General features: G+C 37.3%; 1 protein-coding gene across 6 annotated transcripts; it reads right to left on the minus strand.

The window, feature by feature from the left end:
• Positions 1 to 892: 892 nt before the first annotated feature.
• TP63 (tumor protein p63) lies at positions 893 to 100405 on the minus strand. 6 transcript variants are annotated; one of them, XR_004973844.1, is made up of 14 exons: positions 100220 to 100394; positions 81728 to 81982; positions 35665 to 35851; positions 33257 to 33372; positions 31937 to 32046; positions 31149 to 31285; positions 29121 to 29203; positions 26438 to 26574; positions 13765 to 13922; positions 11448 to 11592; positions 10027 to 10120; positions 6813 to 7117; positions 2906 to 3002; positions 893 to 951 (listed from the first exon to the last, which is right to left on the minus strand). XR_004973844.1 is itself a non-coding variant. In XM_036347616.1 (12 exons), exons 1-12 carry the CDS (start codon positions 100259 to 100261, stop codon positions 6821 to 6823), a joined length of 1761 nt encoding a protein of 586 aa, XP_036203509.1. In that variant the 5' UTR covers positions 100262 to 100405; the 3' UTR covers positions 3929 to 6820. The 6 variants fall into 6 exon arrangements, 5 of the variants coding, with proteins under 5 accessions (XP_036203509.1, XP_036203507.1, XP_036203508.1 ...); XM_036347616.1 differs by lacking the exons at positions 893 to 951; positions 2906 to 3002 and having other exon boundaries at positions 3929 to 7117; positions 100220 to 100405; XM_036347614.1 differs by lacking the exons at positions 893 to 951; positions 2906 to 3002 and having other exon boundaries at positions 3929 to 7117; positions 31161 to 31285.
• Positions 100406 to 144179: the final 43774 nt, after the last annotated feature.

Genomic DNA, 144179 nt, shown 5'->3' on the forward strand with positions numbered 1-144179 from the left:
AATCCTTTTAACAATAAAGATTTAATTTAATTAAAAAAATAATCTATCCTATATAACAGTGATGGCAAACCTATGACACGTGTGTCAGAGGTGACATGCGAACTCATCTTTTTGGTTGATTTTTCTTTGTTAAATGGCATTTAAATATATAAAATAAATATAAAAAAATATAAGTCTTTGTTTTACTATGGTTGCAAATATCAAAAAATTTCTATATGTGACACGGCACCAGAGTTAAGTTAGGGTTTTTCAAAATGCTGACACGCTGAGCTCAAAAGGTTCGCCATCACTGCTATATAATAAAAGGGTAAATGCAAATCAACCTAATGGCAGAATGTCCAGTTGCTATGAGGTGCACTGACCACCAGGGGCAGACACTCAACGCAGGATCTGCCCCTGGTGGTCAGTGTGCTCCCACAGGTGGGGGAGTGCTGCTCAGCCACAAGTTGGGCTGACGGCTGGCTGGCAAGTGTAGTGGTGGTGGCGGGAGCCTCTTCTGCCTCCACAGCAGCGCTAAAGATGTCGCACTGTGGCTTAGATACACTCCCTGCAAGGAGTAGGCCTAACCTGTCAGTTGGACATTCCCTGAGGGCTTTCGGACTGCTAAAGGACACAGGTTAGGCTGAGGAAACCTCCCCCAGAGTGCACTAATGCTGTGCACCAGGCCTCTCTCTCTCTCTCTCTCTCTCTCTCTCTATATATATATATATATATATATATAGTCCCAAAATTCATGCAAGAAGTAATTTTGATAGAAAACACAGGTTTTAATTAAAAATTGTAAACTTTTTATTGATTCATAAAGTATACAGTATAGGGTTATGTATGGAATAGCACATCGGGTAAATGGCCTCCACAGCTTTGCTGGCACATATGCAAAGCCGTGGTCTTCATTGGTCTTCATTGTCCCTGCTCCTGGGCCATAACTGGTACTTGGTAATGCTTATCAAACTGAAGGGATTGAAATCAAAGGGCAACAGATATTAGAATCTGATCCAATAAAACAAGTAAAATTAGGCTTTTGTTTTTTGTTGTTGTTGTTAATGCTCACACAAAATTCAAATCTTGCGTGAATTTTGGGACACCCTATATAAAAGCCAAGCGACTGTCTGGCCGTTCGACTGTCCGACCAGTAGCTATTATGTGAACTGACTACTAGGGGGCAGATGCTCAATGCAGGAGCTACCGAGCAACAGCAACTTTGCAGAGTACACACTCGCACTCCAGGACCCCTTGAGGGATGTTGGACTGCCAGTTTTGGCCCCATCCCTGCAGGCCAGGCTGAGGGACTCCACCTGCTGGAGGGACCCCGCTCACTCTGCAGATGCCCTTTGAGCCCAGGCACTATCCCAGGTATGGCTGGCTGGAGAGGGACTGCGGGAGGTTGGCTCTAGGGTGTGTCCGGCCCGTCTCACCCATTTCTGCCCCGCCGGGTACCTTCTAATTAATTTCCTTTCAATGTGCCCAAATCCGTAAATAATACTGTAACATGTTCTTTTATAAAAATAGGGTGGTCAGATTCTGGTCCCCAAAAGTTATATGACAAAATTCTACTTGTTGAATAATTAACTATTAAACAGAACAATATATCCTTTTCATTTTGAGAGCTATATTGCTCATTGAGTTTTTGGGGTTTTTTTGAGAAGATTAATCTAGAATATCATCACATGAAGACTCAGTCTGAGATTTAACTTAGACAATCCATTTCACCATCATCATTAGAGTCCAAAGTAGTACTGTCTTTTTATATTTATCTTTGGATTTAACAATTTTGGAAAATCTTCCACTGTCAATGTTAATCTCTTTTCCATTATCAGAAAAAGATGAAAACTTCTGAATTATTATGAAAAACTAAAAGAAAACTATAAATACAAATGTGTCATATTGTTCTATACCATCTTGTAAGATGTAATACTTTTGGGTCATACAGTGAGAAAACTGGATAATTATGAATAGTAAATTTCATCACCCTTCTAGGCTTTTTATTGTATCATATTTCTAGGCCATTTGTCCAATAGAACTATAATGAAAGCTATGTATATAATTTAAAATTTTCTTGTAGTCATATAAAATATAAAAAGAACCAGTTAAAATTAATTTTAATAGATTTAATCTGTAGTATTAATGAACATGTAATCAACATGGAATTAATAATGAGCTATTTTACATTCTTTATTTTTATTCTAAGTCTCTGTAATCTCATGTGTATTTTGCATTTACAGCACATCTCAATTTGGAATAGCCACATTTCAGGTGCAGAGAAGTCATGTTTAAATAGTGGCTACCATATTTGACAGCTCAGTATTGGACAATTCTACCATTCTTTCTTTGTCTAAAACTTGAGTTTTTGGCTCGTTGGAATTGGTTGATAAGTGATTCCAAGAATGGTAAGAAAAGAAAATGTCTCAAGATTTGGAAAAACAAAATCTTGAAACATTCTGCATTTTAGATTTGTATAAGAGTCCACCAGACTTATGATGATTGAATAAATACATTTTGTCTTTTTTAAAGTAGTTTTGGAACTCTTAAAATAACAATGAGAGAACAGACAAGCTGATTAAAAAATGGACAAAGACCTTAAGAGGCACTTCACTAAAAAAGATATACCAATGAAAAAAATAAGCATATGAAAAGATGCTCCACAATTCTATGAGGGACATGCAAATTAAATGATATAACACTATGCATCCATTAGTAGGGCCAAAATCTGGAGCACTGACAAAACCAAGGTTGACAAGAATGTGGAGCAACAGGAACTCTCATTCATCACTGGTGAAAGTGCAAAATGGCACAGCCACTTTGGATGGCAATTTGTTTCTCGCTCTCTCTCCCTCTCCTTTTCTCTCTCTGAAATCAATAAAAATATACTTAAAAAAACCCAAGACTACAGTTAAAACAGAAGTACCTTAAAAGTATATCAAGGATTATCCACTTCATTGCTTCTTCTCTTTCTTTTCATGGCACCATTGTATCAACCATTTCATTTTGGGGGAATCCATCACCTATATTTTAAGGAATGAGAATTGGAATCTTTTGGCACCCCTAATGTAAGCTGAACCAGCCCTCCCTCTATGAATGTGTATATATACTGAGTGGCCAGATTATTATGACCACCTGATGTTTGTAGGCAAATTAGCTATAATTTCGCGCTGAAGTTGCTAGAGGGCCAGACCACTGTAAATAGGGAAGCAGGTTGTTTACCATGACAGTAGAAGTGATTTTTTTCTGAAGATATGGGTAAACAATGCAATTTAACAGCCTTTGAACGTGGGATATATATAATATGGTGGCATTATAATTAGAAAAATCAACTGATATATTTAAATTGTGTATATTATATACTCTGTTATTCTATCAAGTTATTTATAAATCTAAGATATTAAATCACTTTCATGCCATCTAATTCTAGCTCATAAAAGAGCTTTTTCATTTCTTTAATAAAATAATTAAACCATTTTGATAGTATTTTATTGACTAAATCAATGTTTATAACTAAAAGGTGATATTTAACACTAAATTTATAGGAGAATGTGCCCAGAGACCACCATCTGCAATGCTGTTCCCACACACAACCAGAGTAATCTGCATCCCAGCCCCGCAGTTCTGAACTGGACATCAGGTCACTTCTTAGCACCATGAGAAGGTCACTAAATTAGATATTAGGAGTATCTAATCTCTTTCCAAAGCACACTTTTCCTGACTTCAGTCAAAGTATGAAATCTGTGAGGATATTTTTCTGGTCTTTTCTGCTTCATAGATTGGGTAAAATGAGAAAATAATGATTATAATGTTCTGAGATGAGAAGCATCAATATTGAACCTCTTTAATGTTTTCTCATGATATTTTTCTTCCTCAATGATTAAAAATAAGGCCAAAGAATACACAGACAGGCAGATACACACACACATACACACCACCACACACCATCTACACCATTTCTCAATGCATTTTTATTTATTTTTAAATTTTATTGCATGTCTTGGTAAACATTTAGTGGCTTGTAGATTTGCCTCTGGCTCACCAAAAGCCCATGATACAAAATACCAAAAGACAAGCAAGTGAAGCTTAAAAAAAAAGTATCACATCTCTAAGAAAGAATCTTTCAAAAACATTAATAAAGTATATAAAACATTTGACATTTACTAATTTTTGTACAATTATAAAAATAATAAAAAAATACAACCCTTAAACATTCAACATCCCACATACTATATTTTAGAGGAATATCAAGAAAACAAATATTAATGGATTTAATGAAGAAAGCTCAGTTCTCCATTTCTGTTTCTCATCACCTCCAAACAAAAACCTTTCCATTTTCGACAAGGCCACAAGGCTTATCCCCTGAACTGGAGGAACATTAAGCCCACTCCCATTTATGAGCCTTTAATATTCTTTTACCCCATTGTCCTAGCTACTCATACACTCAAAGAGTATAAGTTTCCATCAGGATGTGAAGCCAGTGGTTGCACTTAGACTTGGCTATTGCCAAATCCATGAGATACAGTACAGGGATTTCTGAGTCCCCTAGTGCCAAATCCATGAGATACAGTACAGGGATTTCTGAGTCCCCTAGTGCCATCTGAATAGTGCTGAAATAGCTCAGAAGTCCTTAAGTTTACTCAAACACTCAGGATAGTAGAAGAAGCCATGTGTCCTCCTAGCTTTGCCAAGGCACAGTTTTTGTTCTTCCCCTTAATAGGTGTTCAAAGCTGCCTGCTTGTTCCACAAGTTAACAGTGCTTATTATCATTTAAGCACAATGAAACTTTGAAATCAAGGACTCACTCTCTTGAATATACAAAATAAAAATAATAAAAAAACAACAACTTTCTCTCCCCCCATCTTAATTATGACATTTTTTTTTCTTATTGACCTTTTAGTTTTACTAACTGGTATCTCCATGAAAATATAAAAAAAACAATAATAATAATAATAATAAAAGGTTTCAACTGTGGTTCTGAAAAACCCACTATCCCCAAAAGAAAAAGAAAATAATTGAAACACAAAATATGTAATTTCATACACAAAACATATATACACTTTTCAGATGAAACACATACATTATATTTTAGAGCCACATTAGCCCTTTTGCACTTTAAAATACAAATGGAAGCTTATGTGCAAGAATAGCCCTTTACCAGAAAGTAAAAGATTTTATATCTCATTAGCATATACACAAAATATTTGTTTTATAGTTTGAAAAAAACGCATTTGCTACAAAGTGTGTTTCTGAAATATTTAGGGGAATATTGTCATATTTTCCCAAACATTGAAGACAACTCTTTGTTTATGTGGTTCAAGCAACAGCTCCCACAGTAGGCTTATCCCCTGAACTGTGGGGAAATTTTTATGTCTATGCATAGTCAAGGAGAGAGATGGGTGGGGAATTGGGTTCTCACAGTTACTTTCCAACAAAGTGAAACTCTCATTGATCAAAAAAGAGAAGTGAAATAGTGATGTAACTGATGCCACAGAGAAAAACTAATCTCCTAATTTTGTATTTTCCAAATCACTACTCCTATTTTAAACCTTGAAGAGAGAAAGATAAACAAGCTTCTACATGCAGAATTTTATAGAGTAGGAGGGTCTTTAAAAGAAACATTTACCAGATAATATTATCTGTTTCAAAAGGTATTCCAAGAATTTAAATTCATGGTCCACTGAGGTCTCTTACTAAATAGTGGAGATTCAATATTTCCCATATAATATTTCATTTTCCTGGATATTCTGAAGAGCCATTATGACTTCACTGTAAGAACTAGGTAGATGACATTCATTTCAATCAATTCAACCTTAATTCTACCAATAGTAGTAAATGTGTAATTGAGTTTGTCAATCTACTAATAAATTTCAGTTTTAAGGCTTCTATAATGGCCACAAATGTTTTACCAATAAACACTAAGAAATCATATGTCTGGTATTAAATTTGAGGGGATTATTGATATATCCAGATAGATGATACCAGGTGTTTTTTAATTGGCTGCCATGGACCCTTGAAAAATTTTAGCCATGACCCATATTCCCCATTCCCAACCAAAAGCAAGAGAGCATATTTCCTTCCTCTAGTGATAATATGAATATGAACTTTTTCTTATAATTGGATTAACCCCAAAGTGAATCACCATACTACTAATGTCAGTAACATAAGATACATCAAAATAGAGAATCATGTACATATGTATATAGTCACATAATAAGTAATGGTAAATACATCTGAATCTAACCAAAGGTTTGATGTGGCATTTGTTTAGCATCAAAAGAACTGAAGGGACCTATACATAATTGTCACTCACATGTACCACAAGCTCTAAATAGGTATTACCATACATGGGATCCCTTGAGAGAAGGGGTATAGATAAGCCATCCAAAACAAGTAAATTAAAAAAGTCACTAAGTGCAACTCAATTTTCTTTCCTTTAAATTATATTTTAAACAATACTCAATGCCCCCCAATCAAAAATATATACTGTATATTTATATATTTAAATATATAGTCTTAGACTATAAGAGTGAAAATGCTTTATAAAAGTCAATGAGAGAGCTCTACAGCTTAAGAAGACACTCACTGCTTTTTCGCTCACTTCTACTAATTCATGATAACTTTAGTCTTGCAAATAATAGATTTGAAGGCTTAAAGCCAGAATCAGAACCAGACAACTGGTTGGACATTAGGTTAATGTAGCCTTTTACTTCTCCTTCCCTTAAGAAACCACACTGAGAAGAGGAAGGAGGTAGGGAGTATGCTTTGAAGGTCAAGCAGTAGTGCCTTATAGGGTGGTGGGCTGATGGGAAGAGTATGGAAAGAGCTCACACAATAATGCTCACTCCCCCTCTTCTTTGATACGCTGTTGCTTGTTGCGACGAGCATCCATGTCAAAGTTGAAGTCATTCCATTCATCTCGGGGTGGGAAGGAGATGGTCTGGCGGAGGGTGAAGCGCACTGCATCAATAACACGCTCACCCCGGGTTTCACTGGAGCCCACACTGACTGTAGAGGTACCACTTGGGGTCCGCAGGAGGTGGGGAGGGGAGGAGAAGTCGTGTAGCTGCCGGTGGTCCAGAATGCCTTTCCAGATTGCATGTCGGAATTGCTCAGGAATTTTTAGACTTGCCAAATCCTGTGCAATAGGAAAGGGAATTAAGGAGAATCAGGTCAAGGAGACAACTGACATTTAATCTGTAACATTTTGTCATTCCCCAGTGCTCCTCTGGTTTAACTGATCTGAATTTATTGACCTCTAAATTGGAAAATAAAATAGCTCTCCCATAACCTTTGGCACTGCATATAACTAAGCACAAATGTACAGTCTTGAGGTGCCATCTCTGCTTGTGGATAACACTTTGTTCATTTTTTTACTGGTCCCAGTTCCTTCATTAGTAAAGTGGGGACAATAGTTAGATCAGAGAGAAAAAATGCCAAAACAGAAACATTTGGTAAAGTACCTTCCAACTCTCAAATCTACATGATTCTAGTCACTAGAAGAAGGTATTAATGGAATGACACCACCACTCAAATGAGAATTTGAGAAGACAAGATTACTATCAGTTATTAAAGATTTTCTATGTGCCATCCACTGAACTAATTATTTTATATTCATGATTTCATTTAATCCTCAGATTAGTGGTAGATATTATACACCTTTTTTAGATAGGAAAGCTGAAAGTTAGAGAAGTTGATAAACCTAAGTTTGTATAACTAAGTGAATGACTTGGGCACTCAGGACAGCCTCTGAGTCCAATAGCCCAACTGCCAAAAGGTCTCTTAGTGCTTAGATAAATTAGAGTATCAAAATGCAGAGTATGTGCCCATATTCTATGGATGGGAGTAGAAGGCATGACAAATATGGTTGATCTTAACTAAGGTGGTGGCATCTCTTACATTTATCTACAGTAGTTCTTCATTAATTTGTTTCAGTGAGGGCTAATTTTGAAAAATTATATTATTATTTTTAAATTTTTATGGAATGGCAAGTTGAGTAGAAACAACATTGTTCTTGGAGTTAGAAGACCTTGATAGAGGATCTTTTGTCACTGACTGGATCTAGACCTTCATCAAATCACTTATTTTCTACTGGCCTCATTGGTAAAATGGAATACAATTCCTTTTTAGGTCATTGTGGAATAATGTAAATATGGATATGAAAGTATTTTGAAAATTATAAACCACACTATATAAATCTTAACCATGTGTATTATTGTTGTATTATTATTAATCCATTCTTGCATCTTAGAGAGAATACTTATGAAAACTCTCAAATTTAATGACATTCCTTTTCCAGGAAGGGATGCAAAATAACTTAGACTGATATTGAGAGACAAGCTGAAAAAGAAGTGTTTATTTCCAGTAATGAGATGGAAGAAGCTGAGGTGAGAATGCAGAATTAGATGGCTTTCCAATCTTTCCAAATTTGGGCATTTGCAGTATGGGTACTCCATTTCCTATTCTAGGAGAAGAATATATTATAGAGAAGATGATCCATAAACAGATAAGTGAACATAATTCTTTATGCTTCTGACACTCCCAATAAGTCCAAAACTCTTTATAAACTAGGCTTCATTAATCTGAATGACTCTCTGGATAGATTTTAACTTATTATGGACAGGTACGAAAGCTGTGAGCCAGACACTGGCATAAGATGTAGTCAATACCAGCAGAGAGAGATCTACTTGTGGATAACATCTACAGATCCTAATAGGCAAGGGAACATCCTGACACACTCCCCAGTGGGGACAACGAGCAAGTAGAGGTATAACTTTAAAAATATAGGGAAGAGACATATTCCCTGTTCCATCATGTAGAGCTCCCAAACAGAGCAATTCCATTGTCTTCAAAGGATGGACATCATTGTAGTTATCTAAAACCTGTCAGAACTAACTATGAAAGCTTTCTCTATAGTTTCACCTTCAGGGAGCAGCATCCAGAGCTGATTTATGGGGTGGAGAGGGGTGGGAATAGGGGCAGCACAGCATATACTGTTTACCACAGGGCTGGGCATTCTCATGCTGCAAGGGCATCTCTGGCATCGGTGCTCAAGGAGAGGAGAAAAAAAAGTCCCAATTATAGAAGCAGAGGCAGAAGCTGAGGCAGAGAGGATCTTCTTCCACCAGTCCAAAGGGACTTCTGGAAGCTGGTAGACAGATAGTAAACCCCAAAAAGAGCAACATGAAAGGCAGCCAGGGTGGAAAATTAGATTGCCTAAACCAGAACAATACAAGCTCCCATGTGAGCAGCAGTTCAAGACATGGTGTAGCTTGCTCCAAAATACAAACCAAATAATATAAAAGCCAGAGGAGAGTGATTTTGAACCCAACTGGATTAATTGCAGCCCAGAGAGGCAAAGCGATAACCACAAGTTTGCATTGCTACTACAAAGCAGAGTTGGTATTTAAACTCAAGATAAGTAATCTTTCCCAATAATCATGAATTTCTGAACCCTATTCTGATAGAATTGAAAATGAATGAACATATGGCTTTCACTGAGAAGAGCAGCTGAATCCCTTTAAGGTCCTACTTTAAGGAAAGGCAGAAAAGGCCAATTCATAGAGTTAAAGACCAGAAGTTTACACCTCAGGGTTCTGTTCCTGATTCTGATATCAACTCATCATAGCAAATGACTACATTGTCGTCTCTCCATGTTTTAAAGTGAGAATATTATCATATGCTTTCTGCTATCCTCCCTAGGATCTGATATCAGTTAATGAGAACATCCAAAAAGTTCTCTAAATTTAGAAATTATTCATTTCTTGAAGATGAGAATTAGATCTCTTCTTTCCCACTCTGTACATAGTATGCAATAGACAATTGACTGATTAGGCAAGCTGAGGAAGATTGATTGCTAAGCTTCTCATATGTGTAGGTTGTGGTCTAGGAATCTTTTAACATGTTATGGATTCCATCCAAATTGAGTATTGGAGGGTATGACAAAAACAAATTTTATAACCAGGGGGATTGTCCTACAAGGTGGTTGTCACCAGAGGGAAGAAATGAAGAAATAAAACTCAAGAGAAAAGTCTAACAGTTACTTACATCCATGGAGTAATGCTCAATCTGATAGATGGTGGTCAGCCCCTGGGTCGTGAAATAGTCCAGACATGATGAACAGCCCAACCTCGCTAAGAAACTGCAGAGGGAGGAGGGAAGAGGAAGGAGGAAACAGAAAAAGAAAGTTCACCCCAACTGCATTGGCAGATAAAGAAAAACCCAACATTTTGCCCTGGGATGCCCTACAGAAGAGACTATGGGTAGATAAAGTGTATGTGGTCCTTGGATTTGAGTCTTGGGGATAAGTGAGTTGAATTTTAGGTCTATAAAATTAAAATCAACTGTAAGGATTCCTGCAGAGCAGGAGCTTTGAAATGGTGATTGAATTGTAAGGGGTTCTATAAATGTGCCTTAGTAGCCATTGCAGGTGGTGAAAGGAAGGAGTCCAGTGGTCAGCTTCTCAGCCCTCTTGCCTCCTGGCTCTTCACTTCAAAAAGAGCATCTCTACTTTAATTGTTTTGTATTTGAGGGTTCTGGGAATGGTTCTGAGAACGGAACCTGTCCTTAGGATAGGTTCATGAGACCAAGATAAATTTATAGGCCACTATACTATGAAGCCATTAATGCTTTTTGACTTATGTTTTGGTGCTGGTCTCAGACTGATAATGCCACCAGTTTGCCACAGAACCAGATGCTGGGTGGGATAAGCTATGTATTTGGCCATCCCTCTGACTGATGGTGCTAGTTTCATAGCACCAATCACAAAGAGCTCAATGCATTATTCCAGCAGCCAAATGAAAGAATTATTCTGCACATGAAGCAGAGGAAGATGATGTGTCCTGGGAGTGAGATTTGGGTGCCTATTCTTGCCATCGTGGGAAACAGATCTGTCAGGCTTCATGTACTTCTCTTGTCATGCTATCTGAAAGCCTTTGCCTGGAGTGTTCCCATTTCCCATATAGCAAAGCAGCAGAGGCCATCAGGTTCTTGAAAGTCCCTGTCATTTTTGCTAACATGAAAACTCTTCTATGGGCATGCAACTTCAAAATAATCATCCCATGGTGGCTGAGAGCTATGAGGCCTAGAGAGCAAGAAAGGGAGCAGGATAGCAAGTGTACAGCCCTGTTGGGAACCCCAGCCCTGGGCACCAATTTGAAGGCCACAGCTGACCTTGTAAAAATGGGAGGGAAGAGGCAGGGAGCAAGTGAAGATGGGGGAACAGGCATGATAAATTATATGCCTATAAACTCACATTTTCACTTTCCTCCATGTTGATTAGGGTCATGTTCCTTAATTAAACACTGATGACCACTCCATAGATCAGAAATAATGGTAGCTGAACTTCAACCATGGGGCTGCTTTCTTTCTTTCCAACTGTGCTATTAACTTTGGACAAGTGTCCACCCTCCACCACCCAGAAATGTTTAGGACAGGCTCCCATACTGTGGCACATACTGTGGACTCACCTGACAAGGCTGCAATCTGTGGGGTACGGAGGTGGGGGGGTGCAGTGGGAGGTGGATGGCATGGAGAGTGGGGGAGGGAGGGCCTGGGTGGGGCTGAGTCCATTCATGTCTCCAGCCACTGGCATGTGGGTGCCCATCATAGGAACTGAACAGAAGCAGGAGGAACAGAGAGGGTTACTGCCATCATCACGTACCAGCATCCTAGTGGCCCATCTTGTCTGGTTTAATGTACCTAATTTACCAGGCTTCCTTTTTAGTCATATCTCTCACTTCATACCTTCAAGTACTCTACATCTCATCAATCAGTATAGCCACCAAACTAAAGACTAACTACAGGCCTCTTGACCTTTTTACAGTCTCTTAGGACAATCTCTTCCCACTTCTTTCTGTACTTCTAATGCTCTGTCCAATTACTCATTGCTCCTGATGTTAATATTTCCCTTGTTGTATTTGCCTTCATGGGTTATATTTCTGTCTCCTTCATTAGTCTAATCTCCTCAGACATGGAGATTAAACCTGTATCTGTCTAGATCCCCACAGATACTAGCATGGCACAGAGCAGATGCACAGTACACTTAGGTTAAGTGAGCAAATTAAGCAATCTATGAATGAGAGAACAAATATTTATTTTGGAATAGGAAGATTTGTTGTAATATTTGTAGAAACCATAAACCTAATAAGAAGGAATGCAATTAAAATTCTAGCTTTCTTATGGTCCATTTCAGGATTGTATTCACACACTGATTTTTTTTTTTTTTTTTTTTTTTTTTACTAAACCATAAACTGTAAACATTCACTATAAAGAACAGCTTAATATAATAATATTTATGAAAAAAGTGTATTCAGGTCAAAAAAAGGAGCAAAACAACATATATGCAAAAAGATGAATATAATTTATTTCTACTTTAGTGAATAGTAGTGGGCCAAAGGGAAAAGACTTGTGCCACTAATGAGCCATCTAAAGAGCACAGGACTATCATGTCTCATCGGTTTCCCCTCTGACTTTCCTGATGACAGCAAAGGAAAACTGTGAAGTATAAATAAGAAAAAGTAGGCAAAGTCTGTTACACAAATATGAAGGCCTTGTCATTACTACTCTCTGGTCATCCAAAGAAAAACTTGAGGACTCTAAGAGCTCATAAGAAAGAAAAACAAAAAAGTGAATAGGTACTTTTCCTTTTGTTGTCAAGGGGTCAGGTTGAGTCTTAGGTTGAATTTATCCCTAGTGAGAGAGCAGCTCAGCTCTAATGTCTTTGGTCTTTGTTGCTATATCAGGCAATCACATCACACATGTCTTCATCTCATTGAATTCTGAATATGTGCCATCAGACCACTGAGAGTCCCAATTCTACTCTCCTTAACTTCATTAAGAAAACCCAGTCTCTTCAAGGAAAAACTGAAAATACAAGTTTAAAAGTGTAGTAAAAATGATGAAGGATTTTGTAAGACAATTTGAGGCACTGTTTTATGAGGGCATTACAGGATATATGTAAAATATTCAGGCTCCTGCATCCCTGAAGATATACATCCTTCTGCATTTTTATCATCTTTTTTTTTTTTTTATTTCGAGTTTGGGTATCCACTTTGCTAGACTTAGTTCTGGTGGACAAGATAATTATATTTACACACAAAACTATAAAGCAATCATCCACTCGAAGGCTCAAATTTCACATTGTTTTTTATAGTTATACTTAGCTGCTATAAGGGATCTGTGTGTAAATCAGTAAAAGAGAAATTCCTTTCCTTATGTCAGTCATTAATGATTGTGAATGGAATGGAGTAGACAAGTTGAGAAGGCCAAGATTGCAGGGAACAGAATCATAAAATGTGAAATGTGCAGAGCGATGATTTTATGAATGGAAAGCTGAGCATTAGAGCAGAGAGGTGTCCTTTCCATAGTTATATAGCCAATACTGCAATAGAGTCCAGACTATAATTTATTTATCTAGAGTTTAAGTTCACCATACCATGCTACTTCCCACATGTTGGATGTATTTTCCTTGGACTATCTCAAAGGATGTAGAAAGTGTCTTCATCCACGTTGACAGGAGTAGACTGTCCTTTTCACAGAGATCCTTATCCCTACTAAAGAAATAGCCTTCTTCATTTCCACCAATGTACTTTGTAATGAACCACACACCTCAAAGTGAGAAACTGTTTACTATGAGAAATTCAAGCACTCAATTTGGAACTGTTCTGTCCCACTGAGCCTCTCACTTAGCTTAAGAGCAAGTCTTTCCTGCATCCCAGAGCAGAATCTTCCTCTAAAACTAGCTCTGTGAATTCTTTAGCTGTGGCTTAAGGGAGATGCTCTTACTGTTGGCTCCCATGCCATCTGGAATGGTGGTGGGAGTGAGGGCGTTGCGCTGCTGAGGGTTGATAAGCTGGCTCACAGAAGGCAGCTTGTTCATGCTGTTCATTTTGTTCAGAGGTGGGGAGCTGTTACCGTATGAAGACTGAGACTGCATCGAGGTCCTAGGAACACAAACATTGGAATGATGGTGAGCATGGGACACTGGACAGTGGGGATTGGTCATTTCCAACAGGTCTCAGATTAAATCATGACCTTAAACTGTGCAGTTGCAAAATGATTCCTCCAGGATCAATGACAAGAAGTTATCTGCATTTCCTTCTGAGAACTTTCCCTGACTAGGGAGGGATTACAACGCTATCATGAAATCATATTCTTTCTGAATGTGTAGAGTACAAAGTGAATATCTCCTTTGTGAGAGGGAGAACAATTGCACCCTCCTTTGTTCCTTTATAATTTTCTTTATCCTTTTGCACTCTCTTGCCTGTCAATTAAAACAAGTGTGGAAATCAATAAGGAAAAAGAACTGAGTTAAGACTCAAAGGCTTATGAAAGATATGGAGATGCCAAGCTCAAATGGCAGTGGGGACATTTCGTTTGTAGTTTCCTGGGCCATTGGGCATATGCGGAAGATTACTGCACAGCCAATCAAACAAGGCCTTTAGCAGCAGACCCTGCTTCCATGCAGAGGCCTCAACATGGAAACATGCTTTGTCAGCCTTGATGTTCACGGACCATAAAATAACCATTTGGAATGCCAATAGCCTCTGTATGCAGGAGAACCCTGGAGGCCAAACAAATGTTTTATTGACTTTCCATAAGTCTCCTGGGAGACAAAGAAAAAAAAAAGTTTTCCATTCAGCGTAACTTCAACTGGGAAATTTACTAGACTTGGTTTGCCATATTGTAATATACTACATTTGATATTACTAACACAACTAGCATTTCTGACTTTTTCTTTGAATATAGAACTAGTGATGTCTACTAGAATCAGGGTAGGATACAAAGTTAAAAAAATGAAAGTTTAAGTTTTCTTCCAGCATATATTAGGAAGCTCTAGGTTCCTAGGCAAGCCTCTAAGCATCCCTGCCTTTGTTTCCTCACAGGAAAACAATAGAAATGAAATACATATACACTTACTACAGGAATTAGATGTTAGAGGTAGGAGAACTAATAAGAGGTGGTTGCATCTTTGAGAAGCTCATGGAATAGTGGATATATGGTGACAATAATCCAACTTACCTTGTAGGGCTGTAGTGAGAACTGGAAAAGATAAGATGAAGAACTTTCTAGACCATGTGGTATCAACAGTGAGTAATTATTGGATTATAGGATGAAGATTTGACTTTGAGCATGTTTCTAAACTTTGATGGGAAAAGCTCCCCTTTCAGACTTTTCAACAAAATGTATTATTGTGTTCCTGTTTGTCTTTTCCCTGCTGTAGGCATACTGATATTAGAGGAAAGAGAAAGCATGTTTCTTTCAGTTTTATTTGAATATATACATGTATAGGTATATGTGTATACATATACACACAACCATATATAAATACAAATTTTGAAGGTTCTATAAATAAACCCAGTTTTCAAATAAACATGGTATAATAATGTTTGAAAACATAATAAAAAGTGGTTCTAGTACTGGAGTGCTACAGTAGGACACTTGGTCTTTGAAGCTGCCACACTGCTCTCCATGATTACACAAAACAGGAATGGCTCCATTCCACAGCACTGAGGAGCCACAGCTAGTGGAATTCAAACAATATGCTATATACACATTTGCATATATATGAATGACAATTATACAATTAACAATTCAGCTCCACATTACCATCACTGCCTTTCAGGTAGGAGAACATTGATTTTTCCCTATAGCCTTTCTTAAGAACATAGATAGATCCATGTTGTATAAATAGGTGTTTATATAATAAGCTCTTCCAATTGTAAGATGCCTCAGGTTACCAAGCTCTCCTTTACCCATTTTCTGAAATATTCTCTGTAGAGGAGGACATGGTATGGGAGGGTAGGAATGGGCAGGGTAGGAATGGATAAATATAAATCTCTAAGAAAAAATGTGCTTAGTTATAAATTGTCAAATGATGAGTAGAGAGATCTCCTGGCTCCTCCTAGTCCAAGAGCTTTTTGTTTGTTTGTTTGTTTGTTTTCATTCTGTGGCACCTTTCCAGAAATAAGATAGTGGTGTGCAATAAGTTACAGAATCAAGAAATTGGTGAAGTCATAAGAGAAATGTGGGAAACTGAGATAGCACAGGGAGCAAGAGATGTAATAAAGAACGCCCCCCACCCCCACCCCCAGCTACCATCAAATTGATTCCACCTGGTGTAAGAGTCAGCACATTTGGAGATACTTAGAAACACCTGTAACTCCATATCCAAGAGCAGGAAAGCATAGGCAAAGTGGCCAAGAGATGTTTTTCCAGGTGCTTCTTCTAGCTTTGCCCACTACCAAGTACCCAACATGCCTGTTTGCTAGACTCCACAGGCAGGTTGGTCCTGTGTGACCTAAAAAGTCATGTAGTTATATCTCCCATCCCCTCAAACCAGTCAAATGTACAATAAGAGCTAATGGAAGCAATACCTGAACACTAATGTTTACCATTAGGAAAATTAAATTATATTTAAAAACTTTGCATTTTCCCTGGAACCTCAGTTACAGTAAATGGCTTCTTCCAAATCCTATTACAATTCTCTTTTCCTTTTGTGGTCTTTGTTTTTGACCATTTTATTAATTCATTTGTTATAAACTGACTAAACTATTTTTGAGGAAGGTTGGTCAGAAACCATAGGTGAACATCACCTTCTAGATCTGACACAAATTAATTGACTTTATTTCACAAGTCTGTTGAGTCTCATTTTCTTAATCTGTAGAAAAGCTATTATACTCATTTTAGAAGAGTTGCTGTGGAGATTACATTATATATGAGCCCTGGACATTGCACCATAATTTGTAGGTGCTCAAGATACATTGGTTACCTTTACTCTTCCCCTCAAGCTCCAAATGTTTAATACTCTAGTGTTTGGTTTAGGAGATAAAGATGTACATGTTTAAGATTTAATAGGAGTAAGTGAAAGGATTCTTAATTGAGCAAATCTAGAAATTAGGGTGAGTGGATGAATGGAAGCAAGGGAGTCTGAAAAGGTCAGAAATTCTGAATACCTCTCTCTTAATGTAGAAGTATTAAATCCACAAGGCAAAAGGTCAGAGTAATCTGTTTAATATTATTTGCAATTTCTGACATACAAATAATATTCTGATTATCTCTATGTGCTGTGGAAGGCAAATAAGTCTGAATAAATTTGTGGTGAATTTAAAGCCCTTGAAGAACAACCTTTTTAATTTTTTTTTTTTTACAAATATACTGTCACAACCATTGAGTAGACAATTCCAAAGATTGATGTGAATCTGAAGAGATTTAAAAAAAAAAGTATTGAAGGATAACAGGACCTGTGGCATTAGGTTTTCTTTCCCCTCCCCAACACGAAATCAAAACAAAACAAAGCAAAAAAAACAAAACAAAACAAAACAAAACAAAAACCCCCCAAAAAGTAAGAACATAGCTCTTTCCAGAAAAATAACAAGGTGTGAGCCTCTGGCTGTTTTCTCCAGAGGCATACTAGATTTTTCTAGTAATCCAATATAACAGCAATATAAGAATGCATGCTTCACGTATTTCTATATTTCTAGTTTTGTGGAGAAATCCTGGTAAAGTCAAGTCCCAATTCTTAATTCTAACAACTTGGGCTTCTGTAAACATTGTTAGTAAAATTCATTATCTCAGAGTGACATTTACGTCATCCAGGATTAGAAAGCACGTTTCCTGATTCCAAGTCTAGTGACTGTCTAGGTGGTAGAGAGTCAGAATTCTTTGGAAGGCACAAGTTCGTCATCTTCACCGCCTTGCTAGAGATGCCTAGAATTCCACCAAAAGCTTTTGCCTCAAATCTCCCATTGACAATTAAAAATCAACTTGTTAGTATAATCTGGTGATATCTCAGAATAAACCTATTTCACCAAACCTATTTCTGGAGTACAAATCTGAGAGGGGGTAGGGGTATTGAGAAGTAGAGAAAAGTATCCCTGTATGAGGAAGGTCATAGAAAGTGAAGACATGAACCATCAGGAAATAATTGTTTCTCCTCTAAATTTTTCCCAGTACTGCTCTGCTTGTAACCTTTCTCTCTAGCTAGGTAATCTTCTAAATACAAAGGGTAGCATTTAATCTCTAGACAGATCAACTATAATTGTAAAATATTTTCCATCAGTTCAAATATATGCATTTATACAGGTAACTATAAACACATCAAAAACTTACATAAAAATAGAGTGAAAGAAAAAGGCTTCAAAAGAAAAAAATAAATGTTAAAGAACTAAACATATTAATTAATCCTTGATGGGATTTGTAAATCAAAATTATTAGATTAAAAACACTTTTCAGATGTAACAAGATCATTGGATTTTACTAATATACTTGTATCGCAAACATAAATGTTTTTTTCTTATGTATTTTTTAACTACTAAATTAATTATTTTTATTTAGAACAATTGTTTTTGAAGCTTTTAAAATTAAGATTCAAAGATGGGGACATATTGTTATTTCTTTAAAAAAAGCATCAAACAATAGCTTCAACTAAAAGTTCTGAATGAATATTTACTAATGCCTCTGTCAGAGAAGTAAAAATATTTACTAATTTTGGATTTGACTTAAATTGATTTTAGTAAATTTAGCAACTTAATATGTAACTCGAGGCTTGTTCAGAGATGTGAACAAATGGTACTGTAGTGCATGATTCTTTATGATGAAATTAAATATGCAGTGCTAAGGTATATCTTCAAGCTAGTGTTGGCATTGCAATTTGTTTTTAGGATTGATAATCTTGATACAGAATATCTTAAATAAAAACAGGAAATATTGACAGTGTAAGCAGAACCAAAGTAACTCTTTTATTATTCTTTTACTTTAGACTTACACATGGTAATACTTCAAGCACTTAAATAAAAATATTCTAGTATTTATAAGGAATTTCTTAAAAAGCAAGAGAGACAGAAAAGAAAAAAGAAACTGCAAGGTAAACCAAGATGCAAAAGTTTATTGAAAATTAAAATCACACATCCATAAAGCAACAGCCTCAATAACAAGAAATCTCTTTTGTGGTGACACAGAAGTAAGAGTTGGTGATCTGGTGTGGGGAGATGAGGAAGAATGAAGCTTCCTAAAGTCTTAATACTATTTTTTAAAAATGTTTTTAAACTGGAGAGAAATAGATTCTCTAAACTCTTTGAACCAAAAAAAAAAAAAAAAAAAAAAAAAAAAAAAAAGGAAGCCATCAGCTCTACCTTTAATTTTTAGGCCAAGAGTGTTGGTTTCAAATGCATCTGCTTAAACATCACATAAACAAAACATAAGGCTCCTGGACAATGGAGTTTGAGCAGTGTCAGCACTATGGGTAATGTTATAGTGGGGTAGAGGGATAGGAATGCCAATCAAACATAGTAATCATAGTTTTGGTGAGAGCACTTTGAACTCCATTTTGGGCATTAAAGAATGGTATACAATTGCCTAGAACAATATTACTGGGGCAGTTTGACCCTCCTCTTAAAATGACAGAATAGGTTTACCTGCCTTGGTGTCTAAACAACAGTTTCGTGGGGCTAAGCCTCCAGGGTTCCCATGAGTAAGGAAGACTAACATAGGTACTGATATATGGTAGCAAGGGTGGGATTTGACACAGCATTAATGAACTTCCACCTACATATGAGGGGAGGATACTAATAATGCAAGTTCTCAAAAAGAATGAAAGAACTTTCCCCACACTGGGTACTTATGGTAATTATCACCTCACTGCCCAGCAGTACACTTTGCATCTTAGTTTACTATTTGCAATATTACTGCATGACCAGCATTAAAAGGGCGTGAAGGAGTCTCTCAGTCACGGACAAGTTACTTATGCACAGACAATAACAACGTTTTTCTCCTTTTCTTAAAAAGACATCTTAAGTTTGAGACCTGCTCAAAAGCTTCTTTATGAGTTTTAGAAACACAACAGAAGGTAACAGAAAAGGGTTCAATAAACATCTTAATGCCCTTTCCCAACCTGAGCTCCTCCCTCCCAAGAAACAACACAAAAGCTCACAAACACATGTGTTCCTGACTGATCAACGCTAGGTCTAAGGATACAGAATCTGCAGAAAATGTCCTTTCTTGGAAAGTTTTGAGTCCCTTCAAAGATTTTCTCACTAGTGGCTGTGTGCCTTTGAGCAGTTGTGTCTCTGAGCCAGTGTCTCCAAGTCCTGCTTACAAGGGCTGGATACACACACAAACACACACAGAAACACAACAAACACACACACTCAAAATACAAAGAAGGGGATCTAAGGGTACACTGATCGGTTTGGGGGGTTGGAATGTCTAAAGAAGACGTCAGATTGTTTTGGAGTTTCTTTCCGGGGCTCCACAAGCTCATTTCTGAAGCAGGCTGAAAGGAGACTGCAGAGAGGAACCAGAGAAAACAAAAGATGAAAGCTTAGGACTTCATATATTCAAATCAATTGAATACAGAAACACATCCTCCTACGTTCATGATCATAGTATAGATAGAACAGAATGTCTGTAAAGCTCTTTTTTCACCTTCCTCTTTACTCACTTTTAAAATTACTCAGAGATGATTTCTCAAGATTTTTATGAAGAAGAAATTAGATAATGTGGTGGTAATTAACCAGAAGGATCTAAATCACTTATAACATTTTTTTTTAATTGCATTTTCCTGGATGCCTTCTGAGACCAGGCTGGACCCAGGCATATATATATATTTAACACTCCACAAATGATTCAAGTGAGAACTATTGAGATCAGGGAGGTCAAGGTGCTTAGCACAGTGCTTGGCATATTGGACTTGATTAATTAAAAAAGGGGATTCAGAGACAAAAAAATAATCTTTTGAAAAATGTCATCTACCCAATTAATATACCTCATTACTGTTACCATCCAGCCTAACTATGAAGTATGAAGAAATATGATCTTATCAGTCTGGGGGCTGCATCATCATGCATTTGTAAAGGACTCTTAATGAGCATTTATTTGTATGTGCCCAGATTGAGATGGATAAATATCTTAATCCTCCAGTCACAAACTTGGCCTATTAATGCACATATCAAATACATGAAAGCAACTTTTGCAGAATTAAGAAATCAATTATGCCATAAAGATGCCAGGAACAAATCCCTTTATTTTGCTAAAAATTGTGCAATCCATGGACTGTTTGGAAATTGTTTCCCAACTGGCTTTTAAGTCATATTTGGTTACTCCTTGCAAAGGAATAAAGGCATTTTCACTTGGTTAGGTTTAGGATTCAGTAAAGCCATCTCACCAGCAAGAACGGTGATCATCTTGAAAACTATTCCAGAACACCAATGAGTAAGGAAGTAATTTACTGCCAACTAAAGAAGTATAGCTTTGACTACTTGCCTGTACCTTACATTTGGGGTTTCTCATGGAGCAAGGCCTAAATGAGACAACATGCAGAAATCATGTTTTAGCTATGATAAGAGTGAGTGGACCACAGTGGTTCAGACTTTGAGACCTATAATTGAGATCATTTCTGTGGTCAGATGTGGGAGCTTAGAAAAGTGATCTAATAGATCTGAATTTAATTAATCTGAGAATCATTTCTTCATTACCAATTCAGAGCTAATGAATCTCTGCTCTGACAACTTCCTAACATAGTGGCAAAGTTCAAAAAGGAAAACTGTGTTAACTTTAAAAAATATGTGCAGTTCTATGACCTCCAAGGTTGAAGCACATGGAATCACCTATAGTCATCTGTTTTTTTAATCTAAAAAACTGGCATTTTCAAACAAATATTCTGGAAATTTGGATGATTTCTAAATCAAACGTAGAAATATGATATTTATCACATTTAGCATTGAGATTTGTATCCTCTACCCTCTTCTACATTGATGATCCTGAAAATATTGCTTGCTTTATCCTCAGGTATGTGAATCTGAGAAACATTATTAAAGAAAATCAGAGCCAAATGAGCTCTAAGTGATAGGATTTTAAACTGAAACCACAAGGATAAGTTCCAACTGACTGATACAGAGACAGAAAAATGGAAATAGATGCTTGCTTTTGTCTTTTTATTACAACTTTCTTAACTAATGAAGCAGACCAGAACATTGCAGAAAGCTGTATCTTCCAAATATGGTTCTCATCTTAATTTTATTATGATCTGGCCATAAGATCACAGGTATAGTTCATTGGGCCTCAGTTTCCCAAGCTGTGATATGAAGGTATTAGAAGTATGGTCTTGAAGATCATGCTCTGCTCTAATATTCTCTGACCTGTATCTAATGAGCTACAATCATCAAGTGATCATAAAAGAAAAGAAAATACTAAGTGCTCCTCATATTTAATACATATTTGTATTAAAATGAGTTCATTCTGCAGAAACTCAAAAATATTTTGCCCTGGGAAATAAAGAGTTAGGCTAAGTAAAATTTTAACAGTGATGTTTGTCTGATATTAGAATGGAAGCCAAGGATAAAAGACTACAGAAAAAATGGGGAAAAAATAGTATTGGTCTAAAATACACACACAAAAAGATTGCTATAAATGTCTTAAGATGTCTTAAGTGGTTTCTGTAGAGCAAACCCAAGAATTAATCTCCTTTGAAAATATAAAGGCAAGGCGTCTAGTTCAAAAATGGGTCCAATTTGTCCTCCCACTAGATTCTGGCATCTATAAACATAAACCCATGTTTATTTCAATGTGAGCAAATCAACCAAATCATATTTATTTATAAATGGTAAAAACCTACTTATACCTGTAACAATTTGATTCACAAAAACTCAGTGTGAATTTATCCTTCATAAAGCCTATGATCATGAAGGTAATTGGGAAGCAATTTTTGAAAAAGGGAAACCATGCACAAATGAAAATCAAGCAGAGAGGAAACACGTACTGAGCATCTAATATAAGTAATTAAATTTAAAATATGTCATTGCCACCTTGTAGAAGGTGTATTTCCTTCCCACTAATTTTTTCTCTACTATAAAGAAAAGCACAAAATTGATTCTTTACCAGGATAAAGTTGGTACTATGTTTTTGGAAAGAAAATCACAGGCTATTGAAGGCATTTCCAAGCTGATTTGTTATTTTTCAAATGATTACCAGAGAACTAGATTTCCATTTTTCTTTGTCTAGTTATTCATGCTCTTTCTGGGAGATTTGCATGAAAATAAAAGAGCTGAAAAAAACCCAGCCAAAGAGTACAGCAACTGGAGAATTTATATAGATGGATATCAATCATTGGAAAGCAGTATACATGCACACACACACACACACACACACACATATATATATATATATATATATATATATATATATATATATTGAACTACAATCATCAAGTGATCATAAAGGAAAAGAAAATACTAAGTGCTCCTCATATTTAATACATATTTGTATTAAAATGAGTTCATTCTGTAGAAACTCATATATATATTATATATATACTGTATAATGTAACTAAGGAAAAATTAGACCAAATGTCTATATTTTGCAAAGATTTCATTTTGCAGTCTGTTAGATTTTCATGCACAAGTTACAGCTCTTACAAAACTGAGAGATAACAACTCAAATACATGCAATGATACTGTAAATGGACACCCTAGGTAATTATGACTCTACTTGTTCTCACTACGTATCTGTGGCCACACATGCAAAAAAGTCACTATGTGTCTCTAAAATCTTTTGGGCTTTTAAAATAATATAATTTTAAGATGCCTTTTATCTTTGATGAAATAGATTGTTTTATGAAGTAGGAATTGGAAAATAATTTCCCTTTAGACCAATGCCAGCCAGTCAGACAATAAGCACTGGATAACTGATCATATGGAGGACACCAGACAATGTATTCTCATATACAAACACACATAGTACCTGTCCTCGACTGAACAAGGTAGACCCCCCTGGCTTATTAAGTCTCTAAAACTATTATACCAAACAATTCCCCTTATTGTTTGATCTAGAGAAGCTGTTTAAAATTGTTCTGATTTACATGATGCTGAGAATAAATATCCAGAGCTTTCTTAAAATTCAAAAGGTGTTCTGGTTATGAATTTATCATGAAATTGTAAAGCTATGGGAAGGCAGAAACCCCATCTTTCTCATGTCCATTCTTAATGCTTTCATGCAACAGATCTTCGCTGATAGTTTGCTACATGAATCAAGTCAACTATTCCAGTCTTAGCTGATAATGGGGTTGCATTATTTTGAGTCTGGTTGGGTGTGCCTAACATTCTGGGACAAAAGAAACCTCTGGTAAAGGCTGCCATTTTGTTAGATATTGAAATGTTACCTTAAAAGTCACTTTAAAATTTCCTAAAACCTTTTAATACTTTCTACTTCAGAATACATATATTAGCTTCAAAATATTCCTATTAAAACATCTGAGCCTCAAGAAGGAAGAGGCACTCATTTAGAACAAGGCCTGTAAAACACAATGAATGGGCCAAATCTGGCCCAGGAGCAAAGAATGTATTTTACATTTTTAAAAGGTGGAAAAATTCAAAGAAGAAGAATATTTAATGATGTGAAAATTACATGAATTTCAATTTTCAGTGGCCCTAAAGGAAATTTTTGTTGTAACAGACTCTCACTTCTTTCCATATTGGCTGCTGTGGCGTCTACACTACAAGGACAGAACTGGGTAGCTGCAGAGGACCATATAGACCAGAGAGGCTACAGTATTTACTATTGGTGCATTATAGAAAAAAAATTGCCAACTCTGAGCTAGATGGTCAGATCTCTTCAACCACACCATTTAATAGGTATCAATTTGGCCTGACAATTCTCTTCCTGTTAACTTTAGAAAAGACCAAAAAGAGAATCGTAGAGCAACTAGGTCAGCATGATATGCTACTGTGTCATTCTGCAGTTATTTTCACTGAGCTAAACATGTCCAGAGTGAACTGGAGGTGATTTGGGAGAGTTTCTTAATACCATGATATGACATGGGGAAGGCTCTTATTCCCTCTAGATTTATAAAGGATGTTACAGGTCTGTTTCTTTCATCCCTGTTGAATGATTTTATAAGAAATTGCATATGTTAACATATATCCTAAAGAATCTATTGGATTGGTGATGGGAATTTTGTCTGCAACTTTGTGTTCTAATTCTCCTTTGGAATACTCTGTTTCCCCAAGAAACCCCGTGATTAGCCTTTCCACTCAGCCTTATTTAAAACCTTGGAATTATGATTTGCAAAACTCTCAAACTACAAGTAAATGGTGAGCTCCTTCCAGGCAAAAAGTTTCTTAAACATTCCAGAGCCTAAATTCCTTTAAAGAAAGAGCACATCTTTCTATTCTTCCACTGCCAACCCCAAGCCCCACAGCCAACAAGGCTTAGAGGATGCCTCCTGACTATGAGAGAAGCAGTCCAACATCATCAACTGCAATTATGTTGATTAAAAAGAATAACAAACCCTTCTGATTCTACTTTCCATAGCTATCTCTCTATGGTTAGCTAATAATATATCAGAAAAATATTATATATTGTTCATGTACATTTCTACTGTAGAAGATAATATTTGCCTTTGGCAAGATTATTTTGGCTTCATTTCTTTTTTTCCTGAAGAGTAAGAGTCAAATGTTTGAATTACTCAAATGGGCCAAAATGTATATATTTTACATATATATCTACAGAGACTCTGGCAATACTTCCAGTACAGACACAGTATCTTAATTAAGCTAACAAGTAATTATTTTTAACCACAGAGGGCTAAGTATAAGCAAAGTCCTGATTCACCAACTTCCCTTCCTTTTATAAGAGCTCTTCTATTCTTGTTAGTCATAAAACAATTATCACCATCAAAGGTCCAAGAGTCAAGGTAAAAATTTATATATATACACACACATACACACACACACACACACACACACACACACACACATATATATATATATATATATATATATATATATATATATATATATATATATATATATATAGTATGTATATATGGATCCAAAATCTGGCCCAATTTATGCAATAATATATTGCTGGATGGTAACCTAGAACAGGGATGCTAAAACATGGCAATATGATGTGACTTTGTTGTTCTGCATGCAGACATTTTCCCAAGGAACATGCACTGGGTTTCAGAACTCTTCCCAACACAGCACTCAAGGAAGCCACATATGGTAAAACCTATGTGCTATCCCTACTCTATGATGGTTTTCCCAAAAGTGGGCTGTGCGCATCCCAGGAGAGGTACAAGATAACTCACTGGGGTGCAGGAAGATTACATATTTTTAAATATACACATTATTGCTCAAATATTGTGCATAGTCAAAATTCTTAGACTGACAGATGTGTTTGGATAGGGATAGAGAGAAGAGAACTAACTGTTAGTATGAGTTTCTTTGTAATTCAATTGAAATAATTTGAATTCAATTTCAGAATATAGGTGGAACTTCTCAAAGGGAAGGTTATGATAAGAAGCATAGAAAATTGCTGAAACTAGTACCCCACACTATCTCATTGAATCTTATCATGTCCTGCTGTCTCACAACCTCATCTTCTGCATCACCCACTGATCATGTTAATGCGATAGTCACTCTTGTTAATGCCTTCTAAAATGACACATGGACACACTCACTGTTTTTGAAGTAAATGCTGGTGCTGCTGCTGCTGCTGCTGCCTGTATGTTTCAATCGTGTGCTGGGGAAGGTACTGCATGAGTTCCAGGGATTCCTTGATTTTCAGCAGCATTTCGTATGTCTCACGGCCCCTCACCTAGGTGAACAGGAAGGAGAAAAGGAAAAATGAAGAACTCTAGAACCACCGGGACTGTCAATCCCCATTTTTCATGGAGTCTGGGTTGATGATTTCTCCTACTTGCAAGCATTTATAATATGAAAATAAATATTCCTCAGCACTTAGCGGTTAATTGCAGCCATGAGCAGAGTGACAAAAAACTTTAAGTGCCCATGCGTGTTCCAGCTGAGTCAGGCAAGGCTCTGACTCTTGGTTTCAGTGCTCATGCTGTGAACAACTATCCTTTCTGGGGTCTATTTAGTGCCACATTTTTTTTCCACATTTTCTTTTTTTTAAATTTGCTGTTTTGGTGGTGAATTTGCCGAGTATAGTGCTAAAGTGCTGTCTAGTGTTTCAAGTATAAGAAGGCTGTGATGTGAAAATACAGGTTAGATAAGTTTTGTTTCAGCATGATTATAGTGATATCGGCTGGGAATTCAATGTTAATGAGTCAACAGTGTATATTAACAGAAACATGCGAAAAACAGGGTTACATATTGATCAGTTGCTAAAAGTGCTGTGACCCAGAGTCTCACAGAAACCTGACTCTGTATTTCTCCTGGGAGCAATGGTTCCTTCACAACTGAAATTTCATTTAAAAAGAGCTTTTCAAGTGATTCCTATGTCAGCAGCTAAAAAACATACTAGTATTTTTGGTTTACAGTTCACTGTTGAACAACATGGGTTTGAACTGTGTGAGTCATCTACTTATACACAGATTATTTTTTCAATAAATATACAGTCAGCCCTCTATATTCCTGGGTTTCATATCCATGGGTTCAACCAACCTCTAATGCAGCGGTTCTCAACCTGTGGGTCGCGACCCCTTTGGGGGTGGAACAACCCTTTCACAGGGGTCGCCGAAGACCATCGGAAAACACATATATAATTACATATTGTTTTTGTGATTAATCGCTATTCTTTAATTGTGTTCAATTTGTAACAATGAAATTGGGGGTCACCACAACATGAGGAACTGTATTAAAGGGTCATGGCATTAGGAAGGTTGAGAACCACTGCTAATGGAAAAGAGTATTTTTGACCTATGGTTGGGAAAACCTGGATGTGGAAGGCAGACACTGTGCATTTCCATTTTACATAAGAGAGATGAGAATCTGTGGATTTTGGTATCCTTAGTTGAGGGGAGGGATGACTGTATTTAGTATATCAGGATAATGTTTAACTTAAAGTTCACAGTTAAGATTGTATATGTATCTTGAGAAACATGACACAGAATCTTAACTAACTCACTGTCTGATTGTGCTGCCAGCAAGAAGTCTATTTCCCTGATGGTCAAGGCCCAAAGAAGGTAGGGAACAGGTATGGCACACCCAAACCTGTTGAGTTGCTTTAGCTTCCAACCCAGGATGGCAGCTCCCAGTCAAACCTGGCCTTGTTTACCTTTGTTTCATGTCACTTTAGATGGCATCAAGGACTATACTGGTTACCAAAACTTTGCTGCCAGTCTAGCTGGCAAAGACCTAAGGGAATAAGATTTCAACAAAAGGCAGCCATAGACTAAAACAGGGCACCTTAGGCACGTTGAGAGGACTAATGGTTACTTTTAGGAATGAACAGTGCTCTTAGACAGTGATTGGGCTGAGTCTTCTGGCCATTCACAGATAACTGAGGATTCTGTCTTGCTTGGCTTTCTTTATAGTACCCCCTAAAAGAAATCACAGTCGCCAAACCGGTTTGGCTCAGTGGATAGAGTGTAGGCCTGCGGACTGAAAGGTCCCAGGTTCAGATCCGGTAAAGGGCATGTACCTTGGTTGCGGGCACATCCCCAGTAGGAGGTGTGCAGGAGGCAGCTGGTCGATGTTTCTAACTCTCTATCCCTCTCCCTTCCTCTCTGTAAAAAAGCAATAAAATACATTAAAAAAAATCACAGTCATTTCTCTATGAATGTTGCATGATAGATTTTGTGAACTCCTTCTGATGAAATTTTAGTGCTAAATTGGTTGTCATGCTGTTACGATAATCTTGTCATCTATATTAATAAAAGGGTAATATACTAATTAGAGTGGAAGTCCTTCTGGACATCATTCTGGATGTCTTTCTGGATGAAGCCAGGGCTGGAATGAAGCCCAAGTCTTGGGTGCTGGTGGGGGGCTGGATGGAAGCCAGCCCAGGTCCAGGGTGCCAGAGGGAAACCAGTGCTGGCAGTCAGGGGAAGGAAGGCCTACTCTTGCATGAATTTCGTGCATTGGGCCTCTAGTTCTTAAATAATGAAGTAAAAATTGATTTTAAATATTTTGGGAAGAAAAATTTTATTAGGAGTGTAGCTTTGATTGCGGGAGTAGTAAGTAGAGGAGCCCACAGAATATATTCCAAAACTACAGACAGAAGGGATTATTTCCTGAGATTATATATATATATATATAATTTCTTTGTTTTATCTCACTTGTCCCCAATACCCTTTCTCATTGTGACAAATAATCAGAATATTTGCACATTATGCAAAAGCATATTCAAAGAAGGTGAAAATGAAGTAAGCATGAATACCCAAGGGAGACTAGACTCACTGGTAGGTATAACAGTTCATCATCAGGGGATCTTCGTTTCTTGATGGATGTCATCTGGATGCCATGTGTGTTCTGACGAAAAGCTGGTGAAAAAGAAATGCAAACTTCATCCTGGGAACATTTCTGAAGCAATAATACATTTACTAAACAGACAATAGCACCAGCAACACGTGTGAGATTAGAGTTTCTAGTTCTAAGCAACCACTTAATTGTGATGATTGCTTTTACATTAAGTGCAAACCTAACAATAATGAGACAGGGGTAAGTGAGGCAGAACAAGTGAAAGGCAGGGTTTTGGGAAGCTGGGAAATGGCCTGTGGCTTAAGTCATGCTGCAGGAATCCCTATCTTACTGGTCTGTGTCTGAATAGCTGTTAAAGAAAGGAAGATAAATTGGTTTTGTGTTTTACTTTTCAGGTCATTGATTTCCAAGGTGGTAAATGAATGTTGTAGAGGTTGTCTTGCCAATGTCTTCAGCTTGTGCGCTCATCCCTCCCATGTTCATACATAAATCACATAACTTCCGACGAGCGCTCTCATTTTCCAGGACCTCAGTTTTCTCTTCAGTAAAATGAGTGAATTAAGCTCATGAATCCCTCTGGTTTCCAAAATTAAAAACTACATTCAGGATTCAGGATATAGAGATGATCCTTCTACCAAAGTTCACATAATGCATTCTTACTGATATTCATTAATTTGTAGGCAATTGAGGTGCTCAGGAAAAAATATAGGAATTAGACCACCAGGCAGACTGAAGAGCAAAATTAAGGTGGAAATAGAATTCCATTTATATTATATTAATATATTTCAAAAAATTATATATATATCATTTATATCATTATAATTTATATAATTTATAATGTATATATATGGATGATATAAAGAGAGAGAGAGAGGGAGAGAGAGAGAGAGAGAGAGAGAGAGAGAGAGACAGACTTTTGAGGAATAATCAGAGAGAGGAAGAGCCTAGCAGGAAGGGCAAATCATACTGCACAGTTAGATGTTGATGGTGACTAGCTGTCATAACATGCTATGATTCTCCTGTAAAATACAGTGTACTTTCCATTTCTTCTGGACACTAATGAGTAATAAAATTAAAAGAGTGTCACATGAAATAACTTATAGTGTGGCATACTTTAAAATACTTGTAGTGTGACAGCAGACTTATGTGAGATGCCTTCTAGAATCAAATCTCACAAGTTAGAGGCACTGTGGATCTGTGGTTTTCACTTTTGGTTAGCTGGGGGGCGAGGCCTCTGTGGGGTGTACCTCAGGGGTGGCTGTGAGTAGAGCACGGGGCCCCAGACCACCCCCAGCTTCTGTTCCTTGCACCTAGAGCCCCTCTACTTCCATCTATTTTTCATTGTGGGTTTCATTTATGAAACAGATTTTTCTGATTAATAAAACAATTGAACCGAATCATTAGCCTCACTCCTGATAAGGTGATGGAGGCCTCAATTTGAAGAGTCAGTGAAAACCAGACCTGTATCTTCTCCAAATGGTGCTTAACAAAGTGTGTTCTAAAATCTCACTGTCCTCATAGACTCATGAGGTGGGCAGATGTATTTTCAGCCCTCATGCTCAGTAACAGAAAGATTGGTAGTCAGAAAGATACCAGTAGGCTAAAATACAGATTCTCAAACTTCAGTGAGCATTAGAGTCACCTAGAGCTCTTACTAAAAACACAGATTGCTGGGCCTCCCTCCCAGAGTTCCCGATTCAGCACGTCTAGGAACTAAAAACTTGTATTTCTCCCCAGTTTCCTGATGATGCTGATGTTACTGGTCTGGGAGCCACATTTGGGGATTGCCGGACTAAGGAATCCTAACAGTGACTATTTGTTTTTGTCAAGCTGAAGTGCACACCTCGGGTCCATTTGAACACCTCCATCCACTGGCTCTGGGGCCTCCATGCACTTTTGCCTCTGGAGACTTTTGGTCCTATTATACTGCTTCTCAACTATCATGCCCCAGCTCCTCTATCTGGATAGGACTTAACCCTCCTCCATTTGGCCACTACAGCTACTTACGGCGCTTCGTACCATCACCGTTCTTTGTGCTGTCCGAGACCTGCTGCTTTCTGATGCTGTCTTCATCAGCCTTCCTGTCTCTCCCTGGGCAAGCACAGATCCGGGCCTCAAAGCAACGTCGGCCCAGGACTTGCCCACTAGGAATTAGAGAAGAGAGAAGGAAAGGGTCAAAGTGGAAGAATTGTAAAAGTTCCCTAGAGTTCTCCCATTTCCATTGCTGGTCATCACCACTATCACCACCTGCCAGTCATGGCTGTTCGGAGGGTGCACCCCAAAGCACTTGGCAGAACACAAAAGTGCTTACATGCCACCAGTGATATTAGTAAATAACATTCCATTTGTTCTGCAAAGAACCTCCGAGCCATTAGCTGAACAGCTGTATTTAGCTACATATTTTGAAGGAAGCTTGAATTAAGCCCGTGGATGTCTCTGGATAAAATTCCCCGAGGCAGCACAGACTTACTCAAAGAAATTGTTAAATGCCTCGGGGGCCACATGAAAACAAACACTGTCTAATCAGAAACCATTCCAGCTAAATGTCAAGAATTCAGGTATGAAGCGACTTGCATGCCTTCCCTCTTTCTTCCCCTCTGTTTACCCACCCTGCTTTGTCTCCACTTTCTTAGATCTTTTATGTAAGTATTTGCAGCAAGGATTTAAAGCGCAAAGGATAAAATCAAGGGTGGTGCTCTGCTGTACATGCACTAGTAATGATAAAGCAAACACAGTTTCACTTTGCCCTCTGCCCATGGTTTCTGCAGGATGGCAATTCTGCATATGCCACTTACTCTCTGGTTTCCAGAGTAACGATGATTAAAATTGGACGGCGGTTCATCCCTCCAACACAACTGCTGTTACACATGAAATTGTACAAGACTGTCGTGAATTCAGTGCCAACCTGAACACAGGGGAAAAAGAGTCTGTTAACAATAATTTGATCAAATGTCCATGCTCCTCAGCTCTTCCCTCTATTTAAACAACTTCATTTCTGATGAGGTGATGATGCTTATTTTTCTAGGAATAAAACCCATTGTCATTCCCTTTTGGCTTGCCTCTTGGTAAGCTGAAAGCTAATGTTTGCAACATTGGACACTACATGAGGGGAGATAGGCCTTAAAAAAATAATCATCTTTGACCCAATTCATTTGCAAGCTGATATATATCCCCTGATCTAAACTGGGTTCATCTCATATATGAATATCACGGCAAAGGGAAAGCTGAAAACATCACCAAGAGTAGCAACTATGATCAGGTTTATATTCCCTATGTGGATAAACAGAATAACATAGATTTGAGAAAATATTCCCATAAATAACACTCTGGAGCTTAAAAGGTCCTCAGCATTAAATCATCTAGTCCAGTGGTCGGAAAACTCATTAGTCAACAGAGCCAAATATCAACAGTACAACGATTGAAATTTCTTTTTGAAAGCCAAATTTTTTAAAATTAAACTATATAGGTAGGTACATTGTTATTAACTTAATTAGGGTACTCCTAAGGTTTAGGAAGAGCCACACTCAAGGGGCCAAAGAGCCGCATGTGACTCACGAGCCGCAGTTTGCCGACCACGGATCTAATCCAAAGTGCTCATTGATAGATGAGGCAGCTGAAGTCCAGAGAGGAAGAATTACAGTTAAAGGTTCACACAGCAAGCAGCAGCCAACACCCTCATCTCCCTCTGCCAGGGTTCTGTGTTTCTAATCTGCCACCTATTCATTCCACCTTCAGCTAAGAGAGCGCTCTCGAGGTCCCCCATGTGCAGTGTAAGAATCCTTGTATCCAGTATTGCTGCACATTCACTACCACCTCAATTGCCAGTTAAATTCTTTGGATAAGGTAAGGTTGTGCTTTAACCCAATAAGCAAATTCAATTATTATGAACCATTAAGATGGAAACATGGGCACAGAGCCACATTATCAAGCTAGTTTAGTGCAAATTTACGAGTTTTGAAGGAGGTATAGGAGCAGTGTGTAGAGAACGAAGAAGAGAAGAGATTAAACAGGTTACATATGTGGTAACAAGGACTAAGATATAAACAGGTGTGCAAAACACCTTCTATCACTGAATTAAATCAGCTCCCAACTTAGCCCAGTCCTTATCTTTTTACCTGGGGTGGCTCATAAGGTACCAGCACACTCTGTCTGCCTGTGATGGGGTCTTCTACATATTGGGCGTGGCTGTTCCCTTCCACTCGAATCAAATGACTAGGAGGGGCAATCTGTCCTGCAGAACAGAGAAAGACAAAATAGTTAGTTCTTCACCCTCAAAGAAAACAAAATGAAACAACACAGACAGGATATTGGTTGCCAAAGAAAGGGTTTAATAGAGGAAATATATATCCTTAAAAAAAAGGAAAAGATCCTGTTGCCAGATATCTAACACATGAAGGTGTCACAACCTTTATGGTGAAAGGAAGGACTGGAAGACTCAAATGTATTTAAGAGAAAAATCCTATGTTTGCAGTGCTTAAGGTTAATAATTCAAGATTTTAGAGAACTCTATGAATACATCTCTGACTAGAGAAGATTTTGCTAGTTTATGGGAAATAGAAGAAAAAGAAACAAGCTAATTAAAAAAATAAGCACTCAGTGAAATATAAAGATCATGCAACATATAGATCCACACCTGAAACCTATATTCTCCTATTAACCAATGTCCCCCAATACATTTAATTTTTTTAAAAAAGCTTGAGAAATAGTATTCAAAATTTGAGCAGAAAGGAAAAAAAAAAACCTAAAAAGGCAACAGATGGCAAGGACATTACTTTCCCTTTGACTATTCTTTTCTCCATCATAAAGTCTCTAATTTTAGACCTTGCTTTGGTCATAAAGATGAGAAACTTACTGGTTTTGTTGTGCTGAAAGAACCCAAGGTTGGAGAATAAGAAAGGGAAAGCAAATTTTTTAAAGCGTGTAGGCAAAGTTTCACAAAATTATGATATTGGACAAGGGCTCCAAAAGAAAGAAGCTGATTGAAGAATTGGGAATCATAAAGGTGTTCTTAAACTTTGACCATGCATTATTGTTCCACAAAAACTGATCTATAATAATAATAAAAGTGTAATATGCTAATTAGACCAGACATCCTTCTGGACTCCCTTCCAAACGACCTTCCAGATGTCCTTCCAGACGAAGCCAGGGCTGCGAAGGAAACCCGGGTCCTGGATGCCTGCCAGTGGCTAGAAGGAAGCCCGGGTCCCGGGTGCCAGAGGAAAGCCGGTGCAGGCAGCCAGGAGAAGGAAGGCCTACTCCTACACAAATTTCGTTCATGGGGCCTCTAGTATTTAATAACAGTGAAAAGTTAAGTGAATCAAGATGCCCTCTGAAACATCATCTATTATTGCAAAAGTAAACACAACTATTATGTCAAACATTGGGGGAAAAAACAGTTAAGTCATCTTGATGGATCAAGGGCAGTTATAAAAAACTATAATAAAGCTTAGCTATAAGAAATAATCTTTATGGTGCATTGTTAAGTGAAAAGCAAGATGCAAAGGTATGGATGGATAAGGAGGTCATGTAGAAAAGGACTAGAAATCAATGTGTAAAACTTAATTGTATTAAGGTGGGAGGACTTAAACTTTATTTTCTTATCTGAAATTTCTATTCACTCTTTTTCTTTCTCCACCACTTTTTCTGTACCATCCCTTATATTCTCTACATTCACACATTCTAGCTACCAACCAATCTTTCCATTTTAAATACATTTTCTACATAAATTATCTACCCATCCTGCACCCTCATCACTCTGATGAATCTATGTACATTCTTCTATCCTTTCTTTCCACTTTTCTGTGTACTTTACTTAGACTCTCTTCACAAAACCTTAGAATATCAAATATTAGGGAACCCTAGGAAACAATGAGCTCTTCTGTAAAGCAATTGTTGGTTTGTGGCTCATATCATGGGCATGGATACAGATCTTAAAGGTGGCCCCAACATACCTGCTCCCTGACACCTGGTCCTTCACTCCACTATCCCCCTCCCCAGCTTATCTTGCATATTTCTATTTACTTCTCTTGCCCATTATTTGTCTTCATTCATTTTTCTTTTTTCCTACTTTTGTATTCTGTTTCTTCATGTTGCTCACTTCTTATGCTCCTTCCTCTTACCCTTCCAACTCTCAATTGGTCAGCCTTGACCATCTCTGGGAAGGCACTAAAGCTAGATTACCTTGTCTGGGCAGAGCAGAACAAATGACTAAATGCCACATTGTTCTTCTTACACCTTCTCATTAAAAAAGAAAAAAAAAATAGCAATAAGGAGTAGAGAGACAAGTCCAGGTTATCCACTAATTACTAATATTAAATTAAATAGTTCAAGCATTATTAAGTCATTGTGAAAGCCACAAGTATATTGATCATTATTCTCAGGCACTCAGCCAACCAAAAGATAGACTGAGCTGCCATCAGATTGCAGAGGGTGGAACCAGGTAAATGGACTCCAAACAAATCTTTGTAGAACCTCTAATTTCAAGGAGCTTCGTTGAACAGCCACAGGATCCTCTCCTCCTTACCCTCATTGAATTCACGGCTCAGCTCATGGTTGGGGCATCGTTTCACCACCTCGGTGACATGCTCAGCTTTCTTGTAGACAGGCATGGCACGGATGACAGCACCCTGAGGAGGTGGGGTCATCACCTTGATCTGGATGGGGCATGTCTTGGCAATTTGGCAGTAGAGTTTCTTCAGTTCAGTGGAATACTGCATAGAGATGGGCCGATGGTGGAGGAAGGAAAGAACCAACAGGAAATAATGTTACATCCAAAATCAAGGAAATTATGTCCATCTTTTGAAGTCTTTATAGCTACATGTTTACCATTGGCTACTACAAAAATGACAGCGAGCAATCTTAATAGAGTTATATTCATTAATCCAACTAATACTTTTTTTCCTACTTGAAATAAAACCCAATATTTACAAAAGATTTCACATTTTTCAAAACACATTGATAGCATTATGTCCTTTCATTGGGGTGAAGAAACTGGGTTTCTAGGGGCGTTAAGTGGTTAATACCATGAGTGGCTTTATAAAGTACTAGAAACTAAGCGGAAAAACAATATTCACATGAATTGAGTGACATTAGACCGATTATAATAAATCCTGTCCTTACAATATCTAAAGAGACTTGCAGGGATTAGGGTTTTGGGAATTTTGTTTTTTAAAGATGAAATGTCTGGAAGAATATGAGGATATTTTACCCAAAGTCAACCTGCTAGAAAACTAGAAAGCAAAAACATCCCCAAACTGCCACACTCATCTTCTAATGTCATAGCCTAAGAGAATGAAACATCTGGACGTGGCCATTTGGCTATACACTCTGACTAAAGGCAAATATCCTACCAAAGAACACATTTAAAAGTAGGTGCTTTTCTCTTCCTTTTGAAATATAATGTGTATTTTAATAATCTTTTTTACATCCCAAGTATTTCACTATATACAATTTTCAGTTAAAATCTTCCTAATATTAGTAGTGTATTGCATAATCAGTTCCACACACCAGAAAATCAAGGATTAAATGCAGCAAAAAGTTTTAGATGACTTGAAGAAATGGGAAGTATGCCCAAAAATCAATCACAAAATAAAATCCTGCTTGGGAAGCACTGATTGAAATCTAGATAGTTATTTTTGCTCTAGTGTTTTAAACAATGACTTTAAAAACAAAGAAATTGTCTTAGGACATGTTAAAAACTCACTTTTATTGATAACTCCAAGAAAATAAGATGTATTTTTATTTTTAATCTAACCATGAGTTTCATAAGATGCACCATAGGAAAGATGACTGAAAAGTAAGTCTGTCAGCTAACACCTGATGAATAAGCATCCATCCAAGTATTTAAAGATTGGAAAAAAAAGAATGGTATGTGTTCAGAAGAGGAAAGTTAAGAGAAGCATTCTGCTTTAATAATTAATATACTATAACACAAACTTTACTAAGAATAAATTTAGGCCCCATCAGGTGTTAATCCTCACTTGTCCTCAGGGATGGGAGGAGAGAATCTAATTTAAATAATGATAAATAATAACAGCTTCTCCATTTTCTGAATTATTTTGTAAAAAATACAATCCTCACATAACCCTATAAGGAAGGTGTTATAGGTATATGATCTCTTATCTGAAAACCCAGGAGCTAGATGTTTCAGAATCCATAGTCATTTAGATTTTAGAAAGGGAGTAAAGCAAATACTGTAAACAGCTCCAGCAGGATTTAGGGCAGTGTCCCATAACCAAATCTAAACATTTCTGTAAAATTCATGAATATATATATCATCTGGGAAATGACTATAAGAGCCTCAAATTCAGGCTGGATTTCAACACCAAATGAGTTTAGCACAAGCTTATGAAATTAAAACGGAGCCAAGTTGGTTTTTAGAGCTCTTTGAGTTTCAGAATTACAGATAACAAATAATGGATCAGTATTTTTATGCCATTTTATCTCTATGCCTTAAAAAATTAAGGCATAAAGAAGACTTTCCTGAGGTCACAGAGAAGAAGAGCTGGTTAGGAACCAGAATATAAGAGTCTGTCCTCCTCTGGTAACAGTCCCTCATCTTTCTATTCTCTAGGCTCAGAAGTCAACTTTTTGTACTTTCACATTTTTCTAATTCATAATTACATGGCTTCCTTTAAAAAAAAATCAACTTAAAAGTACACAATCTCCTTTAACATTAAAATAGAACTTGAAAGTAGTCTATTTAACATCAATAATTCCTCTTTTTATTTTTCAGTATAATGCTTGCTCATTTAATGCAGGTAGAGGCAGCAAGTGACAGAAATAAAAAAAAAAACCTGGAAGTCGCCTTGAACCCTAAGGCCAGTTGTCTGTTAGGACTTCCATCATGGCACTGGGGAATTCACCAGTAAGGTTCTGCTCTTTCAAATGGTCCTTTGTGTTTTGGCCCCATCTCTTTCATTTCTACCCCTCACCCCCAAACCCTCACACTTCCCATCCCATGTTCTACCCATACAAACCTCTGAATGCCTCAAACACACCATTCATCACCCCCCATTTGAACATACTATTCCCTATCTGGAATATTCATGGTTTCCCTCCATTCTCCAAACCATGCCAGGCCAATTTAGTTATGTCCTCAGCTAGGATTGATCTAACACTGTAGGCCATATTTCCTAATTTTAGTGATGAGAGTTTTATGTTGACTACATCTAAATAGCTGGTCAGGGCCAAGAAACATTTGTATTACTGCTTCTGGTTCACTACCCAGCCTGCCACTCATTTACTAGAGGGGCTGAAGTGGTCTGGCATGACAGGTTCTTGACAAAGCCAAGCTTCTTCCACTGTACTAGCTTCACTGTTTGCTAACTGTTTCTGCGATGATGTTTAATATTTTTCTAATACTAAATTCAGTCTCCCTGGTCTACAGTATATGCATAATTCCGTAGACCTGCCTGCTTCCTTATTCCCTACCAAATGGTCACTATCTTCTTCACCCATTTTCCCGGCTTTTGTAAGATCAAAAAAGTGGGAATCTGATGTAGGGCAAGATTTTTAAATCCCTGGTGATTTGAGTCAGCAGAGACTTCAAATTGGAACACTCCTGGTTTCTTGTAATGTCTCTTTCTCTCTGGGATTTTTAACATTCACCTTTGAAATGCTCCCAACATTGATTTGAGATTCTTTAATTGTAATGCCTAGTTTCTTCTTCTGGGTGTGTGTGCTTTGTTTTGTTTTAATCATGCTTTTTGAGTCCTAAGAAATATTAGTCTAACCCAATGTTAGAAGGATTTTCCGTGTTTTCTTGTAGGAGATTTATGATCATAGCTCTTGCGTTTAGTCTTATATCTATTTTCAGTCTCTTCTTTATCCTGTTCTCCCCCTAACACATGCCTCTCCACTTTTTCTTTTTCTTTTTTATGGATACTCAATTGTTTGAACACCACTGGTTGAAAAGATTATTTTTATCTTTCACGCATGTTGAACTGCCTTTGCATCGTTTTTGAAAAGTAATGGACCATGTGTGTTTAAGTCTTTATCTGGTTACTGCCTTTTATTTTATTGGTCTATACATCTAATACATTGGTATCACACTGTCTTGATTAATCTAACTTTATTATAGCAAGTCTTAAAATTAGGTAATCTATGTTTTCCAATTTTGCTCCTCTTTTGCTAAATTGGCTATTCTATGTTCTTTGAATTTCCATATAAAATTTACAAGCAATTTGTCAATTCCCACAGAATTGCCTCGTAGAAATTTGGATGAGATTGTATCAAATTATAGGTCATCTTGGGTAGAATTAATATCTGAGCAATATTGTGCCTCTAGTCCATTAACATGATATAGATTTCCATTTAATTAGGACATCTTTAATTTCTTTCAGTAATTTTTTTCTCTCATGTTTTTTTTAGTTTTCAGTGTATGAATCTTGTACACCATTAACATTTCAGACTTTTTCCTATGTGTACAAATACACACACACACACACACACACACACACACACACACTCCCTTATGCAAACTGAGGCATATAAAATGTTCGGCATCATTTTTTATTTAATACATCAGAGCACGATTGGATTTTAAAATATAATTATAAGCAGTTACAATTACAGTATTAAAAGGAAATATGCCATTTAATCATGCCTTTCTCATACAATATAAATTTTACTCTGTATTAATTGGCTGCCTCCTGGGGATCAAGCCCACAACTCGGGCATGTGCCATGATCGGGAATTGAACCGTGACCTCCTGGTTCACAGGTCAATGCTCAACCACTGAGCTGGGCTTCTCCAGTTTTAAATATTAAATATAACATTTCAGGGTGTATTGTGACCACATTACACAAATCTTTAGTACACCAGTTAGTTTTAGCTGGATCCCTTAAAACTAGGTATTTGAGTCAATGCATATTTTAGTGTTGTAGAGAAGTCTGAAGTAAATTAGAGACAGAGTGAAATATAAACTACACAAATTCACTGGATATAGCAGAGGTATGTATAAAGTGTTATGGGATTCCACAAGATAAAGCAATTAAGTACTAGTTAATAAATTTGGTATTAATTGAGCGAGGACTATATTCAAGGTTAAGATATTTAGCAATAAAGCAAAAAGCAAAGTCCATGCTCTAAAGGTGCTGGTATTTTGAATAAACAAATAAATATTATGTCAGATGGTGATAAATGCTATAAAGAAACAAAATCAGAGTAAATTTAAAAGAGGGAATCAAAAGGTAGGAGTTGGGGAATTGAAGAGGATATTATTTTATCTAGGATTGTCAAGTATTCTTTGATAAGTTAATATTTAAAAAACTTATCAAGGAAGCACTGGAATAATTCATATATAAACTGGGGAAATAATGTTCCAGTTATCAAAGACAGCAAGTACTAAGATCCTAGGGTGAATATTTCTGTCATGGAGGCCAGTGTCACTGGAGAGCAGTGAGCAAAGGCTGCAGAGATGGGGATAAGATCAGAAATCAGAGACAGTATGTGGGCCAGCTCATGCAAGGCCTTGTTGGCCAGGGTTAAGGACTTCAGCTTTCCTCAATATGAGATGGAAAGCCACTGGAGAAGTTTGAGAAGGTGACATGGTTTAATAAGATTCTGGATGCTATATGAAGAACAAACTTTAAGGTTCAAAGATAGAAGCAGGGAGACTAGTAAGGAAGCCATGCAAATATCCCAAGTAAAAAATGAGAGAGGCTTAGACCATCAGTGGAATTGGTGAGAAGCAATTGATTTCTTGATACATTTTTACCAGATTTGCAGATGGATTGGTTGTAGATAAGAGAGAAAGAGAAAAGTAAATGTATTCTACTAAAGTAGAGAAGAAAGGCTTCATAGAAATTGTGATATTTAAACTATGAGTTAAAAGACAAGTTGTTCAGCCAACTAGATGGTGCATCCAAGAATGGGGAAAAGGGAGAACCAAGAGGCAGAAAGCAGGCTTTTCATAAAGAGAGAACATTATAAGTATAAGCAAAGAGATGCTAACTATGGTGGAAATATAGATAGTCTGGGAGAAGGAGGAGAAGAACAGAAAGCAATGAGTCCAAGCTAGAAAGGCAGGTAGCAGATTCTGAGCAGCTTTAGATGTTACAAGAAACAGGTAGACTCTACCTGCAGGCAGAGAAGAGCCACTAAGGATTATAAAGCAGGGGGAAGACCTAATCAGTTCTAGGTATTAAGTAAAACAAAGCTGGTAGGAGCAATGCTGGAACAAAGTAGGAAGAAGATAAACTTAATCAGGAACAAGAATGAGGAGAGCCGAAACTAGGGCAGCAAAATGAATGAAAAGGTGGAGAGATGGAAGAAATGTTTTAGACTTACTAAAAGTCAGTCTACTAGTTTTCATCATGAAAGATATGCAGGGAAGCAACAAAACAGGCCAAGCACTGTTATTCATTAGGGAAAAAAAAAGATGTTTGCACAAATGTGTTATTTGCTTATCCCTTTTCTAAATCAAAGCAGAGTGAATGAGAGTTAGTCTTAATACAGGGCTTCCAATAGTCAATAGTTAAGTGAGACATGTCTTAGTTAATGGACTATTCAGCAAACAGAAAAAGAAAGAATAATTAGTTCTAATTCTGGACAAAGAAAATAACATGAGGTAACACTGGAATTAATAGGCCAATTTTGTTGTGAAAGAGGAAAGGGCTTAGTTCTCAAAGCCAAGAGCATTAGAAAAGGACTCTTACCCCACACTGACAACAGTAAGCAACTTTACTGGACTAGGGGTCAAAAAACAAGATTTAAATTCTGCCTCTTCTATATATTCCCTAGGCTTTTAGGCAGTCACTTCACCTCTCTCAAACCTAAAATAGAAAAAAAAAAATTATAATATACAATATACAGCTCTTAGAATAGAGGAAAAAATTACAGGTATCAGAAGCCTTAGTCAATTGCAAAGAGCAACATAAAAGCCACATATTATGGATAATTACTGAAGCCTCATCTTTCTAAGATTCTCCACATAAAGTGTTTAATGTAGCTTAAGTAATTTTGGGACTATTGTGAAAACATGAGTGCAGCTTCATCAGGATGTGGTTGCTGCCAGATAACAATAGTCTGCTGAAGTTTGAATATTAACCATTTACAATGAAACACATAGTTCATATTGATCTGCTAGTAATCACTAAATTCTAAACCATGCTAAATTATTGGATTCACTTGTTTAAAAAAATGAATTTGGTTTATCTGCTGCTGTACATTTAAAAATGCACGTGCATATTTCCATTAGTACATGTACTATAATTTTATGTGTCCTTAAAATTTTTTTAATTACATTGCTCAAAACTTAGTAATGTGCTATTTCCACTTAGTAATCTGCTATTTCATCTTAGTAATCTGCTATTTCCACTTCTAATGTTTTCAAGATTTATCCATTTTCTTATACTTAGATGTATTTCATTTATTTTAATAGAAAGAGACAGGCGAATGAGATAGAATGGAGGAAGACCTTCTGCTTTATCTGTAATATTTTACTTAAACAAAATATTTAAGGCAATATGGAAATTTTTAACACTTTGGTAGATTCTAGGTGTCTAAATTTACTTACTATTTTTGTATACTTGAAATAGTTCCTAATTCAATTTTTAATGAATGAATTTAGCATGAACAGCACTAACCTGTAAAATTGTTGCAGATTTAAAATTTTAGAAGATAGAGAATATAGAAATAAGATGTTAGAACCCAGAAGGAACATTATAGCATGTCTTGTCCAAACCTTCTTCTCCCCTTAATTTTCAGATATAAAATTTAGGCTCACAGAAGTGAAATGGGTTCATTAATGCAACAAATATTTAGTGAGCACCTACTTCATGCCAGGCTCTGTCCTGGATCCCAAGGAACTAGCAGTCTCCTTACCTTAAGTGAATTGGTTTAAAGTAAACACTGACGGTAAATCAATTATTTCTAAAATTGTGAAATATTTTCTAAAGAAAAATTAGAGAAAGACACACCTAAATGTGGGGTTCAACTTAGTTTGGAGGGTCATACAAAAAAAATGATTTCTAAAGGTTACACAACTGAATCTAGGCAATGTGTAGTTGAAGTCAGATTTCCTTTCTTCCGGAAAGCTAATACTTTCACAACTACATCATACTCTAGTGTCTGAGTTTCTATAGAAAACCGAGGACTAGATTTCATGTTTCTATTATTGAGTCACCTGTTTCAATGCATTTTAGTTCAAGATAACATTGCTAAGCTTTTCTTAGAAAGTAGACCAGGAAAAGTTTAGAGATCATTTAGTTCAGCCACTTCAGTTACAGAGGAGAAATCCAAGCTCCAGAAATGAGAGGAGACTTGCTAAAAAATGCTCAGTGACAGGACCCTCTTGATACACAGACCCATGGCCTTCCCCATGTACCCTGTAGTCTTTATACTCATATATGGGACCAAAGTGGAACTGGTATGTTAGCTACCAGAGTGAATTACATAAATACACAATATGATTATAAATACAAGTATAAAGCCCAGAGGTCATCTAAAAAACTAACATATGATCACCAATTTCTTACAGGATTACAAGGATACTGTATGTTCTTTGAGTAAGTGTCAAATCCTTTTTAATTTGTTAAAAAATTTTGTCTAGGAATTAAGGTTTTTTTTTTCCTAAAGTGTAACTATATTCTCAGAATGGGGTCTTGAACATAGGAATAACATGTAATGCCCACCCATTGTTTGAAGAACCAATTTTACTACTTCGGGTCCTAGGTTGAATAAATTAGCAGTGCACTGTAGGAACCCTTTTACATATATAGGTAAGACAGCCCATGAAGTTGTGTCTCTAAATTAGGCAAGTTTTAAAGTGAAATTAGAAAATGAAGTACTGTGATGGGGGGTGGGGTGGGGAAGGACATGTGAATTCAAAGATGGAAATAACTGACCTTTCAAAAACAGTCACAGATTCCTGACACTGAGGAAATCACCCACTGAAGAATTTCAGGCCACTCATGTGATCTCCTGGAAACTCAAGTTAATCATCCAAAGGGAGAAAATAAGGGAGCTATATTAGATCATCTCTAATGATTCTTTTATTTTGAAGATTTTATGAAATGGTACAAATTTGTTAGAGAACCCAGTTGCCAAGTTCATGTTGACAAGGTAAACTCTTTAAAAAGAATGTGGAAAACAAAGTGCTGATATTCATTCTGATTCCTGATCAGAAACATGTAAAAAGGATAGGAATCAATCTGTGCAGTCATGCATATGTATGCACATCCAATGGTGCATTTATTTCTAGGAAGTACTAGCCTATGAGCAAGAACGAAGAGTCAATATTTTGTTGATCTTTAACCAAATTTGCTCTAACACAGTCTTGAAGATTCACATGGACAAAGTATTTCCACGGTGGCATGGAACTGAAATGCCTTAGAACTATCACATGGACTAAACTCTTGCTATACCATATCCCTGACAAAATGGAAAAGCAAGCTTTGCCTAAGTTTTGTTTTGTTTTAGGAGGAGGAGAGGGAGTTTGGCATGTTGAGGAGTGAGATGCTCAAAGCCAAATATCATGTTCAAAAAAAAATAATTCCAGGGGATTTTGGAAAACAAGAGTAAATTCAGCTCCTTTACTAATAATATGTTGCAAATAGAAGGGGGGAGTGCATTCCAGTAACTACAGCCTCACCATCACCACCTGCCTCAGTAGACATACTATATTACATGCTCTTGGCTGCCAGACTGGTAATTCGGTATCACAATGCAGAGAGATGCCAGCTAATATCAGCACACACCTGTATAACTTTTCCCTTTCCTAAAGGTGAAACAAAGACCCTCCTTCCCCACTCCATCAAAAGACAAAACAAACAAAACAAAATAAACAAACAAAACCATTTACTCTTTTAATATTCTCCCAGAATAAATGCCATACCTTATGTTAATCCAAAGTCACAAGGCTGACTTGACCCACCAATCTCCAAGGATATGGGTGAAATAAAATTCCATGAAGTAAATAAATCAATAATCATAAAACCCATCTCTCCACTTAACCCATCGACAAGGGAAGCAACTATATAGAGCACTGTCGAAGCTGTTCCTGATACTACAATGCCAGCTTCCAGATAGAGCCACATCTGACATGCTATTGTGCTAGAAGAAAATGTTTTAATTTTTTTTTCTAATGTAATACTATGTGCATTATGACCTATTGCCCATTAGCCCACAGAATTAACCTCAGCATATAATACATCCAGATGCAGTTGTCCATTAACACTAGGGCAAATTACCTACACTGAGGATGGCTGGCACTTAAACAGAGAGTAAAACTAAGCTAACTCATAAACACATCAATAACGCTTTTGGCCTCTGCATGAATTTGGGTTGATTAAAATAAAATAAAAATAATGAGATTTATAAATACTCTAAAAGAGAGCCACCATTCATTAACAGAAAATGCTAGGCGCACTTCTAATTGATGTTTCTTATTTTCAAACAGTTCAAAGAATCCAGGAAGTGGAAGGTAGGGTCTGTGCTACCTCAAATAAACTAAAGTATTTGACAAGAAAAAAAAAAAAAGGGCAAGGAAGCCCCAAAGCTGTCACAACTTAATTCATCCCAGTATAGCAATCAAGTAGAAAGCCTGTCTTTGTTTAGATAGAGCTATCATAAAACGTTCATATTTTTTTCTTTTCTGAACTGTATTCTTGAGGACTGGAAAGTTAAAAAGGCCCTTTTATAAGGGCAAGAGGGTAATGAAATCAGTAATTAGAATTAGTATGAAAAAAATCATACAAAGCAGATGGAATATTTAGAGAAGACAAAATAAACTTCTGGAAACTGACTAGGTGGTGGGGGAGAATAATGGAGGAAGAAATAAGATACTTGCAAATAAAACATAAAAGGGTCATAACATAACTTTTGACCAATATGCTTTGGAAAATTAACTATAAATATCCAATTCACTAAAATGCAAAAAGAGTCTTAGCTAGAAAGAGGTAGACACACACAGCTTTAGTGTGATTTGCTTGAAACATATTGAATAACCTTATCCTATATAATAAAAGCCTAATATGCTAACTGTCTGGTCGTCCAGTCGTCCGGTTGTCCGTTCAACCAATCGAAACGTAATATGCTAATGATATGCTAAGGCCACTCAACCATTCACTATTATGTGCACTGACCACCAGGGGGCAGATGCTCTGACTGGTAGGTTAGTTTGCTGCTGGGATCCAGCAGATTGGGACTGAGCAAGACAGGCCGGACATGCCCTAGAGCCCTCCTGCAGTCCCTCCCGGGCCCTTCTGCATCCCTCCCTGGCCCTGATTGTGCACCGGTGGGGTCCCTCAGCCTGGCCTGTGCCTCTCACAATCTGGGACCCCTCAGAAGATGTCAGAGAGCTGGTTTCGGCCCGATCCCACAGGCCAGGCCGAGGGACCCCACTGGTGCATGAATTTGTGCACTGGGCCTCTAGTCACATATAACTGTATGATCTAATTATATGCTATATTCTAGACTTGTCCTCTACAAATAAACTCACTTGAGAAGCATTATAAATTTTACTTCTAGGAAGAGAGTTTTATTTTATTATTTTTATTTTAATTTTTTTATTTTTTGGAAGAGAGTTTTAAAAAATAATTGAAAATAATCACTTCAAAGGTTTTAGTTAAGCAAATATACTCTAAACAAATATCAGGTTATGATTATGATGGCTATGATGGCTGGTGTACCAAAATACCAAAAACAAAAAGGGAAAGCGAATGTATCTATATTGTTTGGGGGTGAGATGGGAGTGTTCTTTTGAGAAGTCAACTTTAAAAGATTAAATTGAAAACTAAAGCATCATTCAAGAGCTAACTAATGATCCTTCCTGGGACTAGACCACAGCTTTATCAATTTCTATACTGCATCTATATACAGAAAATATTCCCCAAAGAATCTTGGACAGGAAGTCAAGAGGACAAGACTCCAGTCTTCCACCTGCCCACTGACTTCCTGCATCATCTTAGGCTAATCATTTCACCCTTTGGGCTCCAACTTCTTTGTTTACAACCAAGGCATTCCACTTAGGATTGTATCTACTTCAAAGGAAGGGGAAATCTGCAAAGTGAGCTTGCAAACAAGTCCTGAGCCACCATATCCTATTGGATCTATCATAACTATTGGCAGGAAGAGATCCCAAAATTGGCCCCATAGTTGTCTGGCAAGGTATTCACTTCTCCTCCCAGTCTCCCTTCCTGCCACAGTTGTCTAGCTGCCAGACATGTACGAATTGTGCTCTTGATAGTTTTACAAAAAATCCTTCCTCCAAGCACTTTTCCTGATGGCCCCAGCCAAAGGGCTGCCTGTTGCCACCTGTCAGTTGCGGGGATTAATTACCTGAGCTGAGGCTGGGAGCGGCACATTCTTCCTGGGGCCGCACCCACAGATGTTGACATCAAGCAGGTGGGCTGTCTGCTACCCGCTTGCCCTGAAGACCAGCCCAGAGCCCACAGGGCCTGGCAGGTGTGTGTGTATGGGGGACACTCAGACTGCACCACAAAGCGGCAAAACCTTGGCAGGGAGGAATGTGCCCTGGGACCTCTCTGGGAGGCCACAGGCAGCTCTGCGGCCAGCACTGGGCACCAGCCCGAGGCAGCTGCAGCCTGCCTGCTGGGGGACAGTATGTTATCATCAACCTTGGAGAGGGTGGGGGTGGAGCCCGCCAGCCTCAACTAGCTGCCTGAGGGTATGAGTTTAGAAAGCCAAGTTAAAAAAAACTTGACAAAGCCTGATCCTTAATTTTGCAACTTTAACTCCCCTGGAGAGTAAAATGACCTTTTACTGAGTGTCCTCTGTCAGTACCTTCATCAGCCAACCCTTCCTGACCAGTAATAGCATTCCTAGTTACCTTCACAAAGCAGACAATGGGAAGCATTTGTCAGAGTGGCTGGTATACAGGTGCTCAGTAAGTGTTAGCTCCCCTTTGATATTTCCTGAAGTCACAACAACAATGAAAGGAAAGTTGGGATGAGAGAACTTTCCTGTTTTACATGTGCAGAGACTGGGGCTCAAATGTTTAAAGTGACATTCCAATATATGGTAGAAATGAGAATGAATGTTAGGGAGTTTGTCTTCTTCTCAGGACCGGTTAAACACCCACAAACAACTGTCCTGACATACATGTACTCCATGGCCCTCAATAAAAAGAAACTTCAACATTCCCCAGCAATACAGGAAGATACAATTATCTGTGGAGTAAAAATTCTTCTAGCATGAACCCTGGTGGACAGAGAACTCGGCCCTCATCCCACAAGACATATCTAGACTAACTCCTCAACGTATGAATGGGAGAGCAGACCCAGAGGAAAGGTCACACCAGAAGTCAGCAATAAGACAGAGTCAGAACCTGAGACTCCTAACTTCCAACCCCACGATCTTCTCAATATAAAACATTCCTATAGCCCTTCGCTCCAAGAAGGTGTTATCTCGGGGCAGGCTTGGTGGACACATTGGAGAGATTCCTGGGCACACATGCTCTAGACAGGACACAATCTATGCCAACCATCTGCTTCCCTGTAACCACAGAAGTAGCATCTGACTGACTGGGCCACGCTCCAGGGTTTAAACCATCATTGGCCCTTTAGGGAAAGAAAGTGTCTTCCTCCCCGCTCAGAGTAACTCACTGTTCCCAATATCTTGCAAAGCCCTGGGCTTTTAGACCTGTCCTTTCTTTCCATTTAGGGACCCAACCTGATGCCCTCTCCCTGACTATTTCCTTATCCCCTTCCTTGGCATATAAAGAAGGCACCTTGGGACACATAGGCACCAGCCCTGCCCACAAGAAATATGTCCTCTCCTCTCAAACTAGGAGGAGGCCCCCCTGGTGGCTGTCCTTCTTTGATCAACCCACCCCAATGCTAAAGTTGAAATGATTGTGTATACTTATACACGCATTCTTGTGCTCTCTTTTAGAATGAATCACAGTGTACAGTTTCCAGACCTCTGGTTCCAGCTGAGGGCTGTGTCTTTCCAGGGAACTGAAACACATTTAGAAACTGTTCTTTGCTGGAGGCACTTATACCCCTATTGCTATGCAATGTGCCAGACACCCTTTGCAAGACAATATCATAGTTGTTTTTCTTTCTTCAGATCCATTGCTTGTTTTGGAGTTTCATTTATACATAAACCCTAAGAGTGAGCCCTCTTTTCCAATCAAGGTGATTTGTTTAAATCTGTGGGATAATCCTCTTATGGGAAGACTAGGTGAGCCAATTTTATGACAAGAGATGGGAAAATATGTGTAGACAATAGGGAGGGTAAAATAATCTATTGATTTCCATAAGTGACACCATTACTTACCCATCTGGGCAGTCCTTAACAATTTATAGAGCATTTTCATGCACATTTTAAATTTAATTATCAGCTAACACAATGAGAACATCATCTATATTCTTTTTTTTGTCAATGAAGTTTCAAAGGCTCAAGTAGGTAAACTAGTTTGTTCACAAAATAAGGGGAGAAGTTGAAGTAAAGCCTCTAATCTAGGTTTTAACTTCAAATCCAGGGTATCATCTACCTGCATGCCCATCATATGGTACATTGTAGGATGTCTCCCTGGGTGTTTGTGGACTCCTTATGTGCTCAAGTCACAGAAATTCATGTGAGGACACATGAGTTTGTACCCTCCAGAAACTTACCATGTGGGAAGGACCAATATATATACACTAGTGGCTCATTGTACAAAGATTCGCACAATAGACCTTCCTTCCCCCGTCTGCCGGCACCGGTTTTCCTCTGGCGCCCAGGACCCAGGCCTTTGGTCCGGCTGCAGCAGCAAGGCTTGGCTTCTCCACTCCGGCTGCTCCCAGCCCCTCCTTTTTTTTTTTCTCCAGCTTTTCCAGCAGAGGCCAGGCCTTGCTGGAAGCCTGGGTCGCCCTTGGCGACCCAAGCCCCCAGCCCCTCCTTGAGCGGAGCCCAGGGCAGGCTGGAAGCTTGGCTTTCTCTGTTGCCGGGAGCAACCCAAGCCCCCTGCTTGCTCCAGCTCCCCAGCTCCATGGCCACCACCATCTTCAGTATTCGCTCCGCGACTGCTTATGCAAATAACCACCATCTTTGTTGGGTTAATTTGCATAGTCACTCTGATTGGCTGGTGGGTGTAGCAGAGTGGTGGAGTGATGGCTAATTTGCATGTTTCTTTTTTATTAGTGTAGATATTTGTAGCATACCACAGAATATAAAATGAAGACTCATGAAAAATGAAACAAATACCAATGTGTTTTCTGGTTTTCAATACCCAGAAGGTATTAAGAGGTCTTAATTTTTTTTTTATCACCTTACAAGAATGTAAGCTTATAAAATTGTAGCAAATATCCTCCAAACCCTAATTGTGTGGGCTGACTATCCCCCATTTATTTCTCTCTCTCTTTCTCTCTTTCTTTCTCCCAGTAGCTCCCTCCTCTCTCTCTCTCTCTCTCACACACACACAACACAGATAAGCTCTGTTTTAGAAAATCAAGAGTTTAACACTTTTTTTATGAGAAGTAAAAGTAACTCAATTCATTCCTGAAAGAACTGTACAACTTCCACTTGAAGGTTCCATACAGTATCTGAATTATGAATAGACATCTACAGTTTTGAGGATTACTGCATGGAAAGGGGAAATTTAGGATTTGCACATTTTAATGAGCCACAGCATCTGCCATGCTTAACGTATGCTCAAATATTCTCAATACTAGGGGTTGGTTGATGCAACTATAGGAAATGGGATCCACATTGGACGTATATATTTTTTAAAAAGCTAACACTTAATGAACATGAATTAGTCTAGGCACTCTCTTAGTTCTTATGTCATATAATCTTCAAAGTAACCTGGGAGTAGTTTATTACTCTCATTTTCCAGACAAGTGAACTGAGACTCAAAAGTTAAGCAAGTTGCCCAGTCTTTCCCAGCTGCTAAGTGGCAGGGCCAGGTTCAACTCCAGGTCCCCCAATGGCAGTGCCCTTGCTTCAACCTTAATGGCAATAGCTCAGGGCACCAGAGAAGAGAATGGAAAACCTGCTACAAACCCGTATGTGACTTTAGCCATGTGGTGTAGCTGCCCAAACCTCAGGTCCCTCATCTCTGATACAGAGATAACACCGCTGCCCACCATAAACTTGTCGTGAGGGACAGCTGGTGGGGAGACCAGGTTATGTTTGTGTATAGTCACACATACTATACTGCATTTATCAGCCTGAAGCAGATAAATGCTGGTGAACAACAGCTCTCATCATTGCATCACCGTGTTTAGTCTCAGTGGTTATTTTCATGGGGGAGCTTAATTGCTAGACCAGTGAACAGCAAAATTATTTTAATGACACAAAGTATTTTCAATACAAACTTATAAAGATTAATCTTTGACTTAAGTACTAGCTAATATTATTGTATGGGAAGATATGTTTCTGGGGTCCATCAGGAAACAAAGACAAGAAAGTAGAGACAGAAAGAAAACAAATCAAAAGGCTGGCTTTAGCACTGTAACGGAAATCCATGTAACTGAGTTCTTCATTCAACTTCTTACATTCCTCATAAGGCAACGTGTTTTATTATGTTTCTGCTAGGTGGGGAAGCAGTACAGGGTTCAATTGGTGCTTCTACCTATGATATTTAAACTGTAATTCTACTGGACTCTCCTTCTGACAGGAAATAAGTCAGAAAAGCAAAGAAGTGTAAATCTCTCCATTGGAGTACCAGCAATAATTGTTGAGAATCATTGTTACTCTGATATCTTATATGCTTCATTTCTTTCACCTCAGAGAAATGGATGCCCAGGTGTAGGTATAATAGGATTTAAAAATGAGGGAAATGAGTAGCAAATGGATTTCAAAACATAAACAGAGGCCATGCATGCTGATCTCCTCTGACTTACTGTATTTTTAGGACACTTAATATACCAGGTGCTTTTCCATGTGCTGCAATGAATCTGTGAAAAGTTCAAGGGACTTAGTTAAGTCTCCTTTAACTACAGCTGTCCCTCAGGTTCTAAGTGAACAATGACAAGATGAATTTCTTTCAAAGCTATACCATCTTACAGGCAGATTGCTGAGTTTCTTTATTACAGGTTAGTACAGTTAGTCAACATCTGAAATACTGAGACTCCCGTTAAGTTGTTAAGATCCTGCCAAAAAGGAAAGGTGTAACTTAATAAATTAGATCAGATTTGCTTTTTAATACTTTTAAGCCAATTCTTCAACTTCTTACCTCCCCCTTTAAAAATAAACCCATAAGAACTAACATAATTTTGAGATGTCTCTTTCCATGAATGGTAGTTCCAGACTGTGTGGGCCATTAATATGTGTCTGTGTTTGCTGGGGGCGGGATGGGGGAAGGTGTTGGGGATGAGGGAGATGAGGAGTAGGAGGTATTAGATGGGGAGATATTTAAGCAAGCCTTTCCTCTACTTACAACACTTCTTAAAAGCTTATCATAATGGTACTTTCCATTTCTTTACAGTTCATTTAAGATGGGAACATGCTTCATCTTGCTCACTTTTCTTCCTTCTTTATAAACTTAATATTCTAATCAGCCCCAAACGGGGAAAAGAATGCAACAGGACCATCTTAGTTAGACTGTGGAGTTAGAGTATATCTACTAAAATGTTTTTAGCCATAATAAGAAAACTATTAAAACAAACCTGTTAAGAGCAGCTTGCCGTGCCAACAAATTTGAAACATTCAGGAAATATGAGAAAGGAAGGAAACAGATATGGCACTTACAAAGAAGGAAGAGAGGAAGGAAGGGAGAGAGGGAGAAAAGTAAGAGGAAGGAGAGAAGGCAAGAGGGAAAGGAAGAAGAAAAGGAGACACATGCGGCTGGTGAAGAAAAGAGTGATAGCTCAGCTTGTATTTTAACTCATGTGCAAACTTCTTTGTCACCTCACTAACGCTGAACTCAGCTCAGTAAAAGGGATAAAAATTTCATGTCTGCTTAAAGAGTTGTTGTTGGATTTGGGAATAGGATGGCCAGATAAAATCCAGCATACTTAGTTAAAATTTCATTTCAGAAACAATGTCTCATTTTTAGCAGAAGTATGTCTCAAATATTACATGGGTTATACTTATGCTAAAAGGTTTTGTTTACTATCTGAAATTCATATTTGACTTCACATCTTGGAATCCCCCCCCTCCCCCCACCACCACCACCATAAATCTGGCAACCTTAGCTGGGAAGGATATATAGAAATTTTTATTATTAAAAATTTCAATTCTATTGAATCCTACAGACACATCACCTATCTTCAACAATTAGTACATTTTGCCAATATTAATGCAGTACAAAAGGAATATTTTTTAAAATATATTTTATTGATTTTTTACAGAGAGGAAGGGAGAGGGATAGAGAGTTAGAAACATCGATGAGAGAGAAACATCGATCAGTTGCCTCCTGCACATCTCCTACTGGGGATGTGCCCGCAACCCAGGTACATGCCCTTGACCAGAATCGAGCCTGGGACCTTTCAGTCCGCAGGCCAACGCTCTATCCACTGAGCTAAATCGGTTTCGGCACAAAAGGAATTTTGACAGCCAGGAACAAGGTGGGGGAGAGGGCTATTGTGGAGAGAGAAAATAGCAGGAGGCCAGGCATGAGGGTGGAAAAAACAAAATCAAAAGGATCTTCTGATGACTGAAACATCACATGTGGTGGTGGGGCAGAGTGTATCTTTGGAATCACAACATACCATGAGGAACACGAAGGCAGAAAGTTCATTCCCTTATGCATCAAATTGGTGTGTAATCTCTAAAGTTACGTAAGTCTTCATTTGAGAAGTGAGGGTAATACCTGCCAACTTGACGGATTTGTTATACAGATTAAATGTGACAATATATACGTGTGTTTTGAAAAATATAAAGCATTTTACAAACAGAAAGGGATTATTGTTATTAGTGGGAGACTGGGCCAAAAGGAACGCTTTGATCTGAGCATGACATGCTTAGAGGTCAGTACAGTCACCAGCAATGGTTCATCAACGGCCCTTGGACTGAGCTGTGGGTTGGAAAGATCCCTCTGGGTGACACTGGAGATGAAAAGTGGGGTGAGCAGGGATGGAACCAATTGCACCAGCTGAACCAGAAGTATATGGGCTTGCTGTGGGGTAGGGAGACTTAGAATAGAAATGAAAGATATTGTCCAAACTGAATCAATATGCCATTGACTCTAAGTTTCTGGGGGAAGTGAAGTGAGAGATAGCAGCATAATTTGGTTAAGTGATATCATTTCATTTTCAGGTCACTAGGAAAAACCTTTTTGGTTTGTCCATCTCTAAAGAGGTATACTTTCTAATTGCTTACTAGTCCCAATCTTAGAAGGTATTTTCTAAACAATTCCATTTTCCTTTGGTGAAATTACCATTAATAAATGCTGTGATTCTTGTAAACCTTCAATACTTTAGGCATTTTCAACTCATATCATATGCCATTGGAAATAGGAAAATTTACTCTTTTTTAAAAATTGATTTGAGAGGGAGAAAAGCATCGATGTGAGAGAGAAACATCAATGGATTGCCTCCTGTATGCACCCTAACTAGGGATCCAACCCACAACCTGGGTATGTGCCCTGACTGGAAATTGAACCCTCTACCTTTTGGTGTATGGGATGATGCTCAACCAATGGAGCCATACTGTCCAGGGTAGAGAAATTTACTTCTAGAAGAAGAGTTATTTGACATTCTAATTTGCACAAGTACATTTGATTTATCTCAGAGAAATCAAGTGAAAAATATTTCTTCTTTCAAAATTACCATTTTCCTGAAGGTGAAATGGCATAGAATCAAGAGTGAAATCTCTGAAAACAGCAAATAGTCATGAAAATAACCCACTATCTATTTGGCCAAGGGAATGTTCATTCTGAGCACTTGCTTCAAAGACAGAGCTGCTGACAGAAACATCTGACTATTAAGCCAAATCTTTTCCAAGCCACTTCTGTGGAACATCTTATAATGAGTTGAACCCAGATGTGCTCTGGTTGCCAACAAATGGCTGCTAACAGAACAAGGACTAACGCAGGAGGTAAGAATGCATTGCAATGCTTTCATTATACAAGCTCATTATACCTGAAACACCAAGAGGCTGGTACACATACACTGTAGTCAATATTTCCACTCATTTTATCTTACTGGCCATCTGATGCATTTCCAGTTAGGGTTTTGACCGAAATAAATAAAATGATGCTCAAGGTATTCCCAGTCAGAGACTAAGGGGAGAGAGTTGGTAAAGATCTCTTGTTTCAAAGGCCTTCATACCTATAATTTATTCTCCCCCTTTTAGTCTGTTAGCCTTAGGAATTAAAATTTATCAAATTTAACCATCCATGTGTATCTTTTTCAGAGTATCCAAGTCACCCTATGTATAACTTCATAAAGAATATAAAGCTCAAAAAATTTAATTAATTCTCAAACCCTATAGCTCTACCTGTGTTGGATTCCAATCTGAACACAAGAATGGACTCCACCAAGGTCACAGTGACTCAGGGACACATCAGGTTTTCTGTTTTCACAGGATTCATTTCATGGGCCCAGATCTCCATTTCTATTCCAATCAAGATTAAAATGTTTAGAAATGCATGATCCAGCTTTCAGTCCTCAAAGTGGAAATGTGTATATTTTAACAGTTTACAAAAAAAATAAAAAAGAAAGAAACAAATTTATGAAATCAACACCTACTTATTATATTTAAACTAAGTATCAACATAAACATGATCCCCCTACCCCACCCTAAAACGATGCAGCATAAGCAGAGATTCAGGTGCAGAGATTTAGGAATTGTGTTTCAGATGGGAAAAAAAAGGTGTGCTTGCTCTGTTCAGTGCACCAAACTCTCTCATCAAACCAGTTGGATTATGGTCTTAATCACCACCATAGATGAAAGCAGCCTACAAAATCAGGAACCCACAGCCAAGTACAGGAAGACTGTCCTGTGGGAACAGCAGCGGGATAATTAGGAGACACGTGAACAAAAAGTGGACTTGCTTTTTGGTTGGTTTTCAGTAGAAAGCCCTACTGGAAAATTTCTGATTTCGACTTTATTAGGAGGAGGAGAAATCCTTTAACTTGGATGGCACAAAGCCTTTTTTCCATCCCTTCTTACTAGCAAGTGAGTAAGCATAAGAGTCTACGTTTTCTAAACAGATTATTAAATTCCCCCCAAGTCTCTCCTCTCCAAAACTTAAAAAAAAAAAAAGAATCTGTCAGACTATCAAAGCATTGTCAGTGCCAGTAAAACACATCATTAAGGTGAGTAATTTTCCTGTTTACTTCAAACACTTTTTTTCCCAAACTCAAACCTGGGCAGGTCTGATCAGGTAAGGCTTTGGAACGAGTAAAAGCGTCCCCAATTTCCACATAAACGCTGCAGGCCATGGGGCAGAGACAAGTCTCAACTGAGCACTCCACAGTAGTCAAGCTTCCCGGCGCCTCCGGTCTTGTCTCTCTCATACCTTACAAGTATCGTCATGTCTCTCAACCTGCAAAATCTGTTTTATCTGCAACACACATACACACATGCGCACGCCCATCCTGCTTGTTTTCTCCCTTTTACCTGTGAGATTATATATATATATATATATATATATATATATATATATATATATTCTATACCATTCTTCTTAATCACAATTCTTCCTTTCTTGTTCATCTTTCAAAATAAAATATTTTTTCAATTTGAATTCACAGGTTCTTGAGTGCAAAAGTATAGCCTTTTCTAATTGTTAAAATACTATAGTTTTGAAATAGTGCAGCAGAAATCTCACTTTTTGTGGGTTTTTTTGTTTGTTTGTTTTTTAGAGAAACAGTAATTTTTGCCTTAGTAAAACAAATGTTCCCAGATCTACCCTTTATGCAAATATACCTACTAAGTAGTTTGTGTCTTCTTTCTGAAACAAAAAAAAAAAAAAAAAGGAAACCAGGTAAAATTGCTCTCTTTGACATCAGATTAACCTTTCCTTGTGGTCTATTTCTAAGGAGACAGGAAATGGGAGTTAGTGTTTAGTCCTAAATCTACCTTGTCTACAGGGAGAGATCAGTAGATCTCCTTGAGTTGACTTCCCAGTCTATAAAATAGAGCATTAAAAAGGAAAAATGTCTCTAGATCACAGGGGTACTGTGTTGTGAGTTCTACTGTTTGCAAAGCACTCTGCATTCTTTAGGTGAGAGGTGTTGGACTTACATAATCCTAAGCATGCTCACAAATTGGGAAGGCAGTTTTAAAGCCAAAGGCACAATCTTTTTTTTTTTTTTACACTAGAGATAAACTTATTTACATACGGGTCTGCAGTACTTACTTGTTCCTACTCATTTGCCCTATTTTCTTCTTGATGCTGTCACAATCATCACTATTGTCCCCCTGCCCATACTAACTTTGTTTTAGGTAGAGCAGAAAAAAGCAAAAAAAAAATAATAATAAGTAATGAGTGATACAGAACTTATACTAAGTGGAAGCTCATGTATTACTCCACCTCAGGGGCAAAGTAAAGGAACCAGGATGAGGGAAACCCTTAGCAAATCTATCCTATTTACTGTACACTGACAAGAAAAGGAAATATGCAGCTCACCTTTGCTCTTGCTGTCTTTATCTCATGAGCACTTAAATTTGGACAAGCAAAAAACAGAGCTATAAACTAGTAACAGATACAGAGCGAAGGTCAAGATACTAGTAAGAAGGGCCTTCCTTTCAAGGGTCACTCATTCCTGAACTTAGAGCGTAGCTCTGCTATTTATTGCTAGATGACTTTAGTCCTAGAAAGGTAAGTAACACTGCATCTGTAAAATCTGAATGTTTACCACCTCCCTTCCAGAACTGTTGTATGAATCAGCTACCATAATGTGAAGTGCCTTAAGGAGTTCTTTGCCTGATGTGCAATAAATGGTAATTCTAGTGGTTTCTCCATTACCTAAATGTTGGAGTTGGTCATCAGTTGCCAACTTCTGACACCATAATTCCATGCAAAGGAGAATAAACATAATTGACTGTACTAAGAGAGGAAAAAATTTTAGGTCAAACATTATGTTGTGTTAGATAATGAAGGAAGGGGCAAAAGCTTTTTGTTTACTCTTCCTTCCCGTGTCATTAGTGTAACTTGTGGTTGTGGCTGCTAAGCAGTCTCTAGCTCCAGCTATTTTACATAAGTTTTATCAGAGCTACTGTACCTGGCCTTCTCAAGAAAGTGGACCCTGAGAAACCTCCTTGGATTTGGGACTTTGTCTCTAGCAACTGTCCATCTGCCAGTCCCTGAGGTTGACTATAAGAGGAACAGTCAAGCCCTGTGCAGAGAAGGCTCAGTTAGCATTCATGTTTGCCACTAGCCAATCAGTAAAGCCCAAATGAGAAGAAATTTGAATGCATACATCCTCTGAAGATTCATATCTCCTAATGAGAGCATGGTAGCTTTCATGGCACACCAAGTTCCAGGACAAAAATTAACATGAAAGCCTTCTTAAATTAAAACCTACTAAATTAAATTAAAACCTACTACTTATCAACCAAATGCCCAATTCTTTAATTATAGTACTCCATAATAGAGGCATAAGATTCGAGAGGGGGAGGGGCTCAAATAATGCAGATAGGAACAGTCTTGCAAAGTTAATGTAAAATAAACAGCTGACTATAAAAACAGAGTCCTAACTCTGCCTTCTAGTAGCCTAGAGATTCAGTCCCCTCACTTCACCTGTGAGCTTTCTCATCCTTCATAGGGAGATGAGGATAACAACACCAAACTTGGAGTGTAGTGAAGCTCTAAGGATAGTGTGGAAATGAATGTAACCTATATATTATAAATGTATAAATACAAATATTACTTAACAATTATTTAAGTAATACCCTCAAAGAAAATTGTGAAACTTTCTGCCTATTTACACTATCCTCTTCAATGGACTTATATTTAACTCAATTAATTGGGTGGGAAATTAACAATAAGATAACTAATCAATTCAAGTGGAAATATTTCATAGTCATAGAAAGAACTCAGGAGCCAAAGAACCTCAACCAGCAGATTTAAATACCAATCTTCCACATCACAATCACAAGGATTCGTGTTGCTGTCACTGATACAAGCCTGTGCTCAGCTCACTAGACTCTGAAGCTCCTATTGGTTTTCATTCCCTGGGAAGTCAGCAGCAGGGGCACTGGGCAGGGAAACCATGTGGACTACAGACTCAGCTGCTTGTCTGAGTTAGCACTTCTAGTCCATCTTCTTCAGAAAAAGCAGGCACAGGAGCTTTTTGTTTTTTCCATTTCCCTAGTATTGTAATGGGGCAACTAGACACATGTTTTCAACCTGCATTCTGCATGATTGTTTTTTGTTTCAGCTGCCCCAGACCTTACAAGTGATGTTCATTCCACATTTATACATTCATTCCTTTATGCCAACAACATTTATTCTTCAAAGCCCCAGAGAAAAATGTATCTTTATTTTTTTCTGTGATACATATTAATTTGTCTCTTATTATGATTATAGGTCTCCTTTGGTCTTCCCTGCCAAAGGACTATGAACTCCTAGCTGGAAACCTACCTTTATCCATTTTTTTTTTCACTCAAATAGAAGACTTATGAAAATAAGAACAACAAAATTGCATAGTATGCAAAGGACAATGATACATATAAAACAAACCAGTAAAAGGAATATATTTAAAAGATTAATAAATATATCACTGAGGTCTGTGATACAAAAACAGTATTATGAAAAGGTGTTAAAGTTTTCAACCTCTATTATTAAACTACAAGTTTTTCACTGCAGTAAAATTAATGCTGATATCCAACTTCCAGGTTGTTTCAGAATTTTTTTAATTTGATGAAATGAACTTTATCCCTAACCCTTACCATGAAAATGGGAGTTACAGTCAATCAAACTGAAAGGAAGATTTTTTTTTTTCAAACCCACAAGTTATCAATCCTCTGTATTAGGAACTCTGACAGACTGTTCAAAAGGTAGCTCTTAAGTCCAATTTATAAAGGTCGAGCTTTATTCACCACCCAGAATCTCTTTGTCAGATCTAAACCTGAACTCCAGATAGGCTGAAAGGTCTCTGTGTCAACAATAGTTTCATAGTCTCTCTCTGAAGCCCCCTCCTTCAGCGTACTTTAATCCTAGTAAATGGCCACCTGCCTTGCTTTCCGTTCGAGAAAGTGAAGGTTGATGGTATAGCTAATATTTAAGTCTGTATTAGTAACTCCAAAATTGTATAAAGAGAGATTATTGTATATTAGGTGTGATGTGCCTGTGAATAAATACAAACATACCCCAGAAAAATAGTTTGTCTTGGTTGAAAAAAGTGAAAGTTACATTTTGGGTTGCTAATTAAATGATTAAAAGGACAACTATTTGAAAACCATCAGAGCAGTATAGAAATCATTGGCACTAAAATGTAGTTAGAAGTGAAATGAACTAATTATCAGGGAAGTTGTTCTAAACACCGTTTGGTTATAACTTTAAAATAATGCACACACGCTTCTCTAGCTCTTCCATTCCCACCCTTAATATCTAGGTAGGTAAGTAGGCGGGGAAGTGGGGGAGGCAAATTACTAAAAACTGATGATTCCAAGTTGTTTTCATGGATCTAGCTTCAGAATAAAATGTTTACAGCTCTTAACCATATTATATTTAGTATCAGTTAGAGAAATCCCTGTAGTATATTTCTCAGAAACAGCATGTGCCAGGCACTAAAGCAGGAAGAGATGATCTCCTGATTCCTTTTTTCATATGAATTTTTATTTTTATTTTATTTTATTTTATTTTTTTATTTTATTGCTTAAAGTATTACAAAGGGTATTACATATGTGTCCAGTTTCCCCCCCCCCCGCCCTAGACAGTCCCCTAGCCTCCCCTATCCCCCAGTGTCTTATGTCCATTGGTTATGCTTATATGCATGCATACAAGTTCATATGAATTTTTAGGCAGGTGTTTACAAAGTCTTTTCTCTTAGTCTAGTTCTATAGCTAGATTTAGAAATACGGTACCTGTCAATAATTTTGAATCCTTCTTTGGGTACCAGTAAAAATTAAAAAAAAAGAAGTTTTGCCCTAACCGGTTTGGCTCAGCAGATAGAGCGTCAGCCTGCGGACTCAAGGGGCCCAGGTTCGATTCTGGTCAAGGGCATGTACCTTGGTTGCGGGCACATCCCCAATAGGGGGCATGCAAGAGGCAGCTGATGGATGTTTCTCAAGGATGTTTCTAACTCTCTATCCCTCTCCCCTCCTCTCTGCAAAAAAATCAATAAAATATATTTTAAAAAAGAAGTTGATTAAAAGTACATATCGTTTGTAATAAATTCACAATCTCTAATGTTCAAAAAGGCATAAAAACATTTTATGATTGAATTCGCTAACCACTCATTAAGGACCAACCATGGGTCAAAGCACAAATACATTTTTCTAGTTAACTGACTTTATAAAATAGCATTGCTATTTCTTATGAGCATGATTTTTTTGTATTACCAAAGTAAAAGATGTTTTTAATTTCTTTGAGCTTCTGTTAGATATATTATTTTTACTTGGTAAAATGCCAAAGTGTTCATTCTTAGTTTTAGGATAAGAAACAGGAAGAAGGCTTAAGAATTTAGTGTATTCTTATTTTTAGGAAAAGCAACAGAAAGAAGGCTTAAGAATTTAGTGTAATACATTTCTTTCATAGATAAAGCCAGAGCAGAGAGTGGCCTGGCCAAAGCCACCAAGTCAGTCACTGCCTTTCTGGCCAGAGATCTTCCTTCTTTAATCAATAAAACTTTCTCCCAGACATTTCCAGGACAAAGTAGAGCCAGAGGGAAGAAAAAGTGTTCCTTTATCTGGCCAACTATACACATATGGGACTTCTCAGAGCAATAGGAGAAATAGCCAAGATTAATCCCAAGAGAAGAAAGCAAAACACAAAACCCTAAACTTCCCAAACACTGGAGGGATACCATTTGACTTGTTGGTTACTGCAGTGTAATAAGATGTGGCTCTAAAACAACTGTGTAGGAAATGACACTATATTAGGATGACACAAAACAACCCTAATTACAGGAGGTGGGTTTATATCTCTGATATATATATTGATTTCCAACCCCACACTCACTTCCATTTCCCCTGGCCCTCATCTCTTACTGAATTATTGCAACAGCCTCCCAATCATTCTCCCCTCCTTAGCTCCACGCTGCTGCCAGTTTTCTTCCCCCAGTAGAATGTGATGTCATTCCCCCTACTCAGAGCCCTTCCATGTCTCCTCAATGCCTTCGAGATTTCGAGATTAGAGCCAAACCACTCAGCATGAGTCAGAGCCCTTCTCAATCTGGCTCTGTGGACTTCTCTCCAGCCTCATTTCTGCTTCTCTCCCATTCTTCTTAATGTTGGATGGCCCAGGTATATCGGACTATTTCCTGCTCCCACACTTACATACCATGCCCATGTCTTCTTGCCTTTACTCACCTGGGCCCTCTATCTGGAATGCTTTCTCTTTTTATCATTGCATGGCCCTGGTCGTCTTTGGAGAGCCAACTTGAGGTGTCTAATCCTCTGTGAAGCTAAGGTCAATCAGTCTGTTTTCTGTGCTTTATCACATTTTCTTCACACAAGGAATCTTCCTTGACAAATATTTGCTAAGACCCATTCTATGTGCCAACACTAAGATATAGAGATGAAAAGACAAAGCCACTGCCTCTAAGTCCACAGGATAAAGGTGGGACTGTCATTCTGAATATACAAACAAATCATAATGAAGATAGAAGAAACTCCTGAGCAAGAATGTGTGTGTTGGGGTAGGGGGAAGATTTCATCTACAATTAAGTCTTTCAGTGACTTTTAAAGGTTGAGCAGGACTCTGTCTGGCAGACAAGGAGGGTGGTAGGTAGGGGGACATTCCAGACAGATTATCGCACCTGTCACATTGAATCACAGCTAGGTTTATCAGTTTGCCCCTGATAGACTTCGAGCTCTTTGAAGAAGGGCTAACTTACCTATTAATATGATTGCTCTACAGTCTCTAGCTCTGATACGGACTAGCATGATTTATCAAGGGACTGCTAAATGGCAGGCACTGGACTATAGGCTTCACATATTGCACTCTCAACAATTTGCAAGGGTGACTACACCTGAAAGAGGGGGAATTGGAGTCTCAGAGGGGTCTGGTCACTTGTAGTAAACTGTTATATCTGTTTCCATTCAGAATGCACCTCTGGTGCTCAAGAGATGCACTTTAAAAGCAAAGGTGTGATTTAGTGAATTATAACAACTGAGGCCTAATGATATGGGGTCTTGAACTTAGCTTCAACAAAGGCACCTAGGGACATGTGTGTACATGCATATGATATGAAACATACGAAGCAGCATTTGGAGAAATCCTGGGAGAGCCATGATACATGCACACTGTGTTATCCTAGTTTGGGTGGGTAGTATTCTGAAACTTCTGAGAAGATAAAATGTAAAAGATTTCAATATAAACTTTTTCATGTAACTACTGAGCTCCCCCACATAGCTGTATTTCTTAACATTACTGATAGGTCCTCTTTATGTTTTTATTGGGGTGTTTCACTGAGATATTTACTTCTGTACTTCATATGGTACTTCATTAATTTAATTCATACTGTGTTTTATCAACACTTCCTCAAATAAAAATTTCATGTGTCTTGAAATGCCAAGAAAAGTTAAAAACATAAAAATGAAAATAGCTAAAACAAAAAAAATATACATATCTCACTTCCTAGAGAGAGCCATAGTTAACATTTTTGTGTCCATAAAAATCATTTCTAAAATCTGAATGAACAATAAAAATGGGCGGGGTATTAGTAATACTTTCAACAATAAAGATAAATTTAAAAAATAAAATAAAATCTCACTGAACACAAGGGAAATTAATTTTCTGAAGGTGAACTAATGCCTTTTCCAAAAAAAAACAGATACAATATAATCAACCCAGATTTATTTCAGTGACAAAATGCTCCTGAATGTCCAAGGCAAAGGACAATGCTACTCTTGCTGCATCCAACACTTACAGATGCCTCAGAAAGCATAAAGAGATTTGGTTTTTATGGGCAAGAAAACTTTAATTACAGTAATGTCCCTTTTTGAAGCTCCAAAGATTCATTTTACTAAAATGAACCTAGACTTTAAGTTTGGAAGTTCCCTTACTGTTTTTCTTATCATTGCCTATCCTTTTCATCCTTTCTCTGCCTTTACTCCAGGTGGCTCATGTTAAGGACAGAACAAAAAAGAAGCAAGAAAGGCAAAGAGGAGAAGACAGGGGGTCTCCAGGAGTAGTGAGGAACATCCATCTTTCTTGTAAACTCTGAATGTTTGTTGTACATTATAGCACATTCCCAATGGTGTGTCAAGATGTAATTACTACCATAAAATATCAGTACTATTTAAAGCACATAAATTTAAGAAGGTACATAAGTAATATCTATAAAATCAACAAACAAATAAACAAAAACACCAGTGGCTTCTCATTGTCTCTCCCACAAGATATTTCCATATATATATATATATATATATATATATATATATATATATAATATATTATATACACATACATTAACATTCCTGTTGTTTAATTTATATTGACAATATTCAAGCTTATCTTCCTCACTGACTTCTGTCTCCCCTTCTGTTATTTCCTGTTTGGTCAGGATTTGAGCAAGACCTCTGAGTACTTGGGAGCAAATATCCAGGTATTTCTCTTGTTATTCTTTGCACAACATGTCTATCACGATCATTTAAAACTTTGGAAAGTACAATCTCTTCTTGTATTTTGCTGGATTAATATGTATATTCATGACCTATTCCTGACATTCTTAATATTTTTATATCCACTTTATGTTGACAAGCATTCTTCACCACTTATGCTAACATTGGCATTGCCCACTCACCATAAGGATATACATATTAACCATCAGGCTGAAAATACATATAGTTATTATATGAAGACATAACATTTTATGAGGAATCCTCTAAAACTTTATAAATCTTAGAAATTAGACATGTTTTAACAAGCACTAAAAACAAACAAGTCTTGGCTCTCTCTTAGGCAGAATGGGTTGGTTACAGATGTTTTCCTGCAAGCTCCATCTTGCCTCTTACAAGAACAATCCTCTCTCAAACACATCATTTCACCTCCTGTGCCTGAAGGAAACAACACACACAAAAATCACAGCGTTTTAAAGTGTTATTATTAACTCAACAAAAACTCTTACGCTCATTCTACATCCTTCCAGAGGAGAAGAACCAAATGTCTGATTACCAAAATGACACTATCTGAGGATGGCTTGGTTGGCTTTCCCTCTGCGCAGACTGATGACGACAGGGGAGTCTAACCTGTGGCTTCATTTTTCTTGCCTACAACACTGATGCCTGGGCCAGCACTGACTCATGAGGCCGGAGACATTAGCTCATGGCAGTGACTCAGTCATGAGAATTGTGACAAGGGCCTCTCCCCTCATAGTGCTTCAAGGGGAAATCATTCCCTGGGAGGTATGGCTTATGACAAATGTTAATGTCTCTGATCAAATACTGTAAAAAAAGGTGTAATAGCAGCCCCTCTAAAGATAGAATTATTTACTCCATAGAGAAGCATCTGTAGTACAGCCCAGTTAGATGAGCCTTACAAACAGGACCTTATCTCCCCCAGCCAGCCATCCCCATCAGCCCAGGAGAAAAGTGTGGATTCTATTCCAGAGACCATTGTGCTCCTTCTTAGCGAGAGAGGAAAGGCATCAGGGTCAAGTTTGTGTGTGCCAGTAGGCTTCCTGATTTTATTATTGGGGTGAGAGAGAACATGGTAGGAAGTTTTGAAATAGATTGGATATGAATCATCTCATTCAACCAGAACCTTCAGCTTGGACCCCAGGTGGAAGAATGGGATATAATTTTACAAGCTAGGGGTGTCTGAGCCTTCCCTGCTGTGTCTATCCAAAAGCAGCAGTGGCAGTTGGCATACAGGCAGATTTCTGAATGTATAAACCATTTCCATTCATCTCCTTTGATCCTCATAACATCCCCAGAGGGTAGGCATCACTATCACCCCCTCCCATTTTTTTAATCCTCACCCAAGGATATGTTTTCTATTGATTATTTTAGGGAAAATGAAAGTAAGGGTGAGAGACAGAGAGAAACATTGATGTGAGAGAGACACATCAATTGGTTGCCTCCTACATGCACCCTAACCAGGGCCAAGGATTGAGCCTGCAATCGGGGTACGTGTCCTTGACCAGAATTGAACATGACCCTTCAGTTCATGGGTGGACACTCTCATCTCTGAGAAAACCGGCTTGGGCACTATCCTCCTTAAAGATGAGAAAACCGAGGCACCAGGAAGGTAAAGTGATTTACAAAGGTCCCATCTAGGAGATGGCAGCCCACACTTTACTAACATATCTCCTCTAATAAGACAGTTAATCATTTCAGCTCTTTCCCTGGCCTCCATTCCACCTCCCTACCTTCCTACGCAGCCCCTGGAAGCAGGGACTTCAGCAATTGACACTCGACATCTCCCATCTCTGCCCTTGCACACTGAGTGTACTATATAACTGAGTGAGGGTTCAGCCCTATTGCATGTGTCTGCACCACTATGGCATCTTCCACACAGCCTCTCTGACTCCAGTCCCTCTCCAACTAACCTCAAACACTCCTAGATTAATTGACTTTATATACAGATATGAGCATGATTATTTCTCAGTCATGCTCATATCTGTATGCTCAAAAAGTCTTCAGTGTAAGCACACAGTACATGGGATATAGTCCAAATGCCTTAACCTAAATAGGCTGGCCCCATCCTACCTACCTTTAGAGTCTTACTTCCTGCAGTTTCCTAGGCAAGACTACCGTTCCAGGCAGAATGGTATAGTCGGTGTCTCAGGGCGAGCAGGTCAGGCTTGACTTCGTGTTTTCACTTCATCGGCTCCCACTAGCAGTCTGGAAAGCCTACCCTCTTCCCCACACAACCAATCGTCTGGCACAGAGTAGGTCATTGGCGTCCCCCTCTTTCCTTGTAGCTACAAAATATTTCTCTTCTGGATGCAAAGAGTTTCCAATCAAAGGGAACTTCAGAATTCTTTCTCTCCCTAAAACTTGAGTCAGGGTCTTTCCTGCCTCTATGTTCACATTCTCCAGTAGCTAAAGGCTCCCTACCACTAGAAGCAGTACATTCCATCCCTAGAGAACACTGACCCTTCTTCACTTGAGCTTGAATGGGTCTTCCTCTTTTGTGGTCATTGTACTCTCTGGGGTTTTCCAAACAAGATTTTAACTTGGCTAGTTTCAAGGAAGCTCTGCACAACTTATTGACAATATCATCATTTCACAGCATGGGTCCTAGTTTTTGGGGTCTGTGGTTGTAATCATTAAATGCCTACTGTGTTTCTTCCAGAGCATATTGATTTATCTAAAATTGCGCTTCTTAAAAAGTTGTTTAAGGTACCTGTACATCAGAAGTATACATGGTGGTGTGCCTGGGTATAATTCAAAGCCACAAAATAAGTATTACTCATCTCGCTGGGACTTCAATTTGAAAGACATGTGTTTTAGATAAGGGGAAATGACACATATTGAAATAATATATTTATAATAAAAAGAAAATTTGACATAAATGCTACAGGAAAAAAAAATCAGAAATCATATGTCTTCTATTGACACTACAGATTTTACCCTATTGAACATTACAGATTTTACCCTATTGAACACTACAGATTTTACCCTCAGGATAAGGTAGACATTAATTTCCCTCTGCTCCTCATTGGGATAAAATATTTAAAGAACTATTCTAATATACCATCTCCTCTACCTAGTGGAAGGCTACATACTGGAAGTTAGAGTTATTCCATAAAGAGGGTATCCTATTCAGTACTGATTGAATCTGTGAGTGGGAGCAGGTTTAGTCAAAATTCTAATCCTTAAGTTATGATCCATCCTAATACAAATTACTATCTACCAGGCATGGTCTAAGGCACTTTATATTTATTATATCTCATCCTACCAATAACACTGAACACAATACATCCAGAGACATAGAGGCATCAAACAGACTGTCAAATCTTGGAGGGAAGGCAGGGGAGGATGGGTGGATAGGAAGAAATCAACCAAAGAACTTGTATGCATATATGCATAACCCGTGGACAGAAACAATAGGGTGGTGAAGGAATGGGGGGTGGAGGTGGACTAGAAGAGGTCAATGGGGAATAAAAAGGGACATATGTAGTACTTTCAACAATAAAGATTTTTAAAAAACACAAAAAAACCCACTGTTACCTAAGGTGTATTATCCCATTTAGAAGCTGGCCTAGAGAGAGACAGTGTCTTGCCTAAGGCCACACAGAGAGAGGTGGAATTTTTCCCCAGGTCTATCTGACCACAAAACTTGAATTCTTTCCACTCACCACCCTTCCTCCTTAGGCACTTTTGTTTGTCCTTTAGTAAAAGAGCCATAGTCCCCACTTTCAGGAAGAGCAAGGACATGCTGGAGAGCTAAGGGCTAAGAGTCGCAATATTTGTAACCTGATTCCTGCAAGATAACTAAAAAAGATGTGCTGCACATATCTCTCATATTTTACAGGATTATGTGCTTTATATCATATCTCATTATAATTTAGCGGTTGAAAGAAAATTTTCCTTTTAAATCAGAAATTTATTTTAAAAAGATCATTCCTTATTCTGTACAAATGTTTCAAAGTACTGAATTGTCTGTTTCTGAATTCTAAATTCCAATGTCAAGCAAATGAAGAAAGCAATAAATTAGGAGCTAATCTATGCCCTAAAACCATATGCCCAAATAACAACTTCAAAACAGACTTCAAACCATTTAGTGAAAGAAAAATCTGTTAGCTTGAAAATGCTTATAAGCAAGTCTTAGGAGGATGTAACCTCTCATTGTTCATTTAATACAGTGAGCAGCACACAGGCAAAATATATCCATTCTAATTCCTCCCCTTCTAATTTACTTTATCCTGAAGTATTTGTTTTCCACGTGGTGAGCATGGTTGGCCTTCCTTTGAGACCAGAGATAAAGATATCCAAATAGCGCTGGTCATTTCTTTGTAGTATATGTGGATACTCACTGTACAAAGGCAGACGTGTCAGAGGCAAACCTAAGCTCAGTGAGTTAGGTTGTATTCTGAGTCAATGGGAAAGAAAGCTTAGAATCAAAAGTATTTATAATAAAATAATTCTTCTCACAGGTAGAAATGACATTTAAACTGTAAAAGGTGCTTCTACGCGAAAATACTGCTTTAATTACATTATGGAACTAGGTAAAGAGTAAGCCCCACACTTACCAAAATAAAATCATCACTCCTACGCGTGAAAAAAAAAAAAAAAAACGCTTAAATTTTAATCGCTTATCTTTGTTTCACTAAAATACTGACAGATAAATACAGAGACCTTCTTTCTTGGAAATTTTAAATCATTTTAGAAAAATATATAGAATGACATATTTATCATATTCATTGACTAAGACCATCTAGTACTGAGTTTATTTTGAAAAAACAAAATAAAATAACAACAAAAAAACACAGTTCTCAAAAAGGAACAAAACTTATAAACAAAAGAAAGTAAGAAGTACCCCCTCCCTTTTATTTTCTGGAAATAGCTCAATTTGCCTAAAAAGACAACTGAAGAAAATGAGTATGTTCTTATACTTTGAAACAAACACATCCAGCAGACTATAGAATGCAGTAATCAAGGAAGTGAAGATTCTAGATTGAATTTGAATATTCTGTTTGAGTTGGTTTGGCTCTTTTCCTCTGAATTGAAGTCCATATTATGAAAATATACTGTCAAAGCTGCAAAAGTATCTTAGATAACATCCAACTAACACATTTGAAGTGTGCATGCCATATTTTTATGGAAGGACCCAGTCACTGTTTTCTAACAAACCATTTCACTTCCTCTCTCCCATATTCTTCCTTATCCACTTGGGTGGGGATTGAGGGGAGAATCTATAAAAACTTAAAAAACCTGTTTCCAATTCTTATACCTTTAAACACATATGTCTACATTATAACTGAAAACCATGGAACACTAGGCAAAAAATTGATTCCGAAATATGAATACATTATAAAAACTTATGCATATCACTATGTATTTAATTGCTTCTTGAGTAAGAAACCAGACAAAAGGAGTCTAGTCCTTCTGGTTCTGCTACTGAGTAAAACATTTCCCTTCCTCTAGACCTCAAGTTCCCCATCACCTGACATTCTAGCTCTTACACCACAGAAGTACACAGATGAGGTGATGTTTGTTAAATTATATGATGATTCTTAAACATCATCTTTGAAGATAAATATAAAATATAATCTGTTACCAGGGAGTACTATGAAAAAACAGTATAAGCCTATGAATGAGTTATCCATGGTAACTCTTACAGGTTGATGATTTTATTGTTAAAAACTGTTTTGTTATTTGTCAAGTGTCTTCCTAAACTCAAAGGGTATAACATTAGGCTAAAGCTTCTTAAAACAATGTGCACTTATTTACACTTGCATAACTTCAACACATTCTAGGCATGAGAATAAGCAAAGGAGACATTTACATGGGTTAGTTCAAGAAGATATCACAACAGGATACATTTTCTATGGATTCATTCTAACTGTGAAATATGGAAAACATTATTCCAAACTTTTATTATAAAATACTTTCTATTTTACCTGTTTATCAATCTGCTTTATCTAATTATCAACTAAACACCATTTCCAAAGGGCTTTACCCATTTCTTCTATGGTTTTGTACAGAAAGGTTAGAAGAGTGAGTGCAGGTGATAAAATTGAATAGATATTACTTAAAGGCAAGCACCAACCCTGTATCTAATACAAAAGATGTGTCCTTAAATACCTCCCTATTACTAAAGCAAAGGAACAGAACTCTTCTCATTAGCAGCCCCAGCCCTTCTCTTAACCAGCTGCCTTTGGGACACTTTACTCTCTCAAGACTCCTAATGTAGAGAGCACAGTGGCAGGCACACACTAAAACTATTATTTTCAAATTTAATAAAATCAAATTTTTCCTTTTTTAATAACTAAAATTCTTAGTAATATCTTCAAAAATTGATTAAATCTTTTGAGGAATGATCTGTACTACAGAATTTTTCTTTTAGTACCATTCTGAGTAATGTTGAGTAAGTATTCATTCTAATTCCTCTAGAGAAAAATTTGAGAAACATAAAATTATTACATATCAAATGCTTCAAAATTCTGGCATGTCAAAATGTTAATTAAAATGTTAGTTATAATAGCATATCAATTTTTGACAAGTCAAGTTTATAAGCACACTGTTAACATTTTATGATTAAGTAAATTTAATACATATATGTCAAAGCACACAAGATAGACAAACAATTTTATAGGACTATGGGAATCATTCTGCTGTTTTAAATGATTACAATGACTTACAGCAATCAGAACTTTGCTTTTATAAAACAGAGTTAATCAGATCTATGACTTACTTGATAACAATCACTTGATCAGAAATGTAATACATAATTATAACATTGTTCTTATGGGAAAATGAAATTTGCTTTTCTAAGAATACAAAGTAATAACAAAAAAGTAGAAGTAATTTATATTGTTTGACATCAGGGCTCCATAATCATAAATATGAAAATCTCAAAACATAGGGTAGAAGGAAAAAGTAAGTAAAGGGGGAGAGAAGGAAGGAATATCTTTCTAGCCCAAATTATAATTATGGTAAATTAACTTCTTTGTTACTCAACTAGAGTGACATATTTGAATTTATATAAATATGCATATTTTTGCATTTTTAAGAAAAAAAGTAAATTTTCTTCTAACGACCAAGTCAAAATGATCATAATTTCAACTGTGTTATTGTTTTTCTAAAATGTTACCAATAACACAGTGACATTCTAAGAAAAAAAAGTAACTGATTAACAGTTACAGGACCCAATTAAACATGTTTTAACAAAAAATTATTTTATATTAAAATACATATATACACACATATATATTTTCATCTCATTTATTTCTTGGGATTTATATATCTTTTTCTTTTTTCATTTTATGTCTGCTTATAAGTGAAAAATTTCATAAAACTGCCTGAATTGTAAGCCTGGATATGATGCAGTATTCATGTATTCATGCAAGTAAATCTAAAAATAAAAATCCAGGATATGATAATAACACATTATTTTTTTAGAGTTTCATCTCCCAGGTTCCCAAAGTGCTTCATAAACTTGAAGCCTCACAGCAATCCTGCCAGGTAAATACAGTAAGTCCTCCCTTAATATCATTAATAGATTCTTGGAACAGCGGCAGAACGACTTATAACGAAACCAGTTTTACTATAGGCTAATTGATATAAACAAGAGTTACGTTCCTTCAGCATCTCATCATCGTTAAAACAAAAGGACTTTGAAGGAAATAGCATTATTCAAGGCCCTGCTGTATTACAGTACCGTTTAACAAATGGACAGAGCCCAAGGACTTGCCCCAGATCACACAATCTGGAAGCTGTCCTTGTGAGTCCTGTGTTCTGTTTCCTGAGCCACACTCCTCCCAGGCTGTCAGATGACTTCTCAAATTCAAATTAGGATTCTTGTTAAGTAATCATCAGTCTTCCTATATATACAACTTGAAACCACTCAAAGAAAGTCTTTTGAAATGGTGTTCTCATCTTATTCTTTATAATTTTCATGAGATTTAGTGATACAGGCTAAACAGCATAAGACTAAAGTAAAAAAAAAAAAAAAGAAAGAAAGAAATGAGTAACCCACAAAGGAATACCTGATTGATGAACTTGAAAATTCATTATTAACGTCATGTAAACACAATTAGAAATTCTGTTCCAATTCTTCAGACCTTTCTAATATAATATCATGGTGGCAAATCATAGGTGTGTGTGTGTTGTGTTTTTTTTCCACTGAGAAATCATGAGTCTTCATTATTAGATCCAAACTAAAATAAGAAGGCTCATTCTATTTGTAAAGTGAGAATCCCTCGATAATTTACCTCACAATAAATTAGATTCAGGGTCTCTGGCTACTATCAATTTTCTTTTAAATTTCAGCTGAGAGGAACCAGATGATGCAGCCATAATCATTATTAAAAGCCATAGGAGAGACAGGTACTAAGATCATTACCTTTAGGCCTCTGTCAGCCTAATTACAGGACCCCCTGTTCTAAAAACCATTCCACATAAAACATCTGCAGGACTTTAAAAAGAGTCTAAGATTTCCCTTTCTATTTTACAATAAACTCTCCTTTAAACTCAAAGAATTGGAAGTTGTTGGGCAGAAAGCTATGTTATCTTAAGTCTCCTTCTGGTCCCAGTGACTTGAGTAGCTATACCAGTTGCTGTTGATAGAAAACTATGAGGATTTATTTTATATGAAGTTGCTTTTGCTCATGACATGAGAGCTAATTGGTAGATAGATACCTTTCATGAGAAAAATACATCTGCCTCTTTTACCAGAAGGTGAGAACTTCTGCAAGCCTTGGTCACACTACAGACATGGCTAATACTGGAGGTGGCAAACAGAAGGTGCAAAGCTCAGAGATGGGAATTCACCCAGAGCAACAATCCCACAGTAAATGGCACACATCATTCAGGGCTGACTTTAAGGGATCTCTTGTCGAGCATAATGATATACTGTGCTTTTCTTGAGTCATTAAAAAATTCTTATGATATTATTCTCTGTTTATAGCTCAATTTTCAGGTGGTTTTTGTTCCTGAACACTCTTGATGTACCAATTAAAAATAAGCCGTCAGTTACTGGGCTGAGAAAATTGATTTGAAGCCCTTTAAATCTCACTGCCCTTTTCCAATTACAGCTTTGGCCAATTTTAGAGTTTAAGTTAGAGACATACATTTTCTAGTGATAAAAACAAACATATAAGATCCTTTATACAAAGGATACAACACTGTATACCATTATCTTTTATATAAAATAAAATTTTATTTATTTTTTTAAAATCCTCACCTGAGGATATGTTTAGAGCATGGGGGGTGGCGGGGAGGGTTGGAGATAGAGACAGATACCAATGTAATAGAAAAATGTGAAGGTAGAAAGGTCATTTACTACATGAAAACAAATTGATAAAAATCTATTTTGTCAATATATTGCTTAGGATTTTGTAGGAAGAGATTAATCTATAAAACTTTTTTTCTGAATGGAATCCTATATAATAAAGAGCTAATATGCTAATTAGACTGAACAGCCAAACAACCTTCCGGATGTCCTTCCAATCAACCTCCTGGATGAAGCCTGGGCTGCGAGGGCAGCTGGGGCTGCGAGGGCCAAGCCCCTTGCACGAATTTTGCGCATCAGGCCTCTAGTATATTTATAGTAACCTATCTCTTAGATGTTTACTCTAGTTACCAGTTACTTATTTAAACTTTATGTAATCATCCTTTGTCACCATTAATATATTGTAAGAATGGCATTCAGCCTGCCTATTGTTTTCTTTGGTCTATTGTGTTTTACAACTTAAAAAATATATTACTATCACCCTAGCTGGTTTGGCTCACTAGATAGAGCGTCAGCCTGGAGACTGAAGGGTCCCAGGTTCAATTCCGGTCAAGGGCATGTGCCTTGGTTGCAGGTACATCCCCAGTAGGGGGTGTGTGGGGGACAGCTGATCGATGCTTCTCTCTCATCAATGTTTCTAACTCTCTATCCCTCTCCCTTCCTCTCTGTAAAAAAGCAATAAAATATATTAAAAAAAAGAAAGTGAGATATATATATATATATATATATATATATATATATATTTCTATCATTTAGAGATATTATGTGCAAATCCAGGTTTCTAGCTGGTATTGAAAATTAATCTTCCCCGTTTTAATCCATAATTCTGGGAAAATGGAGCTACAGTGAAAAAACAAGATACTGAGTGGCTGGTAATATCTACAAAACCAAATTGGCCACTACTAATGATAATAGTGACAAATAAGGAGAAGGAGGAGGAGGCCAAGGTGAAGGAGGAGACAGCAAAAGAAGAGGAGGGAGGGGAGAGAAGGAAGGACGGAGGAAGAGGAGGAAGTGCAAGAGAAAGGACAAGAAAAAAGAAAAGGGTTTTTGCTGTTTTGCAATAAGAAAAAGGAAAGCCAGTTTTATTTAAATTTGCTAATTTTCTTTTTACTAGTAAGCAGTAGTATATTCTCCTAATATTAGATGCAATAAATCAATATTATTTTTTAGAAACTCTATAGTGACCTCAAGACATCACTCAGTATAGTGTGAGTTGACCATAAACAATAGATGAGATGAAACTGAATTATTACAAATGCATTGATCTAGGATCAATTTAAATAAATTAGGGCAAGTATGCTGATTAAGTTAGCCTGCACTGGCCCGGGAACAACATCTCTGCAGCATGTCTTACAATGGAAATTCATTTGTGAGTCCAAAGCCTAGAGTTAAGTGAGTAACATGAACCATCGTGAGGAGTCTCTAAGTACTTTATTTACAACATTCTTCCTCAATATTCTGAACTAAAAAATAGTTTAGATAACAGGTGAGTATGCTCAAAATTATTATTTTCATCATCATGGGAAGGGCACAAAAAGGCACTTTTATATGGATGTTGGGAGATTTACAGGACAGCTCTGGCAAAAAGTGAAAATAACCTGATCAGGATTAACAAAAGCATCATTGGCAGGAGCCAAGTCAACTGACTTCTCTCCTCTCCTTTACCAATGACATCTAGCAGCCACTCAACTGTAAGATCAGCTTAAGCTCCAAGTAAAGTCTCCAACTTGGAGAAGTATTTTCTTTGTGAAAGGAAGCTGCTAAATCACATTCACCATCAAAAAGTCTGTGTACATCATGTTCTTTGATGAGCAGTCCTTAAGAGTCCCAAGATTCCAGAAAGCCACGCAATGGGCTGTCTTTCATTGGGTTTCTGCAGAGCTGGCAGCCTTATTCTGGAAGTCTTACATTACAGGTAACCTGATGACTGGGAGGGTGGGCCACAGGCACACATCTCAGCCTGCTGTGGAGTAAAGAGGAGCAAGTATGCAGGACCAACACACTGAGATCAATGAAACTCTCCAGGGAACTGGCTGTCCCCCTTTCAAGTGCCACCTCCCTAAACTCTCCACGTGCTCAAGCCAGATTCTTCAAGGCTCTGAACGCCACACGAGGCTAACATGATTAGCAAAGGCAAAGGAAGAATGCTCTCTATAAGTCTTGGGTAGAGGCCAAAGGGACCAAAGTCATGGACTTTGGTGTTAACAATCACGATCAGAACTGAGGAACACTTCTTGGAACTAGAATTGTTTCCTTTAACCGTTAGGGGAAAATAAAGTTTCTTAATATTTATTAAGGGCCTAGCGTATGTTGGAATTTGTGCTTGGCACCGAATGCCTGCTCTTTAAGATCTTGAAGTCTATGAAGGAAGAAAGACGCAATAGCAAAAAGTGATCATACATCCCAAGGCCAGGTCATTGTCTTAAAGTTAGTGTAACAAAAAGACACTAACCTGAGGATTTTCAGTACCTGCACACAGATAATACTGTGCGTCGCATGTTGTGAAAAAACAGCTCTCAAACTGACAAAAGTGCACGGTGAGTCCAATAATCAAGACAGATTGACCTATATTCACAAACAGGCCTCTCCACTAGAGCAAAGGAAAACACTCTGCCCCAGAAGTAGTGTCCTTTCCAATACTCTCAGTTCTCAAGCAGGTGCCATGGAAAGCTTCTCTTTTTCTCACTAGCGATGCCGAAAGCATTGCAGATCAGCACTTGAGATTCTTTTAAATGGACATAGAGTATGTTGCCATGTGGATACGCCACAGTTCATTGAACCAGTTTTCCCCTGGGGAGTGTTTAGGCTGTCTACAGTACTTTGCTACCACAAATGAAAATGCTGACTCTTCAACAACAGTGGCTCACTGTTATCTTTTATTTAACTTGGGGAATAAAAAAGGTATCCCCATACATTAAGGGGAAGGTAAAAAATGAGAGATAAGCCCTAGGTGGTTTGGCTCAGTGAATAGAGTGCTGGCCTGCAGACGGAAGGGTTTCAGGTTCAATTCTGGTCAAGGGCACATGCCCTGGTTGCAGGCTCGATCCCCAGTAGGGGGCGTGCAGGAGGCAGCTGATCAATGATTCTGATCATTGATGTTTCTATCTATCTTTTTCCCTCTCCCTTCCTCTCTGAAATCAATTAAAAAAAAAAAGTAAAAATAATAAAAAGCAAAATAAAAATGAGAAATAAATGCCAAAGTCGACAGATCCTGAAATCTGTAAAGGGCCCATCCTTGAGCTGCTTGGGCAGGCTTAGGACAGGAGCACAGCCAGCCTGAAGTCTGTCCATGGAAGAGCCTGTTCTTATCCTGTCATCTATTCATATATTTGAATAGTGGACATTATCACAGTCCCTGGAGACTGCCGTATGCATGTTAATAACCCAAAAGCACTAAGAAAAAAAAAGTAGACAAAATTTTGCTTTGCATTATTTCAGATTATTACTTGTACAAATGAACCCTCAACAAAACTTTAACAAACTCATGAAACAAAGGGATTCAAACTCAGACTCTCTAAACATTTGTGTGCCCATGACTAGTTAGGTACTGGTAGGTATCCTTATACATGTCATATAATCCTCGTGATAAGAAAAGTATTAACATCTCCATTTGTAGGTGAAGAAAGGGAGGTTTAGATAGATTGAATTCTTTGGGCATGTCCCAATGTGCTGTTAGTAAATTTCAAGGTTAAAATTTGCACCCAAGTTCCTTGCCATTTCCAAATTATCATTCTGTTAACTGTCCTCTGACTGATGACTCCTGGCTACAATGCTGGACCGGCAATCCATTAAATTAAATGGTAGGCTTTGCTAACTAGTGGCAATTACACTGTAGACATAATAAGAAAGTCTGAAACTAAATCATAAACTCAGTGTTGATATGTGTGTGTGTGTGTGTGTGTGTGTGTGTGTGCATGTGAAATAGAGAAAATGGAATATTATCATGCTTTATTTCATTGGAAGAAGTTTAAAATAAAATACCATATTTTTCTGCAACTGGAAACACAACCACACTTGTTACTCAAAACACAAAGAGAGCAAATAAAATATGCATATATGCTTTAAATACATTAATTATATTTTGGCAGTAATCCTAAGTAAACCAGAAAGTAAATGAGAAAACTCAACACAGAAGGATGACAAGTGATAAAATGATACTAAAAAGATTGTTATTGAAGTATCAGCAGAATACTGTGCAATAAGTGTGGCCTCTTCCTAGTGACAGTGGCTTCTGCTGTTTCCAGTTTGTGGGAAGTTTTAAAATATAGTATTTTATTTTGAAAAATTGTTTTAAAGTGCAGAGATACCTAAAAAATAGATGTTGTGTAACATGGCATTACAGTGTCCTTTAACATCTGCTCCATACTCCATGGGGCCCACTGGTCCCTGTACATCCCTGCCTTCTATTAATCAAGAGGGAAGACAGTCTAGATAGGACAGTGGAGAGAGAGGGCCTGGGAGTGAGATGGCCTGGGTTCCTCTCCCTCCTTGGCTGAGTATTAGACATGAACCATTACTTCTAGATGTTTCCTCATTAATAAGACTGGGGATAATAGCCTTGGTTATGAGGTTTAAATAAGATAAACCTATAAGAAAACACTTTAAAAATGTGAGGTCTATGTATAAATGTGAGGATACATAATTTGACTCAAAGGGTCAAATGCTGCTGTATATGAGACACTGGTGTGCAAGGTTGAGAACTTATATCTTTTTAGGTGATTTCAGCAGCTACTCAGATAAAGATTAACGAGCCTTCGATTCAGAAGAAATGTATGTATCTGGGCCTAAAGTAAATTTGATTGTAAACAAGAAAAAACTAATAAAAACATAAACACCATGTGATACAGTCATAGGAAAAAAAAGACCTCTAATTCAATCACCTTATTCTGTAAAATTTATAGAGTAGATTATACACAACTGAACCAACGAAAGATAAAATAGCTCAACCAAGGTCATTCATTAATGGCAGGCCAAATATCTCATGAGAACCTGTCCTTCTAAAAACTGTGTGTGTGTGTGTGTGTGTGTGTGTGTGTGTGTGTGTTTTCTCATTATTAATACTATCTCACCTTAAGGAAAGAGAGTAGGTTTCACCATAATCATTTTTTTAACCAAAAAGGAATTTATGGGCCATGTAACCAAGAAGTTGGTTCCCAGCTGTTTTAGGTTCATGTTTTTTTTTTTTTTTTTTTTTTTTTTTTATTGTGGGAAAATACATAAACATTAAATTTATAAATTTAACAATTTTTAGCTGAATATTTTACTGCATAAAATACATTCACAATACTCCTTATTGGGACACAGACTGAATTCTAGAGAGATGAAGTGACTTGGCTAAGGTCACAAAGATAATCCAAATAAGAATCCTGGCTTTCTGGCCTCTGCCCTGTGCTCTGCTCCCATTACCACAGTTCCTACCCTCTTTCTTGGGGTACTGATCTCACTGTTGCCACATCAGGAAATTCTACTAGGGTGTTCTGCAAAATGTTTATTTTCTTTTTAACTGACCATGTTGGTAGAAATCTTCAACGTTTCTTTGTGATATAATTTACTTCTATGAAAGACAGGCTATGATTAAAGATAGTTGAGGGTTATGCTAAATCTGAAAAAAGAAATCTTCAGATTTCTGTATGAGGAGGTACTGAGGAAGGGAAGAGGGAAGAAGATTGATATAATGTTGTACCTGTATCAAGCTCCATCCCCAAAGTTCTTAAACCATTTTACAAGAGAAGTGATTAATGACTTAGGGGCCCAATATGCCCACTATCCCTTCAGATGTGCCCACACTTAATATAGTAGAACTCTGCCTGAGTATGCCAAACAAAATACAGTTAGCCTTGAACAACAGTGATTGTAACTGTCCAATTGCTGACACTTCTTCTAAAAACATTAGTACTCTATTTATAAAATGGTTATTTGATTGGTTCTTTAGCAAAAGATCACTTCCATTGACCAACCGATGCTTATTTGAGGTCTATGGACTCTACGTTTACTCACCTTTAGTGTCCAACACCAGGATTATTACTATAAAAGAGATTAAAGATTATGACACAGTTGATGAATAACACATGGAGGGAAGATCAAGTGTTAAGCTAGTAGACATTATGGTTGAAATATCGACAGAACCGCTTCTCAAACCATGAAAGAAAAGCCCTACAACAAATTTTTAAATGGTTTTGGGACATCCTGATGTGAAATGATGAGGAAAGAAAGCACATCAATCTAGTGGGGGGGGGGGGCAGAATCAGAAATAGGTCTGGCTACACAAAAGCCTCTGTAACTTAGGGATGTCATCTAACCTCCACATTCTTTAGCTTTCCTCACAAGTAAAATGGAAGTTATCCAACATGTCCCACCTGGCTCACACAGAAGTGAGGTCAAAATGAGAACACATGTGAAATTATGTTGGCACGCAATGTTACGAGTGCAGATTATTACATAAACTCTGTTCACTGGATTAACACCTGCAGTGAGCAGGATACTATAACACAAAAAGAGACTGCTTCCCCAAGAAACCTGATTTCCAATGAGGAGGAAAAAACTGTTAAGACAATTCTAAAGCTACTTCTCAACAAGATGATGATATTTGGAAGCATTTCTATAATCCATGCAAACATTAAATTTTTTAACAAACATGCACACCACTTTGGGATTGGGCAGTCTTTGATCAATCGGTTGAAACCAGTCTTGTCAGTCCCCTCCCTTTTATTTGAGCTCTATTCATATTATAATCCATTACAAAATAAACTTTGAACATTCTTGTACCTTTTGAATTTTTTAAAAAAATATATTTTATTGATTTTTTACAGAGAGGAAGGGAGAGAGATAGAGAGTTAGAAACATCGATGAGAGAGAAACATCGATCAGCTGCCTCCTGCACATCTCCTACTGGGGATATGCCCGCAACCCAGGTACATGCCCTTGACCGGAATCGAACCTGGGACCTTTCAGTCCGCAGGCCGACGCTCTATCCACTGAGCCAAACCGGTTTCGGCGTACCTTTTGAATTTTTAAAAATATTTCTATATTTTCCTATAAAAGCTATATATGAAAAGGTGTGTGGGTTTTTTTTTTTCAGCGTTTTAAATCAGAATATTTTTGGACTAGTTCCGGGCTCTGATAGTTTTAGAGGTTTCCTTTTGGGAAAAATGCTCCTAAGTAATAAATATACATGTATGAATAAATTATAATCCATGTTATAGAACCTACATGTATAAACAAATTTATCCCCTCCTTAGTAAATGAAATTTTAATTTCTTGTTATAGATGCTGTGTTTGTGATTTTATTCATTAAAAAAATCACACCTTAATGTTTACTTTTTTTGAAATAATAAACCTGGTAACCATCCTCCATTCAGGGGACTGCAGACACATATCCTATGATTATGATCATTCTTGTTGGCATAATGCTTTACACTTTTCAAAAAAATTTTCACACAAAAGACCTCCCAACAGCATGAGCCAGGCAAGAACACACAGGCTGAAATTGCTAGGAGCCAGCCTTCGGTTCTCAGATCGGGGCTTCTCCTACTCAATGGCACATTTTCTGTGTCTGGTTCAGTATTAAATATTCAAGAACAAAATGTCCCTAGAGGACAGGGAGAAATTTTCCATCATGCCAATATGGATCACTCAGCTTTGGATGGGGAGGAATCCATGGGGGTGTTGAAGATGACGCTGGTACTTGGGGGTCAGGTTTAATGGCCCATCTATTAGCTCTGGGTGTTCTTACCGTCCAGGTGGCTGACTTGGCGGTGCTGGACTGTTGGAAGGACACGTCGAAGCTGTGCGGTCCCGGGTAGTCAGTGTTCGAGGGGATGGCAGGTGATGGCGAGAGGGCGTCAAAGGTGGAGCTGGGCTGCGCGTAGGGCGAGGGTGCCGTCACACTATTCTGCGCGTGATCTGTGTTGTAGGGGCTGGTGGATGAGGAGCCGTTCTGAATCTGCTGGTCCATGCTGTTCAGGAGCCCCAGGTTCGTGTACTGTGGCTGCAGGACACCCAGAAACCTCAATGTTAGCCATTTAAGCTGCAGATCATTGCTTCAAAAAAGGCATCATTCAGTGCATGCATTCTACAGAGTTCCACCTCAGGTCCCTAATGTTCAAGGTAAAATGTCCAATTGGTGTCACACAATCAGAAATAAGAAACGTCTCCGGCATGCGTGTGTGTGATTGTGTGGTACTGATCTGAACAGATCAATGCCTCTTAGCATGTGGCTTTGGAGACTGTGGTCTTCCCAAGAGTATTTGAAAGTAGAATATATGGCGACAGAAGATGATTTGACTTTAGGGGGTAGACATACAGTGCAATATACAGATCTTATAACATAGAAATCCACACTTGAAATCTATATGATCCTATTAACCAATGTCACACCGATATATTTAATTTAAAAAAGTAGAATATGCTTATTCACAAATGAGGCCAAAAGTACCCAGTACTGAGTAGCTGCTTAGGAATTCTTTAAAACAAATGAATACGGCCTGCTCTCCCTTTCCTTTCTTTCCTTCTGTATGGTGTTCAGAATGAGAAAGACCACTGGGTAGACATATTCTTGAGGGGATTTAAGCATCAAATTATTGTATATGGGGCATATACATTATATCATTTTGTAATTCTAAATTTGTCCCAGGGTATCCAGTGCTCCCCCAAAGGCTGGTTTCATAAAGCCTGGAGGGCATGGGTAGTAGGGTTAGAGAGAGCCACCTAGATATTTTAAAAGGTGACATGCCTGCATATCATCCAAACACAACCTATTTTTTTATCTGTCCTTTCATTTCCTAGCAGTTTATTTTCTATAGAATAGAATATGTGTAAGAGAAATACAATATAGTGATGATTAAAATTCTATGTTGGATGTAATTTAGAAGTCCTTTCGCTCATGCAGCTCTTCTGCCAGAGATGTTGATGTGAACAGAGTTGAGTACAGAGGAGGGACTCAATAAGATGTTAATGGAAAGAATGAATTTCTTCTAATTTAATCTGCAAGACAACTTTACTGTATGACTATGAGAGAAGGGGAGTAATTTGCTCAAGCATTAGCTAATAAGCAAAGAATGGGGATTCTGAAACCAAATCTTCTGATTCCATGTCTAGGGCCTTGCCCACAACATCACAATAGTCATCACTAAACCTGACAGTCACTCCTAAACCTGAGTCAAAGTGGACACATTTCCAGAAGGGCCTAGTGTACCGTTTTCCCTTTGTGAGACCTTCTGAAACACGGAAATCTCACTGTTACCACCACTTAACTAAGGGAAGACAAACCGAAGACAAGAAGAAGGCGGCAGTTCTGTGGTACTGTGGTTCCTATTTTATAAAGGAAAAGAGTTGCCTGGCTCTTCAGTTGATATACAGGGTGGGGCAAAAGGAGGTTTACAGTTGTTCATATGGAAAATTCAGCAATTAATAAATAAGAATGCAAGAATAAACTCTGTTTGGTGTTCTCACAACTTTTGCCCTACCCTGTATAACTCTGAGAGTTCCAGACTAAGTCAGACAAACTCACAAAGAAATAGATGCTTAAAAAAATTGAATTAAATTAACGTTGAGTAAAAGTATTTTACTAAGGCTTCTGCATTTCACTTCACGTGGGAGGACAAACGGACTCTGCCATTCCATTCAGTCCAGAGAGCATCTGTCTAAATGTTAACGGTCGCCTGCTCATTCCAGTACATTTATACATTCGCATTCCACTGCCGAATGCCACGTCCCCATTTGCTCTTCAAATGACTATTAATCTCTTTACACTTATCCCCATGCTGACAAGAGCAGCTGTTTGTCGCGCCTTTTCTCCCCTCTGACTTCTACATCGATTCCTCCCCTCTCCTCCACCTTGTTTCCTCAATTGACAAGTGCAGCAAAACTGGAGGTAAGACAACTAGAGGAGAAAAAACAATACAACCTGAGACCCATACAAAGCATCCAAACCCCTGGCCAAAGGAAAGCTGTGAGGTTTCCAAGGCCTTGGCAAGAGCCGGGGAAGGGGGTTGAAAAGTTATTATTTGTGTTCACATGAAGGGTCAGTATACACAGTGCTTCTGATGGCCTGTGGGAATCAGACCATGCTCCCAGAGGCACGCGCTTCCCTACAGCAGTACAATTAGGGAGGCAGCCGTCCCTGACAAAAAGGACAAAAACTTGGAGGAGCACTTTCTCACAGGCAGTAAAGTGCTTGTTGGGCCACCCCTTTCCTCTTCCTTCCAGCTACACAGAATGGAACTTCAGCTAATTGTGGGCTTGGATGAGAACAAAGAAACATGGCCCTTTGAATTTTTTTTTCAATATGTGTAAAGAGTAAAGTATTGGGACCCAGCTTTAAAAGCCAATGAGCAAACACTCAGTGCTTCTCTTAAGAAAAATGAAAACTCCATTTACCCCGGAGGCACAAAGGAGACCCCTGGACTGAACATGTTGGGTGGCGCAAAAACAGCAGAAACTGTCTTCTAAAAGTGATTAATAATATGATTTTGAGTGCCATCATTTTTAATTCCATACAGTTCCAGGCGCAATATCTTACATAACCACAACAGGATAAGCTTCCAAAGCAAATGCCTCCATTTGTAACTTAAAGCTCGATTACTCAGGCTTGGGCAAAACAGCTGCTTACTATCCAAGGTAAAAAATTGAAAAACATATTTCAATTGAATTTTTTTTCAAATTTTTACCTTATTTATTTATTTTAAAATATATTTTTATTGATTTCAGAGAGGAAGGGAGAGGGAGGGAGAGAGATAGAAACATCATCGATGGGAGAGAATCATGGATCGGCCACCTCCTGCATGCCCCCTAGTAGGGATCAAGCATGTCACCCAGGCATATGCCCTTGACCGGAATCGAACCCAGGACCCTTCAGTCTGCGGGCCGACGCTCTATCCATTGAGCCAAACTGGTCAGGGCAAATTTTTACTTTAAAAAAACATAAGCCAAGTAGTATACTCAACAATCTTAAAAAATAAAAATAAAAAAGCATAAAACCCAAACTACTAACTATGAATTACATGGCCCCAAACATAAATAACAACAAACCCACCAAAGAAAAAGTTGTATTATTAGAAATCTACTTGGATACTTTTCACAGCTTTATTAAAAATCAATGTCATGAACGTACCATAGGAAACAGTACTTTTGAAGATAATTTTAAAAACCATTTCGTTAGCATCAATAAAAGTTTATTAGCTTATATTTTTTATTTGAAGAGAAAGTGGACATATTGACGACGTGTGATTGGAGGCAACGACAGACCAACACAGCCAAAAAGAACAAGTGTTATATGGGCAGGACCTACAAAATAATTTGCAGAGCTCATTGCAAAATTAAAACGCAGGGCCTCTGGTTCATAAATTATGAAGCGTGCCAAAATGGTGACAGCAGAGCATGAAACCAAACGCAGGGCTCTTGGTGGTGGCACTCTGCTTGCCTGAGGAGCTTGCTCTGTGCCAGGTGAATGTACACAATATTTGTCCTTTATGTCCCATCAAAGGGAAGCTGCTGGGGTGAAAGGAGCAGTCCTTGTGCCCCTTCTTTACTGTAAGTATTTCCATAAACACGGAGCTGAGATGCTAATTTAATGCCTATTTACAATGACAAATAAAAGAGGCTCAGAAGTCAGAACAGGGCACTTCCATATCAGTCAAAAAAATGCCCTTGGAAGAACTCTATGAGGGTCCCTGATGTCCCATGTATTTCTCGTGTAACAAAAACTGTTAGAATATTTGAAATAAAATAGGAAGTAGATTGTTCATTTCTAACCACTAGGTATCTTGATCTCAGAATAGCGTTAATATACTTTACAGTCAATGAATGAATAAATGAATGAATGGGATGAATGAAAAATGTTTTCTATTTCTCCCATCACATCTGCAAAAGTAGTAGTCTTATTTCCACGAAGTATAAAAGATGAAAATGACTACAAATTGTCTGATATTATGGTAAGCCTGATAAAGTAAAACAATCAACTGCCTAGGAAATAATTTTGAAATAGGAGACTTACTTCCTTGACCCAGGAAAATTACCAACGTCTGTAGCTGGAATATATTCAGTTCATCACAGACTGGCTAATCTGACCACAGAAAGGATCAAACACATTTTGGTCACAGAGACTTAGCATATTTCACGTACTTACAGAACTGCCTGGGGATATTCTGAAATATGAAGCTGGTATGATAAGTGTAGGTACACCCAAAGGCTGAATCTCATCATTAAAACAAAAAATGAGTAAAACTACCATAGCCAAATCTAGGAAGAGTATTTTCTTATTTGGTTTTATCCCCCATTCTCCCTCCCCAAGCCATTTTCATTCTCATAGCCATCTAAAGACTGACTTATTTCTTCAATAAAATTCAATCTGGATGCTTAAAATTAAAATAACACTATAAAAGATTAGATTTTTTTCCTGACTGCTCACTGCTTTAAAAGTGCCCTATAAATTCAGTTTCTTCAGTTTCATTTTATGTCTCCCTCCCCCCTGTGGATTACACAGTTTAATAATCTTAAATTCTGAATATAGCACAAGCCCAAATTCTCTTCTCAGCAACTCCGAAATACTGTATAAGTATATATTGCTGTAAATAAAACTCAATATTCAATACCTGGATTTCTACTTATTTAAAGTTGATGATGCACTTACACTCCTATAAAGAGATTTAACATCAGGAAAGGATTCCAATCAAATCATTTGATCAGTACAATGGAAACAGGGACTTAGAAATAATTTGTTTCTGAAAATATCACTCTTCTGATTTATCTGTATAAGAGGAATATTATAAGTTCTCTTTCCCAGATAGTACTGTCTATAATAACTAACTATGGCCACATGGCAATAATAGCCAATAATACATGGTCAGATGTTAAAAAATGGGAATGAGAGCCAAATCAGGGATAGGAGAGGTTACTGTTGGGATATATCATCACACTTTATTTACCTCAGTTGAGATGTTCCCTTATCACAGGAAATAATTACTTGCCCACATTTCATTTGGTAGAAATTATATTTAAAAGCATTCACTGACTGTTATATGAGGCTAGGGGTTTGTACATCCTTCAGCACTCCTTACTTTTCTGAATAATCCTAGTTATGAAAAAGACTGGATGATGGGGTCTAAGTCTCAACTGCCACGGATGTGCTGTGGACCCCTGGGCCAGGTCCTGGAGCAACCAGGGTCTTAGCTATCAGGAGACTGATTCTGATATCAAGTTCAACAGTGAGCCAATTCTAATATTCTTGTAGAAATGCACATGCTCATCTGCAAAGCTATTTTAAAATGCCATGAGATGATTTTAAAGAAGATAACTTTTTTCTTTATACAGATTGGCCCAGCCAAATGTAGACATTTCAAATGTTTCAGGCAGCATATATAGTTTCCTGGGCTGATATCACCTTTCACCTTAGGTTTCATGGAGGAGCTTTTGTGAACATTCTAAAGCCCTTTCTGGGAAAAGAAAACAGTGTTCTCCATGACACTGGCTTTACAAAACATTCATTTGGAGTATTCTCTGGCAGACAGTACTACATTTTCATCCACAAATATGAGCAGGATAGTGACTTTTCAACAAGCACTGCCTTAGGGAGAAATACTTGTCATTTTTTCGTCTCCTACCACCTGCCTCACCTCCGAGAATGATAGTTTGTTTTATGCTAGAATTAAACACAATTGACTTAAAGTGCTCCTTTCAAGGTCAAGAATATATTTGTGTTATAGTGTCAAGTTAAAGTACCTACTTTCCATCTTAAGAATTTATTTAGCATCACATTTTTCTCAAAACCAGATTTTGTTATATGTAAAATATTTCACTTCTTTTGTAGTTCAAATGATCCTAAAAGAGTGAATGTTGCGGATAAAATACATTTAGCCTTGTAATAAACCATATGTAAGAGTAAAGCAATTAACACACATACAAACCTAGAAAGACAGTAGGCAGATTGTTTACCAAAATGTTTTATGTTCTGATACAAAGTGTCAAGATTCCTTTGAGAACCAAGTTTCCATAACCTAGGAGAGAGTTTTCTAAAAGCCCCAACCAGCACCAGACAAAGCAGATGAGATAAATAAAAACAAAGTTGGCTGATGAGGTGGCCACAATGTCAACCAACAGAAGACATAGTATTTGAAAAGCCAAGAAGCTGAAATGTATTAAAGTTAAAACTTGATCCAAAAGTAGCTAAATTATACTGTGTAGAGCTCAATTAAGGAAAAATAAACTAAAATTCTATGATTTCAATAAGTACTCCCTTCTAGTAATAATGAACAAAATTAAAATCATGAGCATCTCAATTCAGAAATAAACCTACATCATTTTACATACCAGGGAAGCATTGGGCTTAGCAGAAAACAGAAAGGTATAATTTCAATATTCAGAAATTCTTGATCCAGGTAATAGGAAAAAAATACAGTTTTAGTTTCTTTAAAGTAAACCAGGAGATATTAAAGTTGGAACAAAATTACATTTGAGGACATTTTCAATCTATAAAATCACTGTTTTGATAGATTTATTTAGCAGACATGATAACACTAAGTAGAGAAAGTACAATCATGAAAACTTTTAATGAATTTTAGGCCATTTATATGGAAATGATACCGTGGTGACTTTACAAGTTCATCACTAATGCTATGTTGGTTTCTCAAGTGAGTCTAAAATATTTAAAAAGAATTTTGATAATGTATCTGTCTAGTCCATATCAGAAATTATGACTTAAAACAATGGTGTGATTTAATGTGATGAACATTTTCTCACAGGGGATAGCTTTGCTCCCATGATCTGAAAGGAAGACATCTCAATCCTGACCATGAAAATTACGTAAAAATCTGAAACATCCATATTCAATCCTCTATAGCAAAATAATAGTAGGTGTTATTACTACTATTATGATGCATACTCTGATTCCTTACTACGTTCCTTATGGTGTTCAGCGTTTGCATGTATTTACTCAGTTAATCCTCACAAGCAAGGTGGCATTATTATTCCAGGTTGTATACATATTTCATAGATGAGGAAACTGAAGCTCCACTAGCTTAAGTAACTTGCTCAAGGTTGTAAGTGGCAGAGCCCAAATGTGAAACCAGTCAGTCTGGTTAGAGAAGTCACTTTCTTAAGTAAATCGGAGTCACTCAAATGTCTGACTGGAATTTTTATCTAAAAGTTACACTCAAAGCAAGCCTCCCTCTTTTATATCTAAAGAAAATATTTTCTATTTATTAAAGAGAATATAAAGCTTTAACCATTCTTAGAATGTGTGTAATTGCCAAGAGTCAGAGACCGAGCTCCTTGGAGCTACCCCCTGAAATGCACTGCAGATCTGATCACATCACTCCCAAGCTTGAATAACTTGAGAGAGCTCCGATTCTCTTAAAATAAAGTCCCAGGTCTCTAACATGGCCTATATTTCACTATTGGAAACACCCTTTTGCTCACTAAAGGAAGACCAAAAAGGCATTTCTTCAAATTTTCAGAAGCGAAAAACTCCTTCAGTCCTCAAGCCTTTTGTTTGTGGATGCTCTTTCCCACTCACCTAGAAGCCTTAGCTTCACTGTCATCCCTCAGGGAAAGCCTTCTTTAACCAGATAGGTATTCTCCTTTGTTTTACATTTTCGTAACACTCTAATTTTCCATTTGCGTCATGTAATTATAATTATTTGCATTAATAATTTTAATGTTGGATTTCTCTGGTAGAGCATACATTTATGAGAATACATTTATCTGGCAGGCTTAGTGCTGAGTGTCATATCTGGAACAGTGTCTGTGACACAGTAGATGCTCAGGAAATATTTATTAAAAAAATACATGTAGCACCTTTCAAAATAAAAACCACTATCAGAAAGTCTCTGCTATTCTAACACAACGAAGTATTGGTTTTTATGCTGAAGTCTGTCTCCAGACTGGTTTCACCTCTTTATAAACTACTGCCAGGTGAACCTTATAGCGCATCTCCAGGTAATCTCTGTGACCTTCACTTTGTGTTTTGCTTTGTTTTGGTAGGTGGGAATTGTGCTTTTAGCTTCAGCTTTTATGGGAACTAGTAGCAGAATAGCCAGTCCTGTCACTCACAAGGCAATGAGTAATACTTGATAGCTCACACCTAGCTGGGAAGTTTATTAATGAGCTTCTACTTCCTTAAAACAAAACATACACATTTTTGTGCCAATGCAGTATTTTTTTTTTCTCTCTCTCTCTCTCTCTGTGTGTGTGTGTGTGTGTGTGTGTGTGTGTGTGTGTGTGTGTTTACCTAGTGGTCTACATTTTGTTTATAATGCATCTAGGTCAGCAATAAGAATCTGAATCTTTTTGATCCCATAATTATTCACGTCCTTCTGATGATGGTGCTTGTGGCCAAAGCACGTTTGCCTAGGAAAGAAACCTCCCAGAAAAATGCTTATGGTAAGACATTTGTTTCTGGTAGATAGGCCACCATATCAGTCCTTCCTTCTTTACATTCCATAATTTTCTGCCCAGTTAGCCAGAATGCATTTTAGAAGAATGCCATAATTAAGGGCACTTACAAACACATGTTTTGAGGAACTTAGATTGTAGTTTATCAGACTTACAGATCATTTCTTGGAAATGGTTTAAATTCATGACTTCATTCCGCATACTCCAAAGTTCACACTCAGAGGTGGAAAACACTAGCCATTATTTACAAGTGGAAAACTGAAGCATGAAACAAGGAATGTGCGTCTCAGTCTTATTACTCTGTACATATTCAAATGAGGAACAGTTTCATGAGTTCCAATTTGCTTCTGCTTGTCAAGTTCTTTGCTGATTGATACATTGTCCATCATAATTGAGGTAATTAAAGTTTTTAGTTTTTTACTATGTTTTGTAATTACACATGGTGACTTATGTAACATTGGACTGTTCCTTTAAGCTGTCACTTTTATCTGCAAAATAAAAACGGAGTCTCCAGCCATGCAGAAGACATGCCTTACTTTAAGACACTCATCTATTCATTTCATTCTATTTACCCCATTATGAAAGTAACTATCAATCAATCGTTTAATAATTACAACAGCTCATTAGTGTCTGATTTGAACAGGCAAAAAAGAAAAAACTGGGACACCAATCTTAAGAGCAACATGACAAAGATTTCTCAGACATCCTTTAGTAATAACACCATTGAAAATAAAAAAGGGAAAGTGTTTGCGAATCATCAAGCTTATTCAGCCAGTGCAAACCACCCTTGTCTCTGGCGATGATGGAGAGACATACAGGGGACAAAACGAATCAGGGGAACAGTGTGGAAGCAAGTAAACACTTTTAAACAGAGACTGCAAAGTCAGATAAAAATCTGATCTGTTCAGTTTATTTTTTTTTAAATCAAGCGCACTCTCTGTCCCCATGAGTAATTAATTAAGTGAAAGCAGCACACACTTTACACTGTTTACCTCTGCTAGAGTACAAGCCATTCCTTACTCAGGAAACTGCCCTGTCTTTTAAAAATGTTCTTGCCATTTGAAGCATAATGGAAATAAATACCTACCAGGGCTCATTACACACACACACACACCACGCACCACACACACACACACACACACACACACACACACACACACACGTAAGAGATGTCAAGGAAAAGCATATGAATCATGGCATACAGGCAGAGACAGGGTTTGTACAATGTGTGTGAATGCATAGCTCTTTGCACAGGTCAGTCACAAAGAGCCATTTCTGAAAGTATATATAAACATGCTACGGTGTTATCTGAAGACACCCTTCCAGCATACTACACATCCTCTGCCCTCCAAGGGCCTCCAATCTAGAGATGGGAAGAAGGGATCAGGTCATCATGGCCAGTAATGAGGGAGGAGCAGAGAAGCACAAGAGTTCAGAGGACGAGGGGGTTATTCTGAACCAGGGGAGGATTGATAAATGTTTAGGAGGGCGAAGTAGCCCCCAGCAGAGCATTATAAACTGGAAAGGATTTGTCCTGGAGATAAATATTTGGTTGGTGGTGTTGGGCTGCAGAAAGAAGTCAGGGTAAATATCTTTTCTGAAATCTCACTGTTCTGATGTTCAGCCTTTCAAGCTCATTGGGATCTTCTATTGAAATAATTTCCCAGGCCTAAGGCTTAGAAATGGTTACTGCACCCAGTGTAACCATTTTCCGTGTCAGTCTTGTAGAGTCCTCAGCCTTAGTCCAGTGGCAGAGTTTCACATGGTCTATTTAAAAGTAATCAAGCCATTCCCCAAACATCTGATGCTGCCCTTTGAGAGGGTAATGGTTTTCCTTTTAATTCGGGCTCCATCAATAGAGTGACACTAATCCAGACTGATTTGAGTAAACAGGACATATTCCTCATTGTCTCTGTGATCTGAGAAAGAATAAACTTGAGAAAGATCACTGCCTGGATTGGAAATGGCCCCTTTGGGTGTTTTGCGCAAGCTTAAAAGGAAAAAGAAAATGCCTGCACAGAGTTCTTTCCAAGGCAAGCTCACTATGGGGGTGGTAATTCTCATGGGGGTATTATACTAAACTGCACCTATTAGTGGCTTTAGCACCAATAAGAAAGTAGAGCAATTTCTTTTGTAGTGTTTCCAGAAGAGCTGACGCGAGTGTTTCATAAATTTCCGTCTCTGGCAACACACCATAAGTTTGACTCAAAATTCCCTCTTTCAGCTTTCATGAGTTTTTTTTTTTTTTTTTTTTTTTTAATTTTATTTAAGAAACACAGGGGGGATGCAATTCAGATCACACATTTTGCACAAGATACCACTTTACACTCTATACACATCCACTAACATTCCAAACATGTTTGAGTCTTGCCAGTTATTCCCTCACCTAGAACCAACATGGGCCTTACCTGGACACCACTGACTGAATTTTAACTTGACAAGTGAATATTATCCTGTGAAGCCATCTTAGCTTGAACCTACAGGACAGTCCTATCTTAGCTTGTCTTTGGAAAAGAAAGTTAGCATCTATAAAGTTAGTCATTATCAAACATGGAATAAGGAAGTTTCTGACATAGTTTTTTTGTGTGTGTTTTTTTGTTGTTGTTGTTTTGCAAAAGATGGGAAGGAATGCTTTTTGAATAGCATAGGGGTGCTATACTATAAGTCCAAATTTAAAAAAAAAATCTGGGGAAGAATACAATACTATTTCTGAAAAGACTTTACAGACACTTCATTACACTACTTATTTCTGCAAAGGAGGTTGTATAACAATGTGGTAGTTAGTGGAAATTCATTGTTTCCCCTAATGTCTTCACAGAGTTAAAAGTAGGACAATCACATGCCAATATTGGATACTTTTCTAAATCTGCTTTGCGCAAGTGGAGGATTTGGTGGGTGAGGAAGAGAAAGGAATGAGTTACAAGCTTGGACATCCCTCATTTATCCGAGGGCCCAGTTCTTCCTCATGCCTATTTCCTCTGCCTTTAAATCAAGTCACTGAATTTCCTCCCCCATCAACCTATCCTGGCCTACTCCACTATTATCTCTTTAATTGCCTACGTTTTCTTCCTGGGTGGAATGGAAGTAATGAAGGAGATTGTGAAAGGAGAGGATATTAAAATGGGTAAACACATGTCTTTGCCCAATATTTCTGTTCAAATCTAAAATGCAAATGTGTATCCTTGCATGAAATGAAATTTGTAAAAATTTATGGCAAATATTTTAAAATTTGAAATACCAAGATCTCAATTTTTGTTTTTTTATTTCTTGTTTAATTCCAGGGGTTGTTTGTTTCTTAAATGGGACATTAACTTCTGCTTCTGCTCTATCATTTCCCCATTAGAATTGGGAATTCTCATTCTTGGACAAATGTCATACTTGATATATTGTCTCACATTTAGCTCCAGGGTTACTATTTGCATTTAGAGCAGTGACCAAAGAACAAGGTTTTCTTGTCCTGATTCTAGGATGAATATTTGATAAATAAACTTGATCCTAATTGACATAGAGAGTCAGTCTGGATTTTGTTCCCAGGTTAGATTAAATTTGTAAAAATGTAATTACTGAATTCCTATGTGGGTAAGGCATCTTACCTGTCGTAGTAGAAGCCTAAAGAATGAGAACAGGAAACCCTCCACTTCACCTGCCCAAGGATCCTTTGGGTTATCTTCTCCCTCCCTGCATCATGCCACTTACCATCCCTGGAGCACACAGACAAAGTTTTGAATCTCAAATTCTGAACACTGTCCATGCTTTCGAAATATGCAGAGGTTCTAGCTTCTAGTGAGATAAAAGCCCGTACCATCTTTTGATGCTGTTTCTACAAAATCTTGACATACGTAATGAATACAGATCAGTGTTTACATCAACATTCTCTTTGCAAGTCAATATATCATGATCTTTTATCTGGTCCTGTATAGTTCTCCTTGAATTTTTATTCATTTTCTACCCTCTACACAGAATGACCTTTCTCCCTCACTGCCCGCCCCCCCCCCCTCGAGGGCTAAATTCTGATCCTCAAACTATGTGAAATATGATCTTCACCATGAACAGTTTGAAGCCATTTCACTGTCTTTGAGACCTTTTGGTGTGTTTTACTACATCCTGCTTTATACTGGAGTCATTTGCAAACCACTTATGTACACTCTAGGAATGTGAATTCTCAGAGCCACTGACGGCAATTTAGTAATCTCTGATTTCCTTATGGTGCCTAGCACAGTGACTGTGCTTAGTTAGCTCTGTAAAGGCTGGATTGTAAGAAAATGCTTATTTTTTTATGGGGGAAATGATCTAAATAGTTTGTGTGTTGGATTTCAAAATCACTCTATGTGGTTTCCAGCCAAACTTATATTACTTTATCATTTTGGAGTTAGGGATTGGGAAAAATAATGAAAAGTGAGGTCTTTGTTTATAGGATGACCATACACTTCTGAAAGTGCATGTGGTGCTATTAATAATTATATTTGAATAGAACATAATTACATGAGGACAAACCAAGGCTAACCATTCCCAACTTATCCATGGCAGGGCCCGCAATTATTAAAGAGAGTTATGGGTAGAGAACACACATGTCACATGAGACTTTAGCAACAATCCATTTCTATCCTTCCAAAGGTCCAACAGAAGTGATGGATGTTCTTGCAAAACAGGCAGCCGATGTGCAATGCAGGGAAATGGTTTATACTTCTAGGCAGTCTTAAGCAAAGCCATTTATCCTCCCCAAGTGGGCCAGGGTACAGATCCCATTACACCACTCCTCTATTCAAAATCCTTCCATGGCTTATCATTGTCACTGGATTAAATGTGCAATGGCCCTCCATGAGCCATTCTATCTTACATTTCTAACTTCATTTCCTAATTTTTTCATACTTTCAATTTTGTCTGAACCATTTGAGATTTCTGAGTGCACCAGCGTTCACTCCACCTCTGTTCCTCTGCTGATGCTTGTTTATTCACCTGAAATCCTTGTACCCTCCTATATTTCTAGGACTTAGAAAGCTCTACCTGTCCTCCCAAGTTAAGCTGCATCCTTCATATATATGTTGACTTTCTTGATCCTTTTCCTCTGAGGTATTCTCTTTCTCTTACCTTTAAATTATTTTGTTCACATTTCTCATATGACACTGAAGATATGTCCTCTGTTATGTATGAACATATATATTACCTCTAAACTGTTAACTTCTTGGTATAGGATCTGTTTCTTACTCATTTTTATAGCCATGTGCCATCTCATATGTAACTAAACATTTATTTAAAAAGGGTAAGTTGCTCTTTCTTCTAAGTTTCTTCTCCATAATACTGTTTATGAATATTACAACTTAATTAAAAGGCATAAATGAAAATTATAAAATGTTTACAAAAGTAGCACATGAATAAACCAATGCTTACTATTTTCTTGTGCCTCCAAAATGTGTTCTTAAGAGAAGGTAAGGAATGTAATTTATATCTTAACTTTTGGGTCAACTGTTTTATCCTGATACACCAATCCATTCTTTTCCAGAACCAAAATTTACTACCTTACCAGATATCCTTTACTGGCAACTCAGTCCACTAAATTGGCATTGGACAATAGCGATATATCAGCCTTCTGAATTTTTTCTCATCATACATTTGAAAGAAAATTATGAGTCCCTTACGCTTGATACATTTTTATCTTCAAAATAGTAAGCCTTTTATGGAAATCGCCAAGTTATTTTTCACTGAGATGTCTTTATGGCATCTGTGTTTGTTCTTCTTTATTTATTGACATACAACAATTAGAAGTTAAAAATGTATGCAACAAGGGAAAAAGTTTAACCCCATAATATTATGAAGGAAGGGCTTTTTACTTAACCCCCTCTATCCCATCGGCTCAGTTCCCACCCAAGGGATCATACTAGCTCAAAGAAAGCTTGAGCATATTTGCAGTAATATATTTCTTAACAGTTTGACCCATACACTTCCTTGATAAACATAAATACCATCACCTTAGATGTGTATGCTTTTAATAGCAAAATATAGGATCTAAATTTTGAATAATCTCATTGCCTAAGAAAATTTTTAGCAACCTTGCATTCAAAAATGTATGTGATATGATGGAAAAACCAACCAATATATTTTTGGTTGCTCTAGTCAACCCAGGCATTCATTCATGCTTCCTACTGTACTCTCCACACCCCTGTTGAGGATCACTGCTCTTCTAAAAAACAAAACAAACCAAACATGCTTTTTCCTTATCTAGGTAAAGGATAAGTGATTTATTACTACCACTCATTTTTCCAGTAGTAGTGAAGGGAGGCATGAGCTATGATCTGTGATCTAAGATCTCTTTCTCCCAGTCCCCTCTGGGCTTGAGGGCAACCAATTGTAAAACAAGAAGTGCAATCTAAGACCACAGCATGGAGTGAGGAACAGCCCAACTGACACCTGAATTAAATCTGCAACCTCTGTTTTTGACCGACTGTGCTTGTACCTCAGGTGTTAAACATCTCGGGAGCACAACATGGAAAAACTCAAGATAATACATTTGTTAACTATTAAGAGAAAAACCACCCGCAAATGTAAAATATGATTCAGCCCTTGGAAACAGTATTGGGACAGGAGAGACTATCTCCCTTGAGCATGAAAGCCCAGAGGACAATTATGGCAAAAACCTGGAATCTGAGAGCTTATTCTCCTGCTTCAGCATTTTCTTTTTGCTCTCAACTAGATTTGCACATCAGTTTTTTATGAAAACATTTTTGGAGCGTCTACTTTCACAACAGTCATTTTTAGATCTCTCTTTCCTTGGTATTATAGATAAAAGGTTAGGTAAATGGGCCATATTTCTATGCCTACAGCTCAAATACAGAAAGAAAAATTATTAACCTTAACTTGTAAAGAGAGGTATTTCAATATATGGGCCTTCAAGTCCTGTTTAATTATAGAATACAATTACCCATTTACCCAAGTACCACTCCCTCATCACCTAGGACCCAAGATGGGGATTTTTAAAAATAAAAGTTCCCTTCTAATGAGGAGTTTGAGTCTCTCTCTCTCTCTCTCTCTCTCTCTCTCTCTCTCTCTCTCTCTCTCGCACCCCTCAGTTTTTGGCAAGCAAGTTGAGCTAAAACTTAATCTATTAAGTATTTCCTTTCTTCTGAGCTTCTCTCCAAGTCTGATACCAGTCCCAGAGGCTGTGTCATTCCAAGCCTGGCACAATGGCATGGTGATTGCTTGAGGCCTCTCCATTGTAACCCAAGGGTGGAACCTTAAGCCCTGCCTGTTACATCCTGCCCATGTTCTCTTCCCGTCCAGACCCTTCCCTGTTCATTAACAGCTTCCCAAAATCCAGCTCTGCTTGGGGAGAAGGAACTGGAAATTTGTGGAAAATGGTGTACAGAAGAATAATGTTCTTATATTATTTTTGAGTTATCAACACATAGACGTTACTTGCAAATAACATTTAAAAATATTTGAAGTCTGAGAATGGGTTATAGTTTTAAAACAATTTTGACTCTCATGGTTAGTCACATTCCTTTTTATTATTTTTTTTTCTGACATTCTGTTTTTATTTCAGTAAGGTAACAACATCATTTGTCTTTCCTATCACAGGTGGCTCCATTACTCAAGGTTTATTATTTTCTTAAGTATACCAACCTGCTTCCAGACATCCATCACATGTCCATGTCCTCTACAATTAGTGCATGCCTTTTCCTTCTTAATTTGCCCAATTTTTAGTAATTCTTCTGTGATAATAGTAGATGGTGGTTGTTTTCCATATTGACAATTACTAATAAACATTACTTTAAGGTGAGTCCCAAAACGTTATAACTTTGTATTAAGTTTCAGGATTCTCAGGGCCATGAGCTCCCAGGCATTTCATATACTAAAATGTAAAACTGCATTTTTACAGAGGACTAAACATAACCTTACACAGAAAAGAATGGAATGGAAATTGAGCCACAAAGATAATGCATAGTACACAGACTGCAGAAGGGTATGCCTAAATAATGAGTAGTACAGAGATTGGCAGAAGGATATGACATTCATAGTGGCAATATACAAAAAGGTGCAGGAAAGAGAGAAATTCAGCCATATTTTCCATAGATGTTTTCTATGTACACTAGTAGCATTCCAACAGAAAGCAAATGACAGCTACCTTTTGAGCAGCTGACGATACATTTACCTCAAGTTTTTAAAAACTCAAACCCATGTAAATGTATTTTCTTCCATCATAAGGATGTAATACTCTCACATACAACATGACTCTTTGCCTCCATAAAAGGCAGTAATTCCTTCAGATAGCATCTAATCACAGCATTTACACAGTTTTATCCTTTCAGGAGAAATAATAATTTCTTTCACATCAACTTTATACTTTTTTTTATAGCTATCTTTAAGCCAAATTTGCTTCTACACCATTATACTCAGACACACATAGTCAAATTCCAGCCTGCTTATACACACTGGTCATGAAATAGCTCGTGAACAAACACAAAGTCAGATATGATATGACCGACAGATTTATTTTTTAATGGTTAAAGCTGAACCGCAATGGATCAAATAGAAACAAGATAATCTTAAAAGGTACTTCTATTTTTTTTAATTGTTTGGTAACATTTCCAGCTAACTTCCAATATTAAAGTAAAACAAGAAACTCAAGTTTCTCCACTGAAGACAAGCAAGCCCGCTGAATGTTTTAATGGAAAATAGGCACTTCCTTTTCCTTCATTAGATAACTTGATATTTCCCCTGTTATATTTACACAGTTCAGGTGTCTAGACAATAGCAGGGTCAATATGACAGCACCGGCTCTGCTTTGCTGTCCTTTGCTAGATTCTCCCCTTTCCTGTTGCCGTCTACACCAGAATACTATACATTTTATTTTCAATTTTAAGGAGCTCAATTTGAGTACCCCAGTCTACTTTTCCAAGCATTCGCCTGCAAGCATTTTCATCCGAAACACTGAACTCGCTCTCTCCACACTGCACTCCCCACCACCAATGTGATTAGTGTCAACACAGCTGCTCTATTCTGAGGAATGTAAACTAATATTGTTGTTAGACCTCCCTCAACCTTAGAAAACTTCCTCAAAGCCTTACAGCCTCTTCAGGAGTTTTTTTCTTATACCTTCGCCCAGTGATTTAAATCCCTGAGACAAACGTTGACGAGAGATCAGAGAGGCAGATCATTAATTCATTAAATAAAATCCTATACACTATAATACACATTTATTTGTCTGCACATGTACATATTTAATAACACATCACTCCAAAATAACTTTGTCATTACACAGTGAAAGTCTAAGTCCATCACCAGACAATAGCGTAATGATTGAAGTCTCCTCAGGGTTTAGGTGGGTCTCTGGATTGATAACATTCAAAACAAAGATGGCTTTAAAAATCTCACCTGTTTACTTTGAAAAAATAAAAAAAAAGTTTCATTTGCTTTTAGGATGAAGTCTGGAGATAAAACTGAGAACTTAACTGAGTTGAGACACAATCAACTAATACGTCTTATTGATATGTGAACACCCAACAGAGGAGTCATTTCAATGTATCTAGCAGAATGTGACCTGTTCGCGTAGTCTGTTCCTATAAAGAGTGATTTTACAAACTCCTGAATATTAGGTTTTTCAAATATAACACCACCCAGAAATTATTCTTTCCCCCTTTCTCCTACTTTTTCATATTCTACTTAAAGAATAAAAATCTTACAGTCACCACAGAAAACATTAACCAAGAAAAGGAGATTCCTATATACAATTTATAAAAACATTCTATTCGGTAAATGAGAACCACAAATATATAAGCTTGCATTTAAAAAATAAAAATGAAAAAGCATCTCTAGATGAAGAACTGAAATCTAAAATCCTTACCTCACTAAATTGAGTCTGGGCATTGTTTTCCAGGTACAACATGTTAGCTGTAAGATTGATCAATGCCGCTGTCCTCTCTTCTGGCTCCAGGATTTTGCCAACCCCCCCACCCCCTCTAGGACCCTTACAATAGGAATCTACTAAGAAGATAACAGAACTCAAGTCCCTCTCTCTCTCCTTCTCTCTCTGTACATAATTTTAGGTTCCCTAATATATACTCAACTATAGGCATGAGGAGGCGGGACTCTTCTCTTTACCTGTCCAATCCATCAACTTCCACCTGGACTCCTCCACTCCAATGGAGTGAGGCCTCTCCCATCTCATTAAGTAGTTAGAATTCCTTATCACCAATCTTTAAAGAAAAAGAAAGAAAGAGGAAAAAAAACACACACACAACAGGAGAGACAGACAGGTAAAACTTTCCCCTGTCTCTTTCACCAGAAAGTACACCCCCTCCTTAAAACAAAACCAAATCTCCCCAAACAAACCACAAAGCGTCCCACCACCAGGGCTTACAGAAGCATTTCAGAAAGTTATTTTACACTTTGCAACTGAAAAGTCAAACTTCAGGGAAAGCTTTCCGAAGGGGTTTTTGTTTTGTTTTGTTTTGTTTCCTGTTTCTTTTTCGTTGTTGTTGTTGTTGTTTTAGACATAGATGTGGAGTTTCAAAAATGATTACACAAAGTTAGCAATGAGTGAAAAATTCTCAAAGCCATAGTCATATTTCCTAGCACAAAGATTAAAATCCACTGCCTGATAGCTAAAAATTTGTAAACTCTTTCTCCCCAGAGAAATGCCAGTGGTTTCATACAAAACTATGCCAACACAAGCCACTTGATTTTTCAGAGCATGGTCCCGTTAACTTGTAAAAACAAACAAACATCCATATTATATGCAGGAAATAGAAATCCTGGGAAACGTGCCCATTTTTTTGAAAGTCCTTAAAAAAAACAAAACACCTGCTTCTTTCTATCATTCTTTCTGAAGACATGAATCAATCAATACAATAGCTTATGTATTTGAATATTTATTTTCTCTATTATATTTAGTTTTTATTAATGTTCAAAGAGAATACCTTTTTATAAACAGGAAAAAAATTACTAATAGAGAGACTATTATAGTGTGAGAGACAAATTAGCTTTTGCCTTAAAACATATTTCTATAAATACATAAGAACATTCATGTAGAATCTGGCTTTGGTTAACCATGATTTAGTGGGGATGAAATGCACCCTGATGGTTATAGTGTGAATCACTAAAATACTCTCAGTACTGCTGAGTATTCTACATAATTCAGATAGATTTATATCTAATCATCATTCTCCACCCCAACTGGGGAAGCCAATTTCCCGTGTCCTGCTGAAAAGTTAAATCTGGCCAATGTATATTTAAGTGAATATTTAGATTTCTTCTAAAAATTGCAATATAAGAAGATTAGAAAAAAATCATAATTGATTGGTATATAAACTTTAGGAATAAAATTTTCCAATATATTTATGAACTTGGATTTGCCTTCTCTCTACTTTTCCTTTCAATACAAAGGATGCATATAAAGAATTATATGATCTTTGGGGTGATAGTTATTTTAAAGCCTCTGAATTCCTAGTAAGAATGTTCCTTTTTTTTTTTTCAAAAAGAATTCAGTAATATCATTTGATCTCAAGTATTCAAGAATAGGACAACATTCTGTAACACTACAAGTTTATATCGGAGATAATGTTTGTTTTCTCACTGAAGTATTGGTACGATGACCTCTTACTACCTGTAATTAACGAAATAAGCACTGACTACAAGGAAAAAAAAAAGAAAGAAATTACTTACAAAATGCAGTATAATTATTTGTACCATGTATTTAACTTCTACAACTACTGACAGCTTCAGGGTCAATAGTAGAAAGCAGATGGTTGCTTCCTTAGACCTGTGCTGAATTCCAGTGGTTCAAAAACTTGGGTGACCTAGAGAGTCATCAAAGGTGCTTTTTAAAAACAGATTTCTGGATTTGTCCCCAAAATTCTCAGATCCGTCTTTCCAGGAATGTGGCCCTTATGTGTATATTTTATACACCCTCTAGGCAGTCCTAAAGGAATCAGGCTTGGGAATCAGTGCTCTAAAGTAAACACCATTGGTTAGTACAATTGCCCAGAAAGTCATTATTGGATTCTTTTTTACAGGAGTGGGATATTGTCACCATTTGAGCCCCTAAATCTAGGGTTCAGAGTTTCAATTTTTGGTGGTGTTTTATCAAAATGTAAACAAATTTAATCTTTCACAAACTCAAAAATTTCCATCAGGATTTTTAAAAAATATGTTTTTATTGATTTTTTTAAGAGAGAGAGGAAGAGGGATAGAAAGATAAAAAACATTGATGAGAGAGGAACTCATTAATCTGCTGCCTCCTGCATGACCCCCCAATAAGGATCCAGCCCGCAACCCAGGCATGTGCCCTGAGTGGGAATCGAACTGGCCACCTCTTGGTTCCTGGGTTGATGCTTAACCACTGAGCAAAACTGGTCAGGCTTCCATCAGGATTTAATGTACTGAAGAGTCAAATTTCATCTATCTACCATCTCAGTCTTTAGTGCTATCAAGTCTGACTATGGTCTCTACCTAATATATCTACCAAGATTCTGGATAAAATCTAAGACCTACATATCTTATGTAAAAGATATACCTCTCATGACTGCTTTGGGTAGTTGAGGGAATAGCCTGGGATTACAGGAGTAAGTAGGAAACACAGGCTCTGTTCCCAGCTCCGCTTTTAGTTAGCTCCGTGCCCTTGGGGCAGGTTACTTAACCACTCTGGATTCAGGTTCCTTGTTTGTGAAATAAGGAGCAGAACTAAATGATTTCTAAAGAGCATTACAAAGATAGAGTCTCTATGCAGATTTCACAGAAATGATTTGAGAGGATTATTCATATTTTTTCTTATTTTACTTGAATATTTGTATCTTGATTTGCTCATCTCTGAACTGCATAATTGAAGCAGTCAAGTTAGCTGAACAGACACTGAAATATTTAAATAACATAAAGGAACAGTTAAAATGTATTTGGGAGAAATTAGTGTGTTTTGCCTCACAACAAAAACATTAGCTAATAATGCATTTGAATTTAGCACAAACATTTCCATAAAAGAGCTCATTAAAGTCTATCTGATAACATTTAATTTCAGAATTAGTGTGAATACCTGATGTAAATACCATACATTTATTTAAGCAGGAGGTTATTTACTGCACTTGCCATAAAGCAATGCTTATCCTGGGATCTCAAAGATTTAGTAATGTGTATTAATTTTGTTAACAACCTAGTTATGTAGTAAGTATTATTATCCCCATTCTTCAGGTAATTAAACTCAAAAACTTTAAGTGGGTTTCCCAAGCTCTCAGGAGTCAGAACAACTCTACCTAGAGCTCACAAATTTCTATTCTCAGCCATTTCCCTCAGATTTTTAAAGCTTCATGCCTGCTGGATGAAGATGCCATTGTTATAAATCCAGTGTGTTGGCAGAAGTCTTCTAAGATGCGGGGATAATATATGCTTTCCTGAAATAATACTGTTAACATTTTGTTGAACGTCCTTCTTAAAATTTATTTGTGGGAGAGCTTTTTGTACATTAAATATATTAACCCTTTATCATAAGTACTGCAGGTATTTTTTGTCAGGTTCAGTAATAAATAACCTGGTCCCTATAGAACTCTGGAAAGTAAAACCTGGAAGCATTTTGTGCTTCTGGGTGTATGTCTGTATTCAGTGTTTGGGGGTAGATGTAGAGAGTAGGGAAATGCTCAGGTTTTAGGAAGTCACAGAATGCAGTACATGTTTTAGTGGGTTCCCTCAGGAAGACCTTAATTATATTATATTAAGAGAAAAAAGAAGTTAGCATAAAGTTGGGTAAATTTGGCTAGGATTGGATGGTCATTTATTTAAGTAAGCAAAGGTTATTTTTACAGCAGCAGTTGAGACTCCAAGAAAGATTTTATATATTTATATATATATATGTAAATATGTTGATTTCAGAGAGGAAGAGAAAGGGAGAGAGAGAGAGATAGAAACATCAATGATGAGAGAGAATTGGCCGCCTTATGTACACCCCTTATTAGGGACCGAGCACGCAACCCAGGCATGTGCCCTTAACTGGAATTGAACCCAGGACCATTCAGTCTGCAGGCTTGACACTCTATCCACTGAGTCAAACAAGTTAGGGCCAAGAAAGAATTTGTACCTAGTTCTAAACATATCAATCCTTTTAAATTTACCTGAGTGAGAAAGAACTAGAGCTATCCAGCACTGCCTCCACTTTTTCCCTTCCCAGTTAGTGCCCCCTTACCATCACTTTATCTTCCCTAAATGGCTCTAATGGTGTCCTTGCTCAGGCTACCTCAATGCCTATGGAAGAAAACCAAGTATTTCAACACATACTCAAGACCCTTTAGAGTCTGTTCCCAAGCTCCCTCTCAGCCTCACATATATTCCACTCTGCTTGCCACATTCTGGCCCCTGATGACCACTTCTGCCCCTCTGCTCAATCTGGCCCCTTAGTTTAAAATGCTTTCGCTCTTTTTGCCTGATAAATTGAAAACATTTTCTAAATGCCACCTTCATGAGGAGTTCTCCAATACTGTAGTTGAAGTTCAATCTTCTCTTTTATGAATTATTTAAGAAATAATTAATACTATCTTACAATGCAAAAACTGGTATACTTCTCTGTCTTCCCCACTAGTCTATGAACTTTGAAGGTCAGACTGCATTTCTATTCAAGATATCTCATTTTGTGTCTAAAAGCTTGAAGAGTTCAATTGAGCAGTTTAATGCTATAAGAAAGAACTAGAAAGTTGAGCAGTAGATTCCTTACTCAAAGTTTCTGTTGTGACACAGAAGCCTTTTCTATAGGAATCAAAGCACAGTATCTAATTGAAGTAAGAGGAAAAAATGATGCTTTCAATCCAACACAGTACCTCAAACCCTCAGTAATTATTTGTCAAAAAGGAAAATTGTCAGTATGACAAACATGCCATTAGTAAAAAAAAAAAAAAAAAAAAAAAAAAAAAGATTTGACTTTTTTTTTTTTTTTTTTTTTTTAAATATACTTTATTGATTTTTTACAGAGAGGAAGGGAGAGAGATAGAGAGTTAGAAACATCGATGAGAGAGAAACATCGATCAGCTGCCTCCTGCACATCTCCAACTGGGGATGTGCCCGCAACCAAGGTACATGCCCTTGACCGGAATCGAACCTGGGACCCTTCAGTCCGCAGGCCGACGCTCTATCCACTGAGCCAAACCGGTTTCGGCAGATTTGACTTTTATAGTGCATGTGTGAAAGCTAAGAATTGTTGGGACTTTCCACCTGTTGCAGAACTAAATCAATTAGAATGTTTAATGTCAGCTACCACAAAGTTAAAGGAAAGTGACCTAGAGTCACTTTCAAAGCTCTAATCTTTCCCAAGTTAAGTGATTTCTTTCCCCTTCCTGCTTCAAATAGGTGAGAAAATTGGCATTTATGGAAACTATTGAAGACCACAAAATTAATTCAACTATGGATTAATTTTCTCTTTAGTTCAAGGCTAAATTCCAAAGCAAGATAAACCAGGAAAATCAAATTCATTTGAGGGTCTTTAGCTAGGTTCTGAAAAATATATAAGACTTATGGGCACAGGAGAAGAGATGAGTTTTGTCCTAAATTTTACAGTTATACCAGAGCTATAATTTATTTTTGTAGACCTTCCAGTAGAAGGTATAATGGTGGACAAGGTTAAATTCTCTCTCTTTGTATTTTTTATGGGTCAGGGACTCTTGAAATCACTTTGTACACCAAACTAATGTAGTTGTCAAAATAAATATGATTTAGGTATTATTCTTATCTCTATATCAGGTGAGGATAAAGATAGTGAGATGCAAAAACTAAATGTCGAATCAATAGAACTTGTATATTTTGGCCCCAAAATGCATTCAAACATTGTGCTGTACATAACTGTATTTATCCCTCCTTCAATGTCACGTCCATAACAGTGTTACAGTTCATTGACCAGAGATACCTCACTCTATGTTTATAATAACAACTGTAATTTAGTCACTTCCCCAGCTTTAAACAGTCTGTTACATTTGAAGGGCTCCAAAACAGTCTATGTAGAGCCCTGGCCAGCTTGGCTCAGTGGATAGAGCATCAGCCTGTGGACTGAAGGGTCCCAGGTTCGATTCTGGCCATGCCTGGGTTGCAGCTCGACCCCCAGAGTGGGGGGTGTGCAGGAGGCAGACGATCAGTGATTCTCTCTCATCATTGATGTTCCTATTTCTCTCTCCTTCTCTCTTCCTCTCTGAAATCAATAAAGAAATATAAAAAAACAGTCTATGTAGAAACAAATGTACAGAGATAATACCATCTCTGCTCACGTTTTCTTTCATTTTGCATTTGAAAAATTTTAGATTACAAAAATGTTATATTTGTAGGCAAAACACAAAAACTCAAAATAAAAATGTGTTATTTCTTCTCCTGTGTTTATGTAAGTATTCTGTAAGAAGAAATAATTTTTAAAGTTATTATGAGCATCTAAATATTCTTACAATTAAAAATACCGGGTCAAAGGTTATATACTTGTCACTTGTTAGGTACAGAATTAAGTTATTTTCCAAAAGGACTGCACCAAATTGCGTTTTTATGAGGCCAAGGGCCACATATGAAGGATTATCTTTCCCAATTTAATGATTGAAAAATATTTTCTTATTTTAATGTGAGATTTGATTACATGTATTTCAATGTTTATTAGCCCTTTGCATTTTTTTCTTTACGTGATCTATTAATGTCCCCTGTCCCCCCCATGCAACCCTATTCCATAAGAATAGCAGTGTTTGCCTTATTAATAAGGATATTAACCCTTTAACATATTCCCAAGCTAATTGCTTTTTAATATTATATATATAGAAAAATTCTGATAACATTATTACATAAAAATAACATTTTGAGCCTTTTATTTCAGAATCAAGAGGTAATTACTACTAAAATTTTGCTATATTCTCTTCCATAGATACATATTCCATGCAATTTTGTATGTTTTATAAGCTGTACATATGGTAGTATATATTAAAATATATTTTGGTAAGTATGTATATACGTGTCTACCTACATACTTATAAATATATGCATTTGCCTAATTTTAAAAATTAACCTGTTAATGAGTGCATATTCAAGTAATTACATGTTTTGTTTGTTTGTTTTTAAAATACAATGTTTTAAAACTGCTACAGTCTTATCGAATGAATTTAGCTGTTTTCCATTAATTGACCATTCAATTTGCTTCTGTTTTTCTTTAACACTATAACCTTAAAGCAAAAAAAGTACTACACTATCAGAAATTAACTCATTCAGTTAAAAATAAGAGTGTTTTAAAGCCCAATAGATATTACTACATTGATTTCCAGATATTATACCAGATATGTTTAGACCAACAATGTAAAAACAGAACATCATTAGCAACTACTATTTTTTTATATATATTTTAGAGTAAAAACTCACAAAAAATAATTTCTCCCTATTGCTAGTATGTATCATTCATTAAACATACTCATGTCCAAGACCATTGATTGGGCTACTTGTGAAAGAGCAGGTCTTTAAGTCAAACCAACTTGTGTTTGTTTGAAAACTGGTGTGTTTACTTAGCTTCTTTACATTTTTATCTGTAAAATCAAAATTTCACCCCATATTACAACATTTAACTTCCTAACCAACCATATAGCAGTAATTAGTTTATGATAGTTTAAAAATAGATTTTAATACCCTTTTATCATTTTGCATATTCATATCTGTAGTTCTGGACATGGCTACTAAATATCTTCTATAAGTTCTTATTTTTTAAAACACAAGATCTTCTAGTGCTTCAATAAATAGTCTGATTAAAACTATATGTGATTACTTTTCTATCTACTTACTGTCTATCCTCCAAATGGTTGCTGCCACAGTAGATGGTCACAGACTATGCTGTCAATAGCCAGCGTGGAGCAGGAGCAGTGGGAAAAGCACTGGAATCCACAGCAGAACCCTGGGCTCCAGTACTCAGCTCCTGGATTTTGAGTTAGTCTCTTTTGTTGAATGGACAGTTAATGAACAAATATTCACTCAAGATAATTGCAGAACACAGAAACTTTCCTTCTTGTTTCACAATGTGATACATTCCCCTACAATACCAGCTTTTACATGATTTACCCTATTGCAAACCATAGGAAAGACAACCTATCTTGCCTTTAAGTGTCATGCATCTCCCAATAGTCATGGACTTTGGGTTAAGTTCTGGTTCTGCCATCAGTGATTTTATTATCTGAAGAAGGACATTTCCCTTCCATCTTTCAGTTTTCCAATCTGTTCATTGGACTTAGTTTTATTATATGTTTGGCATCCTCTACTACTGTGTATCTATGTGTTTACTTTATGTGTGTCTATTTAACCAAGATCAGAATGTCACTATTGATGATGACACACAGTGTCCCTATCGACTTTATATCTCACATCTTTTCCTTGCGCTATTTTCTTCCTAAAGAGTTGGTCAGGCAGTTGATTATGTAGACCAAGTTTGTATCCCTGGGACTTTTAGGCTTTACTATTAGTTCCTCAACTTTTCTCTCCAAAGCATAAATAATAGGTTGGACTGAGGGTGCCTTATTCTTTCTGGAGGCTGTATTTTGAGGTAACTCAGCATTTTTTCTTGCATCAATCCCCTTTGCCCTTTCTAGGGAAAAAAATCCTAGGAAAAATAAAAAGGAGATGTATTTACTTTGGAGTCATGGATGAACCCCAAGAGGAAAAATCACATTTTGCCTCTCTTAATGCAGAGGCTGAGAGTTCCAGTGTCTTCCTGTTACAACAGGCCATGGGGGAAAAAGAAGTTTTGTCCCTGGAAACCATTTCTACTCTTTCTTAGGGTGGAGTGTAGGGGACCTTGGCTCACAAAAATCATAAAACACCATGCATCCCTATATTATTACAGTGTATTTACAATACGCAAGCTATGGAAGCAACCAAAGTGGTCATCAATAGACAAGTGGATAAAAAAGCTCTGCTATATACACTCACAGGACTATTACTCGGCCATAAAAAAAATAAATCTTACCATTTGCAACAGCATGGATGAACCTACAGGGCATATGCTAAGTGAAATAACTCAGAGAAAGAAAATACCTTATGATTTCACTTATACATGGAATCTAAAGAACAATATAAACAAACAAGCAAAACAGAAATAGACTGATAGATACGGAGAACACACTGATGATTGCCAAAGGGAAAGGAAGTTTGGGGACTGGGTGAAAAGGTGAATGGATTGACAAGAAAAGATTGGCAGTTATAAAGTAGTCACAGGGATGTGAAGTACAGCACATGCAGGAAATATAGTCAATAATATTGTAATAAATATGTATGGTACCAGTTGGGTACTGAAAATATCAGGGAGATCACTTTGTAAAGTATATGATTGTATAACCACTTTGCTGTATACTTGAAACTAATAAAAATAATATTGAATGTAAACAGCAATTTAAAAATAAAATAAATATAAATTAATAATAATAATAACAATAATAATAACAATACATCAAAATAAGTAGCTTCCTGGTGTCATATTTTTTTATATTTTTATTGATTTCAGAGAGGAAGGGAGAGGTAGAGAGAGATAGAAACATCAACGATGAGAGAGAACCATTGATCAGCTGCCTCCTGCACGCCCCCAACTGGGGATCAAGCCCGCAACCTGGGCATATGCCCTTGACTGGAATCAAACCCGGGACCCTTCAGTCCGAAGTCCAACGTGCTATCCACTGAGCAAAACCAGCTAGAGCCCTGGTGTCATTTTTTGTACTAAGTAGGGAGAAAAGCGTAGCATCCCTGGGATTAGAAAGCAGGGCCTACAAAGAAAGGTTTGGAAGTGAAACCTGGGTATTATTTCAAAATGGAAAACCAAATCCAACCCAAAGTGCACATGCCAATATCCTGGTAAGAACCCCATGAACAGTTCTGGTTTAAAAATATTCTGGCCTTAGCCGGTTTGGCTCAGTGGATAGAGCATCAGCCTGGGGACTGACGGGGCCCGGGTTCAATTCCCAGTCAGGGCACATGCCTGGGTTGCAGGCTTTACCCCCAGTAGGGGGCATGCAGGAGATAGCTAATCAATGATTCTCTCTCATCATTGATGTTTCTTTCTCTCTCTCTCCCTCTCCATTCCTGTCTGAACTCAATAAAATATATATTAAAACAATAAATAAAAATATTCTGTATTTCTATCTAGGAAAGTCTTAATCAATTACTTAATTGAAAATGTCCTATTAATGAGCAGAGTGCTGCAGTGGATTAAAGCTAATAATAAGAACATTAGAAATCTATCACGCATTGCAATTTAAGAGTACATATATTTTATAATTTTGCAGCTTTGTGAACCCTAGTTCCTCTATTCTCTCTACAGGCAAACTCAAATATGTTCTTTAAAACTCATATAACTTGCTATCTCCATTTGAGTCAACATTTGAGTTTTTGCTATGTACCCAGTATTGTGCTAGCATCTGTGGTCCTATTCTTGTATTCCCTAGGCAGCCAGTTGCTTTTGCCTTTAAATTTTTACCCAATTCTGGAATACCTAAATTATTATAGATTCATGTCATTACTTTTTAAGTTTGTTCTCATGAACCCCACACTAAAGTATGAGCTCGAGAGCAAGGGTGATGCTCAATTTAGTTCTGTGCTTCCTGCAGCTTAGGAAGTTTGCAGAATCAGCACTCAAATTCTGTTTGCCAGGTGACTACTCTGTTTTGATCCGTGAGATCCGCCTGTAAAGCAGACAGGCATGGCCTCATTACCCCTAATTCTCAGATAAGGAAATCAGGTTATAGAGGAGTTAAATGTTATATTAAAGTTCACACATAAACTATGCTTAAGGCTGCATGCTCTCCTGTGCCACACAAGTTGCCCTATCACAGAAGACATAAACCTCTCCCATGTATGCCCCAACAATAGGGAGGAATTCTGTCTGGAGAAAATCAATTTGTTTGCATGCTTGGCAGGGGAAATAAGAGATCTTGCGGCCACAAATGACTCCCAAAGATATTCTCTCCCCTTTAGTAGCTTTTTCCTCTTAATGTTGATCTCCTGAGCTTCCTTTTTCTACAGACACAATAAATTGACTTAGTTCCAGCTTCCCAAGCCTGATTCACAACTTGATTTAAAAAGTGGTGCAATCAAGTAGGTGTGCCTCTGTGACTTGAATGGTTAAGCCAGATCTTCTGGCCTAAGGAGGGCATGGTTTGATTTTGTGGAAAAAAAAAACCAAAAAAAAACAACCTTATCTCCATGGATCTTTAACTGGACTACTCTGTAACAGTTATCACAAAGAGATTTAAGAAATGACTCAAGATGAGTGCTACATCTGAAAACAATAGATCATTTTCAGTAATGACTGAAATGTGATTTAGGATTAAAATACATGTTGCTTAAAAGTAAAGAAAAACTAAGTATGATAGCTTAATAACAATAAAGAAATAATTTCTTTGGGTGGGCACAAGTACAGTTGTGTTCAAATTACAGAAAGAACATGTGAAAAATAATCTGAACACATTATAAATAATCTGAACATAAGCATACACATATATACACAGTGGTGTAGCTGGCCCCCCAAAAAGGAAAAATAAAACTGAGAAATTATTTGCCCACTCGGTTGCTATGTGAATGAAATGGGTTTACTACTTTCATCTTAATCAAATATGCAGTCTCCTTCAATGATTCCTTTTCATTCACTAGGTTTTGTAATGCAAACAGATTACAAACAGATTCTCTGCAGGGTAAGGTGTTTAAGCTACAGTGACAAAGGGCTGAGTCAATGGCAGTGTGAGTGGTGTGTCTTGAATGTATGAGTAAGATTATGACCAAACCAGAGCACAGGTGCTTCAGTCTGAGCATCTCTTTAAAAGATATATTTAGCTTCTTCTCTCTAAACTCATTCCTCCAATGGTCCACATTCTTATAATTTTTATTTAGCAGCCATCATAAAATCTTAGTCATGGTCAATACCTAGAAGACTAGGTAAGCATGAGCATCAAACATTCTCTTTGATTGCCACTGTTACTCTAAAGAGGAGCAGGTCAAAAAATATTTCATTGGTTCACCTCATTGGGCAAATTTTCAAATTTGAGTTTTACCTCCTCTGACTTCCTGAGGAATCTTTGGACAGAAAAATTAAGTCAAGGCTAACATAAATAGTAATTGATTTAAAATTAGTTATTTTCATTTTATTCTGAGGTCAAATCATAGATCCATTTGGGATATGTTAATGCTAGAAGGGATATTAGAAACCATTGGTTGGGGCCATTTTATTTCTTTTCATTCACACACCTGCACACATACACATTTCATTTTAAATATTAACTTCATATATTATTGTATGTGGTCTTGCAGTAAGATCCAATGAAGGATAAGACTCAATATCTGTTCTCAGACTTCTTGATCTAGTGGAACAGACATATTTTAAAAAAATTAATACATTTACCATTAAGATTAAATATATAAAAAATAAATGCTAATTAAGTGTTAAGTTATGGAAACATAAAAGAAAGAGTGATTTATCTCCTGTGAGGACAGGAGTTGAGTCTTAAGGATTTTGGAAAAAGAGGAAGAGAAAGAAGACATTTCTAAAATAAAACAAAAGGACTAAAAGACATTAAATTATGTATTCGGAAGAAGAAGAAGATGGATTTTGGTGAGCATGGAAGGACATGGGAGATGGAAGATAAAGTAGGAAAGATATAGTGGAATAAGACTAGAATGTGGTGGAGTTGAATTCTTTTTTATTTTTTTATAGTTAAAGTAATTAAGCTTTTATAATTTACTATTTAACTTCCCTGAAGATAGTGAAGTGAGGTAGATCATCTCTTATCTCCTATGGTTCCATTTTTCTAACTCCTTGGATTAAAAATAGAAAATCTTCCTGTGAACTGAAAGAAGATAGAAAATACCCTAGAATTCGAAGGACTGTCTTCTGTCATTGCTATCACCAAAGATCAACGTCAGCTGCTCTTCTCTGTCTCATCCTCCCCAGAGAAGTGTGCCTTCCAAGTCCACCTGACTGTCACAACACTGTTTGACCTCTGACCTTCAGCAAATATTGCACAGAACGCCTTTGTAAACTGCTGGTTGCTATATCATTGTATCCGTAAAGACTGACCTGCAAGGTTAATTAGAAAAGTCAATGTTCTGTCCACCTGGGGCTGACATTTACATTTAGATTCAGAGCCTTGGAGAACTCTACCCCAGAAGGGGCTGGCCCCTATTCTCAGGATAATTTAAAAACTCAAAGACAAGGTCCCATTTCTTCATCATTGCACCTCTATGAGTCTCAGCAGTTAGCAATTAATTAAGCATTGGCTCATAAATACTTTTCCCATTATTTTCTAGGACTGTAAGTAGACACACCCATAATGATAGTGTAGCTTTCTCTTCTTATGCCCCAACAAGAATAGCAGGGACAGGAGAAAGGGCTCTGTCACTCTTTTTTTGAAAAAAAAAAAAATGTGGTCTTGCAAAGATAAGGGATGGAAGAGAATGCCTGGCTTATAGTGATGATAATGTGAGAAATAATTCTAAGCACTAATAAAAGTAGAACTAAAGAATATTACACCATTAAGAAACTTTATAAATCATGTAATCAAACACTTTCATTTCAGAGACAGACAATATAAAACCCAAAAGTAGAACATAAGTGTCCTGATGCTTTGCTACTATTTTATGAATGTGAAACATCTTTTCTCATTCTCAGTATTGCATCTCTATGTGAAAGAATTGCATTATCCATTGTATTTAACTAAGAAAAAAATACACATTTATACATGTCACCATGGCTTGTTTCCAAGGGTGCCAGAATTGCATCTCATGAGCCAGCTCAATTTCTGCTTTAAAATCTGTTAGATTTTGGCTGCTAGGATGGGTTTTCTAATAAACACATTACGGTATTAATAAATGCTAATCTCTATTTCTCTCTGGTGGAAGTTTTTCCATTATAAATTTAGGGATTCTAAAAGGTAAAAAAAAAAAAAGTGAGTTAAATGAGAAAGGGAAAGTTATATATCAGTAAAAAAGGATGACTAGCCCTAACCAGTTTAGCTCAGTGGCTAGAGCATCGGCCTGCAGACTCAAGGGTCCCAGGTTCGATTCCGGTCAAAGGCATATACCTTGGTTGTGGGCACATACCCAGTAGGGAGTGTGCAGGAGGCAGCTGGTCAATGTTTCTCTCTCAACGATGTTTCTAACTCTCTATCCATCTCCCTTCCTCTCTGTAAAAAATCAATTAAAAATATATTTTTAAAAAATGATGACCAGATGCTTTAGACACTCAAACAAGTATAACAAGTAGACAAATACCTTGGAGGGCACTTCACAAAAGCCTGGAAGCAAAGCACAATCAAGCAAATAACATGGTAAAACTAAGTGGAAACAGAGGAAGAAGTGACATTAGGATCTAGGTAATTGTGTAGAAGGTAGTTCTTACCTTATACTGAAGGACAGAACTTAGAATCCAGCAAGAGGAGCAGCACCCTCTAGGTTTGGAGTGGAAAAAAGGCATTAAGGCTGACTTGCGGGATAGTGTTCAGAGCCTGAAAAACTTACCTACCTATTAAGTTAAATTGAGTGGACTCAGTTCATGCAAATGGCTTATTTATATGTAGTTTTTAACTCAATTTATTTTCTATAGAGTGTTGGCTTGTACCTGGGTGTTGAGAAATATTTGATGACAAGATTTACTAACGTTTTGTACAGCACTTGATAATAACAGGCTGATGTGATATATCTAATGCCATATTTTGAACGCACTTTGAACTTGGCTTGGAGAGCAGTGGCATTAAGTTAATTGGGCTGCCTTAAAGTCTTGATTCTGATAGTTGCTAAGTCTGTGGGCTGGGGCAAAACTAAAACTGTGTTTTCTACTTTTATTACATGTGGATAGCACCAACTATATCACTTCATGTGCAAGGTAATTAAGGATTGTTAAATGATATAAAGTGCTTTATAAACTATTAGGAGGAAGGTGAAAATAGAGGTGATTAGAATAACCATTAGTATACTGAAATTTAGTATATACTGAAAATTAGTATACTGCAGTATCTCTGTGTTCTCTTTATCAAATCACTTCCCCCTAAACACACACAATTTCTTTCTTCCATTATCTCAACTAGAAAACCATCCACTCACAAAAGAATTTGGTCACATTGAAAGATGGCTGCAGAGGCACTATTAAGTATACACAGTTCTTTTTCATCTTCTGCCAAGTATGAAATGTGTTTTAAAGGAAATGCTGTTTGTTAAAAGAAAACAAATCTGTCTTTAGTCAAACAATAAAACCTGAAACATCTAGCCATGAATCAGTGGTGATTTTTATTTTTATTTTATGTATCCAGTGATATTTTTATGACCTTCAGGGGAATACAGATTGGGTGAATCTGTATTCTTTTTCCCTAAGGTATGCTAGTTGCTTACATATTATAATGATGGAACTAAAGGCCAGACTCATCTGACCTTTAAAATCTCTCCTAACCTTAATGTTTCTATAATTAAAGAAAAAAATAAATAGCAAATGCTCCCAAACCCATATACACACACAACATAGTTAAAGTGACAACAACAACAAAAGGGCAGAGATGAAGAGGATGATTCAACAATATTTTTTAATGTTCCTTAGTATTTATATTTAGTGGTTTAATGTCTAGAACTATTATTATAGCTATTTTTTTTTAAATAAGGAACAAAGTTACCCCAAAATCATGTGGCAGCCCGTATTGTTCTCTAACTCTCTTAGGAATTGGCTTCTGAATTTTGAGTCATGGTCTGCTAAAAGGAAAAAATTTTCACTTGGCAACTTAGCCTCTTTGTCTGAATTAAAAAGATTTGTACAAAATTAATGAAGGCATACTAAAGAGATCTCTAACTTGATCCATCAACTTTATTAAATAACAGCTTCACTTCACAATAGTTCCTTGAAGTCATAATGGCCCTGAAGCTGTCTGAAAGATTTACTGTCTAAGGACTTCGACCTAAAATAAAATTTACAAGGGACATTTTTAAAGAGTAAAATAAATGCAAGAATGAGAATTACTCACAGGGAGTGAGTGAGCCTGACATGATCAGAAGGGTTTTAAAAATACAGTAAATGCCTTAGTTGGTACAGTAGGAGTTTCTTTTTATCAGATCCAAATATTATAGGGGAAGTGCATTATAGAACATTGCATCAAGATCAAGATAACTTTTAGAGGGATTGCTTCATATCCCGGTGGTTTAGCTTCCCAGAGAATGGATTAAAAACTGCTTTTTAATCCATTTATTTAACACTGCTTTTTCTTTAGGAATCTTTTCACTGATTTATTGATTGTGGAAGAGGCCACTGAGTAAAAGTAGAGACCCCATTGTCTCTTTACACTGAGAGGCCTTGATGTGTGAGGATACAGCTGCCTTCAGATGCTCAGATAAAAGACACTAAGCGAAAAGTAGTAGTATTATCTGCTTATTACCCCACTTATCTGCTTATTTCTTCCTTGAAGTCCCACTTCTGTAGCAATATCAATCACTTCTCTGGAAGCTTGTCTCACTACAAAGGGAGGATTTGATTCCCTGCTTAGCCTTCCAGAAGCCACAGACTCGTGCAAGACTAATTCATTACACCACCACGTCTGCAAGACAAGCTTGTCTGGGGGTTAGGATGCCCTGCTCTTAGAGCTCAATTCTTGAAAATGAAACAGAAATTCAATCTACCTTCCCATCAAACTTGATAGTCTAGGGCTAAGCACTACACTTGGCATTGAGTAAGCACCAAACACATTAGAGGGAAAATTTTGATACTTTCTCCAAGTTAATAAGAGCTGCATTAAGGCAAAATGACAATGTGAGACAACTATTTAACAAACCTGCCAAAGACAGGTTTAATAGTCTCAAGTTGATGTATATTAATTGATGAAATATAGAGTGCATCTCAAGAGATATTATCTACGTACTAATTTTTTTAAAGAAGCATCATAGCATTGTGGATACCATCAGGAAACCTGGATTCTAGACTGACTCTTTGACCAACTGGCTGGGTAATTTAGGGCTTATCACTTCACTTCTCTGAGCTTCAGTTTCCATATTGGCAAAACAAAACAAAGCACTGTCATACTAAGTGAGGGAGTATAGTGTTGCGTTATGAATAAAAAGCTGGCTTTCCATTAATTTCAAAATAGGTGTTCCACTTGGGAAGAGAGACATAAAAGTTTGGGCGAGGGACAAGAAGCAAATTAGCAGACTATGTCTGTATGAACTCCTAGATTCATTATTAAGGTTGTTTATTTAACTGTCTTCATTAGCTGCTCTGAGTACATCAAAGGAATGTTTCCAAACCCTTACAATTAGCCAGGTAAACAGAAGTACAATTTATCATTCCGCCATGCTCGACAAACAAAGTTTCTAATACACTACAAAATACTACCAAGGATAGCATCCCAAGTAAAACCTTTAGGGTGGCCATACAAATATTAAAAGATGGTCTTGTACAGAGAACTGTTTCAACATATTTTAAGAAGTGAATCAATCAATGAATTTGTTGAATGTTGAGGAGAAATGACCTATTGATCAACACTGACAGACACTGCCCAGACATTTTCTGCTTTAGTTAAATGAGAACCAAGTTCTCACTCTCTGATAACCAAGCAAATAACCAAACAAACCTATTCAATCCTAAGTAGTATTGATCTATTGAGTATGCCCAAATATTCAACTCAGGAGGACTAAAAATGGGTTTGTAATATTATTAAAAATAATGTAAGGTTTCCTTTAAGACCATTCAGGTAAGCAATGCTGAAAATACCTTTCATGGTAGCTTTATTAAAAATGTCACCTGTAGGTAGCATATGAAACAATATTAAAGAACATGCATCTTTGAGATACTACTATTTTAACCTAGAGCTCCATAACAAGAACCATATTTTCAATTGTTTAACAGTATAAAATAGTATGTGAGTCTTTTATTTAGTCATACATACTAACTTGTACACTAATGAAGTTAAATGGCTTTTAATAATATTTAATTACACTAAAAAGTCCAAAGAGTTAATGTACTTAGAATGGCATGAAATATATATTGCATGTGGTTGTGAAGATCAAGGCTGATAATAGATGTGAAAAAACTTTAAACTGCAGAACATTATTCAAACATAAGATATTTTATTTATTTGTTTGTTTTTTGATGAATAGGCACCATTTTCTAAACCCTTAATGCAATTTACTTTGATTCAAATGAAAGCCTCTGACATAGAACCCGATTTGTACACTGGAAGTGACTGATTAATTTCCAGAGAAAACGTGTCACATTGTCCTCTCTAAATGCTTTGTCCTGCCTAATAATCTTTAGAGAGCACTTGGATTCGCCTCTTCAAGTCTGCATAAACTCAGAGGAAAATGTTCTTCAAAGAAAAAAAGAACAGCCTTCTAGGCACATTCCTTTTTGATAATTCCCCAAATGACCAAACTTCTGTTGCTTAATTCTATTGCAAATTGCTTAATAGAAGTCAAAGAAGCATTTTTACGGAATATTTACACATTCCAGATGAACCAAAAAAAGCAATTAACATAAAGAAATAGCAAAAATCGAACAAGAACGGCCAAGAAATTGGTGGAGGGATTGTGTCTAGTTTTCAAAATTTACATTAAAACAATGGCAAAATAGAACTGACCCAATTTTATTTTTTAAAAACATTTAACACGTAATCTTTATTTTTATTTATTCTGAATCATAGACAACATCAATTAATTTTTAGTCATAGGAGTAATATTTTCTTCTTTTGGGTCATAGTCTGTGTTCTAATTAGAAAAATAAATATTGGAGCTCTTTGTATTTCCTCTGCAGATTAAATGAAGATGGAAGTATCTAGTTTTTTTTTTTTCAGGGAAAAATATTAGGAAATAGATTTCTCTGTCTCCATTATTATTGAACTTATAAATGATTTTTGTCAGCTCTGAAATTTTAAGTCCATACTTTTGACTCTGAAAATAAGCTGATATAAAACTTTCCCTCCAAAAGCTTATACAAAATAAAAATTAATTTATATAATAAACTTCAAGTAGTCTAAGAAGAAAAAAATGTCTTTAAAACCTGCTAGGTGAAGGAAGAAAAGGAAAGTAATTCCAGGCAGGGAAAACAGTATTAAAAATAAAAAGGTTATATTAAGGAAATATTGGCTGGAGCCAAGAGTAGGCTAGGAACCAACATGGATGGAAGGGGTATAAAGCTGAAAAATAGTAGCCATAAGGCTAAGATTATTTTCTTTTTTCTTCAATTACAGTTAACATTAAATATTATGTTAGTTTTAAATGTGCAGCACAGTGGTTAAACATTTATAGAATGTATGAAGTGATCCCCCTCAATAAGTTGAGCATCCACTTGGCACCATATATAGTTGTTACAATATTATTGACTATATTCCCTAACTGTACTTTACATCCCTGACTTTTTTGTAACAGCCATTTGTCCTTCTTAATCCCTTTACCCTTTTCGACCAGTCCCCCACACCGCTCACATCTGGCAATGACCAGTTTGTTCTTGGTATCTCTGGTTCTGTTTCTATTTTATTTGTTTGTTTATTTTTACTAAATTCCCCATATAAATGAAATCATATGGTTTTTGTCTTTCTCTGTCTGACTTATTTCACTTAGCATGTACCCTCTAGGTACATCCATGCTGTTGCAAATGGTAAATTTTTGGTCTTGTTCATGGCCAAGTAATATTTCATTGTATATAGGTACCTCATCTTCTTTATTTAATGATCTATTGATAGACACTTAGGTTGCCTTCATATCTTTGCTATTAGAAATAATATTGCAACAAACATAGGGATGCATATATCTTTTCAAATTAGTCTTTTTGGATTTCTTTGGATAAATACCCAGAAGTGGAATTGCTGGGCCATAAGGTAATTCTATTTTTAACATTTTTAGGAACATCCATACTGTTTTCCATTGTGGCCACCACCAATTTGTAATCCCACCAACAGTGTGTGAGGGTTCCCATTTCTCCACATCCTCATCAACACTTGTAGTTTGCCGATTTATTGATGATAGTCATTCTGAAAGGTGATTTCATTGTGGTTTTAATTTGCATTTCTCTGATGATTAGTAACATAGAGTATCTTTGCATATGTCTATTAACTATCTGTATGCCTTTTTTTTTTTTTGAGAAGTGTCTATTTCAGGTCTTCTGCCCATTTTTAATTAGACTGTGTTGTTGTTTTTTTGATGTTAAGTTGTATGGAATGTTTATATATTTTGAGTATCATTGGTAAATACCTTCACCTATTTGGCAGGTTGTCTTTTTGTTTTGTTTATAGGTTCCTTTGCTGTGAAAAAACATTTTAGTTTGATGTAGTCCCGTTTGTATATTTTTCCTTTTGTTTCCCTTGCCCAAGGAGATGTATTCAAAAAATATTACTAAGAGCAATGTCAAAGGGTTTACTGCCTATGTGTTTTTCTAGGAGTTTTATGATTTGGTAGTTTTATGCCTTAAATTTACATTTAAGTATTTAATCTATTTGCATTTATTCATGTATATGGTATAAGAAAATGGTCTAGTTTTTTGTTTGTTTGTTTTTTGCATGTATCTCAATACTTTCCCAAAAATCATTTATTGAAGAGATGGTCTTTACCCCATTGTATATTCTTGCCTCCTTTGTCATAGAATAATTTACCATATTGGTGTAGGCCTATTTCTAAGCTTTATTCTGTTTCATTGACTTATGTGTCTGTTTTGATTACTATAACCTTATAGTATAGTTTGATATTAGGTGGCATGATACCCCCAAATTTAGAACTGACCTGATTTTAAATTAACATAATATTAAGGACCACTTATTATGTAGTCTCTTTTAAATTCGGTAGGCACTCAGAAGACTCAGATTCCTTAAGGAGTTAACAATTTAAAGAGATGAGCCTGCTGCACCGCTAAACCATTTAGAATACATTTGCTGAGCACTGACACCCAGCTTTGCAATGTGTTTTACAGAGAAAAAAAATATGATCCCTCCTTTCATGGAGCTTCAAGCTTGGTGAACAATCTGTTGTAATTTACAAATCAGTTTGTGACTCAGTATTGGAATATAATTTTTGGTGACAAATTTTCAGCCTTTAAAAAAATTAACCAAAAAATGTATTCAGCACTACCACAATTATTGTATAAAATGAGTGATCAAATTGGATAATTCTATTTAGAAAAAAATTAATATTATAATAAGGACACATTTCCTTATACTCTTGATAAGCGTTCATTGAAGAAGAGTGATGGGAGAAGGTCCAGCAACTAAATTGCCCAAGCTGGCCTTTGAAGGATAGCATGCTTGAATAACTAAGTGGGTTTAGTCATTTGAAAAAAAATTATTTCTCTTTTGATGCATCTTTGACAGGGCAAATAAACCATCTCTAGTGCATTCTTATCCTATATAATTAAAGGCTAATATGCAAATTGACCAAACAAAGGAACAACCAGTCTTTATGACATGCACTGACCACCATGGGGCAGACACTCAATGCAGGAGCTGCCTCTGGTGGTCAGTGCGCTTCCACAGCAGGAGTGCTGCTTAGCCAGAAGCCCTGACCCAGGCTCATGGCTGGCAAGTGCAGCGGGAGTGGCGGGAGCCTCTCCCGCCTCTGTGGCAACACTAAGGATATCTGACTGACAGCTCAGGACCCCTTCCTATGGGGGCCTGAGCTGTCAGTCAGACATCCCCCAAGGGTTCCTGGACTATGAGAGGGTGTAGGCTGGGATGAGGGACCCCCCCACCAAGTGCACACATTTTGTGCACTGGGCCTCTAGTCCTATCTAATAATAGAGAAACATGGTAATTAACTGTAAGTTCGCTACCCTCCCCATTGGCTAATCAGCAATATATGCAAATTAACTGCCAACCAAGATGGTGGCCGGCAGCCAAGCAACTGAAGCAAACAGGAGGCTTGCTTGCTCCAGTGATGGAGGAAGACAAGGTTCCCCGCCTGCTGCTGCCGGCCTCTGAGCTGCAGTCTAAGCAACTATGTTGCAATTACAGAAGCTAAACAATCCCCAGAAACCTGCTTTCAGACAGCTGGCCTCGTAGATGGAGCTGAAACAGTGTTTCAATTATAGAAGCTAAACAAAGCCCTGCTTTCAGCAGCTGAGGTCTCAGAGCTGGAGCCGAGCCTCAGAGCTAAAGCCGGCTCTCAGCTCCAGTGACAGCCATAGAAGGTAAATAAATCCAAGAATAAAAAAAAAGAAAAAAAGGAGAGGTTGGGAGCCTCAGTCACCCTCCAGCCTGGAAACGGCCCTCAGCCCCTCACCCAGACTGGTCAGGCCTCCCAGTGGGGACCCCCACCCTGAAGGGGGTGTGACCATCTGCAAACAGCCATCATCCCCTCATCCAGGCTGCCCCTCCCCCCCCACCCTGACCTGGGACACCCTTCAGGGCAATCCAGTCGGCCACCATCCGTGCACTAGGCCTCTATCCTATATAGTAAAAGGGTAATATGCCTCCCAGCACCAGGATCAGCTGAGCAGCAAGGCCTCACTGCCCCAGTGTTAAGCAGAGCTGTGAGGCCTCCCAGCACTGGGATCAGCAGAGCAGCGAGGCCTCCTGGCCCCTGGAGCAGCATGACAGGGGGCAGCGCCCAAACCCCCTGATCAGCCCTGTTCTGTGTGTGACAGGGTGCGGCACCCCAACCCCCCCCCCCCATGGGCCCTGCTCTGTGTGTGACAGGGTAGAGCCGCAACCTCCCCATTGGCCCTTCCCTGAGTGTGATGGGGGGACTTCCCAACCCCCTGATCTCCCCTGCTCTGTGTGTGACAGGGGGCAGTGCCCCAACTCCCCTATCAGCCCTACTCTGTGCATGACAGGGGGGAACTCCCCAACCCCCTGATCGGCCCTGCTGTGTGTGTGACAGGGGGCAGCGCCCCAACCCCCGATTGGCCCTGCTCTGTTCATGACAGGGGGCAGCACCCCAACCCCCTGACTGGCCCTGCTCTGTGTATGACAGGGGGTGGCGCCACAACCTCCCCATTTACCCTGCCTTGAGTGTGACAGGGGGCAGTGCCCCAACCCCCCAATCGGCCCTACCCTGAGCCTGACTGGGGGTGGCATTGCAACCTCCCGATCCACCCTGCTCTGTGCATGACAGGGGGTGGCGCCCCAACTCCCCAATCAGCCCTGCTCTGAGCCCGACCAGGGGCTGCACCTAGGGATTGGGCCTGCCCTCTGCCACCCAAGAGCAGGCCTAAGCTAGCAGGTTGTTATCTCCCGAGGGGTCCCAGACTGTGAGAGGGCACAAGTAGGGCTGAGGGACACCCCCCTCTGCCAGTGCACAAATTTTTGTTCACCGGGCCTCTAGTTTATTATAATCACACTAGAGGCCTGGTGCACAAAATTTGTGCACTCATTCGGGGGGTTTCTCAGCTTGGCCTGTGCCCTCTTGAAGTCTGGGGCCCCTCAGGGGATAACCACCTCCTGGCTTAGGCCTGCTCCCCGGGGGATTGGGCCTACGCTGGCAGTCAGACATCCTTCTGGCAGCCCAGGAGCCCTCGAGGGTTGCCCACTTGTCAGTGGGGAGCAGGCCTAAGCAGCAGTCGGACATCCTTAGCACTGCTGAGGAGGCGGAAGAGGCACTGCTGCACTGGCAGCCGTCAGCCTAGCTTGTGGCTGAGCAGAGCTCCCCCTGTGGAAGCACACTGACCACCAGGGGCCAGCTCCTGCATTGAGCGTCTGCCCCCTGGTGGTCAGTGTGTGTCATAGTGACCAGTCATTCCCAGTCGTTCTGCTATTAGGGTCAATTTGCATATTACCCTTTTATTATACAGGACAAAGGCCTAGTGTATGGGTGGGGGCTGGCTGGTTTGCCCTGAAGGGTGTCCCAGATCCAGGTGGGGGTCCCGCTGGGGTTCCTAACCAGCCTAGGTGAGGGGCTGATGGCTGTTTGCAGGCTGGCCACGGCCCCCAGCCACCCAAGCTCCCAGTGTAGGCTGGCTGGAAGCAGGTTTCTGGGGTGTGTTTGTCTTCTATAATTGAAACTGTTGCCTTGAGTGGAGCTCAGAGCTGGCCAGGGCCTGCGGGAAGCTTGGCTTCCTCCATCGCCAGGGCAACCAAGCTTCCTGCTTGCTCCAGCTCCATGGCAGCTGGCTGCCATCTTGGTTGGGTTAATTTGCATATAGTCACTCTGATTGGCTGGTGGGTGTGGCTTGGGGCGTAGCGAAGGTACCATCAATTTGCATGTTTCTCTTTTATTAGATTAGGTATTTTTTCAGAGACCATATTATTCTATTTTATTAATTCTAAACTAAATATTATACTTTAAATTATTATCAACTAAGTGTAAGAATACCAAGGAAGGACCAACATAGGTCTTACATCCACTTAAGATACAATCTCTAATCTAAATAGCTAATAGGTCTGGTTTGTTAGGCATAAATCACAACAAACACACACATACACACATAGATAACAAAATCCATCACATATGCAAGGGAATTGACTAGGAATAACATCCTATATAATAAAAGGCTAATATGCAAATTGTCCCCTCAAGAGTTTGACCAACCGGGAGGAGTTGACCAACCAAGAGTTTGACCGCCTGCTATGACATGCACTGACCACCAGGGGAAAGTGTGGAATGAAGTAAGGACCTGGCTGGCAGCCAGCAGATGGAGGAAGGAAGGCCCCGATTGGCCTGATCTCCAGCCAGGCTTAGGGACCCAACCCATGCATGAATTTTGTGCACCAGGCCTCTAGTTTAAGAAAATACAATTTTACTTTTTTTAGCCACAATAAATTGCTGTAACTTGATCATTGCAAAGAATCAGTGTGTGAGGCTGATAGAAATTGTAGTACCTTCAAAATTAAACATTTTAAAAATACACAAATAAATTTCTAATAAAATACTACTTGATTTGTTTTATGTGTTTGGCATACTACATAAGAATTCACTCTTATGGGTTGTTCTAGAAAACTCTTGATACCTAAGTCTAAATATATATATATATATAGTTTTCATATTAGTTGTCTAGACTATTCTATAAGCGAGGAAACTGAAACTAGAGAGGGTTGTGTCAGGTCACTTAGATAAATGGTATAGAATTCAGGACCAGAAATTAAGTTCCCAAACTTCTAAGTTAGGAGTTTGGACCCTCCTCTCTGTGCAACAATCTATTTGTGTATAGACTTTACAGTTTATAGGAATGTTTGAACCGATACATTTTTTCTCTTGTAACTCAGTCATAAGTTAATGGATTCTTTCTATTGCCTATGAGATGAGTTAATTCCCTATACTCTACGTGGTAAAAATTAAGGCCCATGGTCTTCCAACCATGAGCTACTCTTTAGCTAACTCCTAGATAAGGTTAGTTTCATCATATTGTTAGAGAAGAGACCATAGAAATTAAAAACAAATTTCAATTTTGCCAAACCTCAAGTGATTCTTGGAATTCCCTCAAAAACAAAACCAGCCAAGAAAGTGCATATTTTATTCTTCACCATTTAGACTTTCACCAGATAAAGCAAGAAATTCAACTTCTATACCAGGTATCTCATTTCTCCTGCATGAACTCAGAGATTGGCTCTTTTACTCTTTTCTTTTGTTTTCCCCACTGAATTCAAGTCACAAATTATTCCTATTTAGGTAGGAACAGTGCACAATCAGAATAAGAAAACCTTATGTGAATCATTACCACTCTGAGTTTTTGGTAGGACTAAATAGGCAACTGGATCAGAAAAAAAAAACAAACAAAAAAAAACCAAACAAACAAAAAAAACATCTTATAGACACTATGGTTGTTGCCTATTGAGACACTATTATATAACGAAAAAAAAGTTAAGTACATTATTCCATAACTATTAAATTTCTCTCCTAGATTAAGACCTTTATAGATGTTTTTATGAAGGCAAGATTTGTTATTTGACAAGATTTGTGTCAATTTGTAGTTTATATCTTTGGCTTCATATTTTATTATTTGTTAATTTCAAAATATGCCAAGACAACATAAATGTAATATCTTCATAAAATCACCCTTAGGCTGTGGGATAAGGGATCAAGGAGGTGTGCTTGTGATAAGCAGGAAAGATTACATCAAGAGAGTTTAATTCCTATCACCCTAAAGGACAAATGTAACCAAGAAAAATGTCTTTTCTTTAAAAGGACCAAGGTAACCGTTGTCTTAATTACTTTGTTGTTGTTATCTCAAGGTGGGATATGTAAGTTTGCTTGTGTATTTTTTTAAGCGAAAGAACAGATTTGTGTGTGCAACATTTAGCAGTGTGTGTGTGTGTGTGTGTGTGTGTGTGTGTGTGTGTGTGTGTTTAAGTGATTTATGCTTTCAGAGAGGTTCATTTTCAGAAGAAATCTGAATGAGGAGACCGTCTGTAGAAAGACATTCCAATGAACTGGTTAGGCAAGTAGTTGTTTGGAAGGAACACTGCCTCCGGGACTTGCAAAGAAGATAGAGAGGCCGCACATTAGAGGAGGGAGTGGGAGAGTACCAGGAGGAGTTAGTTACTCCTTTCACCAGCTCCAGACAGTATTCACATTTATGACTAATCTTTATGAGTGCAATCCCTCACCGCCCACCTCGCCTCCACAAAAAGCACTGATTGGGAAGCATTCATTTTCTCAGATATAAAAATGTTGCTTTTGTGTTCTAATTTTTGCAAATCTCGCCAGCGTCCTTGCCCTAGAGAATAGAAAGAAAAGAAAGATAGTGGCAAACTCTTTAGGTTCCATGCCACATAGCTATTATTTCGAACAAGTTTTATTATACATTTTAAACAGGACACTTGGGTGTATATGGGCTTTCACAAGTGGTCCTGGAAAATGCATGCCTGCTTATGTTCTATCAGACCACACTAAGACACAAGAGGAGTCATAGCAAGACTGCACTCAGAAGCAAGGGGTTGGTGATTTATCTATCACAGAGGATGAGAGAATAGAGTAATCACCTAGTCAGATTTCATGTTTTTAGACATAAAAAAAAACTAGTGGCCAGTGGGGGAAGTTACTTGTTTCCCAGTATCAATTATTCACAAAATAGATTTCCCCCCTCCTCCATATCCTTCTTAGTTTTCCTTCTATCCAATCAATTTCAGCAGCTGAGTTGTCTCTTTTTCTAAACAGGCTGTTAATAAAAGAAGAATAAAATACCCTGGTTAAATGGGAAGGGGGCTGTATCTACTTAATTCCACAGCAGAGATAGTCTGTGCTGATTCCTTTCATCTAGGGCAGCCAAAATCACTAAATCCATGATAATCCACTTGAGTTCAGTTTCTAGAAAAATTATCTTGGTATCTAACCCAGACATCTAAAAGACAGGGCTATTTTTAAAAGGGCTGTATTTTATAAAGTCATCTAGTTCAAATTTGGAATAAAGGAGGCAGTGACATCCATTGGAAGAAAGAGTACTTAATTCCAAAACAAATCATGTATGTGGGTTTTATTCCTAATTTAATTTCTGATTCACTCTTCTGTGCCACAGAGGTACAAAACTGAGATGTTAGAGTACTTGCTCTCTTTCTACCTCTTTAAGAGGGTGTGGTGAGAAACAGCTTGAATAATATCCTTTAAGAGCTTTCAGCTTCTTGGAAGGATGGTAAGTAAACACAGTGAAGTAAGAACTGTTTTTTTAATCTACAGGTAAATTATATGTCTTTCCTAAACACAAAGAATAACTTTGCTAGACAAAAGAGACCAAAATTAAGCTCACATCACTGCAGACAATCTACTTAGGAGACACTCCACTCAACTAACTCATATCCACAAAGTGAGAGGCTCATACTGCACAAACGAAGACAGACAGACACACACACACACACACACACACACACACACACACACTTTGCATTTTACCTTTCACTAGCTGGAGACTCTCATAATCTCTCTAATCAGAAATAATCAACTCACTTACTGGTTTTATCAGCCTTGTTTTATATCTACATTTCAGCATTTTATGAACATGGCCCTTGTTGTCTAGTTAGTGATATTTGCACCTTTATCCTACATTAGGTTTTATTTTTTTATTATTATTGTTTTTTAAAATATATTTTTTATTGATTTTTCACAGAGAGGAAGGGAGTGGGATAGAGAGTTAGAAGCATCGATGAGAGAGAAACATCGATCAGCCGCCTCCTGCACATTTCCCACTGGGGATGTGCCCGCAACCCAGGTACATGCCCTTGACCGGAATCGAACCTGGGACCTTTCAGTCCGCAGGCTGATGCTCTATCCACTGAGCCAAACCGGTTTCGGCTATCCTACATTAGGTTTTAAAGTAAAGGTACTCTCATTTTCATCTCGTCTTACTCCAAGAACTGGCACAGTATATTCTGAATAAATGTAGAGGTCAAAATAGACAATGAATAGGTCACCATCTGAAAAGTATAGTCCTCCACAGAGACTTAATCATAATTTCAACATTTCTCTTGGCAATAAGCACATGATATGGCTGAGTTTGAGATCATATGCACTGCAGGCACCTCCACATCTCCAGACCCCCATCCTCTGGTTACCTACATTCTGTATCCTAACCAGTCAGCAAGGCCATCAGGTTAGAGTGTCTCACTATTTTCCTTGAACTGACTCCAACTCAACTATTTGTCTATTCTTATACTCCTTTTCTTGCCTGTTGAGTTCTAGCCACATCAAATTGACCCTCTGCCCATTACACAGTTTACCACATTCTTGTCTATATTTATGTCAAATAGTTTCAATTTGATAGCCCACACACTGTTGTTAGTAGGTGAGGCAAGAATTCTCCAGTTTTCTTTAAGTGTCACCATTTCTGTTCCCTTTCACTGACTGCCTCACACATTTAAGCCAGTTTTAAAACTACAATGAGATATCACCTCACACCTGTCAGAATGGCTATTATCAATCAATCAACAAACAACCAGTGTTGGCGAGATGTGGAGGAAAGGGAATCATCATGAACTCTTGGTGGGAATATAGATTGGTGCAGTCACTGTGGAAAGCAGTATGAAGTTACCTTAAAAAATTAAAAATGAAACTGCCTTATGATTCAGCGATTCCACTTGTGGGAATTTTTGAAGAAACTAGAAACAATAACTCAGAAGAATATATGAACCCCTATGCTCATTGCAGCATTATTTCTAATAGCCAAGATTTGGAAGCAGCCCAAGAGCCCATCAGTAAATGAGTGGGTAAAAAAATTGTGGTACATTTACATAATAGAATACTACTTGGCCATAAAAAGAAGGAAATCTTACCCTTTGTGTCAGCATGGATGGCCCAGGAGAGCATTATGCTAGTGAAATAAGCCACTCAGAGAAAGACAAGTACCATATGATTTCACTCATATGTGGAATCTAATGAACAAAATGAAGTAACAAGCAAAACAGAGACAGACTAACCGAGAATAGGAAGATAGTTGTTGGGGGAATGGGCTGAAGGGACTGAGCAAAAAAGAGAAAAAAAACTCATGGACACAGATAATAGTGTGTTGATTGCTGGGGAAGAGTGGGTGGTGGAGGAGGATATAGGGGGATAAATGGTGACAAAAGGAGACTTGACTTGGGTTGGTGAACACACAATGCAGTATAAAGATGATGTGTTGTGGAATTGTGCACCTGAAACCTGTATAATTTTGTTAACCAGTGTCATCCCAATAAATTCAATAAAAAAGGGGAAAGAGCCTGTTCCTTTAGTCATGTGCATGTTTCTCTCTGTCTAAAAGGACTTCTCCCTTTGCCTTCATGTGGCCAATGTATTTCCTGAACTTTTAAATAGAAATGATCATCCGAAATCCTGCTGAAGTTTGTCTATACCCTCCTTTGGTGCTTACCACTTACTATCAAGATAAGAGTAGTTTGTATGTGTCTACATACAAGTGTCTACATATAAACTAGGAGATCCTTGGAAGTAGAATGTGCTCTTTGTTTATTCATAAATTCCCCAAATTGTCTCAAATATAGCAAGCATAAGTGGTAGTTAGATGCAAGACCACTGACCTGTGTAATGCCTAAGAGCTATTGTTTCCATAGAGCATGGTATGAGTACTGTCCCTGAAGTTATGCAGCCCAGCAGTCATTGCCAATGATTGAACTCTGGTCTGTTGTTCATGGTAGGTACCTATTTATTATCTTTTTATTTATCCCCCAAAAGATAAGCAACACATATTTTGTTGGTATGGTCATTTAAATTATTTATAATCTAGTTCACTAGCTTTATATCTGTCTCCCCCACCAACTCTAAGTTATAGGTAGTGAATGACTCAGCTGTTTTTTGAAAACTTTGAGCACCTATCAGGGTATCTTGAACTTAGTAAACCATCAGTAAATATCTTGAATTGGCAAGAACACAAATGTGGAATTTAAGCATTTTTGCAGGAAAAAGATTATGAATCATCTCCACAATAAAGAAATACTAATATGCGAACTTCTTTATCTTACTGATAAAGACACATGTAGCCGAACCATTTAATAAATATATTTCATGATTTCTTCTAAAGTATTATATTCTAACTTTTTATTTCCTACATGGCATAACACAACAGACCATTTCACATGTTCGAAGATGAGTCACAATTATAAATGTCTATTTTAAAGTGGAGACTGGCCTAACCGTCTCTTCTCCGACATTTTGCTGTGTACCCTTGAGCAAGTCACTCCCCATTCAAAGCTGGAGCTTCCCTGCCTACAAAAACATGTATGTTAACTAACTGGATTGTCTCCATAATTCTTAAACGTCAGAATCAGCTGGAGGCCTTATTGAAAAATTGTTGCTGCCCTCTCCAATTTTCAACTCAGTAGATCTGGAGTAGAACCCAAAAATTTCACTTAAAAAGCTATTAAGTAATATTGATGCCGTTGGCTCTATGAGTTAAACTACCTAGGAGTCCACACAGCTCTGACTTTATTATTGTGTTAAGATTCAAACCCATGAATATCAGTAGTATATCCAATTCCAAAGTTTGTGCTTTTAAGTATTATTCTGGAAAAGGGAATATTTAATTACGTTAAAATTACTGAATAATACTTAAATAACTAACATAAAATAATATTTAGTAATTAATAGGCACTAATAGACCTAATAACACAAGAGACTATTAGCTTTTAAAAGAAGTCTGCTTCAAAATTTGATCTTAGTTTGCAGAAAACTCAACTTATAGCATGCTAGAATGTCATCAAATGCTCCCTTCCTTCTTGGACATACCAAAATACAAATTTATACAAGTTACATTTCTTCCCTGCATTAGTAATTAATCTAATTGGGATTGATGATTGCCATTTTTCAGATTTATCATGCTCTAATGGGCAACAGCAACCACCATCACCACTGAGAAATGACCACATGATTGGTACGATGCTAACTGCTTTACATGTCATATATCAAGTCTCAAAACAACTTTTATATGCTGTGTCACCAACACCATTACGCCCACTTTACAGATGGAGAAACTGAGGCTCAGAAAGATACCACAATTTAGTCAAGATTATCCAAATACTGAATGACAGAACTGGATTCAAATATAGGCAGTCATCAACCTCCAGAGCCTGAACTCTTTACTATTATCTCTGATAGTAGATGGAAAGGTAGATTGAGAAATTTAGAAAGTTGGATTTAATCCTAATTTAACCACAAACTATTGAAAATATTGAAGTCAACAGTAATCAACTTGAATCTTTGTCTTCCCTTCTATTAGAACTAGAACTAAATTAGAACTAGATTTTCTAAAATTCCTAAGGCTAATATTCTAGAAGTTTTTAATTTTTGTAGATTGAAATTATATTAAATAAATTGGTTGTCAGAGTAACATGGGTATTACTTCAAACAAATCAGATTCTCAAGTCAGCATGCAAGGATTTCAACCTGATTAGTTTTTTTTATTTTTATCAAATTAACTTGGTTATAGCAAAGTGTTATTTAACCTACACAAGCTGTGCATGTTTGTATGTGTATGTATGTGTACGTGCATTTGTGCATGCCTGAGCATTTTATTTTATGTCTATGAGTTCAGGTAAGACATGTACTGTCCAGTTCACAGAGTTTACTTTTCTCTTCGCTATTTGCAATGAAACATTATGCAGCTAGACTAACTGACACCTCTATATTACTTTTATGGAATTTTTAAGCCCTTGAGTTCTAACCCCTGTATTTAATAAATAAAAATCTGAATGAGTATGAAACTAAACATTTTCTGTATTATTGTGGAAGCCTTCCAATTTAGGACTGCTAAATTACTTGCTAATACATCTCCCCCTCCAATTCCAAGTAGGATGTGAGATAGCCATTTGGAATATTTAATTTATTCAGCCTCCAAGATTTCTTACTTGATTTGCTGAGATTTAAATGGGAAATCTGAGACACATAAATAAGGCAGAGAATCTGAAAGGCCATCCCCTTTTCTATCTGGATCAACACTTGCAAGAAATTTGATGGCATGTATCTTAATCAGGGATATATGTGTGTGTGTGTGTGTGTGTGTGTGTGTGTGTGTATGTGTGTAATAAAGTGTGAGCATATGAGTACTGACAAGATGTTTTCGGAACAAATATCTGCCAGTTTGATAACAATTTATTTGAGTTACTTATGAGACTAAAATATTCATATCGACTTCATTGTTTGCTTTTGTTATGAATTAAAACAAAATGCATATGTGGATATTAAAACTGATCAGTTTTTAAGAAGATGCAAAGTCAGAATCAGCTCCCCTGTTTCTGCTAAAATCCCTTTCTGTTTATCTGCCCCCTTCAACTTTGTCACTCTGAATAAATACACACTGAGCAGTGTCTTGAGTAACATTGTTGAGGTTACACCAGAGACAGGTGATAGGGGAGCTATTTCCCTTGGGCTATCATTTCCAACTCTCCCTCCTCAAAAAAGAGGGAGAGGATAGAAGGAAAGGGTTTCTTTTCAGATTAAACACAGAGACTGCAAACACCTTCCCCTAGGCAATAAATTCTTGGCCAGTGCATGCTGCAGTTTACCCAAACACCAAAGCAGAAAGCAAACAGCCCCTTTTGTAAGGGAGGAGCTGTCACCTATCAAGTGATGTTTGTGAATTTCTAGAGAAGAGAAAAAAAGGAAACCCTTTCCCTTATTTTATTAAGCAGACTGTTTGTTCAAGGTTTGTAATGCATACTTGTGTTTAAGGTAAAGTCCCTGGCTTGGCACTCTTGAACAAAGTGGAGCCTTCTGATTGGCTATGCTGTACAAAGAACAGAATAGAAAAACAATTTGCTCTTCTGGGGACACCTGAACTCAGTCTCAACTGAATGGATATTGAGACACCTCATTAACAACATAAGTAACTAGCAATCCATTTTCCAAATATTAGAGGGTTTTTGCTATGTGGAATATGTTTTTTGTATGTTTGTTTCATTTGTATTCATAGAACTAATTCATAAAATCTTAATTGGCATAAATTATGGTGGAATGACTATTTTAATGGTCCTAGCCATGGAGTAAGCCTGTGAGCTTAATATATGTATTTAGCTAATGAAATTTATCAAATGAAGGCTTAAAACACCTGGCATACCCAAACCTACTATGATACTATTCTACAATATTTGAAAATAGCTATAGATGTGGTCTTGTATGTGGTATTTATTGTGTGTGTATGTGTGTGTGTGTGAGTAGAAGAAGGAAAGGTAGAAAAGATAAAAGAGTTATGAAGAGAATGTTTATAAAGTTTTGATCAATTAAAAATGCATGGAATTTTTGTATTCTTCCTGATAATACCTAGTGAGAACTGTGACTTTGGTACAAAAGAAGGGCAACGTCAATGATAAATATTCTATTTATTCTATTAAATAAATAGCCTATTACCTGGGGTTCTCTAAAATATTGGGGAAGGGTTATAAAGCCAATATTGTGGTAAGGTTTCTACATTCCATTTGAAGTGGTAAAACACTGACTCTCAATAGACTGAAAAATTGTGAATATTGCAATCCCCAGAGCAACCACTAAAAATATGCAGAGATATAGTCAAAACCAAGACAGAACAATAAAAATCCAATACTAAAAATAGGTAAAATAATTTATATAGCAGAATAAAAAGGAAACAGAAAAACAATGAAGGAAACAAACAAAAAATAAATGATTGAAAAAATATCAATAATTATATTAAATATAAATGATGCAAATATATGAATAGACAGAGATTGCCAAAAGGAAATAAATCAATCCAACTGTATGTTATCTGGAAGATACCCACTTCAAGTATAATAATAAATATAGGTTAAAGTAAAAGGATAGAATAAGTATTTACTGTGCAAACATTAATCAAAAGAAAGTTAGATTGGTTATCCTAAGATAAACAAAGACAATTATCTTCAGAGCAAACTACATAGCCAGGGATAAAGAGAAATATATAATAACTAAAGGCCCAGTGCACAAATTCATGCAACAGTGGGGTCCCTTGGCCTGGCCCGTGGGATAAGGCCAAAACTGGCTCTCTGACATCCCGCAAGGGGTCCCAGATTGTGAGAGAGTGCAGGCCAGGCCGAGGGACCCCACCAGTGCACAGTCGGAGCCAGGGAGGGACACAGGAGGTTGGCTAGCTGGGAAGAGACCTTGGGAGGGCTCCAGAGCATGTCTGGCCCATCTCCTTCAGTCCCGATCTGCTGGACCTCAGCAGCAAGCTATCCTAACAGTCAGAGTATTAGTGCACATCATAATGACTGATTGGTTGAACGGATGATTTGGACACTTAGCATATTAGGCTTTTATTAGATAGGATAAAAGGATCAATTCAACAAGAAGATGTAACAATCTTAAGTAGTATGATACATTTAAAAACAGAGCATCAACATACACAAAATGAAAACTGACAGATTTGAAAGAAAAGATACCTTCATAATTAGGGTTGAACACTTTAAGATTCTTCTCTCAGTAATCAATAGAACTAGTAGACAGAAAATAAGCAAGGGTATAGAATAATTTCATAATACCATATATCAATTAGATCTAATTGACGTTTTAGAACATCCCACCCAACAAAACAAAATACAGCCTTTTCAAGTGCCCATGGAACATTCAGCAAGATAAACCATATTCTGACTCATGAAACAAACTTTAGCAAATGTAAAACATTTGAAATCACACAAAATATGCTTTCAGACCATGATGGAATTAAACTAGGAGTCAGTAATAGAAAAGTAACAGGAAATATTCAAACACTTGGGAACTAAACAACATGCTTGTAAATGCACATTTGTCAAAGAAGAAGTCTCAAATGATAGAAAAGATTTTAAACTGAAAATGAAAATACTACATATGGAAATTTATAAGATACAATTAAAGCAGTGTTTAGTGGAAAACTTATAAAAACAAATACTAATGTTAGAAGAGAAGAAAGATCTCAACTCAATAATATAAACTCTTAATTCATGACACTTGAAAAAGAAGAGCAAAATAAACCCGAAGAAGCAGAAGAGAGAAACTAAAATGAGACCAGAAATAATGAAGTTGAAAACAGAACGACAATAGAGAAAAACACTGAAACCAAAAAGTTGAGCTGGTTCTTTGAAACATTAATAAAATTGATAAATCTCTAGCAAGACTGACAGAGAAAAACAGAGAAGACACAGTTACTGATATTAAAAATGAAACTGAGGAGATTATGGATCTCAGAGATATTGAAAGGATAATAAGGGAATACTCCAAACAATTCTACTTACATAAATTCAAAAATGTTGATGAAATTAGCTAATTACTAAAAAAACACCATTTACAAAAACTTACCCAAGATAAAATGGATCATCTTAATAATCCAATAACTATTAAAGAAATGGAATTTACAATTAAAGAGCTCCCAAAGAAGAAATATCCAGGCCCAGATGGTTTCACTAGCAAATTTTACCAAACATTTAATAAGAAACAGTGGCAATTATACATAATTTTTCTCCGGATATAAAAGACACCACACACAAAGCATAAATACAGAAGCCACACTGAATAACTAACAATAGGATTTCTAGATGAAAATGACCACGCATCGTAACTACTAAAACCATCTCAAATGGTATAAGGGCTTAATCCTCATTTGCTTTAAACTATAATATTTTTTCCTATCTGAGTCCAAAGCTTTAGTCTATAGAATTCTACTTAGTCTTATCAGTTATTATGAACAGTGCTTTAATGAAGCTTTCTTTTCTGCATTTATATATATGTATGCATGTGTATCTTTATGCATCTGTGTGTGCCTGTATGCACTCTTTACATCTGAATTGTTCTGTAGAAAAGGTTTCTAGTAGTGGCACTTATGGACCAAAGGGGAAGTGCCTTAAAATTAAATAAATTAAAATGAGTAAATTGTCCTCTAAATATATTATATTAATTTATACTACCACTAGGAGGGAAAATATTTTTCCCCCAACAATTTCACCAGCACTAAATATTATTAACCATGTCAATCTTTGCTGAACAGATAGCTGATAATCTCATTGTTTCAATTTACAAATATTTTATTAGAGAGGTTGAACATTGTATATCATATCAATAAGAATTGGACCAACCTTAAGTAGTATGATACACCTAAAAACAGAGCTTCAACATATATTAGTTTTATAACCGCCCCCCATGATGTTGTACTTGAAATATAGATTACATTGCACACTCCATTTTTAAATGCCTGTGAATTACCTATACTCTTTGTCAAAGTGGGAAGGACTTACTATCTTTCTTATTAATTTTTAGGTATTATCTTATTAAGATTATTAAACCTTCATCATGGTTTGAATTTTTTTAATTTGACTTTTTAAAATATAAATTTCTTCTTAGTTAAAATTTTCAGTCTGAGCTTTACATTATGACTTTAAAATAAATTATTTTCATAACGATTATACAAGCTTGGACTACTTTTTCTACTGTTTTGATCAATTTGACTCATATTCCAAGGTCTAAAAAAAAAAATCACCTCCTCTGTAACATATTAAGTCTTTTGCACACACAATAAATCATTCCTTTTTTATGTGCCTTCAGAAATACTAGTACATATATTTGCATAGATACTTTTCATAAGTACTTTTATACACCCTTGCCTTTATGCTGTATTATGGTCTCCTCAAGGCTAGAGATCGTGATTTGCTCATCTGTATCATAAAAAATAGCATATAATAAATGCTAACAAAAAGCTTTTGCTAGACCTAGTATATAAAAATGAAATCTTACATAAATCTTGAGTCATATAAGATGTAGGGCATAATGCTAGGTGTAAACCTTTCCAAATACAAACACACTAATTGCTCTTTTGATGTGCAGAGCTGAAGAGTCTTCATGTATATCTTGCTGCTACAGTAAGAATTTACAAAATTGGATAGTGTTAGATAACTACCATTCCAATCCCTAGGGAAACATTTAATTCAGCTAAACAGGGATTCTATCAAAGCAAACAGAATAAACAAATGCAAAATTAAGAATTATGTAGTTTTTAGCAATCATCTCAGGAGAACGTTTCAAGTGTTAACATCATTATCCACCTCTTGAAAACATGATAGACATGCTTAACCAGCTTACAAATAATGCAATGCTGAGATATAAAGTCATATATCAGACAACGGAATCAAGAGCCAACAAAGACCTTTCTAGTCAAAGGCAGCACATTCTTCAGTGACATTACAATCATTCTGGTGAGGAAGGCACACGCATTCTCTACAATTCAAATTCCCTTTGTTAGTAACCAGAACAACACATTATGATCTTATGTCATGACTAGACTTTAAGGTGAAGGGCATATCAAAAACCAATACAAATGGAATAACATTCTCAATGTTGAGATTTCTGTCGTTAATATGACTTGTTGTTTCATGCCTACAGATTCAGATTTCTTGCATAGTAAAAGAATGCTTGGCTGAGATCCCATTTTTTAAATATTATATTCAAGAGGAAAGGAATTTATGTGCAGAGTTTTGCAACTACATAGCTATTCACCTACACACCTTGTGCTATACTTTGGTGTCCTCAAGGCTAGATCATGATTTGTTCATCTGTATCATAAAAAAAAAACAACATAGCATATAATAAATGCAAGTATATAGCTAGTATCCTACACACAGAAAAGTGAAAAATATGCTAACAAGACAAACTGGGTGGGGGGATGGGTAGAAATTGGACAGAGAGGAAAATAAAAAGGGATGTTCTCAAGGAAAAAAATCTCTAATAAAGCAAAGAAGCAGAAATAGCATGGCATGTGAAAAAATACTTCAGTATCTAAAAATAAAATAATAGGCACTATAAATCAAGCATGTCAAACTCAAAGGCTAACACGGGCCAAATAAATAAGGTTTAAGTTTACATGGGCCACAAAAAAACAAAAGCTTCAATTTTTCATAGAAACATAGGTTTATTTCAATAGAGACATGCTAAATACAAAGGGCTGAAATAAATGAGTAATCGTTAACATAAAATAATAGAACATTTTAATAAAAATTAATATTTTTTCTTGAACATTAACTTACCAGACACTGAATAACTGCACAAATTAATAAGTATAACGCAAATAAACCTATTTTTCTTGTTCTTCAAAAGCGAAATATTTCCTGTTGTGCACACCAAACAAGTCAGTCCAAGACTAATGACGTGGCAATCGGCTGCTAAAATATTCGCTGCTAGTATCAGTGGAGAGAAATGGTGCGCCTGCGCGTAAGGCGCGTAAGGGAAATGAATGCAACACAATTATAGTAATAAATCAGCGAATATTGTAGTTCGTTATTAATAATTATGTATAACAGGATATTGTAAAAATTAAGTTACACAATTTTTATTAAAAACGTTTCTTTCATACCATTATATTGGCTGGGCTGCAAAAATATTCGTTGTGGGCCACATGCAGCCCACAGGCCGCGAGTTTGACATGCTTGCTGTAAATGAAAAGGTTTGATTCTCAATGTTAAACTTTACAACTTCTGCTTGCTTTTATGAATCCAACAGTCAGAACAGAACATCTCTGGTGAGAATAGAAAAAGATAGGTTTGCCCAGGAAGGTACTACCTATCAATTTAGGAGGCAACATTATTTAGTGAATGTGGGATATTTCTAAATCGCTGTCAAATTAGAATTTATACACATTTATATTCAATAATAATACATTTCAAGGCCTTGAACTTATCTGTCAGTTTCTTTTCAGTATCTCAAGGATAATTGAGAACTATATTGATATTAGAATGTAAGGAGCCATTGAAGAATAATCTTTTTTCCTTATCAATATAGGAAGCATCAGTATATCTGCAAAGTTACAACTTTCTATTTTCTTCTTGTTGACAGTATTAGATTAGTATTACAGATGGTCCCCTTTTCCCCCACCCTGTGCCCATGCCACCCAGCCCCCACCCCACCCAGACCTTCTCCACCCTTTTGTCTATGTCCATGGGCTATACACGTATGCATATATATTCTTTGGTTAATCTCTGTCCTATTTCTCTACCTCAGCTTCTCCCAATAATAAAAAGTACTATTCATATCAAAAAGTACACTGTGAACATTTCTATAAAATCTTATATTAGACAGGAAAGGCAAGGCATACCAAAACATCTACTTAGGCTCCACTAGTATCATTCATACCATTCCTGAAACTAAAGTAATTTGACCCCCATCAAAAAAGTCAAGGCATTTCATAAAGTGCTCTCTTTAATCACATCAGCAGATACTCCACACTCTTTTAGCTCTTTTTTCTTTCTTTCTGTTTTTCTAGAAGTCTTTTTTGTTGTTGTTTCTTTTGTCTGTTTTGTTTATAATTTTTATAGAAAAAACATCATGACTTGTGTGGTAATTTTTTTAAAGTTGAGAGGAAGAAAGGAAGGAAGGGAGGGAGGGAGGGAGGGAGGGAGGGAGGGAGGGAGGAAGGAAGGAAGGAAGGAAGGAAGGAAGGAAGGAAGGAAGGAAGGAAGGAAGGAAGGAAGGAAACTCACCAGCATTATGAACTGCACAAATAGAGGACATTTTATCTAAATATCTCAGAAAAGTGAGTTACTATCATTAACCCATTATGGCCCTTAGCTGTCTGGGAGGTATGTGGCATGTAAGGTCTCACCATTTTATAGATGAGAAACTGAGGCCTAAGGTCATAAGTGACTCAGCAGTAAAGCCAAAAGGAAGCCTGTTATTTGTATTGTTATTTTCTCTTGTCCTATTCTATAATTAGGTAACTAAATGTGTGTTCTGAAAGAATTTACTTTATCCTCCTTCATTAAAGAAGGATAGTTCCATGAGAGAGGCAGTCTGCCACAGTAGAAAGTGCTCGGAATAGAATTCAGATCTAGATTCTGGTTCTGTCTCCAATTGCAAAACCTTGGGCAAGTACCATCCTCTCTATAGTAAATCAAATAGACATGAAGAGCAATCAGACAAAGGATGTAAAAAAGATATTTTCAAGCCCCCTTTCCCCACATCAGTGTAAACATATGCATTATGGAAAGTTAAGGCAGACCCAGAATCCACCAGCTCATACATTTCTCTCCTGCCACACGGACTCACTTTCCAATGGCCTTGCCCATTCAGAGCCATCTGCCTTTTCACATGCCATGGAAAACTCAGGTGTAACAGAGGTGTGGATAGCATGGCTCACATACTGAAGGAGAGGCCCATGCCACTCACCCACATGGGGTCACTCAGGTCCGAGTCCTGCATGCGGATACAGTCCATGCTAATCTCAATCTTGTTTGTTGCTCCATTTTCTGATGGTTCATCTACAAAGTTCAAGTCAATGGGCTGAACCGAACATATGGGCCTATCGTAAAAAACAAAAACAAAAACAAAAAACAAATAAACAACGTGTGTTAGGAATGGAAAGGAACTAAAGCACACTCACCCAATTGGTAACCATGAGATCTCTCTGCCTCGAAACTGGCAAGCTCAGTGGTTGGAGTTAGAAACCCTAGGTTTGAATCCTGGCTTAACCACTTACCAGATATATAAACACAAGCAGTTCAGATCTAAGCCCTGTTTGTAAAACAGGAATTATAAACCCTGTCCCCATCAAAGAATTGTTGGGTGAAACACAGGGAAGAACAAACATATCAGAGATAGAATATTGTATTACTCTATTCCATAGGGTCCCCAGTGCTCTGGCCTTTCAACTTCCCTTTAATTTATTCATTTACCCAATCCAGATCTTCAGAAAGGATATAATAACCCTTCTCCTAGCAAGGCATAATTGACCAACAAAATTTAGTGTTTTACTTTCTCAGGGGGGTATTTGCATTATAAGAGAAATAAGAATCTTTAAGACAAACAGACTTTGAATATCAGGGAATTATTTGGAAAGGTATTAGGAGCAGGAGATCCCTTCTGATCTTCCAAAACTACACCACATTAGAATAATAATGATTTTCCAGTATTGAAAAATGAATGAATCTCCACTGCATTTTGAATACAGAGATACTACTGGAGAAATAAATTTTTCCAACAATATTAACAGATTTTTTTTTGGTTCTAAAAATATGTCCTATGAATGCAATATTTTGTTCATTCATATTTATTTATACTAGTTCAAGGATTTATATATATATATTTGCTGTTGATTTCATACTTACTGTTCCAGAAAATCCCAGATATGCTGGAACACCTCTGGACTGAGGAATTCACTTGTCTGTGTACTCTGGGACATAGTGGATCGATAATAACTTTCTTTCCAAGAGAAATGAGCAGGGGTTTCTACGAACCTTAAAAGGACAAAAATGAAACTAGGATTATAGTTTCTGTCTTTATGAATACAAAATATTTAAATTAAATCATACTTGATTAAGAAGAAAAGTCAAGTGAATCTTTAAAATCATGCAAGTTTATAAGTTTTACAAGTTTCACAATTGTGTTTCTTCAGGTAGTGTCACAGGTCTCATTTTGCTATAAAGTTGGGCAATAATGTCTTCTATTAAAACTCTTCTTTTTTTAAAAAAAATATTTTTTATTTCAGAGAGGAAGGGAGAAGGAGAGAGAGAGACAGAAACATCAATGATAACAGAGAATCATTGATCAGCTGCCTCCTGCACACCTCACACTGCAGATTGAGTTTGCAACCCGGGCATGTACCCTGACCAGGAATCAAACCATGACCTCCTTGTTCATAGGTCGATGCTCAACACTAAGCCACACCGGCCTGGCAAAGCTCTTCTTTTTAACTGAAAATGTTTACACCTTCCACTTCTCCTATCCAACATCTATGTTCCGCATATTTCAAAAAGAAAATAAACATTCCCTCATTAAGTTTGACAGCAAGACTGACCTATTATTAAACCCATTTTATAAACATCTTAACTGATTATCTGCTCATTCAGCCTCCAGCAAGTAAAAAGTAGAATCAGAAAACAGAAGCAAGTTCAGAAACTTAAATTTCACCCTCAGCATAATCACCTCTCTCATAACTACCATCTTAGCATCATGCCCAAGGACAATAAACTCAAGTTTCTGGACCTAGATTTTTTTCTTAATCACTACTTACCTACTTTGATGTGTGTGTGTGTGTGGGTGGTTTGTAATTGGACTGTGGAATTCTAGTTAGTCTAAAGAATAAGCAAACATCTGAATATGTTATAAATGAATCCTATTTCTGTTTGCTTTATTTGGTTGCTGGATCCTCAAGTTTGCCTTTACATTAAAAAAAAACAAACCTTGATCTCTATATATGTGAAGGAAAACACAAGATTTCTCAGGTGATGCTTTTTCCAAATCTGCAAGTTATCTGAGCAGATCATCTTAGTATGTAGTTCATTGTCATTTTCAGTAGACTAATTGTATCCCAGGATGGAATTAGCTAAGTTGCTAATCATTACTTTTATTGTTACAAAGAATTAAATAGTATACTAGAATAGTCAATAATTTCAAAATTGTAAATGGATGCTCTGGCATAGTTACATAATAGAAGATAACAGCATTGAATTTATTGTTGGTGATTTCAAAGCTATATGGAGAAGCACTTTCATTTACTCAGGTCACACATATATAGAGAGCATCTTTATTTGCTGGGAAATGTAATGGTCACTGGAAATAAAAGTGAATAAGATGCTCTTACCCTCTAGAACAGCGCTTCTCAACCTGTGGGTCGCAATCCCTTTGGGGGGTCAAATGACCCTTTCATAGGGATTGGCTAAGACCATCAGAAAACACATATATAATTACATATTATTTTGTGATTAATCACTATGCTTTAATTATGTTCAATTTGTAACAATGAAATTGGGGGTCACCACAACATGAGGAACTGTATTAAAGGGTCACGGCATTAGGAAGGTTGAGAACCACTGCTCTACAAGGTCATGGTGTAGAAGGTAAGACAGGAAAACAAACCTCTAATAAATGTAGTAAAAGCGTGTATAACACTATAAAACCACAAAGAAGAAATATATATTATCACCTGAGTGGTCAATGAAAGAGCCTTAAATGATGAAGAGAAATTAGCCAGGCCACGTGAGGATTAAGGTATGAGTGAGCAGTCTATGGCAAAAACATAAACAAAATACTAAAATGAAAATAACCTGATGTATGTAAGATGATTACATGTAACTCAATGTTAGTACAGTGAAAAAAAAATTGGGTGAGAGAATGCTGGGAGAAAAAGTTGAAGAAGGAAGTAGAAACTTGTATGCTATTTATACTAATAATAGAGAAATATGCAAATTATCCGGGACACTGTCACACAATGACCAAACAGCAAGCTGCTTGGGGTGACCAGGACAGCAGTGGGGGCAGTGAGGGGCGACCAGGAAGGCTGGGGGGGGGTGGAGTTGGGGGTGACTAGGCCTGTGAGGGGGGCAGGGAAGTGTGACCAGGCCGGTGGCGGGGGGCAGTGAGGGGTGACCAGGCAGGCTAGGGGGAGGGAAGTTGGGTGGGACCAGGCCAGCAGGGTGGGGGCAGTTAGAGGCACCAGGCTGGCAGGGGGGCAGTGAAGGGCAACCAGGCTGGCAGGGGGGCAGTGAGGGGTGACCAGGCCGGCAAGGGGGGGCAGTTACAGGTGATCAGGCTGGAGGGGGGCAGTTAGG

This window comes from Myotis myotis, unplaced genomic scaffold (assembly GCF_014108235.1).
Source record: "Myotis myotis isolate mMyoMyo1 unplaced genomic scaffold, mMyoMyo1.p scaffold_m19_p_2, whole genome shotgun sequence".
Taxonomy (NCBI): domain Eukaryota; kingdom Metazoa; phylum Chordata; class Mammalia; order Chiroptera; family Vespertilionidae; genus Myotis; species Myotis myotis.

Excerpts from the sequence above, each read along its gene's own strand:
- TP63 (XM_036347616.1), bottom strand. The coding sequence starts at position 100,261 with ATGTTGTACCTGGAAAACAATGCCCAGACTCAATTTAGTGAG. Across the intron at positions 32,047-33,256 it reads TACCTTATGAGCCACCCCAG|GTTGGCACTGAATTCACGAC; the intron begins GTAAAAAGATAA and ends CCCTGTGTTCAG. Across the intron at positions 7,118-10,026 it reads TTGAGCATTACTCCATGGAT|GATTTGGCAAGTCTAAAAAT; the intron begins GTAAGTAACTGT and ends CCTATTGCACAG.